Below are 140,709 nucleotides of genomic sequence, written 5' to 3' on the forward strand. Positions count from 1 at the left end.
GGTTAATCCTCAAATCTCTGATGTCATACCAATGTACTGTTCCATAAAGATCTGGAAGAGACGGGGAAAGGTGGCCTCAAACATAGCGATGGGGGTGCACCGAGTTCCTCTGGATGTCTGTTATTAATTTGTTTACTTTCACCTTTAGTCTGAACGCTGTTCAGGAGACAGATGTGTGCAGAGAGAACGGCTCAAAGCTTGGAGTCATGCTCAGACGCAGGTTTTGAGGGTGATACTGAGATTCACTGTTATGAGTCAAATAGTTTATTCACTGAGCTCAAGCAGAGAGGTTTGGTTCATTTTCACAGCATGAAAAGTTTCTTCAAGAAGATATCGAAGACAGAACAGGGACAGGAGTACTTTTGTCTTAAGTACTGCAAAAATAAAAAATAAAAATAGGAAAGTTAGTCGATTTGTATTAAGTTTTTGGAACTGTAGAAGTTTAATGGATTCTTTCAAGTGACAGCAAAAACCATCAGTGGTGAAAAACAAAATAAGTTTTTAGTAGTTGAATTTCCAGGAAAAAAATCATTTAAGTTGACAGCAACAAAACCCTAAAAATTTCCAGTATTCCCAAGTTAAAATTCCCAGGTAGATTTTCAGGGGACCTCTCTGAAATTTACCCAAAAATTTCCACCACTTTACAACCCTAAAAAGCAATTACATTCAATTGTCAAAAATGAAATAAATATTAAAGTGCAACATTTGCAAAGATACGCTATTACTTCAAAACAAATTATCTACAATGGTGTAGTCAAATTTGTAAGTATGCCCGATACTTTTTTATGTACAAACCATGGCCATATATAAAAAATAATAATAAAGATATAATTTTTTTTTTTTTTTAATTACTATTCATGATATTATGTTTATATTATCTTTATTATTGTTAACTTATTTTATGTAAATGTATTTGATGGGCAATTATGCTGTAAGGCAAACAACAGCTGACTACAAGTTTTACCATATGATGACGTTTATTTTAACAGGAAGTGTTAAAACATACCCTCGGTCTCATTTATAGAAATTTGTGCTATGTGTGCTTTATTGTGTATTTTTGATAAGCCATTTTACAAACCCAAAAAGTTATCTCTTAGCCAGGTCACTCTTGAAAAAGAGGTTTTAAATCTCAATGTTTTTTTTGTTTTTTTTTGTTTATTTTTTAATCGGTTAAATAAAGGATATTATTATTATTGTTATTATTATCTGTGACCTGGTAATTGTCTAAAATGTTTGTAAAACTCACCAGATTTCAAATGCATTAAGAGTGACTGATCTACTTTAACTGGTTTCATATCGACCAATCGAAAATTGAATATGCAAATCGCAGCACTTGGCTCTTTAGGGTTAAAAGGCCCTAGGTTTTTTTTTGTTTGTTTGTTTGTTTGTTTGTTTTCTGTCTTTTCCAGCCTTTATTCAGAGAGGACAGGACAGTGGACAGAGCAGGGTGAGAGTGGGGAGTGATGCCGGACAGGTGCCATGGGCTGGATTCATAACTGGGCCAGTCACTCAAGGACTTACCTCACAGGGGAACATGAATTCAACAGCTAGACCGCCAGACTAACAACCCAGTCCTGTTAAAGTGACTTGATTTCGCCTGATGAATTAATCCTGATAGCTAAAATAACTTGACAGATTGAACCCACGTTAACTCTAAAACTCGATGTGAAAGTGACCCTGATTTTGGAAATCTAGTCTTCAAAAATCACTCTGCTGCTCATTCTTATTGGTAGAACACAACTTTATTTCTGAAGGGTCACTAAAGATACAGGTCTAAAATTTTTCATGGACCATCTGCCACAAAATTTCAAAGTCAGTCCTGAAAATAAAACTTTGTTGAAAAGTAATCCCATGGCCGTCTCCAGGTGGGAACCATGTGACCTGTAATATCCCCCCTCACTCTCCTCTAACTGCCTCCAGTTTCAGCAGAAGTGGCAAACGGTCTCTGCTGGCATTTGAAACATCTGTGCAGCCAGACTACTGTTGGTGAAGCCCCCAGAGACCTGCCTGCCTGCCTGCACCAGGCTCTTTTGAACTGCGGATCCAAATACACCGCACTTATTGGAATGGCATGTAGCTGCTATTCTGAAGGGGGATCCTCTGCTACGCCTTTGATGTCCACCACTGTGTCCAAAGCAGGCGAGCCTTTCTCTCTGTGTTCTCTGTTTTCCATTTGGAACGAGACTGGGCTCATCTGGAGAGGGATTTCTGAAGTGAAACAGACAAAGAGCAGATTAGCGTGGTTTAGACAGCGACTGGAGCAAGTAAGACAGTAACTGAAGACTGCAGTGGAGCGGTGTATTGGGGATAACTTGTTGACAGACAGTGTGATGAATCAGGCCTGTTTGGTGTACTTTCTCCGTCCAGACATAAATAAGGCACTTTGACTTGTATCATTATGTCAAATCCAGACTTTTGATCAGCCTGGTTAGTGGATCCAAACATTGCTTCTGTCCTTTTTCATAACTTGGTGCAGCATCACCACAAAATACCTCTCTGCAGATCTGAAAGATGAGTGGATCTCGATGATTATTTTTGTGTTTTTGCTCAAGTATATCAACAAAACAGATCTTTCTCAGCCTTATTACACATGCATCAGAGACTCGTGATACAAAATGCGAGATTCCTCAGGGAAGTATTCCAGGACCACTTTTATTGTTCTTGCAACTCCCACTTTCACAATTATATAGGCATGTCTTGTTTTGCTGATGATACTCAACCGTATGTCTCATTCTCACAAAAAAGACTTTCTGCAAGATCAAACTCTTAAAAACTAAAACAGAGCAAAGGTGGCAAAAATAATGAAAATCTAAGAAGAACAAGCAGCTCGGTGAGACCTGCTAAGTGCTTTGAGGTCTTAACACAGAAATACTGACTGAGATAACAAATTTGAAAAGGATTTTAGGCTGTTTCAAGTCTTTTCCTCATTGCAAAAACATTATTGCTTAGTTTTTCTACAAATGTTGAGCCAGTTTCCATCAGTGACCTTCTTCAGAGGAACCATCAGGCCGCCTCCTGGACGATATTAAACTTATTCTTTCTTGCAAACTTTGGCGGTAAATGGCAGTGATGTTCACAGAGAAGGGGCAAGAGGGGCAGTCGCCCTCCCTCATTGCTCAGTTTTTGAACAACCTGTGCTAAAGTTCCCACTTGTGAGCCAAAACACATGCTTTAGTGCCCTCTTAGCTGGCAAAATATGATAAAGTGCCCCTTCAAAAGCTAAAAAGTGCTAATGTGCACTATTTGGAGCCAAAAACACACGTCAAGGTGCCCTTTAAAAATGTGAGGAACCTTGTGCCCTATTAAGTGGCAAGACTATGCTGTATGTGCCTTCTCTTTTTGCCCCTGAAAGATATGAGTACATAACTTTTTTCCCTTAGATTTCTTAGCTGCAAATATAAGAAGAAAACAACACATTGCATCTGTCCGGGAGCTGCATTTTGACTTTCTGTCCCTTCAATAACAAAGTTCAGCTGTCCAGATGATCTGTGGCTGGCTTTATCTTACAGGGAATCTTCATATTAAACAAAAGACTCCGAAAAAAATCTCATCACAACTTTCTTTAACCCCGCTTTGATGCACACGCTGACCTGCAGCATGTCAGAGGTTAATAAAGACAAACACTGAGCCTCTTTTTAGACTCTAATCTTCAAGACAATCTTCAAGCTGCTTTAAAATAACCTTATTAGGACATGTACAACACCAGATCCCCTCTCCATGATGAAGTTTGAGAGGTGGATTGCTTAAAACTGAGCCTTTTTATTTTTCAATCACTTCATCCTAAATTTTATACCAGAGATGGTGCCAGGATTTCAGTTTTTGGCGGGCCAGACAAAGTTTGTCTGGGCCTTAAGTTACAAAAGTTTGTACATCATTAATTTAATTAATAAAAATGACAAACAATATACAGACGTTTCTATGTGTTGTTTTAAAGTGGACTTGTTTTAGTTTGCTTTTTTTTTTTTTGCATTAAATTTGAATAAAATCTACAGTCCTTCCAAAAATAATGTCCTGATCCCACCATCATGAAGCTGAATGTTTCATAGCTTGTTTTTTTTTCCAGCAGGCTAAAAACACGGCTTATTTTACAAAGTCAGAGCATCTAACGCTTAAAAAACAAACATGAAGTGACAAAATTTGATCGCGCTCTTTTTAAACCGATTTAAAAACATAAAAATTATAAGAAAAGTTTAGGGTGGGCCTGGGACCTTTGGGCCCACCCATAATGCCGCCCCTGCTTTAAACTAGCAGACTTAAGAATAAAAAAAATGAAATAAAATAAAAAAAATAAATAAAAAAAACTTTTCAGGGCAATGTATGAATTTTTCCATCTTCAAAACCAGATTTATGCTCTCTAAATTATTATTATTTTTTTTTTTTTTACTTTTATTCATGTTTCTTATTCACAGCTCAAATGATTTATGTTGTTTAAATTTCTACACTTAATCAAACTGAGCAGGTAACATGACCTTTGTTGTCATTCCCCTTGACATTTGGTTCCACTTGTTCCCAAACTGAATGTTTTGACTTCAAAGGTGAAGATACTGTCTGCTCTCTCATTCTCTCCTGCCCTGGCTTCAGTGAACTGTCACACACGCTGGAGCACCAGAAGCAGCAGCAGCAGCAGCATCCCCTACCCCAGTGCGTAATTTGACACAACTCTCCGTCCTTTGAAGTGGACAATAAAACGCCTCACGTGGGCTAATCACATTACGCACCATTTGTCTTGCTTAAGCGAAGTGTTAGCTTCCGTAGCAGCGTTCAAACCACGGACTGAGACCTGCTGCTGCTGCTGAGCACATGTCCACAGGAGAGACTGACCTCCTGTGACGCACCTCCGGGGGTCTTCCTCTGGGATGCACGCGCCTGTGTGCCCCATGCGACCATCAGGGTTACTCCAGGTTATTAATTACAGCTTCTTTCAGCTTCGCATTGGAGCTGCAGTGAAAGAGTTTGAGGGTGAATTAAACAGAATACACTCTCTGGGTTCAGTGTTTATCAAATTTACACATTTTAAGATACAATCTTTGTTAATCTTCTCAGAGATATACACGTTTATCATGATTTTTTTCTGCCTTAAGATGAAAACAGTGACTAACACTGACTTTAAATTCTAGTTAATTTCACTGCAAACTCACACCGGACCCCACTTTGAGGAGGACTCAAGAGAGAGACGAAAGAGTTAACCAGGGGGAGGGCGCCTGCTCAGGGGCGTATAGTATAAAACCACCTCAAGAGCGCAAAACAAGAACAGCGTGTGTCTCACTGAGCAAGACTTTAATATGCTTTGACTTGTTCCCTCCAGCAGGACTCGTCAGAGACGCACGCAACTCCGCGTCTCCTCCTCGCTGGGCTCACAACCCGCAGCAGAATGGACGAGGGCTCTCTCTGAAGTCTACAGAGTCACTTTTTGAACTACCTGTGCGTGTCTTCAGGGGTAGTCTCGCCGAGTACCGCGTTGGAAAACGTAGGATGAGGACGGGACGAGATCTACGCTGAAGTCGACGCGAGGAAAAGTGAAGTGTGAGGCTGAGAATGTGGCGGGGACACCACGGGGCAACTGGGCTGCAAGTTTCCTGAGCCTGGAGATCTGACGAGGGCGCACCGAGAGTGGAGAGAGTTTCTGGATCAGCCCTGAAGAGACATATCCGATAAGTTGTATCCTCAAAGTGAGTGAAGACTCAGTTTCAGGTGCTGGATTTCGGACAGTCTTACACCTCACAAAGAAACCTCTCTGGGATTTAATGCACAGCACTTTATCCAAACTCGTCCGCCTCCTCTTCGACCCTTTTCGCTTCATTTTGTAATTGTGATCCCCGAAGTGGCTCCGAAGTGGTGTTGCGGCTCCTCGTCCCCGGCGGATCCGGAGATTGGAGTCTCTGCACCGGGAGGAGGCGGAGCCGGAGCTCCGGCCACACCGCAGGCTCCAAAGAGCGGCCGCGTCAAGAGGATGGTGCGTCTGGCGGCGGAACTGCTGCTGCTCCTGGGACTCCTTCTCCTCACCTTACACATCACGGTGCTGCGGAGCTCTCCGCTGCCGCAGGGGAATGTAACTGCGAGCCTGGATCAGGACGCAGCGCTTACAGAGGTGAGTGAAAAAGTCTGTTAGTGGTGAGGGGATCGTTTGCGCACAGATGGGCTTGATAAAACGCTCACAGGGTATCACAAACCAGTCTTTCCCCGGGATCCCTGTGAGTCTGTGGGGATTGTTGACATACGCACGGATGTGGTCTCCCCAGGGTGTCCCCCCTGGGAGTGTCAGGGAGCCGGCAGAGGGGCTGAGGATGAGGCAGGGTCAGAGATCAGCCCCCTGCACCACCCGCACCTCCCTATTGTCGGGGGTTAAATGCTAGCTGCAGGCACTTCTCTGTCATCATGGGCTCATCACTGTCAGCCGAGATCTCTGTTGATGAGGCTGGAGGGTCAGAGGAGAGCCCTGAGGGTGCCTCCCTCCCTGCTTACCCTCACATTTACGCAGAAGGAGAGGTCTGGCATCAAATCTTAGGCCATTAAATTTGTGCAAAAGGTTGAAGAGACGACTGAATTAAAATGTAAAGGAAAGAGGAGTGGATAAAAATGTGAAGAATAAGACTTTAAAGAGTTTTTTTAGGTAGTGGTTTAGTCAGGGGAGACATTTGTCAACTTGACACCACTTAAAAGAGCTTAAGGTCCTGTTTTAAGACCAACACAGAGCACACAGAGCCTCAAATCCTCACCGAAGGGTTAAGAAGAGTCTGGGATCAAAAAGCTTCTTCAGAGAGTGTCAAACATCCATCAGCTGCCTTTAGATTTGTATTTATGACTCTTCTGCCCTCACGATAAATGTCTTACAGTCTTTATTGAAGCTTTAGGAGGAAGATGAGTGGAAAGAATTTGACTTCAGCTGTGCACGGTGAAGGTAATTTCTCTTATCTGCTCTATCTCTGCCATCAGCCGGTATATGCAACAGCAGGCCAGTGTTTGGTGGGATATCAGGACATGCAAAGCTGAGGAACTATTCCAGGAATTTATCGAATATTTGTCACACAGCCAAATGTTGCAGGATTGGATGAGGACAAGGAGGGAGTCTCTCCTGAGGAATTGTTGTAAAAATACTGAACACATGCCAACCATTCCAACCCCAACATCCTCGTCGTCCAGATTTACATTCAGACACTCTCGAGAAGAAAGACCTCATGTGCCCTAAGAAAGCACAGCTCTTTGCTCATGAATGCTCTGATACGTGAGGATATGCCTCAGTGGTCAGTCACTGAAGGCCGTGATGTCATGTTTCAGCCGGGCCTGTCACGCCCCAGGGGGTGTTTTGTCATTTTAAAGTGTTACATTTAAAATGCCATTCATAGAAATACAAATGACAGGATGCAGCTCTGAAACGCACATGTAGGAGGAGGGAGGGGAGGCTCTGGTCTGGTGCACTTCATCAGCACTGAGCCAGGAGAGCAGATTTACCCACTGTGGAGAGGAAAGTCAGTGAGATATAGATGTAGTTTGGCATTTGTTTGGAAATGATGAAATCAACAAAGCTTTGTTTGAGTCAGGATGAAGTAAAAAAAAAGTGTGACTTTGTTGGACAGATGGTGACCATCTGTCAATCAAGTGAGCCATGCCATTATATGGGCAAAACCAAGTGGCAACCTCCAGTCTAGGAATATGAGACAATGCGGAAGTGCTAAAATCTGCTGTTTCTTAAGTGTCCAATTGAGGCTGCCTCTGGAAGTACCTGAAGTCTCATGCAGACACAAGCCCAAAAAGCTGTTTTCAAAGCAGAAATTAACCTGTGGACAGTCTGATTCAAAAAACGTCTCCTGTCTGGATCGCTAATTTCAATATCAGCAAACACCGTACAGGGGGTGTTTTTTTTTTTTTCTCACTCAGTGGTTTTGGGGATAATAAGATCCTAGGCTTGTCCAATCAGAGGCACAGCTCAGGTCATGTGACTCTGATTGGCACTTCCAATATGGCCGTGATTCCCGGTTAGCTTTATTTTCCATTTCAGAAAAAGACGGGTGAGGTTGAGGAGACTACGTCCATGTTTTATACAGTCTATGCGCAAAACTCATGTTTAACTCCAGACACAACCATAAAGAAAAGAGCTCCTTGGTCCTTATCATTTTTGAACCAGGGTGTAAACATGTTTATTTACACAAAACTGAATTTTCTGGCTTGGTGTGTATATGGTTTCAAGTGTTTTCTGCAGTCTCAAGTCTACACTTAAGGCCACAGGCTGCAGACTGCAGTTTTTAACACTTCTGCAAGGGCTTCATATATGCAGAGTGGCGGTTGTTGCTTGCTATCTATCCTCTATTCTGAAGCTTTAATGTTAGTTACCCCTGTCTTTCAGGGCAGATAGAATAAAAAGATAAAATAAGACTTTATTGATCTTGGAGAGGGGGTTGTCACATGATCGCAGATGTGTACACAATGTGAGGCTCAGCTTAGATAGATAAAGTGATGTGATGAGTGTGATGTGCAGTGTGATTTACAGAAAGCAAAGAAGCAACCAGATACTGAGAAAATCCAGCCTTAAATTTTGGTATTCTTAGGGGGACAATGTAGATTTCTGAATGAAAAACTCAGATCTCAAAGTACAAGGTGGAACTTCTTCTCTTTTGTGCACAGCTGAGGAAACATGAAGTAAATGAGATCAGCGCTGGGAATCCAAGCTAATATATTACAAGCTAACAGATTGCAAAACATTTCAAATTCAAAAAACACAAGCCACAAAAAAAAACAAAAACAAATGCAGAAGGAAACTAAATTTATCAGCGACAAAAAAATCTGAACAGAAACCTTTGAGTTAACTCAAACACAAACCATGCAGATGTTTGCTCTGAGCTCAGCAAATCTCAGATCAAGTCAGTCCCTCTGTTTTTATCTCCTTTGAACTTTAATATTTGGTTTGTCCTCCTTTTTGCAGCAGTTACAGCAGCACACGTTTCTGGCATAGCGTTGGTATATTTCCTGAGAGCTTCGACACTAATGTTGTTTCATGACTTCTGCAAACCAAGACAAAGACTTTACTTTTAATGTTCAATAGATCTGTACACTTAATTTAACAACTCCACCAAATCTGCTGGATGGGGTTGAGGTCCAGATTTGAGGGGGTCAGTCCATCATTTTCAGTGTTCCTTTTTATAAAGAAATGAACCTAATATCTTTGTTTTTCTACGGTATATAAAGCATCTTGAAGACTTTGTAGATATTTAATTTGTTTAATGGGTATTTTGGCGATGTTATGGGTTAAAATCGTTGAACTTCTGCTTTCTAGTTTAAGAGTGATTTTTTCAACTCAGTCACCTACATTTATTATGGCGTGAGTCTTCAAATTCTGACTTTTCTCTCAGAGCTCTGATACTGAAAGGCAGATTTCAGCGGGCTCTAATCCTCCTCTGAAGCTGAGTTTACTTGGACTTCTTAAAGCTGTCCTGTATTGTTTCTGGATTTGAACCCACTCCTCCAAATGGGAATCCTTTCTGCTGTTGCAGCACGATTCCCCTCGTCTTAGGCTGGACTGAATTATCCATCATGAATTTCTTCCATGAGCTCAAATCTCGTTTTATTCTCAGTGATGTGTTTGAATTCTCCCCGTGCTTCACCTCTGGTGTGAGGTGACGGAGTGTTTTGAATTCTGATGAAATCCCAGTTCTTAGAAGTCTCTCCTTATTTACACTGAAAGATGAAGCTGACCTCAGGGATAAACCTGTTTGCCTGAAATCACATTTGAAGTTTTGAGAGCAGGATACACCCAGGGAGCTCCTCTGAGCATCTTCATGTGACAATCTGTACGATTCTGAGTGTTTAACTCCTCAAAGTCATGATCAATCTCTTCCTGATGCTGTAAATAAACACACACACCCTCGCTGTGTGTGTGTAAGTGTGTGTGAGACAGGGGTAGGATAGTTTCTCCTCCACCTCCAGTCGTGTGGTGCTGAAAGGCATCTGGCACAATGTGCACCGCCTTCATTTCCTGCCAGCCTCCCCGGGGGAAGGACCCCCGAGTCGCTCCCAATTGAAAATGGAGTCATGCCCCTTTAAGCAGCCCGCACAAAGTGAAAAAAGGGGAAGCGGGAAAGAAGAGCAGATACTGTGAGGAAGGGGAGGAGGGTGTTCATTCATGTCTATTGAGGGAGGTGGGGGGCATCCTGGGAGGCCCCCAGATGAACGCAGGGATGGTGTGTCACTTTTGATCTCCAAATTAAAGCGAGCTCGTCGCTAAGGAGGGGTTCAGATGAGCGATAGAGGCCGCATCAAAGGAAACTCTGCTGAGTCCAACGTTTAGTCCATCTACTCCTGTGCACTGTGAGAAATTTAGAAACCTGCATGATTTTCTCATCATATTTCCTTCATAATCTCCACCGAGAGTCATTTGGAAAGACAGAGGGAGGTGTTTATGTCGATGTAATCAAGATTTGACTCAAACAACTGAATCCATGATGAAATCCCCAGCTGTGCATCTTTAACCTGACTAATTCTCCTAAACGGTTCTCATGGAATACTGATGACTGCTGCAAAAAGTTGTTATTTGGACGTCTAAAATATCCTGCTTTGTCCTTCACACTGCCGGGCTCTCACATGGAATGATAGATTAAGTGAGTTTAAGTGCTTATGGTGAAGAGGAAACAAGATTTTCCTGATTTCCATCCAGTGAACAGACTCTTTTCAGCCTTTTAGCAATTCAGTTTAGTGCTGCACCGTGTCAGCACGTTTTAACAGATTTGCTGCAAGAAAGAAAAGTTTCATTCCTGCTTTCCTCAATTTCCTTTTATTTTATTCCTTTCCCCATCATTTCCTTTTCTTCTTTCCTTAACTCCCTTCCAGCCATTCCTTCCTTATTTTCCTTCCTTCCCTCTTTCCTTCCTTTTTTCTTTTTCCTTCCCTTTCTTTCTTTTTTGTCCTTTCTTCCTTCCCTTCTTTTTCTTACCATTTACTCCTTTCTCCATTATTTCTTTACTAAACTTTATTTCTTCTTCCTTTCATTTCTTCATTCTTTTCTTTTTTTACTTCATTCCTTCCCTTCTTCCTTTCCCCTCTTTCATTTTCCCTTTTTTTCCTTTCTTCTTTCTTTGTATCCTTCTTTTCTTCCTTCATTCATTTTCCTTCTTTCTCCATTGTTTTCTTTCCTTCTTCCCTACTTGTCTTCCTTTCTTTTATTCCTTAACTTCTTTTTATCCCTTTAATTTTTTTCCTTCCTTCCCAGCCATGCTTTTCCAGTCCTTCCCTTTATTCCTTTCCTTTCCTTTCCTTTCCTTTCCTTTCCTTTCCTTTCCTTTCCTTTCCTTTCCTTTCCTTTCCTTTCCTTTCCTTTCCTTTCCCTTTTGCTTTCCTTTTCTTTCCTTTCCTTTCTTTCTTCTCTTCCTTCCATTACTTCCCTGGTTCCTTCCTTTCATTCCTTTGCTTCCTTTTGTTCCTTCCCTTCATTCAGTTCCTTTCCTCCTTTAATTTTCTATTACTTTTCTTTCTTCCTTTTCCTGCTTTCTTTGCCTTTTTTCATCCCTTCGTCCTTAGTCTGAATATGGAAATCCAGATCCTGATCCTGCCATAATCGCTTGGTCAGAAGCAGAGTTTGATGATCTTTACGCAGCACATAACACTGCAGAAAACTGACCACTTGTCATCTTGTGTCAAGAAACACCTGAAGAACAGGTGAGGTTTGATTTCATCGATCTGTAATGAGACATGAGGATGTTTGTTAAGGAAACTGGATTGTCTGTGCTTTAACAAGAAGCCTCAAAGATCCTGCACTGACAGGTGCTGGGGGAACATCTATGGCGGTGAGAAACAGACTGTGTTAAGTAACTGTGAAATCCTTCAGGTTGAAACGACTGTTTGCAGCTTCAGAAAAGTCAAACACTGATGTTTGAACTCAAATCTTTGTGTGTGTGTGTGTGTGTGGTCCGCTGAGATCAAACACACATTAATGTCTGATTGTGTTTCTGAATTCATACTGTGACTGAGCCTGTGATTGTTGGTCCTGTTCCTTCAGCGCAGCTTAATAACAGCCACTGAGTGACTTCTGAGGGCTGGGAACATGAAAGAGGTTATCACATGAACATCTCGGAGCACAAGTGTTGGAGATAAACCCGGAGAGGCTCCTCTGATGTGCACCGACAGTCGATGTGTGACGCACAAACTGTTGGAATGACCTCCTCCTGCACTGAACCGTCAGCCATAATGGTTTGGTTATGGATGAAAACATTTGTGGTTATCATTTAGAGCAGCGATTATCCTCGCATTTTATGTTTCTGAGATTAACAATCTATCATCTTATCAACAATCTCTTCTGTTTGGTGGCTGGAGGCAGAATGGAAAACCAGATAATCATTTTCCCTCCAAATTCTGGGAAATTTTGTAATCACAGTCCATCAACACGTTAAGATATGTGATGGGAAAGGTTTTAGATTCTTTGTTTTATCAACTCCATCTGGTGTCTGAAAGTTAGATGTTGGAATGAGTTTCCTCCAGATGCCTGGTCTAAATGAAGAGGAGCAGGTTTTTATCGTTTAAATTACCTCAGGAACAAACTTTAGGACATTAATGGTGATCATTATCTATAAGATTTGTTAGATTCAACGGTTTGCATGAGCCAGGTTAATGCTCCAACCGAGCATTGAAGCTAATGCCAGTTAACCCCACCATTACAGGCCCAACGGCAGGATTACCACACCTGTTCAGCTCTTTTAAAGATGGCGGACATCATGCTTAACTATTTAACACGAAATATGCAGAGAGAATAGATATGTAGGGATCAAATGAATACTCTGAAAAATATGATGTTAAGATGTTCTGCAAATTTTAGATTTAGGACACATTTTTCATTTTTATCACCGTTTAGGTGGAGCACATAGAGATGGGATTCATGTCTCTTTGAAGGGAGCTGGATCTTGAGAAACCATTTCAGTCAAAGAGATGTTCAAAAGACTGGCTAGTTGTAATGTTAATTTTTTAGAAGTCAAGTACAAGTATAATTTTGATTGTGATTTCATGTTTCCATTGTTAACATTCCATAAGGGAGAAACTTGCGAGGTACATATAATAACAACTCACAAACCAACTGCTTGCAACTCTGAATGGGTTCACATTGTTCAAAAGAGCCATTCAATCAACTGACTTGTTCGCAAACATCACTTCTCTAGATTAAATATTCGCAGTTTGAATCTGTTGAATAGGGGTTTTCCATGAAGTTGATGTTCTGCACCTGCCTGGCTTTCATGGCGTGATGAGTTAATCGAACAGTTTTTGGCAGTTGTGCATGAAGCTAATGCTATGGCCTAATAGACCAATTCACAGTCGGTGTCATCAAGGCAATTTAGCCTTTAGGTCGGGCTGTATCACTCTCCTGTTTATCTTTCTTCTGCTCTTCTGTCCTTTTTCTGTCTGACAGTTGGGCTCCTGTGTCCACCATCACTACAAAATTAATCATATAACAGATTTTTAGCAGAGAAAAACACAGATCTCTGCGTTTTATTTCTTCTCACTACTAAACTTCATCAGCAGGTGTGGTGTTGTCATAGAGACCTAGACGTGCTGTAAATCAATCTGGTCCTGGACAACCTGTCCTGGAAGCTATGAAGTAGCAATTTAAAATAACCTGTAACCAGCAATGTTGGCGCAGATAATCTCATTTCAAAGTGTGAACTACCACTGTATTCAAAAACTCTCCTGTTGACTAAATGCGAGCAGCTGCAACTGTTAGGTTCAAAAAATATGTTTGGTACAATTGTTCTGTTTATGTAATGACCGGGCGAGCATACAGGCCCGGGATTCAATTATGTTACACGTTACAGACGCATCGGGCTGTGAGAAACACCAAAAAGATTGTCTGCCCACCTTCTGGACACTTCACTGCAAAATGAGTTTACAAAGTTTGATTGTTATCACCTTTCAAATAAATGCATTACCTGCATATTGGGAAGAGTTGTCTTAAACAAAGAAAAGAAGTGTAAAAGTAATCAACAGATGCACATCTCAGCAGGATTCACATCTTTATGACAATGGGTGATGGTGCTCATGGTAAACAGCCTTCCAGAAAAACACTACCAGTTTTGGCCACAGGGGTCACTGCAACCAATGGCAAACAGTAAGTCTCCACAGAGCCTTAAAGAGGAGGTGTGCTCAGTTTTGATCGTCTTGTACTATCAATATATGCCAATAGTTTCAGACATTAAAGGTTTAATTCTTGAATTTTAGTTTGTTGCAACTAATTAGAAAGTACTCCGTTAACTCCTCCATGCCATCGTATTTAACAGTCTGTGTGTAAAGAAACCAAATTCCTACATTCAGAATCTCACTATACTCTTATGCCTGCATACCGGTCATGGTTTGAAAATGCTTAAGTGTCTCTGGGGAATTGGATTATAATTCATGGGAATTTAACCCAGAAGTGTTCCTAAATAAAGACTCCTTTGGGAGCTGAAAGATTTTACTCATTTCTGGAAATAAAGAGCCTGAATTCGCTCCACTATCTGCTGCTGAGCGGCAGGAGTCGGCCCGTGCAGCCGCCGTCCCCTCTGTGGTTGAATTTTAGTTACATGTACATTTATAATCCTTCCTCCCATGCTGTGCAGCTCCATTTACAGCCTCCATAATGTCCCTGAGTGCACCTTGGCTGGACACAAACAGCTCCACTGGGGGCTTTTATGCCCACCACAATGTGGCTGAGCTGACACTTTGTCTGTGACTGGCCACCGCAGCCGCTCAGAGCTGCTGCCATATTCTCAGGCCTCGGCCCGGCCACAAAAACACTGGGGAGGAAGAAACGGGACATGAAGAAAGAAAACAAGCAGCGTGATTGATGGCTTTCTTTGATCTTATTTTCTGCCACCCCAGAATGGATGATTGCCGACTACTTCTGGAGGAATAATTGTTCCTTCTGTGCATACCTGACAGGGGACATATGCCCTGAGTGTCCTTCTGGGACGGATTTACAACCCCCTGTCAGAGACCAAATGTTTTTCTGTCTGCGAGGAGGCAGATGTAATTATTTTGCAATGTTTGCTTAGGTTTCTGTGTATAGCCTCAGAGCGGGGAAACCATCAGTCTGACATTTCTCCCAGAACATGCTAAAAACGTCCACATCATATAGGCATAGTAAAGAGCAGCACACTGTCAGTCACACACAGGAAAATAGACAGTCTGGCTCTTAAATGAGCACTGGAGATGGATTATATTTTAGTTTATAGACAGACACACCAAACTCAGTGTGACATTCGTCCCTCTGTCACAGTGTCTCCTTCTCTCTGGGCTCCAAAGTGTCCAGAGTCCTCCTGGGATTTATGACAGGGGTCACGGCCACACCAACCTCTGTCAACATGAGAGAACAATCTAATGTTACCGCTGAGTGGGCAGGAGGGTCGATGCAGAGAGACACAGAGTATTTAGTCTTCACCTCCTTTTAAATCACCTTTTTTAAAAGTTTAGTTCTTACATCTTTAGATACAAATGGATTTGCAGTCAAAACATTTAAAAAAGACTCATTTAAAGGCAAACATGCTGTAAAAATGTGCACATTTTTCATGCAGTTAGACTGAATTCTGCAAAACATCAGCTCAGACATGAAGGAAATATATCTTTAGAGATGAAGCAAGCTTAATAAACTTCCACATACTGTATCTCTACACCATGTCAGTCATGTCCTGAAATGGGAGACAAGACCTTCTGTGGGATAGCAAAATGCCTTCCAAAATCAAAACTAATTTTATTTGCATATTCCATCTATTAAAGTAAAAATATAAACAAAAAAAGAGTTTCATTTTATACAAAGCCATGCAGATAAAGAAAATGTTAGTCTGATTTTTTTTTGTTGAAAACTTCTGAGGTGACTAAACCAGAATAATGACAGTATCAGTGAAGGCAGAGTCGTTCAGGAACACTGCAAAACATGCACTAAGTAACCTAATTTTCTACGTATCAGCCAAATTAAATACTTAAGGTTTTTTTCTTGCCTGTTCTTGGATTGGTTTTGCATTTTTTCTTTCTTTTTTCTTTTTTTTTTTTTTTTTTAAGAATCATGGCTAGAGATGCACAATGTATCGGCATCTATATCGGTATAAGCTCATATTAGTCTTTTTTTTCACATACCAGCATTGGCCGATGTATATAAGTAGGCGGAAAATTACTCATCAGCTACCGGCCATTTTCAGAGCATCTTGAACAATCTTTCAAGACCCGAAACACCAAAACTACCTAAGAAGAATGGACAAAGAAAACACGTTTGAAGATAAAGGGAGAGATTGAAAAATTCAGTTTGCTTGATTTTCAGTATGTTCACAATATGATCATCTTATCATCAGTGTATCCCAAGTCATGGCCTGAAAAGTTTTTGGAATCCCTGAGACGTTTCACTGTATGATATCTTTCTTTTGGGTTCAATTTGAATTAACTTCTGTCATCATCCCCGAACAACTAAAACATCTGTCTTTGCCACAGTTTTTATTAAAAGTTGTGCAACTTCCAAGAACTGGAAGAGTTATCTGTGACTTCCTGGGACAAACTACATCTGTAGCCAGCAACAGCAGAAAATCTGCGAAGCTCAAGCTTCAATTGTTTTAAAGGTGTAAGTTCAAAATATCCACAGAAGTGATGGAATCACACGAAAAGCCAAATCACCTGTATTTACAAAGCCCAGAGTGCCCACAAAGATTCAAAAACCCTGTTTCCACCAAGCAATTCAGTCCAGATCGTCTCAGTACAGCAAACATTTTGTGGAGTAGACTAAAACCAGGACGGGTCACCAAGTTACTGATAGGTACCGTCCCACTTTTTGGTACCCTTCTGTTGGGGTGCCAGACATGCCAATCAAACCCCGGAAGGTAGAGCTACAAATGCTGCAGTCCATTGATTAGTAGAAGGAATCGTCACTTCCTGTGCCACAGTGGTCATAAACAGCAACACACAACCCTGCCATGTTCAAATCTCCAGTCCACTTTCTAACAAAATGCTGGAAGTCTGTACATGCAGCCTACTAAGAAGGGCACCCTGGGAGGATCAGGCTTTACTAATCTAACCAAACTGTACTGACCCTTACCAGACTGCTTGGTGGAAACAGGGCTTAAAACTACAGGCCAAGACTTCAAAAATGTGGGACACAAAGTGAAACATCTTCTGGACATGTTGCATCATTTGAGCGTGTGCTGAATGTTTTTCCTTCAGGTTACTGCAAATTTTAAACAGCACAAAAATGAAGGCCTCTGTTAGCTGAGCAGGCTGTTTTTTCTAATGATACATCTCAAGAGTTTTTGATGTTCAGATTAATAAGATAAAACGGGAGAAAACTGAAATTGTCCAACAGTTTTTAAGTCAGAATCTTGTTTGAAATTGATTTTGCGTTTTCAAATATTTAGGGTCCATTCTTAATCAATTTTATCAGTGTCTTGATTGTGGAATTAAATTAATGCATAGAATTCTTTATGATCTTGACTTTTATTTAAATTATGTGCTGTATGTGAGAAAACATTGTTTCAGTCACAACTTACCAACCAGAAAACATCCCTTTGATCCAAGCCACAGCTGACTTCAGTCTGCTCAGCTGCACCTGTATGCTTAGCTTAAAGCTGGTCAATCAAACTACAAGTTCTTTTATTACCCGAGTTATGTTTGAATTATGTTGGATTCAAACTGCTGATGACTTTGAAACTGCATGAATCAATAACAGATTCTCTCTCCTTCTCTCTGCAGAATAATATCAATGCAAAAAGCAGCTCCTCTGTCCAGCTGGCTCCTGGAGACCGCAGATCTGGTCCTGAACACCGGCTGACCCACAGGCCCTCCACCCTCCCCTGGGCACAGGGCAGCAACGTGCACCGAGACGGCCCGGGAGCATTCCTCCTTGATCTGCACAACTTTCCTGACCTCTCCAAAGCGGACATCAACGGACAGAACCCCAACATCCAGGTGATGATGTGTGTGTGTGTGTGTGTGTGTGTGTGTGTGTGTGTGTGTGTGTGTGTGTGTGTGTGTGTGTGTGTGTGTGTGTGTGTGTGTGTCTGTGTGTCTGTGTGTCTGTGTGTGTGTGTGTGCGCACCTGCCAGTCTACTTTGATGCTTTCACTCCCTCGTAAGACATGGCTACTCAAGCACACCAGACAGGAAGAGCAAACAGGAAGAAGGAGAATACTTTGGTGCACATCACTGCTCCCCTTTTCTCCTGCTTCCTGCTTCCTTCTCCCCCTGCCGTCTTTCACACTTCCTGGCTCGTCGTGCAGCTTAAGATAGACACTGAGGCCTCGGGTCTGTCATAACGACACTCACTAACCAGAAACTTCTAACGCATGTGCAGGAAGACAGACGGCAGCTTATGGAAATGTGCGGCAAACCCTCGCAGATGGCCGAGAAACCGCTGCCATGTTTAAATCATTCTGCTGTCTAATCCAGCGAGGGGGTCTTTCCATTTCTGAGAGCATCAGCGCTAAATCCGCGCAGGAACAAAGTGTATTAACATCTCAAGATGTGGGAAGAGAGCGGGGCAACCAATTGAGCAAGGGCGTAAGGCTGTGTGAGGAGGAGGGGGGTGTCTTTGATCCTGGGATTCATCTGGCTTTCATGGTCTGGAGGAGGCCGAGTAGCCCTTTGAACTCTGTGTTTAGGTGGAGAGAGCCCGAGAGGTGGGAGGGTGACTGTGGGGCAGGGGTGAGGGTCCCCCTCATCTGGGAGGCACATGTGTGAGGACAGAGAGGGGGGAGGGGAGGGGAGGGGAGGGTTGCTGTGTGGAAGAGCCGATAAATACGGTCACTAGAAAACACCTGATCGAACTGTTCTGAGCCAAAAACATCCATCCACCTTTTATTTCAGACTCTGTATCAAATACAGACTTTAAAGGGACAGTTCAGAGTTTTTCATGCAGATTCTTATCAATGATGAGAGCATAACCTGCTGCAGATATAGGTCAGCTCAGCCCAATATAGAGAAGAAAGCCTGAATTGCAGCAGTGAAGTTAAGCTAGCTGCTTCTGTGGACAGTTTGGACCACACATACATGAGCTGCTTTAAAAAAGACAAATATGCTTTATTCCTAATACATATCCTTTCTTTTAATGGGTTTTGGAGCCCCCTTTTCCTTTTGAATTTATTCTTAACCATAAATGTTCATATTCCCACATGCATTGTGCAACATTTCAGATCAGTAGTTTAAGTGAAAAAGTGCTGCGTACGTCTTTCACGCATGCACTCCTGAAAACTTCAAGATGTTATCTAGAAACTCTGTCTCTAAAACTTTTAAAATCGCTTACTCGCACGTTGTCCATAATGTCAAAAAGCATGCTGCATTTCAACAATTCGAGCCAGTGAGGGGGTGGGAGAAAAATAGAAAATCAATATATTGGGATTTTTTGTTTGAAAATGTCAAAATTGGGATTCTTTGTCAAAATATATATATATATATATTTATATATATATATATATATATATATATATATATATATATATATATATATTTATATATATATATATATATACATATATATATATATTTTTTTTACTCTTTTCTTGCAATTTGGGTGTAATTTTTGTGTTTGATATCTTGACATAAGACATTTTTCTGGACTTTTCTGGACCATATTAAGTCTATATTAGTCAGTTTTAGTAAAAACTAGACATAAACACTTGCTCAGATTTCAGATTTTGCTGTGTCGCTAAAACCAAGATACCAGCTCAAATTGTTGTTAGCATTCTTTTACAGTCATTTGTTTAACATCAGTCTCTTCAGTGTTGCATAAAGAAATGCTGCAAACAGGTGCAAGATTTTTGCATTCTCTGCAAAAGCAATTGCATACATTTAAAGTATGAACTTTTGCTTGTTAGGCTCCTTTTGATTGGCTGAAGAACTTTTTACTGCAAACTTAGTCTACAGATGTAGAGAGCTAAGCTTTCTCAAAATGAAATACTAAGTTATCCCTGTGAATTTTATATCCATTGTAGAATCCAAGAGAAAAAGTGTTTGTTGAAAGTTTTAGGAGATTGGCAGTCTGAACGTGACAATCACTGTGACGTGACTCTTTTAAAAAACTTAAAAAGAATCCAGTCCCTCCTTTTAAACTGTTTTTTCTCTGTCTATCAGGTGACCATTGAAGTTGTCGATGGTCTGGAGAGCCACGAGCCAGAAAAAGGCCTCCGTAAGGAAAACAAACCTAGCTGGGCTTCTCCAAACTGGAGGAACTGGTGGCCTCGTTCCTCCTCACCCTCCTCTTCCTCCAACACCCAAACCGAGGATCGCGATCGCTCCTACGGAAGCAACAGTGAGGACAGCAACTTCCTGCGACCGTCTGTGGACTGGGACCGGAGAGGAGGCACCGGGGGAGGAAGCAAAACCCAAACTGAGTATGGTGAGAATGACGAGGAACTCCTCACACACGGAAGAATATTTAGCCCATGCTCTTATTTGAGCACAGCGTCTCCACAGATGGCCCGAGTCTGATGTGGAATCTGTAATTTGCAGATTTGCTGATTTAAGCTGTCACCATAATAAGTGCAGTCATCCCGGGCGAGCCTTCGGGTGCCCCTGATTGAAGCCTTTAACACTCTTTTATGAGACGGATTCCTCTGCGGTGCACAGCTCGCTACGTGACACAGTTTAAACGCCTCGCTACATCAAAAGTTCAGCGGCAGGAACGGGGCCAGGAGCGCCGTTTGGCTGCCACGCCGTTCTCACAAGAGCCTCCAAAAGTAACCCCACAGATAAATCTGCAGGAGAAGAATTTACGCTCGCTGTCACAGAGTGTGCGTCCGAGCTGTGTTGCAGCATGCCCAAACCAACATGGTGCAGCAGGAATGTGTGTGTGTGTGTGTGTGTGTTAGTGTGTGTTAGTGTGTGTGTGTGGTAAATGACATTTTATCCACTGACACTACAGCCGGAGGAAGGACATTTTATAACCTCCCTTTTTCAAGCTGAAGCCGGTGTTAAATGTTTTTGGGTTATCGCTGTGGTCAGCGCTCTCTTCAAACCACACTAATGGTCGAGGAAACCTTTCATCATCATTACTGTCCTGGTTTGAAACCTAATAATCATAATTGTGGACACGCAGAAGGTCATCTATCACAGCCCACTGAAAGAGCACAATCCTCTCTGTGGTCTGAGAGCAGGTCATTACCAACTTCTCTGAATCCTGACGTCTCCCCGAGCAGCCACCAGTTTCTCCTCAGTCCTCCTTTAAAAGCAGAGGGAAGTTGAACTTTGAGGATATCTGGCTTGTATTCCTACAAAATGCTCGTAATGAGGGGCAGATGGCAGCAGGGGGGTGTATAGGAAGGATTGGACTCAAGCCAGAAATACTTCCATCCCAACATGCCCACATTAGTTCTACTCATTGATGGGGTGCTGCGTTCAAGATGTGGATGTGTGAGTCTCGGTGGTCGGATGAGTGCACGGCGGTGAAGATGGTCTAACTGTTTCCATGTATTCCCATTACACTGATCCGCTCAATGATTATTGGAGTTAAAGAGGATTTCTTGCAGAATCACTTCTTATTTACAAACAAATGAATCACAGAGAGGAAGCCAGTGGTGTCCACCAGGCCACTGTGCCAGGGCGGGAAAGTGGCAGCCGCTGAGGCTGAGGAACGGAGTTAAAACTGGAGGATTAAAGCCTGCAGTTCTGCCTGTGGCCACTCGGAGCTGGCTCCAAAAACAGGTCAATCTCTCATCAACCTCATAATAAAATGTGACTTTAGTATCAGCAAAAGAAGAAGATATTTTAATCTCAGACACCAGTTTCTTTACGACAGACGTGCATAAGGTCACTATGTTTTTCTGAGCAGCCCTTTTTTGATGGTGCAAAGGCTTAAATTTAAGTATTATCAAGAGTCCTGCCTGCTGTCTTAAAGGTTTCATCACAGCTGATTCAGTGACTGACTTGAACCTCTTGTGTTTGTGTTGATGGTGCTTTCAAGGATTATTATTTGGCTTTATTGTTTTATCCGTAGTACCTTTAACTAGAGATTACGATAAAGTAGGTGTGCTGGAAGAAAAGAATAGACTATACTTGATATACCTTTTTAGAATAAACTTTATTTATCCCCGAGTGGAAATTCAGGAGAAATAAAGAAATAGAGGCAGGAGTGCAACAGCTGTAGGTTGAAGTTAAAACCCGGAGTCTGGACGGAGCCTTCTGTCTGTGCTCTGCGTTTATTTTGTCCATATTTCTTCACATTTCCATAAAGCTTACAGATACAGACCGATCTAAGCAATGCCACTGGAAACTGTGGGAACAGTGTTGCTGTTACTACCTGACACATAGCTCTAGTGAGATACAAAGAACAATAACAATGGCGGAACTTTTTGAAGAAAAACTTTGCAAGTTAATGAGGAACTTCTGCCTTTGTTTTTGTCTTTTATGCAAGAGGTACATTGGCAAAACCTCATCCACGGTCACCATGTTTGTTTTTGAGTTTGTTGTTGTCACAAACTTTTGACTCTGGGCTTGATCACCTGACAGCTTATTAGATAAGAACTGAGTTCACCCTGATCCTGATTTAGCCATACACTCTCTTAGTATGGAGATGTAGTTTTGACAAATAAAATCTCCGGTTAGCTCACACAATCTGAGTCTTCTCCTCTTAAAAATAAATGTTTTTATAGCTACTTGCCTAAATACGGTCATTTTTACCCTAAGAGAGCTGAATACAGGGATGGAAGAAAACATTCAACAATCCAGTGAGTGATATCCAAGCTGCAACCTCCAGTGTTGAAAAATAAAGCCAAAAAACTGCAGCTCCTTGAGTTTCTGACTTGTGGCTGGCTCAAAAAGCGAGTTAATTCCTATTTGGTCCTGTTAAATTAGCATTTTGGTAAGAGCTTCACAACAATTTGCATATTTAGGGCTGTGGCTGTATTCACAGATAGATGCAACAGTCTTCCTCTGCTCTACTTCCATGTCTTTATCTAGGTCAATCAAAGATTAGTCTTCTAGTTAAATTCAATATTTGGACCACCTTTTCTTTTTGCTTCAGAACTTCTCTGCAGAAAGTACTGGGTGACATTGCTGAGACTTGATCCAGATCCTGTGAGAATTTTTGGAATTGTCAGTCACTTCACCAAAAACCAACTCCCCTGCACACTGAAACTTTTCCCTTTGCTCTGTACAGGACAACTCTGCATCAGCATTGTTAAACACAGACTTTACACACATGTAGGTGTGTGTTTGCGTGTGTGTGCACACAGGCTGCTATGGTATCTGCTTTGAGGCGCAAAGTCAAAGAGAACTTTGAGCTCCCACTCTATGCCCCCCCCAAACTATTTATTAGTGAGGCATGCTAACAGGCCTCAGTAAGTCCAGCATGTGGCCTGCATCAGAGCTCAGGATCTCTCTCTGTCTCCTCTGATCCAGATTACATGGACGGAGAGGGGGACTGGAGTAACTGGACAGCATGCAGCGTCACCTGTGGGAACGGGAACCAGAAGAGAACACGGTCCTGTGGTTACGCCTGCACCGCCACTGAGTCCAGGACGTGTGATATGCCCAACTGTCCAGGTAAAGACTCGAGCAGACTCCAGGGGCTAAATAGATACCAGAGCATCATCTGTACATCTTTTGATCCCTCTTTCACCGCTCATTCATCTCTCTGTAGGTATCGAAGACGCCTTCAAGACAGCAGCAACTGAAGTGAGCCTGCTCGCAGGCACAGATGAGTTCAATGCCACAGAGCTCTTTGGTGTCGGTAAGACTCTCCTCCTCTCGTCTCGTTCACTATCAAAGACAGTTCATCCATCTGGCAGCAGAGCCTCACACACTTAGCATTCCTCATGCTCGGGCTGCGGCCCATTACTGTGCAGAGATGAAAAACGTGGAGGGAGAGTGAAGTTTGCAGCTGCTTCATCTTTCTTTGTTTTTGTCCTCATCCTCAAAGTAAAATCACCCTCAAATCCTAAATTATTTCACCATCTCCCAGCTTGATCCTCTAAAGTTTTGTGGTAGAAAAGATGCAGTACAATGCTGCCTTCTTGTCTTTTGGGTTTCCAGGCAAATGACACAAAAAAAGTCTTATAGCTTTGTCCAAACACACTAAAAACACTGTAAAGATCCCCTAAGGAGGTAGCACTGAGCCCCTAAATAAAAAGTATATATTCATGATATAAAAGTTGCATCAGCATAAGAAAAAATGAGTCAAAGTAAACTATAGTCCTCTGTGAAATGATGATTTCATGGATGCATATCCTGAAGTATTTTTTTAAGGTGACCTAAAAGTGTTTTTCCACCACAGGAATTTTCCCCCAGGAACTAGAGACTTTGCCTTGGAATAACATCCTTTTGAACCAAAAGTAACTAGGATCCAGGTTTTGTTCTTGGATGACAAATTTACCCCTGAAAACAGTCCTGCCTGGGGGGTAGTACCTAAGTTGTCCAGGAAGCGGCCTGCCTTTCACCTTCTAAGGTGTTATTTTTGCTGAATGGCCTTGTTGTGGTCTTACTGCCTTTTACTGGTCTAGCAGTGTGTTGCATTGATCTTTATTCTTTCCATAAACCACCAGCCTGATTTGTATGTACCGAACCGGGTCTTCAGCCCCTGTTGGAAACGCAAACAAACAATGGGCCCCAGGAGCCATGTAGTTCCTGGGAATATTTTGATACAAACTAAAAGTTCCTGGAGCTCCTGGTGAAAAAGTCCCTTTATCTTAGAATTTTTTTTCTGTTGAAGTAGTCACAGGTAGTTTTTTGCATTTCAGAGCTTTTTCGCTCCATTTTTCTGAATGTAGCACTGCATTTTGCCTTTTTTTTTGCAAAGTAGACATTTGCATCATTTGACAACGTCTTCTCTACTTCCAGACACAGACAGCTGTGAGCGATGGATGAACTGCAAGAGTGACTTCCTGAAGAAGTACATGACCAAAGTGGCCAACGACCTTCCCAGCTGCCCTTGCTCCTACCCGACTGAAGTGGCGTACAGCACAGCGGACGTCCATGATGCTCCCACACAGAGAGACTTCCGCTGGAAGGATGCCAGCGGCCCAAAAGAGAAGCTGGAGATCTACAAACCGACAGCTCGATACTGCATCCGCTCCATGCTGACGCTGGAGTCCACCACGCTGGCGGCTCAGCACTGCTGCTATGATGACAGCATGAAGCTCATCACGCGCGGAAAAGGAGCGGGCACACCAAACCTCATCAGCACCGAGTTCTCGGCAGACCTGCACTATAAGGTGGACATCCTGCCGTGGATCATCTGCAAAGGAGACTGGAGCCGCTACAACCAGGCCAGACCGCCCAACAATGGGCAGAAGTGTCCAGAAAACCCGCAGGACGAGGACTACTACAAACAGTTTGAGGAGGCGAGGGAGTTCTAGCCTTCTGGGGACGGGTCGAAAGAAACAGCACGCTGCTTTATTATCCAGTTGAATCCCAGAAATGGTGCTGAAACCATTTTTTGTTTTGTTTTGTTCTCTTTAAAGTCAAATACAAACTTTTAGGCTCTGAAGAACAAGACTTACCTCTCTTTGAGAAAACCCAACAGAGTCTGAACACTTACCTCTCACAAGAAACTATTCTGGACTCAAAAGTTACAGCTTTTATGTTTTTTTTATTTTGTAGAACATGCCTCTGAAAAAAGATAAAATGCTTAGCGTTAACTGTTTTAATTTGGTCACAAAGGGAGTTTCTGTTCTTTAAAAGGGAAATCTTTTATTCCACTAATGTTCGTTTAGTTCGTGTTTGATTGTTTATGTCTGGTGCATCTGAGAGGCCTGTGGTAACAACAGTGAGATCCCTCTGGAAAGTGTCAGAAGGAGGAGGAGGAGGATGGTTATTCTGATTTCATCTCTCCAGGTTGGCTCGTGAGTTTATTTAGCATGCACATTCTTTCTATTTTTACTGATACCTTCCAGTCCTGTCCCCCGTGTCTGTGAGGCAGATCTCCTTTGTAAAATGATCCAGCATTATTTTTGTAAAGTATTTATTGAGTTGTAGCAGTGTCTGAGTTGGTTGTCTATGACTGTGGTTCCTCATCCTTGTATGGCTGAATGCTAACTTGAGATGCTTCACAAGCTCAAACTTTTATTCATTTCTCAAGTTAGGATTTAACCGTGATGGAGCATAAAGAGTGTGTGGATTTATCTGTACGAAAAGATTTTTTGAGATATAAATCTATAAATAAATTTTTGAAAAGTCATGAGTGTGTTCTTGGAACTACAATCTGCTTGTCCTGTGTCAGGTGTCCTTCAGGGGTCTGGATTTCGCTGAGTTTACAGTCCTCAGCACACTTGTCACAGGTTTGGCTCCTGATCCTGTCACTCTTCAGAAAAACAACAACAACAAAAAAGAAAGAAAAGAAAATGTCAATCTATGTACCTAGAACTTGTTTTCAAAACTTAAGGTTGTTTTTTAGGAGCATCCACAAAAATAAAGGTGTAAAAAAAGCAAGTAAAAAAAAATCAGTGTAGCATTGCTATTGAAAATAATGCGTCCAAGTTTTCAATTAATAGAAAATTTTCTTGAAGTGTTTGAAGGAGAGCAATCTGAAGGACATGCCCATTTAACCTCATTTACTTCACCTACTAATCTTTACAGGCAGACAAATTTATGCAAGGAGTGGAAAGAGAAACTAAAATTGAAGAATGTAAATATGGAAAATAAAAATAATATATGGAGAAGTAAAATTTAAGGTTCAATGGTTTTGTACAGCAACAGGGGAGACTTCATGCTGTGACACCATCACTATAAAATAAATCACAGAAATTGTTTTTAGTGGGGGTTAGTAGTAGTTCTCACAAATGAACTTAGTCAGCCAGTGTGGTGTTGTCATGGAGACTTTGACATATTGTGAATCAATCTGGTCCTGTCCGACCTGGTTGACAAGCTTAGAAGTAACATATAGAAATGACCTGCACTGATAATCTCATTTTAATTCCTCACAGCCTCTTTATTTCAGCTGTTTAAATCGCACTCTAGTGTAGGATTACGGACTGTATTAAACATGGACGTAGTCTCCATGATGTCACCTATCTTTTCCTGAAACAGTGGAATGAAGACAGTCAGCGGATGCAACCATATTGGATGTGACACAGGCTTTAGGCTTCCTTTGTAACAGCTATAGGGTGCCTGTCAGTCACATGACCTGAGCTGTGTCTCTGATAGGACAGTCAGAGAATCCTGATGTTTTCTAAACCGCAGAGTTGGAAAAAAGTTCACCCACTGTACAGTTTGTGCTGATAGCGAAATCAGCATTTCAGACCCAAGCTGTTTTTTGGACCTGACTGTAAATTGGCTTTTCTAATGCCATAAAAGTCTGTTTTAGATCGGTGTGTACCTGGTTCTCGGTCTTTCTGCAGCCAGCTTCATGCAGATTCTCGATGAACCGCACCTTAATGCACTTCACCATTGGCTTCACATTCTTCTAAAGCGGATGTTGCCCTTGTGAAGGATCAATTTGGCCTCTAGTGGCCACTATAGGTACTACACTGTAGTGCTAGCATAAATGTTTTATTACACTGTGTGTTTTTATCATCCTGGTTTTAATCTGCTAATCTGAGAAAGTTGGAAAGTTAGAGATGATTTTGACTTTCTGGTTGCTCTGGAGATGTGAATTATCAGAATTTAAACCTAAAAATAAGTTATAAATTTTCTTTATATCCTTAAGATAGTAAAAGGTTTAGAAGTTTTAGCCTCTTCTGAGCTTGCAAACCAGTACAGCTGATGAAAGAGCTGCACACTAAAGGTTTGGAAATTGTTTCTGACATAAAGTTAAACTTTTAAAACTTTTTAAGTAGAGCATACAGCAACTTAAAGATTGGATGTGATTTTCTTTAAACTTGCTGAATCACGTGGTTGAGCAAGAAACAGACTGTCCCTTCAGAGCCAGGAAAGTTTTCTCTGCCAAAGATTTGGCACTTTTACTGTAAACTAAATACCTGAAAGGCTTTCGGAAATCTGGATGTCAGGATTTTGAATTTAATTTAGACTTCTTCCTCGTGTTTTTGGAGGTTATAATAAAGTTCATCAGATCTAAATTTGTGCAGTCAGAGTTCTATTGTTGGTTTGAGTTTCCAGTGGCCTTCAGGGTCTGACTTATCAGGATTTCAATCTGATTCACCAACTGCTAACAGATTTCCCTCCTGCTGTTTGAGGAAATTTATCTGCAGGAAAAAAAAACCCTCATCAATTAAACTCCTCCAGCAGGCTTAAGCCAGCGCACAAGACTTCTATTAAATCCACGCTGCGCAGCTCTCAGGCGAGGAGGGTAAGGTTCCCTGAATGTGACTCAGATTCTTCGTCTTTGGCATGTTTCCTCACATTCCTCTGTAATTTCTCAGAGCACACGTGCGCTAACTCACACTCACACACACACACACACTGTCCACTGTAGCAGAGACCTCTGACCATTCCCTGCCGCTGAGTGCTTCAGTCATTGTCACACAGAGAAAGCCATTCATGGTGCTTTCATTCCTGCAGTCCTGTGTGCCGCACAGCTGGCCGGGTGCAGGGCTTGTCTTTATAACACAGCAGGCCCGAGCACGTCCAGCAGCCCTGAGGCGCTACGTGCAACCGCTCAGCACTTTACTGTTCATACAGAATTCCTCCACACACGTCTATTAACCCGTTTATCCCAAACACAGCCTTTTATCAACAACCCACCCTCTGATATCTGAAAAACTCAACCTCTGAGTCTTCGTCTGCAGACTGCGGTGTGTAAAGTTTCTTTAAAGTCCTTTGTCTCCAGTAAAAGCATGCTCCCGGGCTAAGATTACAGTATGGATCGTTATCTGTGCCGGCCGTCTGCAGAACAGGCTGTGGAGATCAAAGAGAGGTGTGCGTCTGTATTTTGAAACATCAGGGTCGAGCTCAAATTGATGACATACCTCCACGGCTCCCCCCTGCTTCAAACCCTCACAGTATCTTTCTAAAGACAGGCTCCACGTGTCTGGTGAACAGGCAATTACTCGTAAGGTCTCCTCGTTTTTCATCTCTTCTGCTCAGGCAAAGAAACAAAAGTGAACAGAGAGTAAAAAACTGATGCATTGGCTGCACAGCATCACTTTTGTGTTTCTATTTCCAGACCTCACCTCTGGCGTCGTTCAAAGCACCATATTAGTGGTTTATTGTCAAGGTTTGGAAAGGGCTCTTTAAGCATCACCCAGATATGAGTTGTTGGTGTTATGCCTCTATTTTTGTTATGAGGAGGAAGGTGATAGTTTAGACCCAGTTTGACAGCAGAGAGTGCTTCTGGGATTTCTCAGCACATCTCCACACATGAGGGCAAGCTGTGGGAGAAAGAAAACAAAGAGAAAGAATGAAGATGAAGAAATAAAAGTGGTGGAAACTTGGAGAGATTCTTGTTGTAGTAACTGGAGAGAAAGCTCAGCTGTTCTCTGGAGTTTTTTTTCCTCCTTTTAAAGAGAAACTACATCAGTGATTTGTTGAACAGCCTCAAGATCACTTTGAGACTTCGAGGAACGGGCTTCCCAGACTTTAAGACCCCCAAAACAGCTGTGCTGGACACTGGTGACCCCCCTGCTGTGGTAATACAGTAATAAGCCAGTCACAAACAGACAAAAACAGAAATAAAACATACTTAACTTAGCTGATCAGAAAAAAACTAGTCTACCTATGTGCACATAATTCTTTGTCTCCTAAATAAATCTGCCTCCACTGATACTGTCATTATCCTGGTTTAGTCACCTCAGGGGCCAACAATATAAAAAAAATTATGTTTTGGATGGTTTAATAATAAACTTAACTTTAATTTTATTTATGTACCTTTAATAGTGGATGAAATATGTATTTATGTAGGCTATCTAAAAACAGTTTTTTGATATTTTTTCCACCCTTTGCACACGAGACTTGTATTTTTCGCACAAATATTTTGCACATTTATTATTTATTTTTTTCAAATCTTATGTTTTCAATGCAAGCTTAGTTGCATTTGCTGTTTGAAAATTCTGCTGAGCGAAATTGGGGCTTTTATTTTTCAGACTGAGATTGATTTTTCCAAAGTTTCACTTGCGACAAGCGAAAGACATAAAAACTACAAAGAAGTTATTTAGAGAGCAATAGCTGCAGAGATTGAATATGATGCCTCCATTTTTTTTTTTTTCGCATTTTCATGCCATTTATTTGCGCCACCTTGGGTGTGCAAAGGCTTTTAGAACCACTGCTCTATGAGGTGACAAATTGAGAGCTGATGATGGCAAACTTTGAAAAAAAAACATGAATTTTTCTTAACCCTTTACCTACTGAGTCTCACAATGATCAGGGCAATTTTGTTTTTGTTTTTGTTTGGCTGTAAAATAGTCTAAAAATGCCCCTTGTCTGAGTGCTTTGGCCCTTTTTCCTGGGCCAAAGCACAGAACAAAAGAAGAAAACAAAAGGAAAATGGATATTTTAGAAGTTTAGTGGGACCAAACACTAACTGATGGAAAGCAAAGCTCCTCAGCTCTCAGTTAGTGTTGAAACTTTTTTGGATTGGGCAAATACTCAAAGTATTATAGCTGTTTAGCATTTTCATGATATTTTTGTTGTTTTGCTTTGCTGTGCTATGTCACATGCTAGTGATTACTGTAATAGGCCATAACGATTTCCAATGCTGTTTTTTTCTGATTGAACTAACAGTGACAGAGTTACGGTGATAACACTCCAACCAAGGTAATAGTGCTTCTTCTGTACTTCTGATAAAAGTTGAAAAAACAGTTAAACACACCTCATTTAGAGAAGTTTTCCTCCTTGGTCTGGTTTGTTTGGACACAAATAGACCAAGCAGCAACCTCCAGCTGCAAGAAATGGTGTAAAGTTCAGATATGTGAGCAGCAAGTAAAGGATGCATTCGATTTCAGCTTAGCTTAGCTTCAGTATTTGTCTTTGGTGACTTTCCTCATTGTTTCAGTGGGAGATCTCTTTGTTTTGTGGTGCAGATGTGGCAGGACTCCTCTCTTACTTTCTTTCACTCTCTCCGTCGCTCTGCCTCTTTATGGGTGGTGTTGCACAATGCAGGAAGTGTCTGGGCCACAAACCGCAGCACAGTAACGGCAAGGCAAACCTAATTAAAAGACTTTTCCTTCAGCCTTTTAATCTGGAAAGCTGACCCCAGCTGAGAGCTCTCTTATCTAGTCCCTCAAACCCTCATTTTGAACTTCACCCGGGTGTCACACATGGACCTGGATCTTTGGCAGAGCAAGGCGCTGGAGGAGTGGCTGGTGGGGGCGAGGGGCTAACATAACGTGCCTGGGTGTACAGCTGAATAAACAGGTCAAGTAGCTGTGGAGCATCTGAGAAGGCAGGGTGACTTACTTAACCCCTGCTGCCAGCACATGGCTCAGATACTGCAGAGATCTGCAGACACGCCATCTGAGGCCTGACAATAGAGAAGCACACATGCAGTGAAACATGGACTTATTCATGAGTTTACACACAAATATTTGGGAGTTAAGGCCAGCACAGTGGAAAGAAATACTACTTCATTCCTGAGGCAAAGATGTTTTTGATTCAGACACTTTTCACTGAGTTTAAACTGATCAGGTATCTGCAGCCAGGTTACGTTCCTTACGTCCCCTTTCACCGGACCAGTCCAGAAAAATGTCTTATCTCAAGTTCTTTTAAGACAAAAATGAGGTCTGAATGGCCTGTAACAAGTAAAACAAATCTGCCAGTCTGATGGAGAAATGTGCTTGTCAAGATTAGAATAATGTTTTAATACAAGCACATTTCTCTCAACCCCCCTGACAGATTTGCTGACTTGGTACAGGCAGTTTAGACCTCATTTTTGTCTTTGAATAACTTGCAATAAGACATTTTTCCGGACTGGTCGGGTGAATATGGCTCATTTCAAGTCTAAAAAGACATTTTTTACTGAAAATAGGACAACAACACTTGATAAGATTTCATTTTTTTGCAGTGCAGTGGCAAGAAGTGGCACAGAAGCTCTGCAGAATTCATTAGTACATAATGTGTAAATTGAAGAGATCTGCCTTGACAAACAAACAAACCTCCGAGAGACAACATCTCCAGAAGTGAATGTGATGTTTGTAAAAGGTACTCAATCCTTAAATCCACCCTAAAGCCCTATAACTGAACCATAATGGACCTAAATGACTTCACACTGCAAAACTGAAATCTAACCAAGTTCTTTTGTCTTATTTCAATAAAAAATGTCTTGTTATACTTGATATGAGCCACATTCAACTAGCAAGTCGAGAAACATGTCTTATTTCAAGAAAAAAGAATATATATACAATACAAGAAAAACTTGCTTGTCAAGTTTCTTAAATTAGAAGCATCACTTAATACAATAATTTTTTTTCTTACCCCAGTAGGATATTTTTTTAACTTGTTACAAGTATTTCAGACCTTGTTTTTGTCTTTAAAAAACAAGTTGAGTAAAAAAGTAAATGTCAATTTAATCATAGAAAAAGCCAAAAGTCCCTCACTGCAAGACTTGTATTAAGGCAGACTTTGCAGAAATTTAGCAGGTCATTGCAGGGAAAAAGGGACATGCAACTTTGATTTTACATGCACACATACTTTCTGAATCATATTTGAAGAGTTTAGAAATAGCTTTTCTCCTGTTTATTGTAGTAAACAGCAGAAACTGTGGTGTGTGTGACAGTGAGAGATGTCTGGCTCCTCTTCTTCCTCAGGGTTCATTCTGACAGAGGCAGAGCGACACCCTGTCTGCTTTTAGCCCGTGTGTGTGCGTGTGTTTGTGTGTGTGTGTGTGTGTAGATGTGAGACACTGGCATGAAGGGGCTGTGACCACGTAGAGGGGGCTGGTGGCCCTTAGGTGGTGAAGGAGGGGGTGGACTTGAGCACGGAAGCTACACGGCCGTGATTCACTGTGACAGCAGCGCCTGGCATGTGAGGACAGCAGGCCGGGCGGCCGGGCGGGCGAGGCTGCTGCCTTTGATCTTTATTTGCTGCACCGTCTGTTTTGCATTTAAGAGCCTTGCTGAGCGCAAGGCATTGGATACACCTTGAATGGCTCAGGACCCCGTCCACTTTTTAAAGACCCGGGATCCTTTTTCAAAGCTGAGGGGATCCAGGACAGAGAGGGATGATGTTTGAAGGGGAAGGGTCTGTGCTGAATAGGGCTGAGGGTCTCCCAGCAACACAGATAAGCTCTGATGAAAAGAGAGTGTGTGATAATAACACATGATCAGGCTAATGGAGAGAGCTGTGAGTGTGGGTGAGGGGCAAGGTAGCATACTTCTCCTTTCATGAGAGAGACCCTCAGCAGAGGTCAAGGGTGTGTGGAACCAAAACAAACACACACACACCACCTCCTCCACTGACCCACTGCAGCCCTGTCAGATAGATTTTACCCGTTTTGATGTCAAACGACTGAGACATCTTACACCTGACAGGCCTGACTTCATAAATATGAGCCCCGATCTCTCGTCCAGGCACGATGCACTGACAGGGAGGCATCTCCCTCTTCAAACGATGAATATATTTATCTTCTCAAACATCTCTATTGCACATTCCTCAATCACACAACACTGGCTTTGATCCAGGGGCAGCAGCTGGACAAACTCTTACCCCAGAGGCCGATAAAAGCGGTATAAATACCACCTCACCTCAAACTATTTCTGTCTTATTTTACCTGTTAGATTTCCAAAGAGATACAAAATCTCTTTTCTAAAGCATCAAACTCTCATATCAGGATAAGGTAGCACAAAGAATTTGTTAACAAACCATCATACCAAGACTAACAGATTCAAATCCTAACTAATTTACTTGTCAGAGGAAAGAAAACAGAGAAGAGAACCAGAGTTGTGCAAAATCTTCAAATCTGAAGTTTAGAGGAACAATATCTCTCTTAGATACCAGGTATTCACATCCTCCATCACTGTCAACATCCTATTTTGTGCAAGCAGAAATCTTACCATGAGCTTTAGGAACAGTCAGCTGTTGTATGTGTCCTTTTTGCTGAATCACAGCATGCAGTCGCTTGTTGCAGTTCAAAACAGGTCTCTGAGATGTCCCAGCCCAATCTTCTTTGACAAATCTTTCAAGATTCCTCCAGATTTGATAGACCCTGGTCTTCAGTTCAGCCCCTCTTACAGGTTTTCAATGGGATTCAAATCAGGGCTTTGTGCAGGCCAGTCATTAAGGGTCACTTTGTTTTTTGGAGCTAGTTCTTCGCCAGGGGCCATGTATGCTTTGGCCTGTTGACAAGTTGAAAGACAAAGCAGCGTGACCCAAACCCAGTTTTGCTGCTGACTGTTTGAGGTTTTCTTCCAAATCTTCACGTATCCTTCTTTCTTTATGATTCAACCTTCAACCTTGCCCTTCTTTCTCCAAACATAAGCAGCATCTCTCTGGATCTCCAGAGAGCTCTAGTTTGGTGTCGTCATTTGGTGTCATCCAACAAAAGAACACTATGGCTGCCTCCAGTCAACAGAATCCATCTCCAGACAGTCCTTAGCAGCCTTCGGTTTGAAGGTGTCTCCGTCTTCTGTAGAAGTGGATTTCTATGCTGCGATTTATTTCTGTGGCATCAGGGCTCCAGGGACAGTCTTCTTTGACACTTTGACAGTTCCTGACCCGGGTAAGTCATGAACTTGTGTAGTTTGGTACCTTTCTCGGAGGGACACATCTCTCAATCTCCAGTTTGAAATGTTTTGTTTCCTGCCTCTGCCAGACTTGTCCTGTACTGTGTGGCTCTCCTTGAGTTTCTTGATGTTTCTCACTCCATTTAGAAATTTTTGTAAAAACTTAAAATTTAATAAAGGGGCTAATCATTTTGACCTCTTCTGTGAAGGCTGTTTTTCTTGTACAGTTTTGTTCAGACTGGACTTTGTTCATGTGTGCATCACATCTCCTGTTCCTGTTATGAAAGCATGTGGAGACATGGATCATATCTCATCAGATTGTTCAAACAGGACAAACAGATCAGATTGTGCTGTTTATGCAGAGAGGGACAGACAGGTTGTCTCTATATCTGCTCATCTCTTCTCCTCAAGCATCTTACATAGCCAGATCAGTATGGAAGCTGGGTTGTTGGGTCTTATAAGTTACGGATAAACGCTTGAACTCATCAGGACCCAGTATAGACCCTTGAGGTACGCCCTTCTCATACCTGAAATGTTGGAAAAAACATATCAACTTTGAAACCCTGTATGAAATCACACATCTTTCAAATTGTCTTACTTTGAGGCTGTTGATCTGATTCTTCATGAATATATTCCTGAAGACTCCTGGGAGAGAAAAAGGGAGAAAAAGTTTTCCTGGCCTTGTGAGACTTTTTTTGAGACTCTCCAGAGAATCTGAGATATGGTCTTGCAATCCCTTTCTGAGAGTAAAAAGGCAAAAAAAATAAGTTTTAGGAAAGCTCAGTGTGGGAGGAGAAAAGGAAGCACAGCAACGCATTTTTAAAAGTCATCATGAGAAGTTTCAGTGTGCTCACCAGCCTTTCTGCAGAATTCTTTTTCCACTCCAGTTCCCGGCTAGCATGTAATTTCTTCCCAGACTATACATTTATAGCCGTCCACAGTCACATGCTGATATTTACACTGCCTGTGAGAGTTTACACTGACTGCTCTGCTTATAGAAACGTACACAGAAAAAGTACACATTGAAGAAAAGATGGACGCGGAAATGTAGCAACATAGATTTTATTCACTTTTTGAGCACTAAAGAGAGCTGTGCACACTTAACCATTCCCATAGCTTATAACTTTTTATATTAGTTGCATCTTCAAGTAAAGAATAAACTAGCTCTGATATGGTTTGTTGAGACTGGAATTCTTCGTAGTAACTTATTCTCTCAACAGAAGATTTAATTTTAGCTCTCTGCACCATTTCATGGGCTCAATGCATAAGGTTCAGCTTTCCTTTCAGCTAGAAAATACATGTCTCTGTCAGTGTGACTATAGAAATATAGATTGTGTTTTATTCATGAGGACTAACAGTCATGTTTGGTGGTGGGATCGAATGCTGCTACCTGAGCACTATGATGTATCAGCATCAGTGTGGAAGTGCATAGCTCTCTGAGAGGACAGAGAGGGGTGGTTACAGCGAGTACATGCAGTATCTATGTATTCACATTTTAAAACAATCGAAGCAAAGCATTCTGCATCTGGAATAAGGTCAATATGATCTAAATGCGTGTTATGCTACATAAAACAGTTTGCTGCGAGGTTAATAACAACATGTTTACAAGGATATGGAGGTGAATCTTTAAATATCTTCAGCTTGAAATGCTTCATTCATCACGGTTATCTGGAGTAGGATTCCACAAGGTGCATCTGACATCTTTTTAAAGGGACAGTTCACATTTATTGAGGTTATAAGAGGAGCTTATTAAAAGAGAGTTTCACTTACAGTGGATGGCAGACAGGAGGAGCTGACTAGACTACAGATCCAGAAGCTAAGCTGTGCTCCTCTGGGGATGGGGTCTGAAACAAAACAGTTTTCAGTCCCTAAACGGTCCAAAATTATGAAGTCAATCTTACTTTAAATGTCCAGTTTTTTGCCTTTTAACATTTATTTTGCTTAAATTTGATTACAGCTCAGTTAGGAACTTTATTTTTTCCGCAGTAAATCAAATCAGTCTCTGTGAATCTCTGCTGTTTTTGATACATTTGTGAAGTTTCCCTTGTTATTGTGTACGTAAACAACAACCTTTTTAGAGACCTACTTCTGCTTTCTGTACGACATTGGAAAGAAAATGAGATACTGTTGTAAGTTTGCTGCTGACTTCCTGCACAAGAGTTGTGATGAAATCAAACTGGCAGCAGCAACAAGAGCAACTTAATTTTGGAGGTTTTCTATTTGGTAAAGACAAACAAATAAACAAAACTGAGAGTTTAAGAGAAAGAAAGCATCAAAATGCTGATAAATTATGGTTTCCTAGCATGTACAATTGAGCAAGTGAAGTCACACTGGAAGGTGGTAAAGAAAAAGGAGTACATGGTTAACACTTAGGATAAATGTAAGAAGGTGCTCTGATATGTTTGGCAGTGGTGACAGGCAGACAGTGGTTGCTGATGTCGGCTCCTCAGGTGAAAAGGATGCCAAGCCAAACAGCCAAACCACATCTGGCTCAGCTCTGTTAGGGAACCTGATCTGATAGGTTTCAATGAAAGTCGATTTGACAAGATTCATCAATTTACACAGAGCAGATCCAGAGGGACAGGAAGTCATGCAAACCACCTAAAAATGCAGAGTGACTGACTCAGAAGGACCTGATACTGTGGTGTGACTTGAATGACAAGAGCATGCAGTCAAAACTCAATGGGTTGGAGACTGATTTGAGATACAGTATTTACTTATTTAGACTCTTATCATGATTCATGAGCAAAATTAGCAGATACAAAAAAGAAAAGCCAACAAAAACTTTTCTGCATTGTCTTCAAGGCAGGATAAATTTTATAAACTTAGGAAGAATATCCGCCTTTGAGTGGACTTGGTCCCAGTGTTGATGTTATTTTTCAGAGCAGCTCACTTCAGCAATCTGTAACACACCCTTAGTTTGAGGCTGTGAGTGAACTACTTTATAAGAAACTTTTAACACCAGCTTTGCTTTCCGAGCTGATAGTCAGGCCAGCTCTTCCAAATATGACACTGCTGGCTGCAATCTCCTGTAATATGCACACATAGCTACTTCATCCCTTCACCCCTCTTCAAAAACAAACTGTCCCTTAAAATCTGGAGTTTTTAATGAATGAAAAAAGTCCTTACCTGTCCCTTAAACACTTAAAAGTCACATCTGTTCAGAAATAATAATAAAAACAAGTCCAACATCCACCCTGTTTCCCTAAATCATAGCTTATGTACAAAAAGAAGGAAGTAACTTTGAGTGGGATAAGAGTAACAAAGAGAAAATGGTGCATCAAGGCAATGGTGCATCAAGTCTAATCCAGGTGACACTGGAAAGATTGGGGGGTAAACTGGCATTGAGTGCATGCTGGAGGCAGACTGTGGCGAAGGGAAGTCCTGTAAGTGCACTAAGTAGAAGATAACACCCCTGCCTCCTTCCTGGACACCTGTTAAAACAGCTAAAGCTTATTACTTCTGGCATCAAAAAGGTACTGTGGAGGTGAGAGCTGAGTGTGTGTGTGTGTGTGTGTGTGTGTGTGTGTGTGTGTGTGTGTGTGTGTGTGTGTGTGTGTGTGTGTGTGTGTGTGTGTGTGTGTGTGTGTGTGTGCGTGTGTGTGTGCGTGTGTTTTTCTGTGGGCGGCTGGAAGAAAAGGTGTTTGTACTGGAATATTGCTGAAGAAGCCCAGAAAGGAGGAAGAACGCTGCTCACTCCACCACGCTCATCAGTCGACACACACCTCCCTCGATGGCCAGACACTGTCCAGGAACCGTCCCAGGTGGTAATCTGGAAATGTGAGTCTGCAGAAAACAGAGAACACACACACACGCACGCGCACACGCACACGCACACGCACACGCACACACACACACACACACACACACACACACACACACACACACACACACACACACACACACACACACAATGAGGATTTAATCCATGGAAAGAAATTTGAGTCCGAGCAGGACCACAAGACGAAAGGTGAAAGGAAACGGTGTTGATTCTTTTGGATTCTGCAAATTTCTGGATTTCACATCACAGGTCAAGAACACATTAACAGACGAGGGTTTGGACACCAGTGGCTGACACTCAAGGATCTGCAAGTTTTAGCACTTAAACATCGGTTTAATTTCTCAAGGCCAGAGGTCGAGATCAGAAACTCAAAGACAAGACCAGGACTGTTCTGAAGACAGTACTTGTCTTCTGATAGTCAAAATAAACATTAAACTGTCAAAGATTAAAAGTTTCAAAGTAACTGCTTGGTCAAGGTGAATTTATAGACAAACCTTCACAGTTTCTTACGTAAATTTGTTTTTAGGCCCACACTAGCGATACAAATTCAAATGCAGGGGCATAAATACAGACATATAATCAAAAGCTTAAAGCTCCTATAAGGAATTCTCTATCTGTGTTGACTTTGGCGCCCCCTGTGGTGGCCCGTTGCTGATTTTTTACTGTACCAGCATAAATCATGTTTTATTTTAGGAAATATCCCATTGCTATCTTTTTAAAGTCAAATGTATCACTGGCAATAAAAAAGCAAGCAGCAACTTTCAGGCTAAGAATATGAAGCCCATACAGGAACGCTAAGAACTGCAGTTTTGGGGATCTCACTTAGACCTGGCTTCGGAAAAAATAAAAAAACACAAACAAACCAAACTAAAAGAGCTGATTTTTTACTGACTGGTTCCAAAAATTTCCTTTTAGAAATAGTTTAAGGCTGTAACTGTCTGCAAAGAGGCCAAAGACCCACTTCATCCAAAGTTAGGCTCAGTTCAGCATGGCCCCTGTTGGATGATGGGCTTCAAGACCCTAGACTAGGAGACTATGTGAAGTTATTATACAGTCTATGAAAAAATATAAATTTTTGCAGCATGCTGTCAATATTCTGGCCTATCATCTACCCTCTTGCTGTAGTTGCAGGCATTAAAAGTTACAAAATACTAATTGTCATTCTTGTTTTTGATGTTGGTGGCTGCTTGTTAAGGTGTTAAAAATGCACAAATGTATCTTAGTTTGCTAACTTTAATTCTATGAGTCGTTAAGATTTGCAAAAGAAACAAACTACCGATAGAAAAAATGACAGAAAAAGTGTTTGACCTGTTCTCCAAAGTGTTATTTAGATTTTGTAAAAAAAAATAACTTGGTAAAACAGCTTCACTATAGGCTAAAATATGTTATGATTGAAGGTAAGCAGCAAACCAGTGTTGAAGGAGTCATACAGGAATACTGCTGTTGCATCATGGGTATGTACCGCTGAAGTCCAGAAATGCCAGGAGAGTATTTGCAGAGAGACACAGAGTGAGTGGCTGAAGAGAACAGAGTGCTAGTGTTTTGTGTCTGAGCAGAAGCGGAGATGAAGAGGAGAGAGGAGGAGTAGGAGGGATGGGGCAAACACAGCTGTGAAGACGGGAGTGATACTTCAACTGAGGGATCAAAGGTGACCGACTCTCCCTGTGCCAATAATGGCTGTCATCCTCCTTCCTCTTTCTCTTTCTGAGGGTAGCTCCAGCCTCACCCTCAGGGGAAGACTCCCTCCCCTTATTGACCAGGCCTCTGAATTGGCCTGACATCACTCCTCCACTTGCTGGAGCCTTCATCCCAACTGGACCTCTTTTTGAGCCACGGCCTCTGGCACCCCAAGGGCATCTGTCACTACAACGGGACAACAGCCAGACGTGGCAACACACACATGGAAACACTCTCAGGGGCCATTATGCCTCCAGGACCCCTCGTTGGGTTCTTCTCCCCTTCATCTTCTGAAAAATAAGAGCCTGTTTAATCTGAGTGAAGGTCCGGGGCTGAGTGACCGTAATCGCCTAAATGTTTTCCTTTTGATGGCAGTGAGTTAGAAAGAGAAGGCTACGGGATATCCGATTCTCCCCACACAGCTGGAAAAACACCACTGGACTCGATTAGCTGTATGACTTCATATATTTTTAAAGAAGGATGTCTGACATTGTGCCCTCACCCTCACCCTGCGTTCTCATATGTTCAGCCTTTAATTCCTCTCCAGTCTGACCCAACACACGACATGAGTGAGTAAGCAGGAAGAGTAAAAGGCCCACGAAAGTAAACAAGGCTAATTACAGCACCACAGCGTGAAAAGCATTGCGTGCCGTTTACTACTTCATAAGACAGAGTGGTGAGGATGAGGAGAGCTTCAGGCTCTGAAGTCACACAACACCCATCCTGACACTTCTGGGACTTCAGGTCTGGTTAGCATCACACAAATGATGCTGGAGACGTTCGTGTAAACACTGGTTTACTCATCTGAATTTAAAGTTTTTGATTCTTTTTTTATTATGTTGACTTTTACGATTCACGGAAAGAGAAATATTGAAATATTATGGTGATTCATCTTCAGACCTTAAGCTTTAGATTAGGAGAAAATACCAAATTGCTTAGTTTGAAGGCTTACTGTGTTTGTCCTCGTAGCGGACAGTCATCTGAAGGATTAGATTAGCTTCTGCATGGATTAAAGTAACCCTCCAAAGAGTTATCACTGCCACTCCAGTCACAAAGACTTATTGTTTTGTAGGGACTCCTGTTACAGTCTGTTGACATAATCATCCTTATTTAAATTTTTCACATGGTCTGGTTTAAAAAAAAGTGAAAAATTGCAATTTTTACTTTTACATCTGTCAGAAATTATTGTGACCCTGTCTTGCATTATTTTGCAAAGCAATCCAACCATTTATCGTGGAGTGACATGCACACATGGTGAAAACAGACTGATCTCACAAATTATATTGGAGGCCTGTTGGGATTTTGATTTTGGGATTTGCAATGTTGTTGTACTTTGCAATTTTGTTGTACTTTGCAATTTCATTGTACTTGTTGCAATGACAAATAAAGTTCTGTTCTATTCTCTTCTATTCACATACCCCATACTTGGTGAACATGTTCATTTTTGACCTGAATAAAAAAACTCTGAATTCTTTTTATTTTGCATTTTAAGTTCCTTGACTTAAGTACATTTGATAGCCTTTAAGTTTTTATTTTTACCACTGTGTTCTAGGGATGCATCGATACTGATCCAGGTATTAGGTATCGGTGGATCGGTGCCCCTCAAAGCTGGATCAGTATCAGTGGGAAGGGGCCGATCCATGATGCTGATCCACTTTTCTTTTTTACTGGCGCTCTTGGATACTTGATTTGGAATGTTACCTCTGATGCACTTTCTTTGTTTTTTGCTGAATTACCAGTCTATGGGGTAAAAAATTTACAACTGAATATTAATTTCTGCACATTCTGAAGCATGGTTTTTACCAAATTGCTGTTTAACATTTAAAATGTTATAGTTTAAATAAATGTGAACTTCAGTAATTCCATATACTCATTTTTTGGTGTTTACATAAAACATTACTGGTCTTATCCCACAGTAGGGAATGCAGGTTATCATTAAACAATGGTATTGGATTGTTATAGGTATCAGTCAATGCCAAAAGCCCGGTTATATGTATCGGTATTGGAGCCAGAAAAGTTGGATCGGTGCATCCCTACTGTGTTTACTGTTTATTGCACAAACACCACTGTGATGCCCTATAAAAGTAATTCTACTTGGCAATGAACCGGGTTCCACCGTTTCCCCCAGTGACATAAAACAGCCATATCTTATTTTGTGTCTAAAGAATGATATTGAAGTAACATGAGGGGGAAAGCATTTTAGGCAATTTTAAGCCCTTTAATTTGTGAAATCATCTCCATCCATTGAATTAAAAGCTAAATTCTTTATTGCTGTCTGTTTTAGCTTTAGTTTGACTATTTCCAGTTTTCTCTTCTTCACATCCTAGAGACATATGTGCTATTCTTAAAAAAATGAACAGGAAAATGTTCTACTTGGTGCAAAGTGAGTAAAAAAGGTTAAAAGATAAAGCCAAATTAGTCACACAGTCACTTTAATAACTCTTGACTCTTTAATAACTACTGAAAGCTCCTTCTTTAAACCTAGAGTTTATCTTTTTCCTTGTTTTAACTTATGCTAAAGTACACTTGCAGTAACAGCTCTTGCTGTTGAATCCATATTTTCATCTGGAGTAGATACACAAAAAAATAAAAACCAAGACACGTAAACCCACAGCGAGCCTGTTGTCATCTTGATACCCAGTGATTGAAGCAGCCACATGACAGGACCTCGCCTGAGTCAAAACATAATGTGAAAAACACAGTTCCATTGTATCTGAGGGAGAAAAACAACATTCTTTGGTGATATGAATGTGTTTAGGAGCTGGAGAAGCCTCACATTAACACCACAGAGCAGGCCAAAGGATAAACTTAGCCCTCTGACTCGGCCCGTTTGTCTGTTGTGGTTTTCACATTCTTCTCCTTTAAAATAGAAAAATGGAAAAAACAATCACATGCTGTTTTTTTTCCTCCGTGCGAGATGAATGATAAAAACAAAATGCACCATAACAAAAGACATTTGTCATGTCACATACAAAGCAGACGATAAACAGGAGCCTGGATCGCATGCCGTTTGATTCTCCCTGCTCTCTCGTAGACAATGCGAGTGGCACAGCTTTATAGTGGTAATGATGTCCAGGAGGAGGGCTGCGGATCCTACACTTCTCTTTCATCTGTCCAATCATGACCAACAATAAAACAATAGCTCAACTGTTTCAGAAGCGCCGCCACCGGCCTGTCAATGCCGCTTTTTGTGGCTCTGTAAAACATGGCTCCATGTTCTGATGTCCCGTCCAGAGCAAACACAGGTGAGCATTTGAATAAAACCAGATGTTGTCTCTCTTTTCCTCTGCAGAATGGACGCTTTACAGCCATTTTACAGCCTGGTGTCAAAAGAATTACGATACAGATTCAACCTCTACCAAAAACAACATCGGATTGAAAAGTGAGACAAAACGCAGGAGGAGCTGCCAGCACTGTCTGTAAAACTGGCCTGACATCCAACACATTTTTTCGCTGAACTATTGCATGATTCACTGTTCTCTGGAGTCTATAAAATGTCATTTGTCAAAAGAAATATACACATACAAATGTGAGGGTTAAAACGCTGCAAAAGTGGAGAGGAGTGGACTCGCTGCAGAATAAATTCTGCCTGACCTCTGTCCTAAATACTCCTGCTACTGTATCAGCCCTTTCATGTTCTTATCACAGAGAAGCAGGGGAAGACGGACTCTGACTGGCTGCTTAGAAAGGCCCAGTGGGATGCTGAGAGGAATGGGAGGAATGCCTGTCGAATAGCAGCTGAGGCTGTGGATAGCTCGGGTTCACATCTCAGAAACTAAGTGCACTCAAACTCAGAATTTGTCTGAGCTTAAATCAGAGTAAAACAGTCTGACAGCTTATTATGGTGTAACAGGATCTCTGGTTCTTATCAAGCATCTGTCAGGAAATATTTGACGAGGCCAAGAAGTCCTGGGTGGAAGAACTTCAAATGCAGCTAAGTTACCCAGCATCAACTCACATCTGTGCCGCTCCCTGTGCAATGGTGCAAGTGTTCAAGTCAACAAAGACTTAACACTTTTCAGAAGGACTGAAGTTATATTCATCTCTCTGCACTGCAAACCTCTCCTCTTCTGTTTACTTCTACCCAGGCGGAACAACCCAGTTTTGTGTCTTAGTAATGTGGGTCTTTGGGAGGGGTGACAGAGTTGATGTTGGATTCAGTTTGGGAGTTTTTGGTATAGCATCTTCTTTCAAGTCCTCGTCTGTCAAGGTCATTGGGTTGATGGTGAGCTCTGAGTTCAGACCACTGATCTCTTGTCAAAGATTCAGCAGAAAAATGCAGAACGTGATGGTGTTGGACTAGATTTGGTTGCAGACGTGTTCTGTTTCAAGTTTATTGTACCAGCCTGTGAGAAAAAGTCCTTTATCAGCACCAGCTGGCACAAGGAAGCCTCAAAACTTTGGCCATCGCTCCCAGAGGCTTTATGATAGTGAAATGATCACCTACAGGCTTGAAATCACATGAAAGCAGCAAGATTTTATAATCTATTTAAGCCTTGTGTTCTACGCTGCCTTCCACCTTTGCATCTTTGAACCTAAACAGTGATGTGAAACAAGCCCCATGCAGTGACTGTGCACCATCTATCATTTAAACAAAGCCTCATGACTTCAGCCCAGTTACACTATGTTTCCATCTTTCAAGTGCTGTGAGGAGGATCTGTTTTAATTGAAATGCAGCGCCCCCCCCTTGGCCCAGAGTCTCATGCACACTGTCGGAAGATGTGACTTTTAACAAGGCATGGTTTTGTTCTGGGAATGAATGAAGATAGAATTGGAACAAATTTCTTTGTTCAAGACAACTTTTTACAGAATACAATGCCATGAGGTAAGGTATTTATCAGTACAGTTACATAGCTTGTTTTTTGAAACAAGCAAGCTAACACTGTTGTAAGTTTGTACTGTAGTTTAGTTGCCAGTTAAATTTACCACGACTGACAGCCTGATGCTGTGAGACGTGTGTGTAATGTGTAACTGTAGTGAATCCTGGTAACATCCTGCCAGTCACCTACCAAGCAGAGCTAACGTAACCTCACTCTTCATTTTATTGATAGACTCTCAAGTTTGAACAGACCACAGTAGTACAATAACGGCATGTGGATTGGAATGAAGATTATCACAAACAGCTTCACCCGTGTTTTAGCCTTTAGCTCGTGTTCTATTACTCTTGCATTGAGCTTTCTTCTGCTCTTCTGTCCTTTTCTGTCTTACAGTTGTGCTCCTGTGTCCACCATCACTACAAAATCAATTTAAGAAATTGTTTTCAGCATAGGAAAACACAGATCTATCTTCTTACTACTAAACTTCGTCAGCCAGCGTGGTGTTGCCATGGAGACTTAGACTTGGTCGACCCGATCGGTAGGATAAGAAGAAGTATTTTGAAATAACTTACAATGGCGCTGATAATCTCATTTTAAAGTGTAGATTACATACGGGTATATATCTAGAAGCGATGCTTTTGCAATATTACTTAAGCCGTGTGTCCACCAAGCAGTCCAGGTCGGTTCAGTACGGTTTGGGACGGTTTGGTACAGTTAAGCCTGATCCCGTTTGCGTTTCCACAGCAAACTGTGCCCTCTCGTGGTGGGCGGCGTGTAAGCCGGATGCCGAAAGCCGCAGCTGTTAAACAATAGTGCGACGCCATAGCAGCTTACCCCGCTATTAAATCCAACAAAGAAGAAAAACGTGACACAGTAAACAATGAGAACAGATGGAAGACATGCAGCATTTCGTCCTCTCTGTGATTGGTATGTAGCCCTCTGTTACAAAGGGAAATCAAGCTTTGTTTCAAAGAAGTCTGTGTGCAGAGAAATGTAGCCACTGTCGGGGTAAGTGACGATTCTTTTGACCAATCAATGGTCTGCAGTGTGTTGCTCCACCTTTCAAGAGCGGATCGGTTCAGTCTGGCACCCATACGGAAGGGTCCCAAATAAGTAGGCCAGCTCGTCTAGATTTTTAGGGATCTGTCCCGGGATAAGTCAGTGGAAACACCACAATATGCGCGCCGTAACAAGAGAAACCGAACCGGTCTGCTTGGTGGAAACATGGCTTTAGAATTTGTATTACAAAAACAGGATCAAAAACAAGACAACCAAACAAGACAACTAAAAGAAGGCATTTTTTAGAAAAATAATTAGAACCTAAAATTTGATTGAACAGTGCTGTAGTGTTCCCAAAATGGTTTCGCAGATTAATATTATTATCCATTATAATTGCAATTGCACAATTTTGCCAAACAGTGCAGCTCTAAAATCTGTGGCTGAGATCCAGACAGATCTTACTCCTCAGTGCCAAATTTTACCAGGAGACATTGTGTAATCAAAAGGCCTTTTGGTCTACGTTGCAGACCCCTAGAGGCTCCTGGGAGTTTGGTAGCCTTGGCCCCACAACTTGCAGCCCAGTCTGCTAGAGCTGTGTGAGGTTTGATGGTGCAGCTGTGTTCTGGTACAAACGGTTCACTGAGAGGAAGTGGATACCATTCCCCCAGAGATCCAGAAACCACAACAGACAGATGATACTCCTGGTTCCACACCCTGAGCTTATGAGGATGATTTTGCGTGGCTAAATGAACAAAGTGATTGTGGGCAACTGGTTCACCACATCTGATTTTTAAGGTGTTTACTTTAAAGCTTTTTTCAGACCAAGGATGTTTCTGGAGTCAAAACGTTTAGCTGGCTGCTCAGACTGGAATACTTCAGCAGCACTTCAGCTGAAGTCTTTTATTCAATAGTCATAGTCCATAATGTCATGTAACCTAAAATGCAGATGAACTCTGCAAGAAGTTTTACACAACAAAGTCTTATGAACAAAAGGTAATATTTTGTGATTGAAAGTTTCCTTGAATTTCGTCTCTTTATGTAAGAGCAGGCGTGAAATGGGAGCCTCACATTCCATTTCAAAGCCCAACACACAGAGCACATCTCAGAAATATGCAGATAGATACTGATATCCCCAGTGGTGCAGGACTCTACAAACTTTACGGTACTTCAGGACGAGGCAGAGAAGCAGAGAAAGGCATCGAATGAGGGACGAAAAGCAGGACAGCTGAGGGGCAGGGAGGAGGGTAAACACTTTGAAATCTGAACCAGGTTTGAACAACAGGGCCCTCTCTTTATACACAGCGACAGAGATACATTAGCCAAACAAATCAATCTGAGCTGGGACTCCATTTACAGCCAGGAGAGCAGAGAGTCCTACTGCTTACATTCACTGGTTCAAGTCACACAATCTGTGCTTTTAGAAAAGGCTTCTTAGTGATGACTTTAAAGCAGGATCACAGAGTCAAGCTGGAGCTTTTATGATGTAGTTAGATATTTTTCAGAAAAATTATAAAGGCACTGGGTTCTTATTTTATTTGCAGGATGCATTTTGAGTTGTCAGCAATTGATCAAGCAAACATGGACGATGGAAGGAGTTTGACTCAGCTTTGCCTCAAGGTGACTTAGAAGTTTCTAGTCAGTCAGAGTTTCCCTGCTCCAAATCAGGCAGAAAAATATTTAAAATTAAGGAATAGAGAAGACGTGTCCTCGCTCTGCTGCCCCTCTTCTTTCCAACATCTTACTCCAAACTTCTATTGCACTAGTTAAGGGGCTAGCATTGGTAGCATCAGTGTTATCACTACCTGGTTCAATGTGACGATACTGGCTGGGTTCTGGCTAAACAAAATCCTGCACTCACCTTTGCTTTGCTATCTTGGGCAGACATGTAGCCGACACACATGCTCTCTGTGGTGTGACTCCATAGGAACTCCACTGAAAAAAAGGTAAAACAGTTAGAAGGTTATAAAATTAACAAGACATTAAATGAAGAGAAAACTAGGCCTGCATCATATATATAAGAGGATGGCAATGAGTAAGTGTGCAGTAAAAGAGCTGGGTAGGCTAAAATTCTCCTCTTCCTCTGTTTCCATCTGTATGCAAAAAAGTTTGGCAGGTGACTCAGCATGCCAAACAGCGGTAAACTCTCTGAGCGTGCACATTATCGTGAAAATATATGACTCGGAGTTGTGACATAACTGCAGAGGAAGGTAGAGCTGAGCTGGAGTAGAAACTCAATTACAGCCTCAAGAGGATGTGGTTGACGTTGTGTTTATTCTCGTAAATCAACACAGAGCCCTTCGCCGTCCACGGTAATCTGAGGTAGTCCACACTCTGCTCCAGGGCTACGGTCCATAAACGGCATCAAACACGGCCCATACATCAACGGGTAAGTGATACTTCAGAGCATTTTATATTATTCAAGCGGGCATAATGTATAATATAAATAGTGATTCACTAGTCATACGCTGTCATGTTTAATCTGAATTTTACATATCATGAGAAGAAAATTTGCTCCGCTTTGTTTTCTTTGGAGCTGAGGACTCTGTATAAGATGTTTAAATTTACCGACAGGAGAAAAGGCAACGCCGAAGCCAAGTCCTAAACCATTAGGTCTAAACTCATGACAGGTTTTATATATAGTTAAATCATATGTTGGAAGGTTAGCATGAGGAAAAATCATTTTTGGAAACTCCAGGTCCAGATTGGGACTGCGTTCAGATGGTCTCCACTTGTTTGAAGACTAGCTCCTGATTCCACAGTGGGAGGTCTCTTTTTGAATCTGAGTGGACGAGTGTGAAACCAGAGCCTGATTAGGAAAGTTCAAACTCAGACCACCCCCAAAGAAAGAAACACTGCCTGCCCCCCTCCTCTTAATCTATCTGATGATGCTTTCTAAATATTGAAGCAAAGGGGTTACACTCTTCACATCAAGAGTGAAGATCTGTTTGTCATACGAGCACAGAGATGAGAAACAGATGAAAGTATAAAAATGTGGACTAAACAGTGTAAAGGTGTCAATGTGCTGTATGCATGTGATTAAGTACATGCAGTAAGTTTTTTTTGTATGTGGGAGACGACTCAAACAGTCTCGCTACAAATAAAGGGTAGGTTTTTAAATCAAAAATCTGCAGAGTTTTAACCCTTACAATCCCAACACAATTGGGATATTACACTTAATATCACTTGGATCTTAGTATGAAGTAATGAGTTGCAAATTTAAGAGGTAAAAAGTTGCTGTTACACATACCTGTACCTAATACATGAAAAACTTTGATTTAATCATCAATGACTGTTCCTCCCAACCATTTCATATATATGATGCTGTATTTTTTTCATCAGTTTATTTTTAAAATAACACTCCTTTCTTAAAAAAACCCTGACAGACTGCAGCAGCATTATCACTAAGGTAATTAGACCTGAGACATATTTGTCACAGTTGTTACTTTATGTTTTTTTTTAATATTTAATAATAACAAAGTAAAATAATGATTGCATTTTTTGTCCTTTTGCATTTTTCGTCCTTTTGCATTTTTCCTGGTACACCTGCTATTTTTAAGAAAATAAATAATGTTTTTACTATGAAGAGTCTACATGGCGTCAATGTTTTTTTTTCAGCCAATTTTTGTGCCATTACATACATATATGAATGTGATCCCCTCTTTCAAATAACTGGTGAGAACAAAAAAATATTGCGCTGAAACTATGGATCATAAAAGTCTTCGCAGCATTGAGAAAGACTGCTGGCTCGGCATGCGCTCCTCCCTGCTCCTTCTCTCCATTATGTTCACAGCCAAACTTGTTCAGACTGTGCTGCAAAAACTGAAATCTGAGCAGGTGTCTTACGTCCAAGTATCTTATTTATAGTAAAATCGTCTGGTTAGACTTAATATAAGCCACATTTACCTAACAAGTCTGGAAAAATACCTCATTTTAAGATTTTAAAAGAAAAATAGGAGTATAAAAAATCTGACAATGGGTTAGAAAAAAATTGCTTGGCAAGTGCCTTGGTGTCAGAATGACATTGTAATACAAAAAACTATACAGATTAATTTTTATCCCCCCTATTGTGCGGTTGTGTGCTGTTTAAGAATGTGTGATCTCTTACCTAGTATACCCTGAATAGTTTGAGATGGCGGAGCTTCCGCACATCTGCAGCAGCGCAGGACGATGACTCCTCCCAAAACTCGATCTTCACTGGCCAGAAAGGGTGAGCCTGGACACACAAAGAAAACAAGACTCAGCGGAGAGTAAACACTTTTCTCCTGGATCAATTAAGCTTCTTGTGTACTTTAAGTTCTCCACCCTCACACACTGAACAGACACAGGAAATATGGGACAATCCACCAAGCTTTTAGTGAAATCACAGTCATCTCTAGGGAAAACATCCTTTTATTAAACATGTTTGTCTTTCTAACCAAGATAAACAACTGAAAGCAATTTTTCTGACCTGTGATGTTTCAGATATTAACTTTCACTCTATTTTCACAGGCAGATTTCAGCTCATAAGAGGCCTCTTTACACCTCTGTAACATGGCATTTCAATTAACAGCAATAATCCCACCACATAACTCCCAAATCCTGTAAGCTTGATCACTAATAAAAAGCATAAAAACAAAATGTGAGGACTTTTGAGATCTTTGACTCCACTTGAGAGGAATAATTAAGGGAGGTGTTGAACTGGCTGATTAAAGCGGTGTAATAAAGGGGGGAAAGAGGCCGACAGTAAACAGTTACAGCATGTTTTGAAATGTCTCAGAACAGAAAAAAAACTGGTGCTATTGATGAAAATAGAGCTGTGTCTGCATGCTGTAGTGTTGTAATGTTTCTTTCACTCCATAAAACACTTTCTGAGTGTAGCTTGGACAGATCTCACACACAGTTCTTGGATTCGGTCTTCATTTTACAGAGGCTCATATTTTTCCATAACACTCTGTAATATCTTTGTATGTTGTAAACATGACTGAAATTCAATCATAAACTTTATGTTTAGTCTTCTTATTATCATTGAAATGAAGGACAGATTCAATAAAAGGATTTGCAGGTGTATGTATGCAAAAAGAGCCGTGCTTGGTTTCTATTTATAAGACATGAAAAATATGTCACAGAAGTCGAGAGAGAGGCTTCCACATCTCAAACACACTTCTATCATTCCTCCTGTGAAGGCAGGATTTATGGAGCTTTGTTTAACTTAATGTGCATCTTGAAAGGAAACAACAGAAGAATTAACTTCATCCAGCCCGTCCAAACGTCTCGGTGCTGCAGATGTCCATGACAAAGCCAAGCTGGGACGGACTTCTAAAGGAGGCCAAAACAAGGCAGAAACCACCACATGTTTCCACATTTCATTCTTCCTCTGCTCTGTCTTCTTTCAGCTATCCCAGCGGTCATTCACAGATGCAGCAAACATAGTTAACAAGGCTTTCTGAGACTGACCACTTCTGAGAATACAACAAAAAAGAAAAAAAAGGACATCTTCACATGAATTTTCAACAAAGCCACTAAAACGGTTTGTCAGCTGTGATGTGTGGAACATTTGAAGGCTCTGTTTAGACAATGAAATGATCCATAAATCAAAAGCCGTCTCATTTGATTCTCTCATTTTCTATTTTTCCAGTTGTTAGCTCATTCCAAAGCCTTACGCAACATCTGTTTGTCAGTTTAATTCTGTCCATGCATAATTGTGTTTCCTGCAAACACGTTCTTGGCTGACAAACTCTTGTGTGTGTGTGTGTGTGTGTGTGTGTGTGTGTGTGTGTATGAGTGGAAACAGTGGATGACTCACTGATGAACTTGTTTTGCATAGCCTCCAGCAGTGCTTGGTGGGCATCCTCTGACTGCATGGCAGAGGAGCACTCCCGAGCCAGCATAGTGCGAATCAGATGCTCTCCACAGCCTGAGGGGAGACACAAACACACACCTGAAGCTGTTTGTTGCAAAAATGCATGCCTCGAACTAAACAGAAAAGGGAAGGAAGTGATTTTTTGAAAGAAGCATGTTATAAAATCCTTGCATGTCCAAAATTGAAGGCATATCAGTAAAATTCAGACCCTAGGAACATTAATTTATCTATATCCCCCTTATTCGATAAAGCAAAACAGTGGAAGAGATCACAAATAAGTTTACTTTTTTAGCTCGTATAAAAGTTTAGTGTTACCGCAGCAATTCCAAAAACATCAAGCTTTACTTTTTCAGGTGAAATCAACTTGGAGCTGCCAAGTGCAGCTGCCTTGCTCAAGGGCACACTGAGAATAATTGCTGAAGGAGGGTTTGCGTTTTCTCTGCCCAGATTCACAGCTGGAGTTGGAATTTGAAGCAGAAACCACACAGAATTAATCCCACCTCTGTAAACTCTGAGCTCTCGCTGGTTTTGTGGAGATCCTGGCAAAATGTCAACTTTTTTAAACCTGATTTTATGAGAATGTCTTATTTGTTTGCTTGATAGCAGGTATGGATTATTCTCCTGTGAGGCTGATTGATCCAAAACCAAAAGAGCTGTTTGTTTGAATGTGGACAGTAAACAAGAAGAAACTATTTTTATTAGACCGCTGACTAATAGTAAGGAGCTGAGAAAACATTTAACAGTTGCAGGTTGACATAAGTGGCTACGGTGGTGTACCAAACTTAAAACTAACCATGTTTGATCCATGCCACACTTTGGAGCTGCACATAAAAACTGCTGGATTTGAAAGAATGTTTAGTACTCAAAGAAATTCATTTTTGTAGAAAAACATTTTATTTGCTTTAATTTGCAGCAAATATCAGTCTTTCCCTCTTCATGAGACAGATATTTTCATTCTAGCAAAAACCCCAAACCATCCAAAACATGAGCAGCCGAAACAAATACTTTGGCAAAATTTGCAACAGTTTAAAACAGGGATGTCATGATCTGAATCATGTGTATGTTTACATTTTCTGTCAAGGTCACAAACTAAATCAAAGTCTATCTAGCAAGGTCTGGTAAGACTGTACATATGTTACTTGTATAAAGTTAAAGCTCTGTACATTCAGCAGAAGCTCAACAAATCTCACAGCTGATGTCTTTAAATGAACAGATTTATCAGGATGAGAAAATGTGGGCATTGAAAAAAAAACATTAGAACCAGATTTAAGTTATGAAATAGATCAGAAAAGTTGCTTAGAATGCAGTGTGAGGAATATTTTGGGCTAAAAATGTGTTTGTTTTTTTCCCTTCCTTTCCTTTCTTAACATTTTCCTTCTTTCCTTTTTCTTTCCCTTCTTTCCTTTCCTATCACCCCTTTCTTTCCTCCCTTTTTGAACTTTTGGCTTTCTCTTAATTCTTCCTTCCTCTCCTTCCCTGTTTCCTTTCTTTCCTTTTCTCCTTATCTTTCTTTTTTATTTCCTTCTTTTCTCCTTATCTTTCTCTTTTATTTTCTTCCTTTCCCCTTCTTTTCTCTTTCTTTCCTATCCTACTTTTTTGATTATTTCTTCACTTCTCCAATCCCTTCCCCCCCTTTTCTTCCTTCTTTCCTTTCTTTTTCTCTTTGCTTTCCCCCTTTCCTCCCCCTTCACTTGCTTCCTTTTTTTCCTTTTACCTCTTTTTCCTTATTTGCCTCCTTTTTTCTCCCTTTCCTCCCTTCTTTTCATTCCTTCCCTGTCCTTCCTTCTTACTTCCTCCTTTCATTTTTGCTTGCTTTTTTCCCTTCCTCCATTTCTTCCTTTCTTCCTTGATCTGAATATATAAACAATCCTGATAAAATTCAGATCCTGATCCTGCCATAAAAACCACCTGACATATTTTTCCCATATCGCCCTCTAATGGAGAACATTTTCCTTGGTCAGAAGCAGAGTTTGCTGATGTTTATGCAGCATGTAACACTGCAGAAAACTGACCACTTATCATTTGGTATCAAGAGACACCTGAGGGACAGGTGAGGTTTGATTTCATCAGTCCATATGATGCCACGTGATGGCACATGGATGTCTGGCCACACTTAGGGATAAAGTAAAGAAAAAGATAAATAGAGCATTCATATGTTAGTTTTACAGTTAATAAATATGTCAGTAAGAGCTGCTGGATCTTAGTGATTTTCACAAGATCCAATCCATTTGGACACCCCTTGTCTACATTAAAGACAAATACTTTCCTCCTAAAGGAAAGGTGGATAATAAATGCCATGTGCATGCTTGCTATCAATCTTCTCTGTGTAAAGTCTGCTAACAGACCAAACCGAAAAAAACAAAAGAAGTTTGGCATCAGCTCCTGTGAAAACTCATAAAGGCTGAAGAATATAACCTTGTTGTTTCTGTAAACACAAATGAGGGCCCAATAAAACATCAGGTAACTACAACAAGACTCAATGCAGGTCTGTAACTGTGGAGACCAGCTGCCTGGAGCAATGGGAAGTTCTTATTTAACGAGAGCAGAATGTCAGATTGGCCAGGTACTCTGCCTTTTGTAACGTGTTACCGTAAACTGTTCTGTCGTAGGGAACTGAACATGGCAACACAAACACACTTTAACGGAAACTGCAGTGAGAAGCCCAGACTGAAGAAACAACTTAACAGGGGAGAAATGAGAGGCCAACAAACACAGACACAGTATTTAGCAAAGTAAAGGCTGGGCACGCAGACAGAGGATATAAAACAACGACTCACATGAACTCACGTTACAAAACAGGGCTGACATAAGGGGTGAGGATCATGCTCCTCATGTCGGAGTGAAAATGACTGTTTTTCTGTCTTTTGATGGGAATGCCTTTCATGTTAGGAAATTAAAAACAGGTGCTGTACTGGAACACACATTATGCTCTCCATAAGGAAAGCTTTTTTTTCTGTAACATCAAAGACAAAGCCACAGTATAGGAAAACAGGAAGAAAAGAAAATTCATGCTGAGCAAAAATCTACACTTCATCTGCTGGATGACTGATGAGCAGGACATTATCACTTGGTTTAACTGCTCATTTGGAATTTTAAAAAATGATCTTTTCACTTAAAATGAGCTAAGGATACTTTACTCAGGGTTTCAGAGCAGTTCAGAATTGCATCAGGTCGATACACTCCCTCTATCATCTCAGTCACTGCCTGTGATGATTTATTCAGACAAGCTCCAGCAGCTCAAAATGCTGCCTGTCTCGGTCATTCAGCGACATAAGAGTCAAACTCCGGCCTGTCTGGTCAAATCCGTCTGTCTGTACTGAAATCCATTAGGCTACAGATCCACATCAAAAGGTCTTAATGCTCCCCAGAAGCCATGTCGCAGACGTCTGCACATCTTAAAGAAATGGCCTAATATGGCAGCACAAGCTCACATTCAAACCATACAGTTTCTCCATTAATGCTGCTTTCGGAGAAACGAAGCACACACAGGCATTGATGGAAACAATGTCTTATAAATATGTTCAAGAAGAAAGAGTTTCCTTGTGACACAGCTGATTAACCAGGGAGAGAAGCATGTTTTAAACTTCTGACTTTTTGCATTGGGACATATAAGCCAAGCTCCTTTGTGTCTAAATTTGCGAGAAGGGTCATTTTTTATATCTAAAAACAAATTTTAACCTATGTGGGTGAAATTTTATGTACGAAGGTCAAAATCTATGGAAATTAACACGTTAAAATCTCTTATGCATTGATCACTGTTCACTTTACTGAGTGTAATCAAAAGATACAAGCACTTCTGGTGGTTTTCAGGTTTCAGACAATCTATAAGTCAAAACATATTCCTCCAGTTTGCCCTAATATCTGCTGCAGCTTTAACTTTAACCACACACATAATCAAATATTTCGAGCAGCAAATGCAACCATTTTATAATTAGAACAGCATTTTTCAGTGGGATGAGACTGCTCATACAGCTTGTGATGAATAAATATATAATGAGTGATTAATCTCTCCATTTCTGCCCAAGAGGAAACAACAACAACCTCTTCCTTCCTCCTGAAGTCAGACTGGTGAGTGCAGTAGCAGAAAAGGAGAGCGTGACAGGTGACAACTATAACTCATTATCATGGCACTGAGACTCTGCGGGTTTGAGGGTCATGGGGTTAGAGGAGCAAGTGTCTGACACTTAAGACAAATTCAAGGTGAAACTATGCAGAAGTTCTGCACAAACAGCAGATCAAAATCCTACTATTCGCTGACTATGTCTGTATGTATTAAGTAATTAGGCTTACATAAATATCCTAAACTGCTTCTGGCTGATAACTGCACTATAAATGTTATGTTCTGATCCAAATAACTGAATTTAAAGTCTGCCAATTTCACCATCTCTCCACTGCACTCCCACAGCTCTCCCTCCATCATATCTCCAGCAGGTGTCCCATGTCAGATGTCGTTGAAAATCCACAGAGCTTTGGGATGCACCTGGCGTGCAGCTGACTAACAAAGAGCGGGGAATGATGACTCAATCAGCCGAGGAAGTGACTGATGAGAATCACTCAGCGGGAATGGTTGGAGGTCATCGGAAAGTGTTTTCAGGCCTTTTGAAGCCTGACTCACCGCGGGTAAATAAAAGGTTCACATCAAATATCTGTTTCTGATTCATAATGTCTCCCAAACAAAAGGCAAGCTGATGGTAAACATGAACGCTGGGAGGATCATAACACACATGTACACAACTGTGAGGTGGGCTGTGGAGAGAGTGTGCTGTGTATACCTGAGGTACTCACTGCTGTAGAGTAAGGGTTCATATTACAGGCGTTCTCAGCCCAGCAGCCACATCCATAGTGAGCAGCCTGAGAGGAGGGACAAACATAGACCACAAGTAGGGGTATGGGTGGTTACTCAGGCCTCTGACATTTCCAAAAAACAACCAAACTCCAACAAAATGCCAAACTCATAACTGCTGCTTTAATCAGAGGTTTTCACAGATATAAATTTAATGCAGAAAATGTTACTTGTTAAAAACTTCTAGGCGTTGCCTTAAAATGACAGACATGATGTGTTTCGTATTTGGAGCTTTTGTAACAGACTCTCATTCACAAATATCATTATCTGATGCTGATGAAGATGATGTCTTTCTGAAGCTGCTTTAATCAGTTATGCTGTCCTGTTTTGTTTTGCACCCACTTGAGCAGCTGAGTGTCTCTTAACTTGGCTGTAACTCATTTTATCAATTGTTTGGGGTTGACCAATTGCTTACCATAGATTTCCTTTTGTTTTTAAAGTTATTCTTTGAGCTTTTTGTGCTTTTATTTGGAGAGGACAGGGCAGTGGATAGAAAAGGAAACAGAGTGAGAGTGGGGAGTCAGAGAAACATACCACAAGTTGGACTGGAAACTGCACCAGCTGCTCATAGGCTTGTTTAATGGGGTGCATAACTTAGACCACTAGGTTATACTGGCGCCCCTTTGCTTTTATTTTGAGGAGGATACTTTATGTAGAGTAGTGCCATCTGGTCACACTTCCAAACAGTAGGTAGTGTAGAGGCGGGAAAAAAAAAATCGATCAATTGTAGTTTTGTGATATTTTTTTGTTCAAAAATCATTGTTTTTTTTCTTCTCAGCTTTAAGCCCTTCATTTTAGTCTTTGTTCATGAGCTAGATTGGTCAGATTCCCTAAGTAAATCTTAAAAACTGACCCACATGTGATGTGCATTTTCTTGTTTCCTGATGTAATTTGTAGACATCATCATCATCATCATCATCATCATCCATCTTTTTCACCTGGTCTGCTGTTAAAAAAGCAAACTAAAAATCCCCAAAATTGGAGTTATCAGAAAACTAAAATTTAAAGATGCAATGAGGAGGATCTGTTTCAATTGGACTGCCTCGCCACCTTGTGGCCCGAAGTCTTCGCATACTGTTGTAAATTACATTTAGCGAGATGTCTGTTTGTTTTTTAATTAAATGAAGATCAGCTCGAAACAAATTTCTTGGTTCAAAACAACGTTTTACTGGATACAATGCGCTGAGGTAAGGTATTTATCAGTACAGTTACAAAGCACTACGGTTTGAAACATGACATCAAGCAAACATTGTAGTAGCAAACATGTAGCGCTATCGGCAGCCAGATGCTCTGACATATCTGTAGGCCCTGTCAGCTTGTAAGTAGTATAGTAGCCATTTATATTTAGTGCAGCTGGCAGTCCGGTGCTTTAAATCAGCATCCCAAAACTCATAAAAGAATAGAATAGCGAGAAAAGCCTATCGTCCTAACCCAAAGACAGTAATAATGCCCTGTATTGCAAATTACTAACTGCCATAACAGACTATAGATTCATATTTTTTTTTTTTTGCTATTTTAGTTTTTTTTTTTTTGTGTGTGTGTGTGTGTGTGTGTGTTAGCATACTGAGACATTCTGTCGGCCTACTGTTTTAGATTCAAACTGCAACATTCTTTTCATTTATTATAGTAGAAAAGTTAAAATTGTCCCTTATTCAGTTGCAGCTTGGAGGGTGCTGAAGCCAGACCAGATCCACAGGCCTTGTGGGTTATGTATCAATTTCTCGCGATCTTAATCCAATTTAACATCGGTGAGCTATGCCGGAAAAACAATTCTGATCCACAGAAGTCCCAGCTAAAGAGATATGCTGCTAGCATCTCGCCGCTAGAGACTGCAGCCCACCTTCAGAGCTTTAGACAAGTCCATGTCCCATTAAGCGTGTTTTGTATCAGTGGTATAGAAATAGTTGTCGGACATGTTTTGCTTAAAATGCGTGTTCTCTGATACTAGATTTTATCATTTAAGCCTTATTTGATCATAAATCATATAGTGCTACCTGCATCATTTAGATCTACTGTAGATAACCACATGGGGAGAAAGTAAAAGAAGCTAAAAGACCTGCCCAACTCTCCCAGGATGTTTCATAGCAAGGCCTCCGCTGGACACCGCTGCAGCTACATTCCCCTCCAGATCCACGACTACAGCTCCCACTGTGTCGAGGCAACCTGGACTGTTTTCCTGCAATACAGCAAGGAGAAAAATCACATCACAGAAAAATACTTAATATCCTCTGAAATGATGAAACTTCAAATAAAACACAAGAGGACAAAAACAAACATGACATCATTTCTGACTGCGTTCAGTTTTCACGATTATGGCTGTACTGCATGAACTCATAAATTATGAATTACTCTTCCCTGACCTTCACATTTCATCAGAGGAGTGTTGTTGTGATTTCAATCAGCTCACTCTTTCTCTGATTGCAGTTTGCTTTGGAAGAGACTTGTTTGTGAGCCATCATGACTCAGACAGTGTGATAAATAGAGTTGTACAGGCTAAATGCGCAAAATGGCCTCATGATACCCGATCTTAGCTGCACTCCCACCAAAAACCGGGGATCCTTAGATTCCTCACTAAAATAATAGAGTAAGAAATCTTAACAGTGTTTCTAATCTGCCTTGTGCTCCATTAAATCAGCTATGTTACCAACCAGGCTTTCAAGGACAAAATGAAGAAGTGCCTTGTTTCTTATCGGTGTGCTTAAACTGGGAAAACACAAAGCAACTGAGGAGTGCACAACTTGAGGGCATCTTTGGAGTAAGTTTTGTAAGCTTTAGATTCTCTTAATCAACACTGCAGCTATTCATGATTACAAAACAGGTGTCTGCACTGTTTGAAAAAAATGAATGAATGGAAAAACTCAAGGACTTGGCAAAAGAACAAAGACATAAAAAGAGCAGTGAGAATTAAAACCAGACTAAGAGCAAAAACTTTGCTCTTGTTTGATGAAAAAGTCTGTTGCAGCCACACTTGATGCAGAATGAGAATATCTTCTGTTCATCCACTTGTGAAAAGGGAACTTTTAAAACACAAATTTATCTTAATTATAGGTCCTGTGATACAATAATGAGACAAATAAATGATACCTCGATATGATCTACAAATGAAACCATCCGCATGAAGACAATTTTTTTCTATATAGTGTGTTTTTAAGTGTGAAACCTCCTGCTGCAGTGTGAGTTCTCTCTCTTTAAAAATTTCTGCGAAGTTTAGGTTGTTTTTTTTTTCAATAAACTCTGATAACACATGTGGGGGATGATCCACCAGGGGATAAGAGTAAAGCCTGGTTTATATGTTCTTTTCAAATTGACAGCATATCCTATGACTTAGGTTTGCGTTGCCCTTGATCATAGCAGAAGCCTACACAAGTAGCCTGATGAACACCTCCTTCCAAATGTTGCTACGTGTCAACACTTAAACCACATAGACCAAAAGCCCAGGGACAGGCCCACTGAGCAGAAGTCTACTTCCTGTCTTCGCAACATGCCCTGGATCACCACACGTTGGCCATTAATTTCAGTTTCACTGTGACATATGCTCAAATTTGTTGTGAAAACATAGTAAGACAGATAATTTGACTATCTTACGGATGAAACTGCCCTCAAGTGCTTTGGGGGAGTGGTGCAAAGCAATGCAGATGTGTAAACGCAGAAGTATGCAGGGCTCACAACTGCATCAGCCATTACTGTGTAGGACAAAAATGAGACTTCAGGCTGGTATCTGATGTGCCCAAGAGAGCTGCTTGTGAAATTTGATGTCATGAAATAATAAAGCCATCTCAACGTCAAAATGATAACTGATCATTGTGTTTTTCCTGAAGCACTGTAAAAGATTGGTAGTAGGGCTCTGGTTGGTCTCATGTGCACACCTGCTACTTTCTCAAAAGCACATAAAATCTTTGATCATAAAGCATCTTCTCTTGAACACAGGTTGGTGTTGTGTCATTTTAGAGGCTCCGTTGAACAGCAGTGGTTGAGCTACATAAGGATAAAGTTAAAGAGCAAGCGTAGCTAATGAAAACAAAGTGGTGGCAAAGATGCTTATCAGTGTGCCAAACATTGGTTTCTGTTTAGTGACTTTATCCAAACCAGTTCTGTTTCCAGTGTGGCATTAAAAGAGAAATAAAAATGGTCAAATTGGGTGCCAAGAGTTTAGTTTTTGTTGCTATGGGATGAAAACAAATTCTAAAAGGTGAAAACTCAGTTTTTCAGACAACACTGCTGAAGACCTAGAACACAGCGGGCATGTGAACAGTCAGATGAGCTCAAATGAAGCTTAACAACACTGAACAGTCACATATTAATCTCTAAATAGGTCAGAGAGTTTGTGTAAGCAAGGAAGAGATAAATGAGAACTTAAGGCAACTCAAACCCAAACAGTGGTCAGTGAAACTTACCATGTGACACACAACGTTCCATTATTTATCCACACTACACATGCCCAGGTCAACAAATATCCATCTCAGCTGTTATTCTTTTATTATTATGGAAACATCATTAATATCAAGGATTGATTGAACCAAACTAAATACTAACACAGAGTAAAGTCAGGTCCAGTGAAGCTGTTCGAGCTTCATTAACACATCTCGCTTCATTGAACACCATTCACAGCAGGACCAAGATAAACTTTCCCAGCCTCTCCTCTGCTGCCCCTCTGTGACTTCAGAGACCTAAAGTCTGCTTTCGGCTCTGCTCACTGTCAGGCTGATCTCCTCTGGTGCACAGTACTCACATTTTCACATGATTGTCGTCTTTTCTTTGTCTGATTGTGTCCTGTGTCGATCTTCTCCGCCAGCTCCATCTTCCGCTTGTTCCTCTTGTATGCGGACAAACTGAACTCTGTGTAATAAAAAAAATACATGTTCCCAATGGAAAACAGTTCTTCCTCAGGTTGTACTTTCAGCTCTATGTCGTATCTCTGACTGACTGAAACAAAACTCACTGGTGGTCATTTTCTCTGACAGGCACGGAGGTATCCCATGGCTGACCGCCCAATCATGTGCTCCTCGTCCCACCAAAAAGCTGACAAATTTAAACAAAAACAAAATATTCAATAAAAGGAATAAAGTCAGAATACTATAGCATGGGTTAAAAAGAAAAAGTTATTACCAGGGTGGTATTCTTCCAGCTGAGAGTTTTCCTTTCTGTGCTTCATTCAGTAGACGGTTTGCGACTAAGACTGGATTCTTAATGCCTGAAAAAGAAGTCAGACTCAATGATTTTATAACAGAGCAAACTAATCAATTAGGGTGCCAAATTTTATTTTTGTACTCTTAGTGTGACTGAATAAGGGTCCAATATGGGCCAATATGTGGGGTTAATACTTCATTAACTGTGTATTAAGAGAAGTTTTTAATCCATTTGTTCCCAATAGTCAGTTCTGAATTAGGAGAGATAGCTTTTAGGATTTTGGCGCCTCCTGCTTGAAACAATAATGAGACCGATTTTACATTTTAACATTACTGTGAGTTTTTCCGAGCTGTCTGTGTCCTTATGTTTTGGCTAATAATTTGAATGTTATTTCTTTTGTTTTAATGGATTGAATGAATCGCGGCTGGTAATTACAACAAGAGGGCATCATTTACTTTTACTGTCTGCTCTGTCATTCACAAAGCAAATTTCAGCAGCTCTGCTCAGTTTGTTTGTGTTTTGTATTGACTTGAAACCAATGTAAACTGGTACCATCTCCTTTCATCCTGACAGTGCTAAACCACAACTATGTACAGTATATGATGATCAGAAGGGATAAAGGTAAGACAAGTTTATTTGTAGAGCATAAACTTCATAATTCATACACAATTTGAAGTGCTTTACAGCTAAAATGAAATAACATCACAACAAAGAAAAGTAAAATCATTCCAGAAAACATAAGAAATCATTAATTAATGAAATTAAAAGAGAGCAGTGCAGATAAAATATTTTATGTTGTCATTGAAAGCTATATACAAATGTTTTCTACTGGAATTTGAACATTGTTAGAGTTGAGCCCTGTCTCACATCTTCTGGAAGGCTTTGGAAGACTTCCAGATTTTAGGAGCATAAAACTCACTGTATTTAGTCCTGACTCTGAGAAGCAGGACTAACAGGAGACCACTTCCTGAGGTTCTGAGAGTGTAAGTTGGTTCATACGGCTTTAACAGGTCAAAGATGTACTGTGGTGCTAAACCATGAAGAGACTTGTACACAAAAGCAGAGCTGTTTCAAAATCGATACTCTGAGCAACAAGAAGCCAGTGCAGAGATCTGAGCACTGGACAAATATGGTTGTATTTCTTGGCTCTGGTCAGGACTTCAGCAGCATTCTGGATGTACTGCTGTTGTCTTACAGCTGGTTTAGAGAGCCCAGTGAGCAAGTTGTTACATCAGTCTAGCCTGCTAGATACAAACACATGAATTAGTCCCTCTAAGTCAGGTTTAGAGGCTTTCCAGCTGCTGATGTTGTTGATTTAATGGTTAACGGACTTGAGCTTATATACCGATTGTCTAGTCATGGACTACTCAAAGCTGCTTTACACCCAGTGTTTCCCACAGGATTTTAAGAGACTGTGGTGGCAGAGTCGCTGACCCTCGGCGGTTTTAATGTGTGTGTACGATTTTAAGCGCGATGTATCGCCCTTACAGTAAGTGCAGTTTGGGACCATGGACATGAACGTACTCTGATAAATAAGAACTTACAAAGGCATATCAGAAATATTTTAAATTTGATTCAGAAACAAAACCAAAAACTCACTTACTCACAATATTTTGAAAAATTTACTGAACAGCATTTCAACAACAGGTTATTTACACTATTTCCATGATCTGTGATCCATTATCAGGCTACTGAGACTGTAGCCTACCGTTATTCTTCTTCTCTGTTGTCCGTTGTGTTTTCATTATTTTTTTTTCTACAGTGACTGCAGAAAATAGTCTAAATAAATAAAGATGCCTAAATTTGCTGAGGCCCACTTCATCACAAAATGTAGCCTAAATCAATGCAAGATCATTTTCTGACTGATATTTCCTGATATTGCTGTGTGTCTGGCTTTGAGATAATTTCAGCTTCTTCCATGCTCTCTCCGTATGTTGTGTTCACCGTCTTACGCTGATGTCACTATAAAATCCCACAGCGCACATGGCTACTTAATATGCACGTACTGATTTGTATTGACCATATACGGTTATGTTCGGGCGTGCTGAAGGCGGGAAAAGAGGTGTGTTCAAGTCACCGCATTTACGCTGGCCTCGGCGCGGTGTGGTTTATCACAGGGAATAGCGTGCAGCCGTGTGTACACAGAGTTTGATAGATCTGAATAGAGTGTATATATTTTGGTCGTATGCACGTTTTGCCTTTTCGTCGTAAGTGAAACTTAAGAGAACTTTTACACGCTGTAAAAAATGAGGCCCCAGGAGAGGAGACTATGAAATAATAAGCCGCGTCAGCTCGTTGGGATGGTAACAGGTGATTGTACTGTGTGCCTGCACTGACTCTGAATGCGCTATGATATTAAAACAGTGTGGTCGCTCTCGTCATTGAAACTCTGGAACCGAGACGTGCGCGGTGCAGCCGATCCTCTTCCAGTGAAGGGAGGCAGACAGCGCAGTGAGATACTGTGGCCACGGCTGCAGTTAGCATGAGCGCTAATGCCCAAAAATGCACGTACCTCAGAGTCAGACGCCCCGCTCCAGTGTCTCTGGAATCTGGTTTGCGTCAAACGTATCAGCGACGTGTATGAGCGTGACCAGTGCGCGCGCACTCTTGTTCTTGCTTGTTTACGTGCGGTAGGAAATTACAGCTGTGCAATGATCTGACCGAGTGACGGATCGTATTTTTTTCTCCATATGAGACTGTGGTGGGGCCAAATGAGACTGTGGCGGGCCGCCACAGTCTCATTAATTAATGGGAAACACTGACACCACAGGTCACACTTACCCATCCACACCCATTCACGCACACATTCAGTCACTTATGGATCCAATTTTTACACTGTTAGCTATCCCATCAGCATGTCTAACACAGACATGCCCTTTCATGTCCCATTTGTACACCACTGACACAGCAGTGGGAGCAACTTGGGGTTACGTGTCTTACAAGGACACATCGCCATGTGTCGCCCAGTGCTGGGCTTGAACCTGCAACCTTCCGATCACCGACCAAGCGCATTCTCCAACTATGCCCCCGACGCGTCTGGGTGTCTGTCCATAGTTGTGGTAGGTCACATTATAGCTGCAAATTAGCTGGCGAAATGGAAGCATGTACAAGATGAACACAAGGGGTCCCAGGACTGACCCCTGGGGAGCCCCTCAGGTCAAAGGCATTTGGTCTGAGACACAGTTAACAATTTAAAATTTCACAGTGTAAAATTAGAAAAAATGTAAAATTAACAGCCCTAATGTACAGATACATTTAATTCTAGTCCAGCTTTTGTCTGGATGATTGAAAAGTAGACGGTAAACATTTTGCTTTATATGTGCCTGACTGTTAGCACCAGTGTTAGTAAATAATCAGTTAATGGCCATGAGACTCTTTTGAATAGCAAAGGGCATATTTGGCTCCTAACAAATGCAGCATTTACATGCAAACCACATTTGCACACAGAGACACCGTTGCTTTGCAAATCAGACAAAGTCTTTTTGACTCTATGCATATGTTTGCGCAAAAAACATTCTGTCCTTCCATGAATTACAACCTGATTGTATAATGTATCAGGCTGCCTTTTCCAACAGTTTACACACCTCATTGGATTCTTAGACCAAAAAAGAAACAAAGGTTGACAGGTATGCCTTTCATACCAAAGCCAACATCATTCAATACATCAAATACAACTTATTACATGATAATACTGGCAATCTTTTGTCTTCAGAAGAAATATCTGGTGCCAACTCTTGGCTAGTGTGTGCTTAAAACTGTAATTTTCCAAACAAAATAAAGAGTTTAGGGATGTGTAAGCACACATTAGCAGCACGTCTTGGTTGATGTCCAGGAAAAATGTAGGTTGTCCCCTGTTATGAGGATTTATGATGCCAAATACCTAAAGTAATTTCAAACAAAGCCCCAAGAAGGTCGAGGAGAATGCAGTTAAACACATGACGGACATATGCTTATATTAAAAGAAGGTTGCTCACCACTTAAAGCTCCTACAGCACCGTAATGCAGTGTCTTCCCGTCCATGATACTTGCGTCACATTCAATTTCTCCTGACAAGTTAAGGTTGGAGCCCATGCCCGCGTTTGTAAAAGGAGAGTCCTGAGAACAATTACAAACACACAGAGTCTGGAATACAACTGGGTTTGTAATCAGCTCTATTGTCAAAGCCTATATCTGAAAGAAAAGCAGCTTTTGGTGGAGTTTTACTTCAATATTAAAGCAAGAGTCGAAGTGATGTGAAAACCTTTTTGATTAAGCAGCATGTGTGAAGATTCCTCCTGAATGTTACAGATTCATCTCTTTTATCTCTTTTATCTCTTTTATCTCTGTCAATTTCTGTCTGTGTATTTTTGTGAAGCACTTTGGGTTGCATGCTTTACTGTATAAAAGGTGCTAAAGTTGGGTCTGAGTTTATACCAACCTGCTTTCAGGAGGCCTGTCTGTCACATCATGCAAAAGGAGGCAGGAACAGAAATCAAGGGTTTGAAAAGACCAAAGCTGTTTCTTGCACATGTAAAATTCTGCTTCACAGACTTTTTTTCAGTCTAATCTGGTTTAAAGTGTTTCTCTTTTGCATTTTGTACAAAGTAAATGTGCTGCTATTCAGGGTTGACTTTATGCCATCAAACCTGAATCATTATCAACCAACCTCAAGTTCAACCAGTGCAGCAGCCACGGCCTCCACTGCGAGTGCCCCAGCTTTGAGCCGGTCCACAGCCTGAGGAAAACACACACACACACACACACACACACACACACACACACACACACACACACACACACACACACACACACACACACACACACACACACACAGTCACAGTGAATAAATGCACATTATTAATATTAAAGTCTTCAAATCTGTGTATGTGTGTGAGGAGAAAGGCAGCAAGCTAACAGGTTGTAAAAATAATTGCTGGCATGAAACTCAAAGACTAACTGGCCTAAAAACAAAGCAATACATCCTGCTGAAACCATCAAACACTGTCCATGTTGTTAAGAGCAGTGACCATGGCAGCAGTGTGAGTCTGTTTTTCAGCTGTTAGGATGTAAGGAACTTGTAAGAACAAAAGGAACAATGAATGAAACTAAATCCGAGGACATTCCCAAGAAGAACCTGCTTCAGAGAGCCAAAGAACAAAGACTCCTCCGCCAACAGCAAAATGATCTTAATACAGCCAAAAGAAAACTGGAAGGACTTCAGACCGAGTACAACAAAGTGCTCAAGTGCTTCTGCCAAAACACAGATTGGAACCCCGCTGAAAATACGTGAAACGACAGCTGTTCGCAGATGCTCCCCAACCAACCTGAGAGCACTGTGAAAAAGATCTTTTCTCTCTCCTGTAGCTGATGCTAACAGTTAAAATATGTCTAAAAAATTACAAGGTAAATGTTAAATGAATAAATGCTTTTAAAATAGAAATACAATCTGTAAACTCCCGAGACTAATGACAAAGCAAGAAAATCAAACATCTGTACAGAAGAAGACAAGAGGATGATCTGCACATAGCATCAAGCAGAGTAAAGCTGTCTGATCTGAAATTATGAGTGTACAAAAAACGAAACCATGAGTTAAAAAGACCCACTAAACATATTATAGAATACATATGTGTGCATGCAGAATTTTAAGACACTTTGGTACTTGGAGCAAAGATATTTTACATTTTTTCAAAATAAACATCGTGAAAATATAATGCTGCTGTACTGTTCTTGTTTTTTTTTTTTAAGAAAGGAATCATAATGTCACTAATGTTCATGATTTAGAAATTATTGAAGTTGCTTTAATTGTGAAGTAATTGGCAGATTAGACACTGCAGGACATTTGCTAAACTCATCCTTAAAACTGACAGTTAAGACAAAAATAATAATACTATGATATGTTTTTAATCGCATGCACATACAGTCAGAGAAAAAATATAAACTCACCCTCTGGCAGGCTCTTTTACACACATGTTTGTACTCCTTGGCCTTGGATTCAGAATGATAACCTGCCCCTATAAAAAAGAGAGAAACACGTTAATCAAGGGATGAAAAATTACCCCCTAAAAGGAAAAAAAGTATGTATACTAAAAACACTTTCTTGCACAGTTTCTTCCAGCTGTTTAAACACTACTTTATGGTTTGTTTAAAAAAAAAAGGTATTTACTTTAACAATCTTAAATTGGGATAAATTCACTTGTTGCAAGAGCTCAGAGTAAAATACAAGGGTCATTAAATGAAAGATAAACTATTTAAAGGACAAGGATAGATACAACCATGGCATTAAATTATTAAAAAGATCTATGAAGATAAATAAATGCACTATTTAAACCTTTCACTTGAGAATATGTGACACACTGACATGATAAATAACAGATGCAAACAAAACACAGCTGCAATTTGAACTGACTACGTTGTAATATCCAGATAAATAAATCTTGCATCTTGTCGTCTTCACTTGAACATGCAAAAATATAAAAACTATGAATATATGATAGGATGTAAGACATCATGGTTTCCCCACTTACCTGCATGCACCAAAACAAATCCACCAACCAGTTTCTGCTTGTGATTCCTGTAGGGTTCCTGTTTGTTGGACCATGAGTTGAGGGGAGAGGAGGGTTGCTGCTCTTCAGCAGAGTTCTGTAGACTTTCCATCACCCCAACATTACTCGATAAGCCTATCATGGCTTATTGAACAGTGGTAGAGACATCATCTTCATGGAACACCTGCAAGAGAAGAGTGACAGACATCAGTGAAAATGCAAGTTGCACTCCACAACACAGTTAGTATCAGTTAGACCTCTCACTCCTCATTGGGGTAGGGAGGAAGTAGAGCATACAGCCAAACCTGGCAGAGTTGAGCTCTAGCCCAAACAGGCATTTTACTGGCTCTGCTTCTGCTGTCCTCGATTTAACCTCTTGGTACTGACTATACTCTTTTTGCTATGGCTTTGTCCTGCACTACCATGTGATAGATAAGGTGTAGGGATCCACCAATTTGACATTTAAAGTCCAGATACCAATAGCAATACCTGGGCTTTGATATTTGCATGTACTAATCTGATCTGATCTGATCTGATCTGATAGCAGTATTTATTCAACATTCTCTATTCTTTAATATGAGGATAAGAACAAGAATTACGTTTAGCAACTTCATGCTTTTTTAATTTTCTAAACCAAAATGTCATGAAAGATATTTTTAAATTGGCTGCAAATGTATTCACATTAGATGATACAGGTGCTGTCACTACCGGAGCCTGGGTCTGTTGAATGGGCAGACGCTGTATAATTTCTTTTATAATGTACAGGATATGATGAGGAAATGTGTGCTGACATGGAGAAAGCTGCTAAGCATCCTAGAAGTATAAAGTACCTACATTGCCTACCTTTTTAATTATCCATTCAAAATATTGGTGTGCAATAACATTTTTTTCAGTGATTCTTTGTTCCTCTTGTTAAAGCAATTGAAGCACCATTTCCTTTTAAGTACTTGGAATTAACTAAAATGACTTTTGTTGTTTGTTTTGATTTTGTTAAATTTGAAGTTTCAACTAAAACAAAAAATGCTTCAAATGTATCTCACTTAACTGTAAAAATCAGCACTCATAACAAAATATTGGTGGGACACTACCAAGGGTCGAATGGGTTAAAAATGAAAATATTGACCATATTGTATATGCGCCATAATCGATTAAAAGTGAAAATGAATTTGCCATTTATTAACTCAAATATCAACCTTTAGTCTACGGTAACACCTGCCAAGAACACTTCTCAGCTAAGTTTCAACTACGTATATAAAATATTTCTTATATCGTTTATATAAGATAACATTTTATACTCAACACTTCTTAATTTGTATTTAAAGTCATAACTAGTCAGTTTAAGGCAAGGAAATGTGAATCCTTATTCTAATATAATGTGTCTGATTAAATTTATTAAGGATAAATTATTTTGAGTGTTGTTTTCGTGAGCTGTTAGCTAAAAGCTAACAACCACAGACAAAACAAACTGAACTCACTCTTTCCGCTTCCCTTCTACCAGCGACAGAAGCGTCCCTGAACCGCGACGTTTCCTGACATGTGTTTATCACACACACGCAGCAGCTGGGCCCATTAATCTAACAGAAACTAACTTTGTTGTCACACTTTCACTCCTCTGTGCTAATAACGGCTAGCGGCACACCAAAAGTACTTCCTGGTTCAGATACACGTTGCTAAGGAAGTGCGTTCACAGTACACGTGGAGAGAGCGCTACAAAATAAAAGTCGGAGAATGTTGATAAAAATGGAGAAAACAGATTTATGTTTTTTCTTTTTTTATGTTTTCTCTTTAAGAATAGAATACTATTTTTAAATGGATTAAACGTTGTATTCCAGTTTAGTGAAATAAACGGAATTTCTTTCTTTCTTTCTTTCTTTCTTTCTTTCTTTCTTTCTTTCTTTCTTTCTTTCTTTCTTTCTTTCTGCTAAATCTGATTACACACCCTGAAATGAAAAACCTAAAATTCTAGCTAGATGATCTGTGAAAATATAGAGTTCTATCATGAAATCGATCTGAATTTGAATGGTCTTTGCATAGTCTTTGTAGGCTTTGCAGCCCCTTTTTTGTCTCTCCATTTCTTCAGTTTAAGTAAAACTGGTCAGTTGTCTTGATATGAGCCACATTCACCTGACAAGTCCAGGCACTAAAGAAGAGCATTTTTCTAACCCCATTCGTGTATTATTTTTTTCCTCTTACAATCAATCTAGGTGTCATTTTTTTTTCTTTAATACCGAGAAATAACTGGATCAGAAGTGTGTTAATGCTGTGTTCTTGGGTATCTCAATTGTCAAGGGCCTTGGTTCCTCTTCCACTTATGTTTGTTATTAAAGCAGAAGATTTTATGGGAGGACCAACACCAGTACATTCTTTGATCTTAATGCGTGTGGGGTTAAAGTTGTTTTCTTTGGATCTAGTCTGCAGAGATGGAAGACGGTTACTGAGCAATTTATCTGAAGGGATGAAAGGAAGGGGCAGTTTTCCTTCAGGGGTGGACCTCACAGTTTATTTCACTAATGCTAAAATCAAAAGGATGCAGGGATACTTTAACTAGAAAGGATATTTCCAGATTCATGTCACTAAACTGCAAAAATCACCAAATACACACCTCAAAATCCAATGGTTAAAACTAAAACTTTGTGCTTGTTACTTCTATCAAATTTCATTAACTCTTTCTGTCTGTCCTTGTTATTTTTGATGCGCAGAGGAGAAATACTGATCCAAGTTATAAGATGTGTTCTGACCTGCAACCATGACTCAGAGAGAAAATGGTTGTAGATGAGCAGAAACAGAACTTGAGAATAAGATCCGTTCACTGCTGTGATCTCATGTTGTGTCTATCTGTTTTGTAAGATTTTGTTGACATTGGTGTCTTTTACTTTGCCTTAAATGGATAAAACAGATGAGGAGAGACAGGAAATGTGGGGAAAAGAAGAAGAGTGTTGTTTTGTTGTGTTGTGTGAATGTGGTCAAGTTTTATGAAGTGTCATTAGTGTTTCTGAATAATTATGTTTGTAAAAAATGTTTTTCTGTTTATAAGGTATCTTGTCTTGAGAAAATAGTTCTGTTTGTCTGTTTTATGGTATACTATTGTGTTCTGTGGAGTCTTGCTGTGTTGTGTGAATGTTGTCTACATGTGTTTTATATAAAGCCACTATGTTTGCTTATAATTTAACATCTTTTCAAGTGTTCTGTGAAGCTGAATTGTTGTTGTTGCTTTTGTTTTTGTGGGATCTTTTCACCTTTTCCTCGTATTATTTTGTTTTCTAAACCATTCTTATGTTAAATGCTGCTGTGTTTACTGAAATTTGACCCTAAAGGCCACAATAGTTATGACATTATTCCACCTGCAAAATTTGAATTTGAAGTATAAGCTCCTTTGAACATAATTCCAAATTTAACTGAAAAGACTGTTGTTGGAGTATAATCTTTTTGTATTATACTGGAGGTAAATGCACAACAAAGAGAGATTCCAGGACTTTTGCTACATTAAGACAGAGCTCTTTCATTTTTGTGATGATTTTTTTGGCAAAGAAATGTTATCATTTTATTTGAGGTGCGTTTTGATGTTACAGTCACAACATATGACTATATTTTAACCAATATACAAAACTTTGCACGCTAAGAGAATATTTTTGTTTCCTGACAGTCTAAGGACACTGTAGTTAAGTTCCACTGAGAGGATCTTCAACTCTGTTAAAGCTGGACATTTTGCTTGATTAAAATATAAAATGTGCAAAACATTTTGTGCAGGGAAATTAAAAGTGGAAGCAACAAAGTTACACAATAAGAACAGAATTATCCAGCAAAAAAAACAACAACAATTTGATGCATGAAAGATGTTTAAAGTTTGGATCACTTTGAACATCTGAACATCTCTCCACACTCAACCTTTTCTCCGAGAGTTCATTCAGTGATCAGGAAGGAATTCCTGCTGCTCAAAGCGGGCGGAAAGTAGGCACGTTCTGGTGTGAAGAGACATGCTGGAAGGGGGCTTTATTAAATGGAGTAAAATAAACAGAGGGAGCTGCTGCAACACATTCTGCCAAAGCTACAAGCCACAGGAATCCTACAGGAAAAGAATACTCACAGTGTGACGCTTTTTTTAATCCGACCCCAAAAAGCGGCTCTGATGATGCAGACTAAACAAAGTACCACTCTGTAAACCACCACATTCACATCGGGTCATCACAGCGCAGCTCGTGACAAATTGACCTGACAGCTAGATTATAGACTATATAGGCAGCTGTACAATAAAATATGATGGTAATTATGAAGAAAATAGGCACCGAGCCAGACATAAGGTATAATAGTAGGTGTAGGAATGAAAAAATAAAGAAAAAACATGTTTTCGTTATGTGATGCACAACAAACAACAACATGCAACAGAGTAAAAATAGGCATGGTGGATAAAAAAATATGTACAGAAAAGCATACATAGATAGATGAAATTTGCCGATCCTGATAATGCTTCTTTTCTGCACACAGGAGAGAAGCTAAAGCGCTTCAGAAGTAAAATCTTACACCTGCTATACGTGTTTTAGCTGCAATAAGGAAGAAACAAAGGAAAAACACATATATAGTCAACATTTCAACATTAACAAATCTTTTTTGGACAGGAGAATGACACGGCTGCACTTAAACCATAAAAGTAAAAAACCTTCACAGAGCATGAGCTGGATTAAAAACATACATTCTCTCAAGCCATAAAAACTTTTCTAAGAATGAAATTTCTAATGAGAATTATTTTTTTGTTTGTATTTCTGAGAAATAAAAGGAAAAAGGTAAAATTTGCGAATTCTAAAACTAAGGGGACATACAAAACAAAAAAAAAGGAAACAAACAAAATTAAAGGGATACTAAAAAAGAGATCATAGAGAAACCTGTTGCTGCTACAAGACATGTTTTGAGCTTTAAACTGTATATGTGAAAGTAGCTCACATTTTAGCTGTGAAATGCAAAACACAAGTGCTTGCATGTATCAACCCCAACCTGTTTGTATGCAGGTATTGTGCTTGTATCTTCATTCATGATTTATTTTGCAGCTTTGCACTTGTGCAGGGGTCTGCAACCTGCAGCTCAGGAGCCTCATGCAGCTCTTTGACTCCTTTTCAGTGGCTCCTTGTAGTTTTAAGAAAATATTGTTTAAATAAAGAATTTTCTTTCTTGCAGAGGGTTTTCATGATCAACAACAATGACACTGAATAAAATCATGATTTTTTTTTTCATTTTGTTGAACTGAATATGTATCACATCTTGCAATGAAGCCTGTCACCTCCTGCAACATCAATAGCCCACCAACATACCTTATACCTTAGGCTAATCTCAAGTTTTACACTCCTGGTAAGAAAACAAACTCAACAAAAAGTCAAATCTGGTAGAAAAGAAAGAGAGATTTATAATTCTCTGTGGATGGATTACTTAAGTGTCAACACGCTGGATTATATGTGGCAAGAAATTAGCAAACAACAAAAAAGTTATGAGTTGAGTGACATTATCAATACATGTTATCAAATTCATGTCTTCTTTTGATAGTTCTACAACTTCATGAATTCAAATAACTTCTTGTTTAGATAATAATGCAATATATGTAAATACGTATGGATTTTTGTACACTATATTGTCTTTATTGTAAAGGTAAAGTAGATTTTGTGGCTCCAGAATGACTTACATCCAGGTGAGATGACGCAAAATGACTCCTTTGATAGTAAAGGTTGCAGACCCTGCACTTGCGCAATCCCCTCCACTTTGTTTGCACCTCACGCCTGTGTTGTAAGGGTTTAGTCTTTTTCTTCTCTCCCTTTATCAGTTCATTGAGTCTTTTTGCATCTTTCCTCTTGTCTATTATAGAATTTCAGTTTTTTAAAAGCACATTTTTGTTTGTTGATTGAACCTTTCCGAATATGCCTCCATCTGGCTCCTCTTCTCTTGTTTTGCTTTTAGCTCTGACATTAGTCAAACTCTTTGAACACACTACGACCAAATCCCTGTACTTCAGATCTTGACATGGTGATAGTATTTAAACTCTATCTTTAAGCTTTAAAACCACCCATTACCCTTAAAAACAAATTGTGATTTTTATCATTAGACAGTGATGTAGACAGACATGATGATATAACCCCTTCAAATAAATGTACTAAAGCAAAAACATCTCTGAAAAGCCATCAAAGGATTAAAGGCTATTGACATAAGGACTCACATAAACATCAGTTGCTGTAATTATAATTCCTGGCCCCTGGGCTCACTTTAAGTTGGGGGTAATTTTCTGCATTTCTCTGTAGATAATTGTGTTCTTTTAGTAATTACGGTTCTATGATTATAAGTAGGATATGAAAAACATACATTTCAAGCCTGCATTAGATTAGAGGATGTCTAGCTGATGTCTTGTAGGTGCAGTTGCTGGCGTAAATCCACTTGTGTTGTAGCCATGACGATAACAATTGCCTACACAGTCAAACACAAATAGATCCACCTCTGTTTGAGGGCACAGATTACCGTAACTCTGTAGAGCAAGTCAACTTCATGCTGCTTACCAGACATCAGGGTGTCTCTGCTGTTTCTGCTGAATAGAGAGAAAGAGAGACACTCAGTTTATTTGTCTTATTTCTAGTCAAAACCATCTCTTTACACTTTTTTTTAACCCAGATGTGGATTCAAGTCTTGATATAAGACATTCACCTGGAAATGTTGTGTGATTTTAGCTTACAGTGAGTTTTCTAACCTACACCTCAGGCTTCAATACCAAAAGACTCTGATATAGCTAAAGATTTTCAAGAGCAGGATCACTTAAACACAGATAAAACCTTTACACCTCTGAGATAAAAATGGCAGTCTAGATTTAATGAATTCCTCTTCTTAGATTCTTTATGAATGATCTTTGTGCGAAATGTTGCACAAAACTCTACAACACTGACACCTAGTGGTTTGGTTTAAGTACTGCAGAAGAGGAACAGGTGCAACTTCATCTCAATCTTAATTTTTAAGAACAGACATGTGCAACAGTATGTCAACTTTGGAGGAATTTAAGGTTTTTTTAAATTATCATTATTATTTTCACTTCCTATTGATCGTCATTCCTTTAAAATAAAATTTTACCCAGACAGAGCAGCCCCAAAACTTTCACTAAAAATTGTTCTGCAACTTTTTTGAAACTTTTTTTCTCATGAGTCAGAAGAAAGGACTTGATCTGAAGTTAACTTACTTTGTAAATAAACTACGATTGAATGTCCTGTTAAGTTCCTGGTGTCACACTGTTGGATGCCTGTTTTTAAGTTTTAGTCCTTCATCATAGCCTGAAACACTGATCATTCAGGGGCTGCAGTATTTTACTTTTAACCGCTAGATGGCCCTGTTGTCAAGGAATAACTTTAGTTAAGTTACAGCCTAAAAGTTGTGCTCTGAGATTTGAAAGAGTTAATGCATCCTTCGATGTTGAGTGTCAGTCATAGCTTCATATGGTTGCTTTTTACAGTAATCATTATATATTACTATAAATTATAGAATAGATTATGTATAGATTGCTAATGTTAGTGTCGAGAAACCACTAAAGGAAAGCAAATGGTGTATTTATCCATTTGTTGACACCTGCTCATGAGTGAATGTGACTACACTATTTAACCAGCAGGTGGCGACATATGACAATGAGTAGCTCACTCATGGCCCTGCTGCCGGTGAAGGTATGAAGGTATGAAGGTACCTTTTTAATGAATGAAAGTTTGTTTTGAGTCAGTTTCATTTTTTTTTTATTCTAGTTTCTCTCGGTGTCAACTGCTTAAATCTGGATCTAGTTGCCCTTTATCATGAAAAAGTGACCAACTGGTCACTAAATGTGTTTATATTGAGGTTAACAGCAGCCTTTAATTGTGTGTCAAATCATATTTTCCAATTACTTTGGCTCAGTCATCACTTTATATTCTGTTTAAAATCAAATCAGCATTGAAGCTCTTTTAAAGGATCAGTGTGTGACTCATGTCGTCTCTAAGCCTCAGATGGTAATTTTCAGGATATTACACAGCAGAGGGGCGGAGAGCTGAAGAGCCTCCACAGTATTTCCCTCAGACTGCCGAGCTCACAATGACAGAGAGCGACCGGTAGAGCAACATGCCAGATTCTGGATTATTTCTATGGATTATATTTTCCCTATGGGGTAAGAGTTCCTTTATGTTTTCTTTCTTTCTTTCTTTCTTTCTTTCTTTCTTTCTTTCTTTCTTTCTTTCTTTCTTTCTTTCTTTCTTTCTTTCTTTCTTTCTCTCATCACTGATATACTTGCAGGACTAACAGTTGCCGGCAGTGTGAGGACTCTTCCTCATGTGATGAAGTACCAAACAGTGACACCTCAGAGGGTAAAAGATTCATCTCAGGTGGATGAGGCTGCTCCACATCAGGTAACAAACTTTGTTCACTTATTATTACTACTCGGGGTGCGTTAAAGTCTCCTTACCTCTCTTTCTTTGTCTTTGTGTGTGTAGACTTATCCTGATGTAGTCCGGTACTCTCTGATGATTTCAGGGAAGAACTACACGTTGCATCTGGAAAAGAACAAGTGAGAAAACTTTGTCCTTATTATTTCATTCACTTTTTCTCCTTGTGTCTTTATGACAATGATAATGGTTAAATAAAATCTTCCACTATTTCAGAGATCTTGTTGGGAAAAACTTCCAAGTGACACATTATTCTGATGATGGCACCCCAGTCACAACTACTCCAGATCTTGAGGTATAAATCCTTGTTATATTTAACTCTCTGGTTTCTATTCAGCTTGATTTATATTGGATATCTTGTAATGCACATTCTCAGACTTCAGGCAGATAAAACTCTGAATTTATTCAACTGTGCATCAGTCAGCCTGAATCACCGTTTCTCTTCTCTTCATTCATTTCTTTGAGCCATTAAATGAAACAGACATGTGGGTGATTCAAAGCCTGAAAATAGGGCTTCCTGGCACTTGAAACAAAATTATTTGCAAGTTTGAAAGTAAAAGACATCCGGTGCCAACGGCCCACATAGTTTCTGTGGTTTTTGTTGCGTTTGGCTGGCTGTGGGAGAATGTTGGTGTGATTAGTTTCTTGTCAGTCTAGAGTCAAAGTTGCAGCTCTTTGGTGTTAAAGGAAAGAAGGAGGGTTTGTCCAACACAGTGCACAGTTTGACCTACTTATTGTTATAAAGCAGTTAATGTTATTTGATTTGCCAATATTTAAATTCTCTTATTTAGACATGTTGAATGTATAATCCTGTTTGAAATGTGCTTGGGACACCACAGAAGCTTATAAATAAACCACAACTCCTGACACAGTTGCAAAACCTAAGGCTCATTTTAATAGACAATAATATAAAAAAAAACCTATATATTTATGGCACAAAAAAGGGTATTCAGTGTATTTAACTTGTTATTGTGCTCCAGGAAGTTTGTTTTCAACTATTTGAATCTAAAGATAGCATTTTCTTCTTTGTCTAACACTTTGGAACAACACAAGGCCTACATACCTCTAGATTTAACATGCTTACTTTGAGAGTTCCAGTCCAATAAAATAACTTGCAGTACGTACGGATAATTTTACGACATCAAAGACATTACTTCATTAAATGTAGTGTTTTTATCAAGAAAAAGATCACTGATTTAGGTGAAACTTACTGTCTCAGTTTTGTAGAAGTATAATAAAGATGTGATTTTCTGTTTCAAAGAAAGTGTTATGTATTAGTTTAAAACAAGCAACTTGAGGCATTTCTGCATCTTGAAACAAGTTTTATTTTGATGCAACTTTAGGTGAAAGAACCAGTGATATACTTTTAAAACAAGGTTAGATGTTTAAATCTTTGTAGTGAAGACTTTTTTGCACTGTCTTCATCCCAGTTAGAACTCGAGCTGCAGTGTTTTGGACCAAGTGATGAAATTATTGATAGATAATTTCTTGTTTAAGACAACTTTTCCTAATTTTTCTTTGAGTACACTTTGTGCTGAAATGCTGAAAGCTTCTTCGGGGATATCAAACATCATGACATCAAATTTCTCAACAACTCAGTTCTTCTTTCTGCTCTGTGATGACACTCACTGCAGCTCAGGTTCACAATGTGGAACAGGAAGTGACAAGATGTCGTTTCAGCATCCTAGGACACTTTGAACATCATGATCTTTGACAAGTTTCAAAAGTCTGATTGCCAAATAAAAAAGGATGTTATCTAAAGAAACACCCAGGATGTGTGACGAGCGATTGGTGTTTTTTCAGATCCACTGCTATTATCATGGACACGTCATGGATGTGGAGGACTCGTCTGCCAGCGTGGGACTCTGCTCAGGAATAAAGTGAGTAATGACAGTAGTATTTCTTTTACATCACTAATTACAAAAGGATTATTGCTTTCCCGATAAGAACTCTGAGTTTAATTGAGCTCCTGATGGTTTGAGACCGTGTCCAATCTACAGTCCCACAGCGTCTGCTTCAGAGCTGTGTGTCCAAAACCTGTAACATGATGTTCAAAAGCCAAAAAAACCCTCTGGTGCTGTTTTTCCTGCTTTAAATGAGGTTTCTGTTAGAGAAAGCAGCTGTAAGAGCTGGATAAACCAACATGAAAAAATTTGAGTCTTATGATCAGCTGATGTTTGAGAGTCAAAGATGTTGAAAGTCTTGTTCTGGTCCACAGGGGCTTTGTGCGACTCCAGGATCAAACGTACCTCATTGAACCTCTCTCTGGTGCTGAGGCAGGACAGCAGGATGCTGAGGGGCAGAGTGACAAGGGTCTTCATGCTGTTTACAACCACAAACACCTGAGGATAAAGAGGAGCTCCTGTTCTCATGGAAACACCACTACCTTCTATGATCATGGCGCTCGTTCGTCTGGACTATTCAAGCTGAGCGGTCTGGTGAGGAAACAGAGACAGAGACACAGATGGATTATTGTGCTGCATGTTTACACAAAATCAAGCAAAAATCAGGGAAATATCAACAACTAGAACTAACAAATGTGTAACCATCATTAAACAGATCTAAGATATTAAATATTGAACCAAAAAAGGATCAAATTTCCGCAAAGCAAAGAGTTTTGGATGCACTCAACACCAAAATGTGGTTGTTGTCAAAAATAAAGCTTAAAGTTAAGTCAAAATAGACATCAAGAAAGCAAGAGAGGGAGAATAAACAGGTTCAGGCTCATTCAATTTGGGGGAGTATTACTGGAACTTGTAATTAGCATCATTCACAGACATAATTTGTCATATCTCAAGAGACAGAGCGATGTTTTGATTACAACCCTTTCAAATGAGTGTAAAATTCATGTTGTTGCTTTAAGCAGCAAAACCTTGCATGGGCAATGGATTAACTTTAGGAACTACATGGAAGAAATCCATTAAATGATGTTCAAAGATAGATTTTGAATTTTACATTCCCAGTTCTTAAATATGATCTTCAGCCTTACAGTTTTTATGTACTTCATACTATTTATGATATCGTGAACTTGATTCATTTTCATTTTGAAAGACTGGAATATTCTGAATTGGTCATCTTGTTTCTGTGATTCAGTAGCCAACTTCTAATGGACACTCTATGAACTAAATCTCTGTGCCAAAAATGGGGCGAGCCCGCGAGCTAGTTCAGGCAGTCAACTCGAGCAGCACTGCTATTCACATACCACGTGTCTCACACGTCATAACCATCTTGCAATCACACTCTCTCAATTGGGCGGTCTATTTAAACCGGGAGTCTCTCATCCCTCTCTGCCTGTCAATGCCTTGGCTGCCCTGCGATTGTAATGCTGCATGTTTCTTTGCCCCCACCACCACCCCAGCAACCACCTGCAGGCTCCGGGGGGATTATGTTCACAATGTTTTGCTCATCACTCCTCAATGTCACCATGTAAATTTATTGTGAGGGGTGATGAGGCCGGAGCCTGGACGCCAAACATAAAATATATTTGCTGCTAAATAAACAATTCAAACGTGAGTTGTCTGACTGAACTGTAAAAGCTATCAGATAAAGGATTGCATCGTGGGCATCCAAGGACTCTAATGAACACAGTGATGTGTTTTAAGGTCTCTAGTGGTAAAAATATGACCAGGGCACTGCATTAAAAAAACGGTAAAGAATGGTGAGAGATAACATTGCAGTCAATGAGAGTAAAAACGGTTATTTTCTTGACATTTGGCCGCATACTGGCCGAACAGTACAATCTTTTGCTTAGATATTCCCTTTGTCTTAAGAAGGAGAAGCCAGGGGACATTCCAATGTCTTATTTATGTCTGTGGAGTGAAGTTTGTGGATTTCATGGCAGTTTGTTCATGAAATGTCTTCAGTCTCATCAGCTGAGTTCCTCACTCTAAATGTTGATATTACGCACTGTGAGAGCTGGGTTTCATGTGTAAAACCCCAAAAGTTTATGTTGTTTAAACAGTAAAATCTCAAAAACTGTTTGAGATATTTAAAATTTGAATCAAAAATAAGTAGTTGAATGATGTGTGGACATTTTGAAGCAAAAATAAAAGTTTGTAAGTGAAAGTATGCTGAAGTTTTAGCATCTCAAAGTTGAAGATGTTTAAGCCAGACATGCTAAAGTTTTCTGTTCATTTCAATGGACAAAAAATTCTTTCAAAAAGTGAAATAAGTCAAAAAAAAGTTTAAGGGTCGAAGATGTGAAAAGTCATTGCATAGAAAAGTCAGATCTTCTAGAGAAGCTGAAAAGTTTCCAATGTGAACAGTGAAAATCAGGCAAAATACTTTTAGCACACATTGTAGAGAGAAGAATTTCAGTTCAGAAACAAATAGATGACGTCCCAGAGACTAAGTCCATGTATAACACAATCTTTGATCTCAAACCACCATGAGCAGAGACCTTTGAAGCAATTGTTGAGGCAGAAACCTTGAGCAGAACAGACTCGTGTCAGACAGACATCTGCTGAGACTGTGTTGAGTTGGAAAGGATAACTGAAACCTTGAAAGACATATTCAGTCATATTCCTGATGATATCTCTACTCCCTTGTCATTTAGAGAAGCAGAGCTCAAGTCAAAGACCGCAAGAAAAAACCCAGGACGGTGGAGATGGTTGTCGTGGTCGATCACACAGAGGTTCGAGCCTTTATTTTCCCTCTTTTACTGAGTTTTTCGATGTAATGAGGATTTTTTTCCCTCATCTTTAACACCTGAATACTTTTCAGTTTGTTACTGATTTATTTTTACTCACCTTTTAGTACAAGAAGTTTGGCAATAAGAGGACGGTGGAGTCCAGAGTGCTTGAAGTTGCGAATCATGTGGATAAGGTACGTTTGTGTCCCTGTGTTAAAGTGATTTCACTGAATGTTCCTGGAAAGAAAAGAAAGAGAGCTTAAGTTTGAATCTTTGTAACATTTTGTTCAATTTGCCCTCTGATCCAGTTAGTCTTGCATCAGAAACACAGTGATTGAGTATTTTCACAGCAGCACATAGAGTAAGAAATCTGTCCTGATACTATTTGTTCTTTTCTGACTGGAATCTGCCCAGTAAAGGAAGGAAAAGTTCTCTCACTGAGAAAATCTAACTTTAACTGTGAATCTTCACACCCCAGCTGAAGATTTTCACACATCTCACACTCTCCTCTGAGCGTACTCTGATAAAGTAGAGCCAACATGGCTGCTTCTTCAAGCAGCTCTAGACTCAACAGTGATTTCCTGTAGTAGAAGAAGCTTCTGTCCTTTAGTTTTCAGCTCCACATCTTTGACTTGTTGGATTCAGTCTGAGGATTTTTAAATCTGTTTCAGCTGTATCGACCATTGAACATCCGTGTGATGCTGGTTGGGGTGGATATCTGGACTTACAGAGACCAGATCGACGTCAGCTCAACTCCTGAGGTCACCCTCGGACGCTTCCTGGAGTGGCGGCAGCGTAACCTCCTGCCGAGGACACAGCACGATAACGCACAGTTCATCACGTAAGATGCAACTTTATCAAACTAGTTGACATTAAAGGTTAGGGTTCACATTTACAGCCTTGATCACACCTCAAAACAAGCTCAGGGTCTATGAAAGGCTTCAGAGGAGTTTGTTTTTGGTTTACCAGCCTGTACTGGTAACGTAGTCTATGTTAGTTTCTATGCTAGTTTCCAACTCTTGTCCCTAGTTGGGCCTTTATGTTATTAGATCATAAAATGTGCATTTACCAGCAATAAAACGGAAATAAGTTATCGGATAAGAGTAAAATAAAAAACACATCAACCTAAAAAACAACAAATTCCCAGTTCAAATGGGAAATTAAAAACATTGCAGACTAAGAATAATTATTGGCAGTTAAATGTAGCTCATATGATGTCTAATATTTTTTTTGTTTTAATCAAAAATAGGACTTAAAACTAGCTTAGATTCAAGATTTTGGAGTGAAAGCTTGCTCCTTTGCCAAGAAGGTTATAGGAAGGAAAAAACTAGTCTCTTCACTATAAATATAAGCATTTTTTTCTCAGATCAAGCACTTGAAAGAAGGAGTATTACCTTCAAACAACCATTTGAAGGGTGTTTGTCTTAAATCTGCAGAGGTTAGAGGATGGCCTCATGGTGTTTCTATTTTCTTTAACTCTCAATAATTTTTTTATTTGTGTGTGGTTGCTTTTGGTCTTTGCATCTCAGTTTCCATGCTTCTCTTTGTTTTTATTGCTGTTTTCATTATAACTTATAAATAATGCACTAAAAGTGTTGTATCTGCATTCACACCCAAGAAAACTCCAGGATGGTAAAAGCAGACCCTAAAGTAAACTAATTTGAAACTGACGTTTATACTGATCCTATTCTTTATCCAGAGGCGTGGATTTTGATGGCTCAACTGTAGGCTTAGCCAACACCAACGCCATGTGCACCTCCAACTCTGGAGCTGTCAATGAGGTAAAGAAATATTTTATTATTGTCTTTATGAATGAGGATTTAAAAAGGGAAATGAATGTTGTTGGTTTCAGTTGATTGTTTTTGTTATCCCACACACGCAATCAGTGCAGAAAAGGAGAATCGTGCAACTGTGCAACATTTCCCAAAAGTTCTTTAGAAAGTTTCGATTCCACTCGGTCGTGGTGAGAAGAAGAAAACTGTTTAAGTTTTTATGTGACGTCTGTACAACTATCTTTTTCTTCTTCAGGATCACAACACTAACTCAATCGGAGTGGCCTCCACCATCGCACACGAGATGGGTCACAATCTGGGTCTGTCCCATGACACAGAAACCTGCGTCTGTGGCTCCTCCATGTCCAAAAAAGGCTGCATTATGTCAGAAAGTGTTGGGTAGGCTCTGCTTTTCGTGTATAAACTGTAAAAATGCTAAAACTTAGATGTTATAGCAATGTTTGAATGTGATTCCTGCAACCTCTCCTCCCAGCTTTGTGTATCCAGAGCAGTTCAGCAGCTGCAGTCAGGAGCAGCTCACCAGGTTCTTGGAGGAGGTTGACCCAGCCTGTCTGCTGGATTCTCCTTCTACTGATCGGGTCTACGGAGGGCCAGTGTGTGGGAACGCCTTCCTGGAGCCTGGAGAGGAGTGTGACTGCGGCACTGTGAAGGTTTGTGCTTCAGATCCTTGGTATTTGTGTAAAAAAAAAGGCAAAAGGACGGAAAAAATTCAGATTCAACTTATTTACAGTGTTAGAAACATAAGTACAGGCACTGCACTTCAAAAAAGTAGTCAAAGCAAGTGTGTCTGTCTTATTTTAAGTCAAATTTGTTTTATTAGACTTAATAAGAGCCACATTCAATTGATAAGTCTAATAAAAGTGAGATGAATGTGGCTCATATTGGGTCTAATGGACAGATTTGACTAATAATAAGAAATTAACTCTTGCTTAGATTTCAGTTTTTGCAGTGTATAATATTCTCACAGCGGTAAAGCAACCCCTAGCCCTCTTACAGACATTTCTAACTGAACTAACTAAACTGAACTAAACCTTTCACCTGGTACATGGTTTAAAGTTCTGCTTTATTTATCCTTACTTCAAAAGAAACTTCAGCTCGAGAACACAGTGTGTTTTGTCGCAATTGGTCTTGATATGAGGGGGTGGCTTGTAATGATGCAGGATACAAGTATTTAGTGATATATTTAAGATGATGTGACTGTTTCAGGAAACTGAGAAGTGAAAAGACAAAATGTAGGAGTTAAATTACAAAAGGATGTACTGCAGTAAAATAAAGATCCAACAGCTCTGTTGATGAGTTATTTGTACTTCCTTAATGCCCATCTGTGCTCTGAGAACAGATCCTAATATCCTGCATGCATCTGTCTGTCTTTCTCACAGGAATGTAAGAACCCCTGCTGTAACGCCACCACCTGCAGACTAAAAGCAGGAGCAGCGTGTGCAGAGGGAGAGTGCTGCCACAACTGCCAAGTGAGTAATACTCACTATTCTTTGTAGATGCATGAAATCCAACTGATGCTAAATGTGTTACCATAAAGCGAGACACTGTCTGACTGCGCCGTCTGGCCTGTTGTCTGTGAGCGTGTATATTTCAATAGTTGGTTCTTCACCATCTGTGTTTGTCTCCACTCTGCAGCTGAAACCAACAGGCAGCGTCTGCAGACTGAAGACAGGAGATTGTGACCTCACAGAGTACTGCACCGGCTTCTCCGCCTCCTGCCCAGCTGATGCCTTCACGCAGAACGGCCGCACATGCAACCGGGGGAAAGGATACTGCTACAACGGACAGTGTCCGACCCGGCAGGAGCACTGCAAGAGGCTCTGGGGTCCAGGTAGAAACACCAAAGATGAATAATCTGAGGCTGACTTTGTGTTTAAAACATGAAACCTTCTATAGTTCATCTGTTTTAACTGTGTTTAGATGCTGAAGTAGCTGCAGATGCCTGTTTCTACCAACATGGAGGCTGCAGAAAGATGCTGTATGGCCAGAGATGTTCAAACCGGTGTGTAAGAAAATACAAAATTAGCCACAGTGTTCACATTTTCGTTATATTTATGATGCCTTTTATGACCGATGCTTTGTGTTTGGTCACAGAGATCAATCCTGTGGGACGCTGTTTTGTACTGGAGGCTGGGAATTTCCTGTTACATCCATGAAGTCATATATACAGTTAGGAAACGGGGACGTCTGCAATGAGGCCAAAATGAAACCTGAAGATAACTACCCAGCAGATCTGCCTAAGGTGCCCACTGGAACCAAGTGTGGGGACAACATGGTGAGGAGACAACTTACAAGGGTCCTAAATGTGTCTCCACTGCAGAATCAAGGGTCGAAAATAACTTTCTTTAGACCTCTAGACTTTTTATTTTCCTCCAAAAGTCCCTGCTCCAAGATTAGTATTCTTAACAGCAGGCATGAAGGCAGACCTTTTCAGTCGAGCTGGAATCAAAAAGAGGTATACACCACAAGCTGGTAGCTCAGCGCCACTTGCCAGAGTCTTAGTGCCAGTCAGCAAGTGCCCCAAGCCTGTTGTGCTGCCAAGCCGGTCACCCGGTGACAGGTGCCGCTGGCTGAGTGCCACATGCTGGTTGCTCAGCCCTATGTGCCAGTCGCTTAGTGGCAGCTGCCAGTTGCTCAGGGCTATGTGCTGGTTGCTTAGCAGCACATGCCATCAGCTTAGTGGATTAAGCCGGTCACTCAGCGGCTTACGCCATTTTCTACAGTGTATTTTTAATGTGCATTTCTGCCCTAACTTAATTAAAAATGCACTGCAACACCGTATTGAAAATACAGGATTGTTTACACTTTGTCTTGTTTATTCTTTTGTTGGGATACGTGCAATGCTTTTGAAATAACAGTGATGCATTTGCCTATCTATTCCGTTGTGGCCAAAGCACAAAGTCTAGGCTACTTCTTGGTGAAATACTTAACAAGTCGCAGACTTCTAAAGTTGGGATAACTGTCATTGTACTCACTATGTCTTTATATGTCTTCTAGGTCTGCTACAACCAACGGTGTCAAGACATCAACAGCCTTAAGGCATACGGCACAGATGACTGTTCAGCTAAATGCAGCAACAACGGGGTGAGAAAAATGTTCATTTAATCAGACTGCACCTAAAAACCAGTGCATGATGCATCAGTTAAATAGAAACTAAATGGGATTAAGAAAATAAAAAAATGTGTAATTAAGTTGAAAAAAAAAGGACATGAAAACACATAAAGATCTTTCTTTAGCTGGTGCAGGATGAATAAGAAATTCTTGTTATTTGATTTGAGGCCTTTTGAAATGATGAGAAAATAATTTCCCTGTTGTCTGTGACCTCTGCAGGTCTGTAACCATGAGAAGAAGTGTCACTGCGACCCCGGCTGGGCCCCGCCTTACTGTGACGTTCAGCTGACGGAGCTGCCTGAAGGTACGGCACATGTTTGGTTGGCCTGTCGACAGATGTTAGCACTGACACTCATCATCAGTGTGTCTGACCTCTTAATGACCACGCTTCACACAAAGCTGTGTCTCTGCTTTTCACTGAGATTCAATACTTGAAGCAGACTTCTCATGGACTCTGGAACAATAGTGCTCTGTTCTGACGAGCACAGACAGACTCTGATTTGATGGAATTCCCCTGGTTAACTGCACTAACCATGTTACTCAGATTGTTCTGTTTCCTGAGCAGGTGACGTGTGTTTCTAAATGCTCATCCTTATGTAATAAACAGAGCTGGCAGATATACCCACTTTATTTATCTGAGAGGAAGTACAGGTACCCGTGTAAAAACAACAACAACAAAAAAAAAGCTCTAACAAACTTCCTTAATTGGCTTTTATCTAAGATTAGAGTAAAATCAAGCATGCACAAAAAGATGCTTATGGTGATAAAGAAAATTTAGACCTACGACGCCTGCTGAAACCACTGGTAAAAACCTCGGCATTAATCATCCACAGTCTCTTAAAACCTGAAGGTTTTCTGGAACAAAATTCAAAGTTGCTTAAAACTTCCTACAATGTTCCAGTGTGTACATAAGAACTACTACTCAAAGTCCACTCACTTAAAGCTCCACAAAACTTTTTTGATGTTTATGAAAAGCACTGAAATTTTTATGGATCTGTTTTTATGATATACAAAAGCAAAGGGCACCAGAGCAGGGATGAAACTGATTTGATCTGTTTAGGGATTTTAAATACTTGGAACTGGGGCCAGGAAGTGTCAAACCAAAACTTTTAAGAAACAGTTATTTTCACATTTTTTACTTGGGACGTTCATGATAAATGCTACATTTGATTTTCAAAGGCTTCCAGTAGAAAACACGACGTAAGCAAGTAGTGGACAAGAGAAGCACACAATGCTTTGTCCACAGGGGGCACCAAATCTGACACAATTTAAAAGTTCCTCACAGGAGCTTTAATTGCAGTAAGAAGGTGATTGAAGCATGTTGCCTCTAACCTCTGACAGTAGATGTGTGTTGCTGTGTGTTGCAGCAGGAGGTCATGTGGTGTTAGCTGTGTCTTTGGCGGTTGGCTGTCTCCTCCTGATGGTTGTGGTTATCAGCAGTCTGATGTGCTGCTTGAAGAAAAGACGACCTGCAAAGAGGTAAAGAGAGACATGAATCCATGTGGATGAAACCTTTATCACCTTTGTGTCTAACTACAGCGTCTTTCTCCGCAGATCCCTTCAATCCACCTCAGGACAGTTCAACCCGTTGTTTCAGTCGAGCAGTACACGCAGCAGCCCTCGAGTTGGGTCGACGCAGATCAGCAAGCCCATATTTGTGGAGTCTTCAGCCACCCAGGCTTGTAAACCTCTGACGTCTTCTCCTGGTAGAGCCCAAACTGGAGCTCTGAAGCCCAGCAGAGCAGCTCCTGAAGTGAGTGCTTCTATCTTTTGTGCATTTCTTGTTCCACACTGCAAGAAATCAAATCTTACCAAGCATTTTTAAAGTGCCTTATCACCTTACTCCTTTTTCTGTCTCTTACAGCCACCTAAACCAGCTGCAGCTCCTTCTTTTTCAAAGACACATCAGGTACTTTAAACTAGTTTTTTGAGTGATGACATCTGAATTAACACTCAAAGCTCTTTGCTGTTGTGTGCAGTTTTTTAATCTGTAAATATGTGTTTTGCTTTAGGTTGTAAGGCCCTTCATGCAGACAACAAACATTTCCAGCAGACCAGTCTACACTGAGGTAAAATTTGCAAACATTTGCTCAACAGTTTTGCTGAATGACACGTGACTTTGGTTTTTTAAATTAATTTTGTCCTCTTTTTTCAGAATAAGCCTCTACCTCCCTCGAGACCTCTGCCACCTCTTACAGCCAAACCAGTGAGTCACATTATGACTATGTCTCCATTGATGTTCCCCTCTTTATATTCTGCAGCTCTAACTGGAACATCTGCTCTTTTCAGATCTCAAAACCAAAGCCTCCGATGCCCCCCGCGAAGCCAAAGCCCTCTTCATCCCCGTCTCCTCTGCCTCACACTCTCCTGGTATGTATGCAGACAGCAGTCAGACTGTCCTGAAAAGCCTCCAATTTCTGACATTCAGACATTCCTGATGTTATTCAAGGCTTCACGTTTATAGGGATGTCTGCGGTTTTGGACATTGTTCAACATAGCAGTGTAATAAAAAAAAAAGCAGAGGCTCAGTGTTAGTGAGTCAGAAAGTGCAACCAGTGGACTTAAGTGTCATACTGGAGAGGAGGCTTTTGCTCCAACACAAAGAAACTCCACGTTTGCTTTTCTGCTTGCTCCAGCTTTTCTAGTATAAACCAGTGACACCAAATAATGATTCAGATCTTTAAGAAGTTGTTTGTGTTTAAATTGTATATCCAGTGAGCTCTTCTTTGTCTAGAAATCAGGCATTTTGTTAGATATCTGCAAAGATACTCTGTCCTCCAGGTCATCATGATACAAAGATGCTTCATAAAATGCTTTCTTCATAAATTTAGGCTAATGGGCCCTCATTGGACCCAAAAAGAGGTCTTAACTGTCCTCTTGGTAACCAAAATGCTGGCTAAAGGGCCCTCTTTGGATCCAAAACTCACGTAGAAGTGCTCTCATAGCAGCTAAAATTTCTGTTCATGAACTTTCCTGGACTTGTTAGGTAAATGTGACAGAAGTTAAGTCATTTAATTCATTTTGTTACAAAAACTACAGCTTAGTTTGGGTTTTTGCAGTGTGTAAAATTCGTCTGACTAAATAAAATCAGGGTAACACACATCATTTGGTCGTTTTGATGCAAAAATATAGTAAATAAAATTGAGCAAATGGTATTAACCAGTACATCTACAGGGGATGTACTCAAATGAAAATAAAAATAAGCAATAAAAGCTGAAAAAAGCTACCTACACTGGATGTGATAAACAAAAGAATCTGTAAAGTTTGCAGGAATGTACTTTGCTTACAATGTGAAAAATAGAAGTAGAGTGCAATGTAAGCAGTTAGAAGTCCTGTGGGGTTAACTCCTAAAGTTAGAGACAGACAGACAGCATGAGTAGCTTGTTTGTTAACTGTGTTGTTTTCCCAGCTTGCAGGCAGAGCCGCCCTGATGCCCCCCAGCCGGCCCAGATGACAGAGGGAATAATTCATCCTGGTGTAAACATGATCGTCTGACAGCAAATGCTGCTGCTGACCCGTGGAGAAGGACCTGAGTTCCTCTCAGGAGACTCTTCTCTGTTTTCAAAGAGGAGACTCAATCCGCTGAGGGATCAGCAACAATAAGTGACAGACCTCTCCTGTCACTTTTCGTCTCCTTGAAGATTACTGCCGTCTGTGTCTTGCTTATGTAAGCCTTCAGTATGTTGATGAAAACCTGAAGAAGTGATTGACAGGCTGTACGTCTGTGCTTTATAGATGACAAATGGCTCTGCCGCCATGATGATTTTTTTTCTTTCTTTAAGGGAAACTTTTCTCTGCCTTGATCCTCCATATGTGAAGACTATTTGAGGAAATTGCACTATTGATGCTGTATTGTTTTACTAACTGTTACAAACCCTTCACATGGATTAGGTACTCATTTTTTAAAGACAGAATGTGAGGGATTTTATGGTATTGCACCAATGTTGGCACTTTACAGATTTTTTTTTTTTATGTTTGTGACGTCTTCTTGAACTTTTTGCTGTTCAAACATTGGTATGCTTGACTTTGTGCGACGAATTTTTCTCATAGTTGTTTTGTTTTGCATTGATACATGTTTTTGTTTGTTTTTTTTTTTGTCTTTAAGGGATTTTATATTGTATTTTCTATGCAGCAGAAATGATCACAAAGTTCTTCTTAATGCCAATGATTGTGGTCTTTGACTTCAGTTTATTTCATTTTATTTTAAACACAATTTCCTATTTATTGAGATCTTCTTTATTCTATAAAATGGCGCTTAAAACAAAAAGTATTGAATTAATAAAATCAATGTTTTTGCAATTTTCTGCGTCTTCTTATCTGTACACTTCCACCTTAGGAAGAGCGGTTGCTAAGCAACGCCTCAAACAACCAGGTCCGAGGGGAAGCTAACAGGCTAGTTAGCCTAGTGTGTAGCTGCACAAGTAAATTAAGCTGTAAGGAAAATGGACCGAGAACTTACCGAAGAGGATTTGCAAGATTTGTACGCGTGGATAGACAAAATCCCCCTCTCACGACCCAAAAGACACATCACACGAGACTTCAGCGATGGAGGTTTGTGGGAGTTTCCGGTTGGCTTTGCTAACAACTCACTGAGAGAGTTTGGCACGCTTAAACAAGACTCAGGCGTTAAATTAACGCACTTCAAGTTATAAATCAACCCGTTTTCCTCCTCGTTGATTGTTTATGACATAAGTCTCCGTTTGTTTATCTATTTACCTATGAGCTGACAGTGCCTCTTCATTTAACCCTGTGCAGTGATGGCTGCAGAGGTGGTCAAACATTTCCTCCCAAAGCTTGTGGACCTGCACAACTATGTTCCTGCCAGCTCCACACAGCAGAAGGCCAGCAACTGGAACCTTCTCAACAGGCAAGACAAAAAAAAAAAACCTCAATACATGGAGATCAAAGTTGTTGAGTTTTTTTGTATCAATACATTACTCTAATGTGAAGAAAATTGAAAAGTAACTTTTCTTCCTTCATTGGTAGATTTTGTTGCTCTTTACAAGAAACTCAGGCTCATTTTTGTATTTTAATATCTTGAAATTTTTACACTTTACTGGACTTGCCAGGTGAATCTGGCTCCCTTTAAGTCAAATTTAGCTAAAAAGTAAAGCAAACATTTGTTTATCTTCAACTTAAGGGGAGGACTTGTACACAATCAGCACATTATGTTTCCTCTCAGCCGCTCAGAGAAGCAGCCTGACTTTGTCCTCACATCTCCTCTCACAAGAAGAAAAAAAACACTCAAACAAGAACTGCAAACTTAAGTTAGTGCTAGAGACAGAACATTTGTTGAGGACTGTGACGGTTCCCTGCATCTGGTCCTGAGAACCAACCCAACACACCCACTCACCCACTCCCTGGACGGAGACATGGCTCACTGCCAGCAGCAGATTTACGGCTCCTATCTGTAAACACTGTGGCCCTTATAGTGTTTGTCATCACTCGTTAAATCACTTTCAGTCTGCTCCTCCTATTGTGTCTACTTCTGTCAATTGGAAACATGTGTTTATTATCGTTTATTTATTTATTTATCTGCTCTGGACAGGAAGGTGTTTTCCAAGCTCAACTTTGTGGTTCCCGAGGAGACAGTGAGAAAGATTGTACTAAACACTACAGGAGCGATAGAGCCAGTGCTCAGAGCCCTCAGGGAGAAGATAGAGAGGAAACTCGAGCACACAACAGAGAACGCAATGACCCACAATGTATGTTGCTTAAAGTCACTCCTTTATGAACTCTGACAGACAGTAATATCCTATTTTTCTCATATTAAAACCTCCAAGCAGTTTGTCGCTCCTGGTGGAAGTCAGATTGCAAATTATAACATTTGCGTTTTATTCTCTGTAATTCAGGGACTGGAGTACTTTGACCACATGAACCAGGACAAACACTGCACAGGTAAGACTGAGATTCCTTGACGTGTGATTTCATGTCTTCAGCACCCAACACAATCCTTACATTTGTGGTTAAATTTACCCCAGATTTAGTCGTGGAGCACATTTTGTAGTCATTATGTCTCACAATAAACCAAAGAGGACAAAAAGTCAGCCATACATCATGCACATGCTGCATAAACTGAAAACACTGGTCTTAAAGTCTCTGACAACCCCCCTTTCAGAGCTATGTTTCTCCAGACTACTTTTTGAGGTCCACTTCTGATACTGATGTAAGCACTGTAAGTGGTGGATTTGTACACCAGTGAGCCTTTTTTGTGAAAATTCTCTCAATAGACTTATTTGTGCCACATTCACCTGACAAGTCCAGAAAATGTTTCATTTCAAGATATTTGCAAATATCCCACACACATGCAACGTTCTGGTACCAGACCTTCTTTGGACAAATAGTTTGCATCGTGAAGCCTTTGGGTTTCACATCCTTCAAACACTGGCACCTAATTGACGGTGATGAACAGATCCTCCCTGTCACACCTAATGCTATAATGTTGATTAGCTGAAGGCTTGTAGCCTCACCCTTTTAAGATGTTCTGAATCACTCTGCAAAGTGTTTTTCTGATTAAGGCATAGACTGTATAAGAAATGGACGCAGTGTCCATGAGGTTACCAATCTTTTTCTGAAACAATTTTTTTTAGCAAACTGTCGCGAGGGGCCATATTGAAAATGAGGCAGGCTTTGAACGTCCTTACTAACAGCCATAAGGCACCCGCCTGTCAATCAGCCAAGCTTTTCGTCTCTGATTAGGTAAACTTGCATTTTTAATATCATCTAAACTGCATGGTAAGAAAAAATTTACCTCTGTAGAGTGTGTGCCAACAGAGAAATTAGCTGTTCAGATGGGAGACATATTTTGTACCAGGCTGTAAACATGTTTGGTTCTTATGTAAAATCAGTCTTTTTTTGGCTTGCTGTATATGTGGTTTTCCGGTACTTCCAGAGCTAGCCTCAAGTGGACACTCCATGAACTGCGCTTCCTCATTGCTTCATATTTTCATATTTTTAGATCAGAGGTTTCCACTTGGATAAAGGTGTTGCACCTGCTTACTGAGTTTTTCCTGCAAGTTAGAGAGTATGCAGGGTTTTCTTTTGCAAACTTTGGTGCTCTTACTCCTCTCTCACACACATGGATGTATGAAAATTAATCATGAAACTATAAACAAGTCCATTTTCATTTTTTTTATGATATGAAAGACAAAACAGATGACTAAGTTTTATCACGCTTTTTCACAAAATAAGACATAAGCCTGCTTAGATGTCTGTTTTTGCTGTGTGCTGCCCAAGAAAATATCACAGATTCACTGCTGAACCACCTTTTGTATATGCAGACCACTGCAGACTAGAAACACCACACAAAGACTGCAGATTTGGAAGCTTTGACTCAGCTGTCAAGAGAAAACCAGTGATATTCACATCATCTGTTTGTGGTTGGGATGGTGTGGCTGATCAGTACACATATGGTATAAACACTTGATACCGATTCTTTAAAGAGCATGAATTCAGGTCATCGGGCCAGTGTTCAAGAAAAAGGCACCACGGTGGTTTAGTGACCCTTTTACTGGATCAAGTTTCAGTCCATCTGGATTATTCAGCCTCACGCCCAATCACAGATGACAAATTCTTCAGAAGTTTCTGACCTCAAGAAGTCTCTGTGTAATGAGGAAATAAAGTCAAATACAGAAAACAGAAGCGCTGAATTAACAAGAAAAGGATGACTGTATCCTGACTTTATGCCTCATGCAGGATTTTTCCTCGTGTTGGTGTCATCTGTGGAGTGTATTAGCTGACACACACTGTCTGTGATCCTGAGTGGAGCTGCAAAGTCCAGAGTTTAATTTCTTTTTTTTGCACAGGAAGGGAAATGTGTGTAAATTTAGACTTTTTATGCTTTTTATGTATCTTACAGCTGACAAACCCCCAAAATCAGCATCTTTAAGACATATAAGGTTGTTTTTAAGTCAGAGGGAATCGCTTTAAAGGTCGATTCTGCCTCCTGGAGTCATATTTTTCCACAATCTTATCTACTTCCTGCCTGTTTCAACATTGTCAGAGCTTTTTTTCCTCTGATAACATTTCTCTGTGAATGTAAGCTTGACTCAGAGATAACAGTGACCACACAGAGATGTAAACATACCTGCATTGACCACATCAGACACGGCTGATTAGAGAATAACAGGAGCTTTGAGGAGTGCCCCTCTTCCGTTTCCCACACCTCATCTGTCCCTGAACGTACCCTGCAGAGCTGACCTCAGACCTAGGCCTCCTCCCTCTGCTTTTTCCTCGTCTATCTACACCCAGTCCACCCTCACACACACAGACGGAAACACACAGGTCCTCATATCAGCTCCCCTCATCACCAGATGGCCTTTATCACCCGCCTGAGCTCAGCACTGCTGGACTTAAAGACCTCCTCATGTCACCCTACATCTCCTTATCTTACCCCTTCCCTCTCCCTGCTCACATTTCACCTCTACCTTTTTTTTAAAGTTCAAAGTATTTATTTGAGTTTTCTGTCTTTGTTTTTAAGTCTACATCACAAAAGTTTTGTTTTTTTTCCCGCAGGATTTTATCCAAACGAAGCCAAACTCGTGGCTCAGCTGGCAGGAGATGAGATGAAAAAGGATGAACACATCAAACTAAAGAACAAGTAAGACCAAAAATGATGACTTTATGTGGTTGAAATGAGTCAGATGTTTCTTTTGTAATGATAACACCTCTTTGTTTTCTGTAATTGCACAGTAAACCTCAGCCAGCAGCGCAGTTTTACCAAAACATGGACCCCGCTTTACGACTCATCCTGCAGGAAAAAGAGAAATCTCTCCTGGCTTTGCAGGAGACTGTGGAGGTAAACACACACACAGACATTTTACCCCACTAACACACAGACACACAGACACACACACACACACACACACACACACACACACACACACACACACACACACACCACACCACACACACACACACACACACACACACACACACACTCACACATAGACACACAGACGCACACACACAGACACACAGAGACACATACACACACACACAGATGAATCCGGGAAAAACTCAGCTGGACGATATTGATGCCCTGCAGGGAAGAACTTGGTCTCAGACACACACTACCTGTAATAATGTTACAGATGTGTGTGTGTGTGTCTGTGTGTGTGTGTGTGTGTGTGTGTGTGTGTGTGTGTGTGTGTGTGTGTGTGTGTGTGTGTGTGTGTGTGTGTGTGTGTGTGTGTGTGTGTGTGTGTGTGTGTGTAGGTGTGTAGGTGTATGTGTGTGATACATGCATCATGAGCTGTGTCAGCTGTGGTCAGTGACTCAGTACCACCTCACAGGATGTAACTTTTTTTCACTCTGCTGTGGCCACATCTGCACACAGAGGAGAAAAAAAACTCTGCTACACGTCCTTCCTCCTTTTGGAGAAGTTTTTGTTTCATCAGTGAGATAATTTACAGCTCTAGAAATAAACTTCCTCTGCTATCATCACATCCTTTTACGTCTTTGTGGCAGATTTTGCAGATGAAAGTGAACCGGTTGGAGCACCTGGTCCACCTGAAGGACATGAGGATAGAAGATCTGACGAAGCATTTGGACATGTACAAAGGAAAAGGCAAAGCACACTGAAACAAACAGAAGCAACTTGGATATATGACACACATTCATACCCAGTCTCAACTTCAATAAACCCTGACATCATGAAAGAATGGACTCCAAGTGGAGGATCAGTTCACAATTTTTTTAGCTTTGATCCCTTACAGTAGTGTAAACACGACACAAAGATTCAAAATGTGTGTTTGTCAGACCCAGTGATAGAAACAACAAAACAAAATTCAGATAGGGACTTTTTTAAGGAAGAAAAGTAAATCATTCGAATAGACGTGAAATTTTGGTCTCAAAAACCAGAAAACTGTGTCTCTTTGCGAGACACAGAAAATGGTTTGAAATGAAATCATTGCAATCATAGGCAGATATTTAAACAGAAGAAATCAAATAAATCATGAGACTCTCGAAAAAAATGGAACTGATGGTTCTTCAGCTCACTTTCTAAAAGGGACAGTGCATAGATTGTAGCATCATTCACCAGATCAGACTAATGGAAAGGCAACATAACATATGCACTGCAAAACTGAAATCAAAACAAGTGTTTATGTCTTATTATTAGTAAAAACATCTTATTAGACTCAATATGAGCCACATTCACTTGAAGATATATGAAGACAAAAGTGACGCTAGATTTTTTTTGTAAGAGTGAAGAAAAGGTTTCTCTTTTTTTTTTTCCAATTAACTTTTCAGGGATTGTAAGGACTTCCTCAGTGATCTTGAAAAAGTCTCACATCTAGATATGCCTGATCATAATCCACAATTTAGAATGAGATTATCAGCACCAGTATAGGTTATTCATGAATGCTATTTGTCATCTTCTCAGTTAATTGGACAGGACCAGACTGATTTACAGCACATCAGAGTCTCTACAAAAACACAGCGCTGACTGATGAAGTTCAGCAGTGAGAAGAGAGATCTGTGTTTTTCTCTAAAAATGATTTCTTAGATTAGTTTTGTAGTAATGGTGGACACTGGAGCCTAACTGTCAGACAGAAAAAGAACAGAGGAGCAGAAGAAGCTGAGTGATAGAGCACGAGCTAATATAATAGTGTTAATGTTCATTCCAACCCACAGTCAGCAGTTATTCTGCAGTGATCTGTTCAAACTTGAGAGTCTATCAGTAAAATGTAGAGTGAGGTTACGTAAGCTGTACTTGGTAGATGACTGGCAGGACATAACCAGGATTCAGAAATATTATTCATTACAGACATGTCTTTGAGCTCCAGGATGCAAGTAGTGATAATTATAACTGGCTACTAAACTATGGTACAAACTGATATAGTTTGCTTGTTGTCACGTTTCAAACCATAACTCTACCTAACTGTTGATAAATACCTTACCTAATGTCATAATGGATAGTCCTCAATGCCTCTTTAAGGAACCCAGGTGTCATTTTTGTCCTTTAATTTCTTGAAGCTAGACATTTTTCTGTTTTCTTTAGTCTGATATTAAGTATTATAATATGTTTTTACCTTTAACAAGACATAAACACTTGCAGTTTTTGTAGTGTGTCTCTATAGGAGTGGGCTGCTTTCCAAAGAAGCCACCATCTGGCACCGACATGTGTCTACAGCAGCACAGAACTGACAAGTGGCTGCTTCAAAATGTACCCGTTTGAAGACAAAGAAGAGAGAAGTTGTCATGTAGAAATGGAGAATCACACTTATGAGCAAGATATCACAAATATTCCCACTTCAGCACACTGGACCTTTAATTTCAATCAATTTTCTAACTAAACATTTTTCACACCTGTAGATATGCATCAGATGTTTTTATGTGTAAATGTATTCTAAGTATGTTGTTCTTTCTCTTGTTTGATAAAAAAAAAGATGTTTTTGTGTATCTTTTCTCCTCCTGGAGCCTCTGTGCCTTTATACACACTGTGATTTCTGACTTCAACATGCCCAGTAAAACATTAAACATATCATCTAATTTATCTTTTTGAATAAGTGGTGAGCACTTGTCCAAAGTGGAAATTTACTTCTGCAAATAAAAAAACACGCACCATTGCGTTCCAACACTGTAATTTCCTTTTGTTTCAAAAAGTTTAAAACTCTTTCCTGCCAATGTGTGATCACTCCTCAAAGATTAAACGCAACTTTTGAATTTCTACAGTAACTGACTTCAGTGTTAATGGATGATAGAGCTGAGAGATGACCAAACATGGTCAAACAGCTGATGAGAAACCCTGAACCGTTTCCGGCTTAATGTGTTAAAATAGAGAAGTTTTTTATAGAAGCTTTTTTTTTTTATAGAAGCTTTATTTACCAAGCTGATGCAAAATTTGTAAAGAAAGCTTCAGGAAGTGTCAGCAAGTCACTTGCTTTTTTTAATTTTAACACCTTCTGTATCTAATGACCAGTAAGAACCTGCACAAACTTCTTCCACTTATCATCTGCAGAGTGTAACTCCTGGTACTGCTGCAGCTGTTGCAACATCTTGTCACAAACTTGATTCATCATCACGGGTCAAGTGAGGTGAGATATGACCGAGAAAGGGTTGCACCATAAGAAACCAGCATGTCATAAGCACTACTTACCATAACATCCTTATAAGCATGTACTAGAACAAATCATCTTTAAACCAAGAGCTAAACTACTCACTAACAAAAACCAGAAAAGTGTGATGTTTTATTGTTAAAGTAGCGACAAATCACAACAAATGCTGTCTCAAGACACTTTTTAGACCTGCTGATAAGGACAAACTTCCCTTTAACAGGAAGAAACCAGAAGGAGAACCAGACTCATGTTAGACAGACATCTTGAGACCCCATTGGAGATGGAAGGAAAATTTATGAGAATGAATTTAAACTGGTGAAATAATCTCTTCTTGCAGCTAGAAATCTTGAAAAATGTCAAAATTGAAAATAAGTGGGGCCTTGAGAAATATTCTTAAGTGTTATAACAAGCATAAAATGTCCATTTCAGAATGATAATACTTGAAAACAACCTTGAGCAAAAATTCATTCTTTTTTGTAATCCCAATTTTTCCCATTGAAAACCTGGTGGCATGGAAAACATCTACTATATATTTTTATATTTTTATATATATATTCTTATATTTTTTTTCTGTCAAAAATCTTATCTCTTCTTGTCTCCCCCTCCCAACCTATTTTTCTATTCCCAGCTGTCAGTCATCGTTAAACGTGACGTAAAACCTTGTTTTTTTACGTCTAATAACTAATGAAAAAGAAACTTTTCGGGAAAAAAGGACTTGAATACAATACAGCACAATAGTATCTACATATCACCACTGCTTATGGATGTGACAAACATTTCTGAGGTGTATTTATTTTTTAAAGTTTGGCTACAGCCCCTTTCAAATGAACAGGGGAGACCGAGTTTTTGACCTATACTGCAGCCAGTCACCAGGGGGAGCAGTTTTCCTTGTGACCTCACTTCGAGCCAAGTTTTTTTACAGTCTAAAGTCAAAACCTATAACAGCATAACTAAGACCTGGCTCTATAAGCTTCAGCAGAAAGAAATGTCAAGACGGTATCTGCCTCCTGGACTCTGACTGAGAGATGATTCCAAATGGGAGGCTCCACCCTCTCCTAAAGCAGCCAATAAAAACAAATGCATAAACTTAAACCCAAGAGCCAAGAGGGAAATGATGTTAACTAGATGCAAAGGAGACTGAAAGAGATTAAAAACTCAGGGACTTCCTGAGTTTTGGTCTTTATGTGTCAAGTTGCACAGTTAAGACACTCAGTCCTAAGTCGCCCCCTGCCCCCACTGGACCCTTCTTCTGTGACCCATTTGCATGTCCACATCTGGGGGTTGATGTTTTCTTAGCTTATCCTCTTGCTTTCTCACTAATCACCTGACTTTGTTAAATCCTTGTTTCTGATTGGTCCAAACCCATTGAAAAGCATTTATACACTTCATTGCACCGTGAGGAAGACCGGGCCTTCACGAAGAAGTAACTCTTCAGACTTCATCAGGGTTTCTTTGATTGAGCTAACATTTTAAACTTGATGGAGTGTGAAAAACATGACTTTCTCTGTTGACTCTACAGTGCCTTTAGTCTCCATCCAGTGAATAAGACGTGTTGAGAAACAGTAAAGCCAATTCTCTCTGTATGAGTGTGTGTTTAGCACCGACACACAGTGGTTAGGAATGTGAGAGAAAACTGCCAAACAGACCAGCTATTGATGATGGCGCTGCCTGCCTGCCTGACGCTGATGAATCATGTTTAGTATCACGCTGCTGTTTGGAGAGCAGATTCTTACAGTCAGAGACGAGCGACCACACCCTCAAATCTCTGAGGAGACAGATCCAGGGAGGAGTCAAGGCTAGAGGGAGCATGCAGGATCTGATGACTGAAGACAAAAGGAAGGAAGGAGAAGAGCTGGCTCATCCAGGAAGAGGCAAACCCTGAACTTGACCCCAACATCCTGAGAGGCAGGGGGGTTTGGACAGTCTGCACCCCAACTCAGACCACCCGTAAAAACAAGCAGAGAAAGAACTTCCGGTTAAGAAAACAAGATGAGGATGAGGGAAGTTTATTTGCTCTTATAAACAGGCTCTGTGGTCATATTTCACACAAAGTCTGACATCAGAAAGAAACAGATCTGGGTCAGACTGAATCCAAACAGCCTCAGAATGACACCAAAGATCTCTGCAGAAGACACACACACTCTCACACACTCTGAACTTTGCCTCTCTGAGCTGACCAGCTCTGCCAAGGGCAGGAGTTCAGGTTTAGGTCTCCCAGGATGACGGTCTTACAAACCCAGCAGACAAACAAGCTGCTGTTTCTACAATGTTTACAAGACAATATGTGGGTTAGAACAACAGGGACTGTGTGATGGATTGTGTGTGTATTTTCAGTAGCTGCTCACTGAATCATTCTCGTGCTGTTTCCAACGCCCAAACCTCCAAGTATGTGACTGGAGAACACGTGCAAGTTTGTATGAATCATGACTTTTCTGACCAAGATGGCGATGATCTCGTGTTTGGTTCATACACACTTAAGTTAGGAAAAACAACCACATCATAAATATAAAACTTTATGACTCAAACAAAACATCTGTAGGAGTCTTCATTAAATGTGGGAGAGGTTTGTATCAGTGGGGAGGAAGAATCTGCCCTTTTCCACAGCTAAGAACCAGAACTTCAGAGTTCATGTGCAGTTCCAGTGTCCAGATAGTGAAGGATAGTTTTTGTTTTCCTAGTTTTTGCGGCATTGATTCAAGAAGGTGCTGGAAACATCCCTCAGAGATTTGGCAACACATGGAGCATTATCCTGCTGGAAGTATCCAAGATGGGTACACTGTGCTCATAAAGGAATGGACACGGTCAAACAATACTCAGGTAGGCTGTAGACTTTAAACTATGCTCAGTCTATACCAAGGGGCAAAAAGTGATCCAAGAAAATCTCCCCTGCACCATTACACCACCAGCAGCTAAAGTGTTGATCCAGGGCAGGATGGACCCATGCTTTAATTTTGTTCCTGAGCCTACCATCTAAATGTGGAGCAGAAATCCAGACTCATCAGACCAGGCAACATTTTTGGGATCAGCCTGTGTGAATTGTAGCCTTCCTGTTCTTAGCTGACAGGAGGGTCACCCGATGCAGTCTTTTGCTGCTGCAGCCCATCTGCTTCAAGATGGGATGTGTAGGTCAGTCACACTCAAGGTCACTTTCTTCTGTATTCTGATGCTTGGTTCGAACTTCAGGTCGTCTTAACCACCTCCACGTTAGAGGCTGGCATTTTTTTCAGGAATTCTTTGGGACATGGGATTCAACTTGGGAGTCAACTTTACTATTGATCACGGGATTGGGATGGTAAAGGACTAAAAGCTAGCTGGGGGCACATGGGAGCGGGAACCAATCAGGAAGATAAAATATAATATGCGACATAGGCCGCCATTTTGTTGTTTATTTCCAATAAGCCAACACTGCACGCAAGCGAAAAAAAACTACACTTCCCAGATGCCAACAGTAGTCTAAAAAAGAATGGGTATAAAATCAAATCAATTTCAATGTTTTGCCAAAAATTGCAAGAAGGGGAAAAAATGGGAGCAGTACAGGAGTGGGGGTCACTTCGAATGGGAGCGGGATTGGGAGTGGGAGTCCTTTAACCACGACTGTGGTACAACAGGAGTTTTGTTTTTTACCCTGGCCTGGGACTGGGAGTGCGATGGGACAGGAGTAAAAATCCGCTCCTGTGTCACTCTCTAGTCCACATCGTATTACACTGAGTTGCTGCCATGTAATTGATCAGATACTTATCTTAGAGAGGCTATGAGGAGTTTCTAAATTTATGCCAAGTTTAGAAGTGAGAAGTGAGATCTGTGTTTTTCTCTGCTAAAAACAATGGTCATAATGAAAACTGCTCCCCCTGGTGACTGGCTGCAGTATAGGTCAAAAACTCTGTCTCCCCTGTTCATTTGAAAGGGGCTGTAGCCAAACTTTAAAAAAATAAATACACCTCATAGAAATGTTTGTCACATGGAGCTTAACAGACAGAAAAAAGACAGAAGAAATTTAAACAAGAGAGTTAAAGAGCACAAGCTAAAGGCTAACACATGAGCAAAAGGCTAAAACAATGGTCAAGCTGTTTGAAATAATGTTCATTCCAAAATGCAGCAGTTATTCTGCAGTGGTCTGTTCAAACTTGAGAGTCTATCAATAAAATGAAGAGTGAGGTTACATTAGCTCTGTTTGGTGGATGAGCACTAGGCAGGACATAATGAGGATTCATTAATGTTACATGCTAACAGGCGTGTCTCAAGGCACCGGGCCGAGACTGGCGTTACATATAGCTGGCTACTAAACTACGATACAAATGAACAATGTTTTCTCGTTGTCACTCATTCATTTCAAAAACAAAACACGACTTGTCAAGAGTTATGTCTTCAGGACTCTGGGCCAAATGTGTTGCTAATCAATCCAATCCAAATAAAACAGAAGGTCCTCATAGTCCCCTTAAAGAGCAGTTGAACAGATATATCTAAGAAATTGTCCGGTGAGTGTATGTTCGCACATTCCATTTCATCACTTTTTCAATCTTATGCATTGAAATTTGTACTTTCTGCTGTATTTTTTACTCTTTTTATCGTTGTAGTAAAAATGAAGGTTATTGTGATTCTGATTCCTCTAAACCTACTTGATATCCTGCAGCTGGTTATTGGGGCCCATAATTTGGTCTTTATTCCTCAATTTTACACCATAAACTAAACTTATTCATCTTTTATTACCTCTGTGATTAAACTAGTTCAGTTTTGAGTATGATATTAGGTTTCCCCCTGCTGGCATCAAAATGTACTACACCCACTCTCCACATGAATCAACACAGGGAGAAGAGAGGTACCAAAATAGGTTTTATTTTACATAAGAACATTGTCAAAACTTCGAAACATCTTTCTTTGCATATAAACTTTTTTTAAAACAAGAAGACAATGTTTGATTTCACAGATTTTACAAAATATTGACAGAGAAAAAAAAATCATTGTTTTGAGTGATTCATGCCCCTCTGTTGCATCTTTATTTGAACCCACCACCAAAGCAAACACAGAGTGCAGCCATTCAGAGGTTTAGTAAACATAGCGACATCTTCCATAACTAGAATCATCCACTGATAGTTCTGTCTTTCTCAGGCAGCATCTATGTAGAGGCCACGGTCTCCAGAAGTCTCACAGCTATTTAAAGTTTAACCATCAACACATCTGTTAGTTTATTACTTAAGGCTTGAATTCTCGATAGTGGAAGTATTTCAGTGTTTCTCCAACAGAGCCGAACAAAAATCAAAAGCTTTAAACACACAAAGATTCAAAACTAGCACCTACTTGCATCTTTTTTTAAGTGTTAATAGACATTCAACTTTAAATATATCAAAGTTTATGTTGTCATACAAAATCAAAGTAAATTTAAACAGCTTTAAGTTTAATTAGGAGCCGTGTGATGCTTGTGTTTCCTTTTACACCTATTAAACCATCGCATTTAGCAAAAGAACTCTACAGGCCATTAATTCTTTAAGAGCAGAAAAGTGTAAACATCGAAAGAGGAGAGGAGCTTTTGCTTAGATTATTCCCTCTATGATATTCAAAGTCCTGGACGCCTTCTGTAAATAGATGGAGTCATAAAAATGTCACCATGAGGGGACACGGACCCTGATTCTTTCTGAAGATGGTGCTTTTTTTAGACTTTTATTTGAAACTGAATCAAACATCCCCTTCTGCAGCTTTTCTATAAAACCCCTCCAGAATTCACGGTTCATTTTCTTAACACCAAATTCATTGTGGATTTTAAGTGCTCTGTCCAACTATGAGCAGCAGTTTAACTAAAATAAAAGTCACTTTCCTGAGAATTTACATTGAACCTAAATAAGCTGTATGAAAACAGAGTTGGCAGACATTCGCAGGCACTACGACTCATCTGAATCAAGCCACCAAAAACGCACACATGCATGGACCTGATGTTTAAAATCAGATGGAAGAAGAACTCTCTACAAGGAAGACAAAGCAGGACTTCCTCCAGTGGCACAATAACTTCGATCAACTTTGAAATCTTCCCTCTTTTATCAGCATCTCAAGTCTTTCAGTGGTGGCAAAACACCAAACCAGTAAGAGCAAAATATCACCAAGCAAACAGAAAAGTTACAACAAAATCACCAAACTGACACCACTGTTTAATACCTATACAAACTGAACACACGCTGACAGCTGGAAAGACTTGAGGATCTGTATCTGGCTTTAGCAGGCTCTGGTGAAAATGTCTCAAAGTTAGGCCACATATTATCCAAGAGTGATTCTAAAAATGTTTCACAGCTCTGTTTTTAGAAACATGTAATGCTAAAACTGCTGTATATAACCTCTTGTAACTAACATCCACAACCAGCATGTTCAAAGAAGGTGCAGCAAAACAGCCGTCATGTGACTCGCTTTAAGAGAAGAAGAGCCGACCAGTGACTGTCTGAGAGGAGATGGCACAGAGAGGAGCTGCTCACAGCGGCCTTTAAATTAGTGTCACCTTTACAGATTCCAGTTCAACAAAACCAGAAAGTAATTCTCAAAAATCAACACAAATCATTCCTTTTGCATACAACAAACAAAGTGTGCAGCTCCAAAGTTTAACACCGCACTGATTGCAAGCACGTGTAAATTAGGGCGACGAGTTGCTGTCGCCTTCCCAGGCATTAGCATTAATTATGCTTTTAATTTTAACTATGGCATCATTCCTAACGCTCGCTCCTGCTTGTCCTTAAGCTTCCACACTCCTCCTGTGCCGTTTGGATTTAAGACTGAAGTGTGTTCAGCACACTAGCTGCAAAGCCTTCCCACCCGACATCTTCAGTTCAGTGCTCTCTGCAGGTTCTCCTGTCCCGTGCAGAGGCAGAGCCCAGGACTCCCTAGCCCTTTGGTTTGGTTTTCAGTAAGTCTTGTTGCTCGTTGGGAAGATTAGAGGAGCGCCCAGTCTTGGAGGGGTTGTTGGTTCCTTCCACAAACATGTTAGGAATGTCCTGGCCGAAGTAGATCTTACTGTTAGCCGCTATAGCCTGATACTTCATCAGCTCCAGGTACTCCGGGGTTAACTTTAGCTGTAAGAGGCACGAAAGAGACCCAATGTTAGACCCATGACAACACGTGTACAACAGAGACAAATACCAGCTTTACAAAAAAAAGAAGCTCAAAATTCATCTTTATCTGCTAAACTGCAATAACAGGACTCAAAATGTGACAGGCAGACAGTCATCGATATCTACAATGTGAGGTGAATTTCTTTGTCTCTTCTTTCTTGTTTACATTTGAGACAAATTAACTGTATCTGTTCATCCCAAACCAAACTGTACAATAAACAGAAGGAAAATCTTCGAGGGAGATCTATAAATATGCTGACATAGCTGAGAGTCAGTGAACCTTTGCTTTTAATACCCAAAGACCACACATGATTTTAACAATGGATTTCTTTACTTGATGCCACCATCCTCTAGCTAAGTCCTTTCAAAAATGCTTTGGTGGACACTCAAGGAAAGGCTGCAGAAGTTGTTAATCACACAACAGCCAAATGCTTTGTCAAACTTCAACACTCACCATCAGGAAAAGTCACTTCTGAGTCTAATTGAACGTAGCAGAAACTGATTATATCAGTCATAGTGTGACAAGTTCCTCAGTAAAGCAGTGGGTCATCCATTATTATAAAAATACCAACAAAAATAGGGGTGAAGTTTAGAGTAAAACTATGCCAATGTAAAAAATTACAATCTTTGGGGAGCCTCTCATCTGTGTTCACTCTGTTACAATACTTAAAATGCTCTGTAGAGGGCGCATGGTCCTAAGAGGCATAATTTCTGTTTTAAGGAAAACACTGCAGAATGAATGTTAAAGTAATAAAAAAAATACCATGCGGTGGTATTTTTAACTTGAAGCTGCAAATTAACAGAAATACCTCCCTCTGGTATCCTGAAGCCAGTTCAGAGGAGCAACACAAACAGAAATGTTTGATATTTGTTTGTGCAACACTCTCCAGGTGACTATACCACGATTACAAAGGTTTCAGTGGAGACAGATTCATTCAGGATATGCTGCAAAATGTGCACATATTTAGTTTGATTTTCAACCATTCAGCTAAATTTAGTATCTGAGATAATTTTTTGTTCATTTTTGGATTGGCTTATTGGTGTATTCCCACAACAGGGGTCAGAAGTCTCCAGTACCACTTTCTTAGGGATTCATGTTTGCTGCTTGTGAACACACTGATTAGCTGTATACCTCATGAGCATCTCTTTAATCTACAGTCAGACTGTTTTTCTTGCTTTCTTACAGCAGATGCCTGCAGAAACACTTGTGGGCAACTCAACTTGGACAGATACAAGAATGTTTTATAAAACCAAAATCTGGACCCTTGCCGACAGAATCCATTTATCAGCCATGGAGGAAAATCTATTGCAGACAAGCCAAAAAAAAACATTATTCTATAACTTCTGTGGATTATATTTTCTATCTGTTTTTCTGTGAAACGTGTAATAACCATATGTCACCTGATTTGCTTCTGCAGACTTGGCAGCAGTGTAATATTCTGCATCAGCTTTCGCCTTCTCCCTCGCCAAGAAGGCAGCATCTAACACAGAGAGACATTATTGAATTAGATGGTCATGTGACACACCGTGGCTCACAGGAAATAACAAAAAACAACAGTAATTTGCCCACCCTCTATTTCAGAGATCTTCTTCTCTGTCTCTTTCTCCATCACCTTCTGCTGGAACTGGATCTCTGCCACCTGGGCCACTTTCTGAGCCTCTGTGGGGCAGACGGACATGTCATAGGACGGAGGTTAATGTTAAGGCTACGCTTGAGTGACTCAAAGCGGGAACTTCTAAACTTATAAGAAAGCAAATCAGATGTAAATCACAATCACCAATAATGGCCTTCTTCCTCTCAGTCTCTGCTTCCTTCTCCACCACCTTTTGAGTCTGAGCAGTGATCAACAGACGAGTCTTCTCTGCCTCCCTGCATGCATAAACACAAAAACAGACACAAAGGTTGTTGCAACTTGTTCCTTTCTGTGTGGTCTAACTCAAAACTGGGGGCAGAAAAGTTGAAACACACAGAGGAAGGCTGGAAAGTATAAAAGTGACAAACTCACATGAGTTCAAAGTTCCTCCTGATGGACTCTGGGATCTTTGGCTTGGTAACACGGACCGCCTTAATTTGGACACATAAAAAAGAGGAGATTGAAGCAGCTGACCCATTGCTGTAATTCTTCAAGAATGTCTGTTAAATTTCTATTAAGGACAGTTATAACAGCAGTCTTCAGCACAGATGGTCATGTAAAATGGAGAATGCTATGAAAACCTCAATGCAAAAAAAGAATCACAGACTTTAAGAGGATTTTAAAGAGCCTGACTTGGCCTTGAATCTCTGTTTTTGTAGTTTCACAAAAGGCATTGATGAGTAAATCTGGAACTAACCATTAACATACACTTTTTGGACATGAAAAAAAAACTCCTGCACAGTAAAGATGGGGAAACAGATGCATTCACCCAGGGGGAATGTTACCCTTTCCCAAAGTAGATAATGAATTATGATAAAAATCAAGAACTGTGGTGCTCCTCCTTGTTTATCTCCATCACTGTGCACATTTAGTATTCCCTCAGGTCCTACAAGGCTTTATCTGCAGACACTACCCCGCTGTGCAGCACTCCAGCTGAAGTTTTAATCTTAATCTTATTTCATTTTTCATGTTACCATCACTGTACCTTCCCCCTGTGCTGCACTTTTGGGTGCATTTGTTTAAATACCTGTATTGTGAGTCCAGGCGCCATAGCATTAAGGTCTTTCTGTAAAGCAGTCTTCAAGTTCTCATCAATTATGTCTGCAAGACAAAAAGAAACAGAAGCTGAGTGAATAAACAAGAAGATGTGAATCACGTTTCAGGAATTTCAGGAATGGGCACAGACTTCCCACTGTTTATTGTTTGAGATTGAAAATATGTGCTCACCAAATAACTCAATGTAGACCTCCTGCAGAGTGTGTACGCTGCAGAATTGATTCAGTTCATGGTGAATCTTGTTGAAAATTAGAGTTTTGTCATAATCAGCTGTGTAGTTCCTCACGATGTCCACAACTGCAAATCAACCAACAATTCAGAATCATTAATGTGCTGTCAAGCAGCTGGCAAGGTTAAAGCATCCTCGAAATAAGAAAGTGAAGAAATTTTGAACATTTTGTACCTGCTGATGGTACCAGCATGTTCACAACTTCTATTCTATCAAAGTAGATCATCACACCACCACTGAAAAGACAGAAAAGAGTCTGTTAAATACACACACGTGGTAAAGGAAGGCTGTATTTCTTGCAAGCAACACTATTAAGCTCAGTCTGACCTTGTTCCACAAGGCACATTCTTGATCTCATCAGTTTGAAGTGTAGTCTGAAACAGAAGAATCTAAAATGTGATTGAAGTTCATAAACACAGGAAATGATTTGAAATGTGACATGATCCTTTAATACATTTTAATAATCATTCCTACAAAACAACACATACTGTTTCAAAGTAAACGATCACAATGTGTTCTTGATCTTTGAAATAGCATGCTTGACCACATTTTTTCATGTTCAGTTGAATCTTAACTCTGTCCAGAGATGGCACAATCCCTCTGCATTATGAAGCTCATAAGTCAAAGCTCAGACACAAGCAACTGGATCCCAAGAGGAACTGTACTGGGTTTTAGCTTCTATGAGGACAAAAATATTTGTGGTCCTGCTTGTTTACATATTTCATATAATTTAAAATGGTTTTTGAACTTGGGAGCTAAAAATTGTTGTGGTAAAGCTGGAATGAAAAAACAATAATTTCTCAGCTCATGTCAAAATGTTTGGGTGCTGATTTGGCCAAGTGGTTGAGTCACACATCAAATGAGCAGAGGCCTCAAGCAGGCAGCCTGGGCTCATCTCCAACCAGCGGCACCTTTCCTGCAAGTGGGGACTTTTTTACATCCCTATTCTCGCTGGCTTCAAAGACCAAAAATGTATGTGACATAATAAGACCATTTCATTATTTGCATTCACAAAGAAAAGAAAATTATGCTAAATATATACAATCAGAAAACTGCATCATATCAACTGTGTGTAGCCTTGGTTTTAAAAAAAGCTGATGGCATCTGTTTGCATGCTGCTGCTGATTTATTTATAGAAGATCCAAATCTGGTTTTCATGTGCAGCGCCTTCAGCATGCCTCTGCTAAACAGCCAGACAGGACAGTTTACCTGCACTGATCTGTAGGTGGTGATGAAAGGCATCATAATGTGATATCCAGGACCGTTTGGAGAGGTCAGCAACGCTCCACCCCTGGAACAAATGAAAACAACGTGTCATGCATGGCTTTCAACAGGCCGATTAAAGTATGCTTTCCACATTCTTTATGTTCGTCTTTTAGGCACAGACTTGTAAGGCGAGGTGTTGTTGTGCTACCTGTAGTAGACAGCGAGGTGTCCTTCTTCTATCTTGTGAATAGAGGAGTGCAACATGATGGCCATCACTCCTGCTATTGCAGCAAACACGGCGCCTACATGTGGCATCGTCATCCTAGCAAGCACTTACCTACAGAGACAGAGGGAAGCATAGGATAATATTTTTACATTATGTGTAAAAAGTAAAGTGTTTGTCAAACCTTTGATATTGTAGTTGAAGATTGCAGGTTGAAACAGCTTATTTCCTTAAGCTGTTAAGACAGAAAATATTAACTTTGTCTGTGTTTCAATGATTGCCTTTGACTGATAATTTTCCTGATTTACTGGAGTCAAGTGTTAAATAATAAAGCTGTACAAGTCCGATATTTAAAGGCCTTAAAGGATATTGAATTCAATATTTTTTAAAACATATTTTTAATTTGATTAGAGAGCTTTTCATCACCATAGCTAACTTTGGCGAATTATTGTCTGTTCTTGTATCGATTCCCATAAAAAATGATGTCAGTGTTTCTGTCCAGCATGCTTTAATTCGATGACTTTTCACCATTAGACTGGTGAAAAGTGGTTAATTTTAGGTATACTGACTTCCACGCAGGTGCACACAGGTTAATAAATGTGACTTGAACGCAACACGTAGTCATTCATCGCACTTCCCGATAACATTTTACACTCCTGCGACCTCTGAGTGCTTCGTTGGCTCACTTATTAGGATTATAACAGTAAATCATTGGAGCAGAGATCATTGCCAGTAATGTAGTCACACCTGGCAGCGCCTTAGCTGGTCCACTGCACAGGTAGCTAAAATATACAGCTAATGCTAACATGAACGGTTAGCTTGCAGGGTGACATGTCAGGAGACAGCAGGCTACTAGTTCCTCTTTTAATGTATGAAGCAACGTATCGCCAACAATGGTCCCCTTCCTCCAAATTCACAAAGAAACCATACATCTGAATTCATATGTTTGGAAGAGTATCGTAGGCTGACACACCAACCCCATGGTTGACTCAGCTAGCCGGGGCTAGCTCCCAGTCGCTAACGGGTGGGCTTACGTCAGGTAGCTCAATGCTAACATTACTTTCCCAGGCTTCTAATAAGCTAACTCACGGAGAGTAATAATGATTTTTTTAACACAGAAGGATTTCAGTTTTAAAAAGCTTTTTTATGATAAATGAAATTACCTCAAGATTGAACCGTCCTCCCTACTGCTCTTATCATCCCCCTCACCCCGCCTCCTCCAGGTCGCACTCCTTCTTTTACTAGTTACACTGTGCTGCATTCACGGCGGTCGGAAATAAAACGATTCAGTTCTTGTTTGTTTTAAAATACGGAGTCATTGATGACCCCGTATTTTATATCATCAAAAAGGCGATAATTAACGCCATTCAGCAACAAATCTTGAATCTGTTGGTTTTGTTAGACAATTATATTTGTTTGTTTGTTTGTTTGTTTTGTTTTGTTTTGTTTTCATTTTAAGTAAATGAACAATAGTCAAGATCATATAAGATGTGCTTTTCACATCTCCCATTTAGGGGAAATATTTTGTTACAGAAGAATCAACAATATAGTTCCATTGTTAGAATAAAATGAAAATGGATAATAATAGTAAAGGTGAATTTACGAAATACAAAATAAATAAAGAGTGGAGTGAATATTAGAACAAGTAGGGTCTGCATACTAGCCTCCTGCCACCTGGTTGTTATATATCCCAAGTGAAAATGGTGCAAAGTAGACAAATTAAACATGATGCACGTTGAAAACTTTGTTTACAAACGTTACCACCATATTTAATCTGGAGATCCTGTGAAAATGGTCACATGATGACCAAATCTGAAGTTTTCCCATGCCACATGATACCGTGTTACCATTGGCTACTGACCAATCAAATTTTTCTGACAAAAAGTTTCCTCCTCTGACTTCTTCCACTTTTTCTTGTCTTTCTTTAAAAAAAAGCAACACAATATTACATAAGAAGTGCAACTCCAGTTCGCCCCACCCTGTGCTGTAAAAAGCGGGGGAGTAAACCGTGCACGTACGTATCTGCAGGCTCACTCGCTTTTGTGTTAAGTGCATGTGATTGCATTGAGTAATTTGTGTCGTGTCATTTGTTTTTAACAGTTTAGATTTACATCGACATCAAGTTGCAGCCATGGCTGGAGAAGTTGTGCTCACTTACTTCGATGGGAGAGGAAAAATGGAGTCAATCCGCTGGCTCCTGACAGCTGCAGAAGTTGATGTAAGTTTCTATCTTTTTCCTTCTTTATATAATCTTTTCCGGATTGTTTTTGAAATTGCACCTTTAATCATATTTCCACAGTTTGATGAGGTGTTTCTGACAAAACGTGAGCAATATCAACAACTTTTAAAGGGTGAGTTGGTTACAGATTTTTCCTAAATGCTAAAATCTGTAAGTGTGTTTATTTGGCCTGTGTCCAAGTTGCATGAATTGTCAGTTTGGTCTTGTCTTGGGTAGCTATTAACTTCCACCTAGATATGACGCAACCTGGCAAAAGACCAAATAATGGAAAAGTGCGTCATTAATTTGAATTACAGTGCAAATTAATGTTCTACCAGTTAGTGTCCACCTGAATGACCTGTAATTGTGTTTCTAGACGGCTCCCTCATGTTTCAACAAGTTCCCTTGGTGGAAATCGATGGCATGAAGCTGATCCAGACAAAGGCCATCCTGAATTACATTGCAGAAAAGTACAACCTTCATGGGAAAGATATAAAAGACCGTGTCAAGTATGGAGTTTTTCTGTAATAAACACAAAAATGGCAGGGGAAGTGCAGTTTTATTCTGTGAATGTTAAACAGGTTGTTGTGATGCCTCCCCTTAGGATAAACATGTACTCAGAGGGACTGATGGATCTGATGGAAATGATCATGATGTTGCTCTGGACCCCAAATGAAGATCGCAAAGCAAAACTGGAAAACATCAAAACTAAAGCCAAAGATCGCTACCTTCCTGTTTTTGAAAAGGTACCGCTATTAATCCCTTTATATATGGCAAATGTATGTGAAAGATATCATGTTATTATCTTTTCTGTGAACTTCTCAGGCCTTGGCTGGGACTGAATACCTGGTGGGAGGTAGGATGAGCATGGCAGATGTGCAGCTTCTTGAATGCAGTCTGATGCTTGAGGAGGAATTTCCTGGGATCCTTGATGCTTTCAGCAATGTGAAGGTAAATGTTCTACTGTGAAATTACTTAAAGGAAAAATTATAAATGCACTCTTTTGACAACCTATTCCTCCTCTTCCTCCAGTCTTTCCAGACCAGGATGACACAGATTCCCACCTTCGCCAAGTTCCTACAACCAGGCAGCAAGAGAAAACCACAGCCGGATGAAAACTTAAAGAAGACTGCTATGGGGGTGTTATATCAAGTGCCGCTTCCTTAAACTCCTTAAAAATCTGGAACATCAGTCTCACTGGATTTATTAAACTGTCATCCTCAAGAAAACTTACTCTGCATACAAATTAATGTTTTTTTTTTCATTACAAGGAGGTTACATAATGTGAATTCAAACTGTGAAACTTGTTCTCAATAAAATGCCAATTTTGAAGAAAAATATGCAAGTCGTGTTTCACTTTTCACTTTTTGACATGACGTCATGAGACATTAGTTGACTTATTATGAAGTTTAAAATGTATTTGTGACTGTTTTTCTCTGAGGATTTCCAATATTTTCTTGGCCCCAAAAGACTGGGTTGCTCCCTGAATCTACAGTGAGAAACACGTTATAGACACAACAAGAGCTGACATCCTTTCATAAACCATTCGCCACAACTGATATTTTGTTAAATTTGAGTCAATTTTCTGTATTTTGTTGTTGTTTTTTTCACCTGGACATGAAACCCAAGAACTTCACATGTCTGGGCCCAAAAGCTTGTGATAAAGTGGGCTTTTGTCTTGCCAGGAAAATCAGATCTCAACTGCTGTTTTACTCCACTAGATGAAGAGATAACATGCTGATTCTTGAGAGATTGTGTTGTTCATGTCGACACTTCATTCATAAACAACCAGGCCAACCAGCACTCAGGATTATTTAACTTTTTAAGCATAGCTGCCTAAATACCTAACCTGCTATCCTCAACTTTTCAGAATAGAATAAGCCTCAGCTTTCTTATCATCATTTTTAATCATTCAGAGAGTCGGTTCTTTTGGCTTCTCAAACAAGGGCCAGCTCTTTCGGCTTCTTAACAACTCCCAATTTAGTTTTATTTGAAGTCTGTTATTTTAGCCTAACCTGGCAAATATGAATGATTTTTTTGTATGCGGTGTTTTTTATGAGAAGCCACTTAATTTTGTGCATTTGTGCAGTTACAAAAGTAGGCATTCTTACTTTTAATTAATATGTTAATCAAACCTCTCCTGCTCAAAAAAGGTGCCTATGCAGGTGCTGCTTCATTTGCAGGTGTTATTCATATTTACGTGTTTATGCTATGTGACACACTCTTCTCCACCACGGTCTGCAGTCTCACTCACCAATAGGATTTTTACACCTGCACAGTTCTGGTTCTGAAGCCTGTTCTTTTCCGGTTTCTCAGGACCTGCTTTCTAGCAAACCTGCCCCTGTTCTTACCAGTTCAAGCAGAACAAAAGTGGGAGGGTGTTACCTTAACTTCCTGCTTGTTTTATCAACCCAGAACACGACACACCAAACTATAAGTAAATGGACGTAGCTCTGTGACTTAAGCAATCTGTCACCCATGTACAGTTTGTGCTGTTTAAGAAATTAGATACTCAGACAGAATTTCTTTTTTTGTATGTGGTTGTCAACATTTTTTTTAATTTTTGCTGTTAAAATGTCTTTTGGTGTGTATAAGTTTCCAGTACTTCCAGAGGCAGCCTCAGGCAGACACTGAAGAAACTACAGATTTTTAATATTTCTGCATTGTCTAATTTTTAAACAGAAGTTGCTGCTTGGACTAGATGCTAAACTGACTGAGTGTGCCCCTCTCTGCTATCACATAATTGTATGATCATATCCTCACATTAGCAGCATGGCTGTCAAAGGTCAAAGGTCTGCCATGAGCAGAACTGAGAGACTGAGTCTGCACTTAGAGGTCCATCTCTTGAGCACAACAAATCCTGGCCCCAGGCCTTTTATAAGGCCCCCAGCTTTCATTTCATTATGTAGGCTATGACTCATGGCAGTGAAATAAATCATGTTCCAAATTATATGCACATTTACATTTTCTCTCCACGACAACAAACAAAACAGGTCACAAACGAAACCAAAGTCTCTCTAGTAAAGTCTCACTTAAACACCATTTGGACTGTGCTTTGGCTACTTGTATGAAGCTAAAGCTCTGTGCTTTGTGCAGAGACTCATCAACTCTTACAGGTGACGCCTTTAAACAAATGGATTTCTAAAGATGTGAAAATGTGAGAGTTCCAAAAACACATAAGAGGACACAAGACCAATTTAAAGTTGTGCAGTGGAGCAGAAATGCAGAAAAAGCAAAAAGCAATAAAAAAAAAAAAAAAAGAAAAAAGAAAAAAAAAAAACCTGTTGCAAAATAGTCTAGGAGACGAAAACGCAAAATGTCACTTATACCTTGTAAACCTTGATCACAAATGTAAACAGTATGTTTCAGTTGAAAATCCTTTAAAAATGATCACATGAACACACAATCTAAAGTTTTCCCATGATATTTAGCAGCCAAAATTTAAATGAGCCGTGTTCCCATTGGCTACTTCCGACCAATGAAGTTTTTAAGACAGAAAGTTTCCTCCTCACTTTTTTTTTTTTTTTAAATCACTGTAACATTATATAATGAGGGCAACTCAGGACGACCGTCCCACCCGCTGTCCGGTCAAACGGGAGTCAGTAAACCGTGCACGTACGTATCTGCAATCTTACTCACTGTTTTTAAGTGCATTAATTTGCAGAAAGTAATTTGTCGTATGTTATCAGTTTTTTTGTAGCTGTTAAGATTAACATCGACAACCAGTTGCAGCCATGGCTGGAAAAGTTGTGCTCACTTACTTCGATGCAAGAGGAAAAATGGAGTCAATCCGCTGGCTCCTTACAGCTGCAGGAGTTGATGCAAGTTTCAATCTATTCTTTCCTTTTTTATGTAATCTTTAACATCTTGAATATTCATAAAACTTCCTACCAAATCTCCTTTCTACAGTTTGAAGAGGTGTTTCTGACGAAACGTGAACAATATCAAAGACTTTTGGACGGTGAGTTCATTTTAAATCGTTTTTGTAAGCTGAAATCTGTAAGTGTGTTATTTGGCCTGTGTCCAAGATGCATGAATAGTCAGTCTGGTCTTATCTTTGAGTTTTCTGTTAACTTCCACCTAGATATGACGCAACCTGGCACAAGACCAAAAAAATTGGAAGGGTGCCTCATTAATTTTAATGTTTAACCTGGGAGTGTCCACCTGAATGACCTGTATTTGTGTTTCCAGACGGCTCCCTCGTGTTTCAACAAGTTCCCCTGGTGGAAATTGATGGCATGAAGCTGGTCCAGACAAAGGCCATCCTGAATTACATTGCAGAAAAGTACAACCTTCATGGGAAAGATATAAAAGACCGTGTCAAGTATGGAGTTTTTCTGTAATAAACATAAAAATGGCAGAGAAAGTGCAGTTTTATTCTGTGAATGTTAAACAGGTTGTTGTGATGCCTCCCCTTAGGATAAACATGTACTCAGAGGGACTGATGGATCTGATGGACATGATCATGACATCAATCTGGGCCCCAGATCCTGAATCAAAACTGGAAAACATCAAAACTAAAGCCAAAGATCGCTACCTTCCTGTGTATGAAAAGGTACCACTTTTAATCCCCTTTTTAATATGGCACATGTATGCAAAAGATATCATCTGATTATCTTGTCTGTGATCTTCTCAGGCCTTGGCTGGGGCTGAATACCTGGTGGGAGGTAGGATGAGCATGGCAGATGTGCAGCTTCTTGAATGCAGCCTGATGCTGGAGGAGCAATTTCCTGGGATCCTTGGTGCTTTCAGCAACGTCAAGGTAAATGTTCTACTGTGAAATTACTAAAAGGAAAAATTACAAATGCACTCTTTTGACAACCTATTTCTGCCCCTCCCCCAGTCTTTCCAAGCCAGGATGATGAAGGTTCCTGCTATCGCCAAGTTCCTACAACCAGGCAGCAAGAGGAAGCCAGCGAAGCCAGATGAAAACTTAAAGAAAACTGCTATGGAGGTGTTGTACCTCTACAGCCCTTAAACTCACTGAAACTTCTTAGTGATCTGGAACATCACACTCACAGACCTACCTAAGCTACTGTCTTTATAATTACTTGCAAGTAAATGAATAAATGTTTTTATTCCTCTGTGAAGAGATTTACTACTTATTACAAAAGAACAAGTCTAACTGAAACAAAGCATAATGTGTAAAACATGATGTGATTTTAAACTGTGAAACTTCAACTCAGTAAATCGTCCAGTTTTGAAAAAAAACTATGCATACTCTTGTTTCATTTTTTAGTCAAACATTTCACCTTTTTCATAAAAAAAATGTTCATCTTAACTTTTATTTAGGATAAATAACAGACTTAAGGTTGATCATGTGGGATGTTGCTGTGTTTAGTAGATTAGACTTGATAGAAATGTAATTGAATGAAAGTGTACAAAATGAAAATATTTTTTGTTAACCTAGAATAATATTTTAGATCATTAACAACAATACGTCAAACCAATTCACATAATTTTGTTGGCATGAACTCAGCAGGCATTAGTTGACTTATTCTGAAGTTAAAACTATATTTGTTACTGTTTGCGTTTCTCCCCTAATGATTTTGAGTGTTTTCTCGGCCCCACACAAAGACTGGGATGTTCACTGAATGTGTTAGAGACAACAGGAGCTGACATCCTTTCATAAACCATTCACCACAACTGTTTTTTTTTTTTTTGTTCATTTTGAGTCAGCGCATTTTGTTTTCTTTCTTTCTTTCTTTTTTTTTCTTTTTTTTTCACCTGGACGTGAAACCTGAGAACTTTCCATGCCTGGGCCTAAAAGCTTGTGATAAACTCAACTTCTGGCTAACCAGGAAAATCAGATCTACATGGCCATCCCAGCTGCTGTGATTCTCCACTAGATGGAGGCATTACTCTCTGATTCCTGAAAGAATGTGATGTTCACTACACTCAAATGCTCTCTGATTTTAAACCAGACATAGAGTTCAGATCCCCTACAGACCAGGACCTGAGAGTGACACAGGTCTCCAATGAAGAAGAGACCTTGGAGCTTGAATAAAAATTGATAATAACTGAACTGGATCAAAATATGCTCAGTGTATAGACTCTAGGCCAGGGGTCACCATGGCGAGAACCACTTAAGGTGCCTGTGAGGCATGTTCCAAAAAAGCACTAGTCACAATGGAGCTACTTCCTACAAAAAATTTTCTGCAACACATTAATAATTACTGTGAAATAATTAACATTGACTGGTGAGCAGTCTCTTCATGTAGTATTACCACTCCTACAATGATAACTGTTATTAAAATGTGATGCAGTTTTGTTCAGAAAGTTTTTATCAGACAAGTACCCCTTCGTGCAACTTATTTGCCGTGAGGTAGCCCTCAGTCTCAAAAAGGTTGGTGACCCCTGCTCTGGGCTGTCTGATTTCCAGGTGAAAGTATAACCACTATGGGTGAAACAAGAGACACCAAAGTCTGAATAATTAACATTCAAGTTAAATAAAGTAAGAACACATGCAGCAGAAGTGATGATATCTGCATGTACACTGCCTACTTTCAGCTTCTACAGCTATAACCAACGTACACCTCCTGGCATCCCTCCAAAACAAATCCCACCCCCTGCTGTCCTGTAAAAAAGGGTCAGTACACAGTGCAGGTATAAAACTACAGGCTCACTCACTTTTGTTTAAAGTGCATGAATTTGCAATTAGTGGTTTGTTGTATGTAATCTGTTTTTAGCTATTTAGATTTCTATCAACAAGAAGTTGCAGCCATGGCTGAAAGAGTTGTGCTCACTTACTTCGATGGGAGAGGAAAAATGGAGTCAATCCGCTGGCTCCTGACAGCTGCAGAAGTTGATGTAAGTTGTTATCTTTTTCTCTTCTTTATGAAATATTTTACCTTTGAAATTTTGTAAAACTTCCCTCTAAATCTCATTTCCACAGTTTGATGAGGTGTTTCTGACGAAACGTGAACAATATCAAAGACTTTTAGAAGGTGAGTTTATTTAAGATCTCTTTATGGAAAGCTGAAATCTGTTAGTAGTAGCTTCTAACTATTGTTTACATCGTAAATTAATGTTCTACCAGTTAGTGTCCACCTGAATGACCTGCTGCTGTTGTGTTTCCAGACGGCTCTCTCGTGTTTCAACAAGTTCCCCTGGTGGAAATCGATGGCATGAAGCTGGTCCAGACAAAGGCCATCCTGAATTACATTGCAGAAAAGTACAACCTTCATGGGAAAGATATAAAAGACCGTGTCAAGTATGGAGTTTATCTATAATAAACATGAAAATAGCAGAGGCATCATTATATTGTGTGATTTTAGTCTGTGAATGTTGAACAGTTTCTTGTGATGCCCCCTTTCAGGATCAACATGTACTCAGAGGGACTGATGGATCTGATGGGAATGATCAGGATAGTGCTCTGGACCCCAGATAAAGATCGCAAAACAAAACTGGAAAACAACAAAACTAAAGCCAAAGATCGCTACCTTCCTGTGTTTGAAAAGGTAATGCTATCAATTTATATTCATCTAGCACATACCTGTATATGTGACAGATATCATGTAATAATTTGTCTGTGATCTTCTCAGGCCTTGACTGGGACTGTTTACCTGGTGGGAGGTAGGATGAGCATGGCAGATGTGCAGCTTCTTGAATGCAGCCTGATGCTGGAGGAGGAATTTCCTGGGATCCTTAGTGATTTCAGCAACGTCAAGGTAAACATGCTTGTGGGAAATTCTCTAAAGCAAGAAATACAAATGCACTCTTTTGACAACCTATTCCTCCTCTTCCTCCAGTCTTTCCAGGATAGGATGACACAGATTCCCACCTTCGCCAAGTTCCTACAACCAGGCAGCAAGAGAAAACCACAGCCAGATGAAAACTTCAAGAAGATTGGTAAGGAGGTGTTGTACGAAGTGCCGCTTCCTTAAACTCCTTAAAGATCTGGAACATCACACTCACAGGCTGGAATTGGAACAAAGCATTATGTGAAAAAAAACACATTTTGTCTTTAACTGTGAAACTACAACTAAATAAATTGTTCATTTAAGAAACTCTTGTCATTTTGTCTGAAACATTTCACCTGTAAGTGTTCGATAGTTCAAAACAACTGTAGAGCATGTTAGCCAGTTTAAACTCACAACATATAAAACATCAAAGAAAATATCATCTGTGCATCTACATAATGTGATTCCAACTACTTTTGCATAACACAATAAAATCTCCACGGGGAAGTTTGTGACCTATTAACAAACACAGAAATAACAGAAATAAATCAAACCATATGAAAAGTAAATCGATAAAAAGTCACTTTTGGTGACTTAGCATTGCTTTTGGGATGGCGAGCAGTGCCTTGACTATGACAGGGCATGTATGGAGTGAGGAGATCAGAAATGTACACGGAGCAAGTTCAGAGCACTCTTTAACCCTTTATTGTCAAACATATATTTTATACACAAGTTTCAAAGACCTCTATCTCATCAACATTATAAAAAGTTTCCTTAAAGTGGCTGTGAGGACTCTGTTTGGAGTGGGTTGCAGCGACACCTTTGGCCTGGAGTAACACGCACACTGTCGTGATAATGTGACTCTTAACAAGTTGCGTGTTTGTTTTGAAAAATGAAGGGGGATCAGATTTTCCTTTTAACACTACTTTTCTTTGTTCAAGACACCTTGTTACCAGATACAAGGCGATGAGGTAAGGTATTTATCAACAGTTAGAAATGTGACAACAAGCAAACTTCGTCAGTTTGTACCGTGGTTTAGTAGCCGGTTAATATTTAGAGCTACTCAAAGCCTGGTGCTCCCAGACACATCTGTAACATTAGTGAATCCTGGTTATGTCCTGCCAGCACTCATCTACCAATCAGAGCTAACGTAGCCTCATTCTTCATTTTATTGATAGACTCTAAGATGAACAAACCACTGCACAATAACTGCTGCATGTGGGTTGGAATGAACATTATCACTAACAGCTTAACCTGTGTTTTTTACCTTTAGCCAGTGTTTTGGCCTTTAGCCCCTGTACCTTCTGTGTCCACCATCACTACAAAATCAATTCAAGAAAACCACAGATGTCCCTTCTCATTACTAAACTTTGTCACCCGGGATGGTGTTGTCATAGAGACCTTAAAATTAATCTTGTCCTGTCTGAGGAAAGCTGAGATAGAGCATTTAGAAATTACCCATGTTGGTGCTAAAAAAAATGAAATTATTGATGTATTGCTGTATTACAGATCTTTATATGAGCTGTGTCCACACTAGCCACTTCTGGCCTATCAAATTTTTCAGGCAGTAGCTTCCTCCTCCGCCCACTTTCATGTTTTTTTCGAACAACATATAAAAAGAGTGCAACTCAAGATTTTAGTCCTGCCCGGCTGTCCTGTGAAACAGAAACTAGTAAACTGTGCAGGTATGAACCTACAGGCTCAACCACTTTTGTTTTGAGTGCATGAATTGGCATTTTGTAATTTGTGTCATGTCATTTGGTTTTTAGCTGTTGACACTGACTACAAGTTGCGGCCATGGCTGAAAGAGTTGTGCTCACTTACTTCGATGGGAGAGGAAAAATGGAGTCAATCCGCTGGCTCCTGACAGCAGCAGGAGTTGATGCAAGTTTTAATCTTTTTTCTCCTTTATAGAATTTTTTTTTTTTTTTTAACCTCTGGAGTATTTATTGATTTGTTGTTTCCACAGTTTGATGAAGTGTTTCTGACTAAACGTGAGGATTATCAACAACTTTTAGATGGTGAGTTGGTATTAAATTTTTTCTAAAAGCTGAAATCTGTTAGTGTGTCATTTGGCCACATGAATAGTCAGTCTGGTCTTATCTTTTGCTGCTAACTTCCACCTACATATGACGCAACTTGGCACATGAACATAACCCATGACTCATAAATCTTGATAACAATTGAATAGATGTTGTACCTAGGAGTGTCCACCTGAATGACCTGCTACTGTTTTTCTAGACGGCTCTCTCATGTTTCAACAAGTCCCGCTGGTGGAAATCGATGGCATGAAGCTGATCCAGACAAAGGCCATCCTGAATTACATTGCAGAAAAGTACAACCTTCATGGGAAAGATTTAAAAGACCGTGTCAAGTATGGAGTTTATCTTTAATAAACATGAAAATGGCAGAGGAAGTGCAGTTTTATTCTGTGAATGTTAAACAGGTTGTTGTGATGCCTCCCCTTAGGATAAACATGTACTCAGAGGGACTGATGGATCTGATGGAAATGATCTTGATGTTGCTCTGGACCCCAGATGAAGATCGCGAAACAAAAGTGAAAAACATTAAAACCAAAACCAAAGAGCGCTACCTTCCTGTGTTCGAAAAGGTACCACTGTTAATCCCTGTTCAGGTAGCACACGTATGGTAAAGATGCAATGTAGTTATCTTGTTTATGATCATCTCAGGCCTTGGCTGGGACTAAATACCTGGTGGGAGGTAGGATGAGCATGGCAGACGTGCTGCTTCTTGAATGCAGCCTGATACTGGAGGAGGAATTTCCTGGGATCATTTGTGAATCCAGCAACATCAAGGTAAATGTGCTCCAATTAATTTCTTGAAAGAAAAAAAAAAAGAAAAAGAAAACAAATTTAACAACCTATTTCTGCCCTTCCTCTAGTCTTTCCAGACCAGGATGACACAGATTCCCACCTTTGCCAAGTTCTTACAACCAGGCAGCAAGAAGAAGCCGCCGCATGATGAAAACTTCAAGAAGACAGTTAGAGAGGTGCTTTACCCCAAATGAACACCCCCTAAACTCCTTCAAGATCTGGAAATTCAATCAGGCCTTATTAAGATATAATCCTCAAGAATTACAATCTGCATACAAATAAATGTTTCAGCCCCTGTGTGAAGAGATTTACTACTTAATACAAAAGAAGTCCAACATAATGTGACTTTTAACTGTAAAACTTTTCCCAAATAAACTGTCCAATTTTTAAGCAATTATGCAACCCTTGTGTCACTTTGTATTGGTCAAACATTTCACCTCTTCCATTAAAGAAAACTTTCATTTTAATATTAATAAAGGATAAATAAACAGAATACAGATGCAACATTGTAGTTGATCCTTTCTCCCCCAGACCCCAATTTCCAGGCTCCAGTGAAGTAGACACCTTACAGTCAATGCGTTTTAGACATGCTTTCAGACCAGCTTAATTCTAACACAGTTTATAGTTGCACTCCAGGTAGGAGGATGAGAATCCCCAAACTACAACCAGACCACAGGCAGAGTCCTTTCAGCATGGCTAACAGTTTCCAGGTGGCTGATCCAGACAAGTGAAAGTAAGGATTAGTCATCTACAGAATTAGTAAATCATATTTTTTTTAAAGTGTAATTGCAGCGATACCTATGGTTTAAAGCAGGACAACGAGCAAACTTTGTCAGTTTGTACCATGGTTTAGTAGCCAGCTAATATTTACTGCTGCTCACAGCCAAGTGCTCTGAGACACATCTGTAACATTAGTGAATCCTAGTTATCTCCTGCCAGCACTCATCTACCAATCAGAGCTAACGTAACCTCATTCTTCATTTTATTGATTGACTCTAATATGAACAAACCACTGCACAATAACTGCTGCATGTGGGTTGGAATGAACATTATCACTAACAGCTTAACCTGTGTTAATATCAATAGTAAAGATACCAAGATGAATATTGCTATCGGATCAATACTAGCGTGATGATATCGATACTGCAGTTCCTCTTATGTTGTCCAACAATTTACTTTACTTTACTTTTCTGTGCAAATGGGAGGAAACTTTTGTTTATTTTGCACTTGTGTTTTTTTTTCCCTAAGCAATTGTGGTGGACGAATAATAATTTTATTACTTTTATACAGTTAAAAAGTTGTTTTACTGTTGTGGTTAGTTAAAAAAAAAAACATTTTTATTGCCTAAAACCTTTGTGCTGTGTTTTACCATAACCATAATCATAATCAACCAACTCAAGGCAAAATCACAAAGTTATTCAACAATCATTACATTTCATGTAAAAAAGTATCAGTATCAGTATCAGTGATACTAGACCTGTATTTACTTGGTATTGGATCGATACCAAAATTCCCAGTATCGCCCACCCCTAATGCTCTGTCACTCTCCTATTTAGCTTTTCTTCATCACAGTCCCTCTAAGACCTTGAATATAGTAGTTGAGCCTTGCAGACATTGTCTGTTCAAAATGTAGTAATGTTCTTTAAACAGCTCTGGCATTTGAAAATTAAATGATAGAAAATTGTGATTTTGTTGTTTAGGCTTATGTATGTGTATTTTCATTGATTCCGTCATCCACCAAAAACTATTTGAAATGAAAAATCTTGCTGCTTCTAGGGTTAACTATTGATATGTGTTTAAAATGTGATTCTGGAGTTGAAAAGTTCAAGAACCAAAGCTCTCCACCTTTGTTCCCCTCAGTTGACCCTGAGTTGAGTCCTTTTCATCAAGGTTCATGGTATAAATCATAGACTGCGGTCTGTAATAGGCTACGATATGCTTCAGCCTCTGCCTCAGCTGTGTCATTGCCACTTCTTCATTTCTGAAGTTCATCTGAGGGGAGTGATGAGGTTCAGTGCCACTGAAATAAAGATCTGATCAATGCAACATGACTTGACAGACTGGAAGAACTTGCTCACTGATCCAGAAAGAGATTTTAGTCAACGTCTTTAGTCAGAGACAACTTAAACAGATCCTCACATCATGCATATAATTTAAGGATTGGTAACCTTTTCAACTCAAGATAATCTCTTTGGATTAAAAACAATCAAGGCCTTACTTGCAATTTAAGGTGTTGGTCAGTGGAAATTCATCTCCGGATTTTAAACTGTTGTGACTCCTGGTGGAGGTTTTCAACCTGGCTGCAGAAATATTCCTCACCTGGTACTTTTCTTGATGCTCTCAGGTAGCCCACCTCAGGAGTCAAAGTCACCCAAACCAATTAAGCCTGACAGTGTCATGATGTTTGCTTCAGAAAAAATGAGGATAAAGTAAAATATATCTATGTTTATAAAAGAATTGAGCTGCTGCAGGGATTTTTTCAGCCTAACCTTCATATATGAGACTAATTACTACAGTTTATCTTAGGAAAATAATTAAATCTGTGAGGAATTAATAAAACAAACCACGGGTTCAACAAATTGCACACATTTCCATAAAAAATAAAAACTAAAATGCATAAAGAATACAGTTAAAAACTGATAATGAAAATTTATTCCTAGCATGTATCATAGTTTTAAAGGTGCCCTCCCCAGAGGGCATGCAGTTTTCCAACAGGCAACACAAGCTTAAATCTAACATTGGTGAATCATTGGCAGAGAAACAGGTTTTGGTTGTAATAGTTTACCCTCCATCTCTCCTCATTCAATGAAAAATCCTGTCAAAGTTCATCTTTTCACACAGAAAGGGCACAAATAAATTATGAAAGGATGTAACGTGCAATAGGTGACACATTTATACAGTGTTGAAAAACGAGTTCTGTGCTGTGTATTATTGTCACAGACTCAAACTAAAAGGAGTGTCTGTCAGAGCTTAGTGGTGCATTAATCTTTATATCAGATGTGTGGAATGACAGAAGGAGTGGCTCTAAAGCTTTAAGTGGTACAGAGGTAAAATCTTCCAAGACCAGGGTCATGTGATCATATGTTGTGAGTACACAGCTCCTTAAGGCAGCTGCCTCATTTTGCATCTGAAGGACAGAAACCTCTCTTGTATAGTTTCAAGAACATACGTCCCAGCAAGACTAATATCAACACAGTGTGTTTGTCTACATCACTGTCTTCATGCTCATGAAGTGAAATGATGCAGGACCATGAAAGAGGGAATTTATCCACCTTCCAACCTTTTGTTTGTCTACTTTGCAATTTTCTTAGATTAAAAATAAACATGTGATTCACAACAAAACACAAAAAGTGAGGTCAGAAACATGTATGTGGCATTACCTTTGATTTACATAAACTAAAACTATTAGTTTCAACATTTCTATTAACATTTGTTCTTTTAGCCTATGTCCGTCAGTCAGATCCAAACCTTTATCAAACTAGTTTAAAATAACAGGTTTTAGCTGCAGGTTTGATAATGAACAGACTTAGCCAAACTTACCTCAAATCCTTTGAATTCCCAGCAGCCAGAGTGACAGGAAAAAGGGGCATGGGTCATCTAAAAGAGATAATTTAGACAAATCATCCTATGACTTGAGAAGGTTTTTAGTTTTTAACTTCACAAACAGCAGCAGAAACTAAAAATTAACTCCTTGAACAGTAGTTTGCACAAGAAGGGGGCAAAGGCTGTCCTCTCTTGTTGCCCAGTTGTTGAAAAATGCATGCTGAAGTGCCCACTTTGGAGCCAAAACACACACCAAAGTGCCCATTTGGTTGGCAAAACACATTAAACTGCCCCCCCCTGGCCAGTTAAAACATGATAAACTGCCCTCTTGGGTGGCAAAAACATGTGTTCAAATGCCTTCGAAAACACAGGACTTGGCCTATTGCCCTGTTACAGTGGTGAGAATGTGTTGTTTTTTCACCCCTGCCCTTCATAAAGTCTGTGCATGCCACTGTTCTTGAATGCTGCGCCATTTCAGATGTGTTTTAACTTAAAACACTGATTTGCAGAATATCATGAAGCTGATCATTTAAAGTATTTGTGGGAGGTTTTTAACAACTGTGGCACCCTGATGACCCACAATGCATGCAAGACAATTAGTTCAAAGACCCACACTTTCTACTTAATGATTCAGACCCAGTGCAAGGGGGTGGATGTCAGATCAGACCAGATGGATGCACAAATTTTAACCACAAATTTTAACAGTAAGCAGCTCATTTTGTGCAGCGAAAGACCAGCAAAGAGGTGAGGTGTCCATCTTTCCCCACAGGGGGGCGCCACAGCCAGCTGAAACAGAGAGTTCTTCATTTTGTGAGTGTGAAATTGAAACATCTTACTGTTTTCTTAAAATAGAACCACCAACATCTGATCTTGTAAGAATAACTTCGACCATCTATTTTAACCTGTGTGGGCTCCTGTAGACCTCTGACAACAAGAAGTTAGCAGATCCTGTAACTCGTGAGATGGTTGTCCAGCACTTTCCACAGAAACTCATTTGGCTTGAGATGTGAGGAGATGGTAAGATTTTGCCTCGAGGCAACAACTTCAATTTTGGCCTTTTACACTCACCCAACATATCCCAGCTGTCATTAAATACTTTTGATAAAGAGACAAGACCATAAGGAACCAATAGTGTTTGAATTTTTTATATGACGCTTTGGAGGTCATGCAGAATCCCTTTTCTCAGACTTTCTGGCAAGAACCAATTCGGCTAATTGGTTCCTCAAAGTGTTTGACTTTTTCAATAAGGCCTCTCTCAGGCTATAAAAATTGTAATCATACAAATGGACAAGGAAAGCTTTATTTATTTAGTTAATTATTTTGTTTTGAAAAAGGCCATGTTATTATTATTATTACTATTATTATTTTTTGATTAGCAGAATCTGAATTTTAAAAAAAATCTTTTTAGATTATGTTTAATACCTCCACCAAGGAGATAATGTTTTTGGGAAAGTTTGCCTGTTGGTCTGTGAACAACATAACTCAAAAATTAACAAACGGATCTTTATAAAATTTTCAGGAAATGATAAAAATGGTATAAGGAAGAAGTGATAACATTTTGGAGATGATCTTGATCACGGTCTGGATTGAGGAATTTTTTTTAGAGGATTCTTTATCTTGGTGAGACAAGGCAGTTTTCACCATATGTGTCTATAACTCCACGATAAATGGTCGGATTGCTTTGCAAAACAATACAAGACAAGTTCATGATGGCTTCTGACAGATGTAAAAGTAGGATGCAGATCTTGGCAATTTTCTGGATACTGAGATCCAGACTATGAAATATGTACTGGGTCATCATAATTTTCAACACTGTCAGGTAACAAATTATCGCTCAAACCTGCAACTAACACCAAATGTTAGCAGTCTGCTAAAAGGGAGTATAACATTCAAGTAGGACTTAAGTGTTGAGTGAGAATCACAATATGCTTGGAGGAGGTCTGCGCTCTCTGGGTGCTTTTCTATTTTGATTGATTTTAGGACAAAGGCAAAAAAAAACACTCAATACATTTTTTGCCAAATGGAATCATGAAGCTTACCATAGAGGGTTAACTCCATCACTTTCTACCATCACTCTGTGGTCCAGCTCTGATATACTTGTTTTAGGCGCTCTCAGAAGAAGGCAGGGATTAGCATGGCCTCAGGTTTCAGCTGCAGTTTGAAATCCAGTGTCTCTTCTGTTGGGCTAGACAACATGCAATCCAAGAAATTTGATCAACAACTGCAGTTTTAGAGATTCTCTGATGCATAAAGCAGTTCACCGTCATCCTTACCTGACCAACTGTTCCCACACAATGTTTACGTTCCGCTCTCTCATATCCTTAACCCCTTCAGGCGTCATTAAACATAATAAATGTTAATCACTTCATCACCAGTCAGAGGTCATCGTCTGGCTGATGGATGTATTAATATGTTGGTTTTGTAAGAAAAAAAAAACACACAACAGGATTAAAAAAACGATTGGTTTATTAATATTGTTTGTACATAGCAAACACTGTAAGAGCAGCAGAGGACCAAAAGTTGTGGTGTGTGTCAGTGTGTGTTTGTGTGTGTGTGTGTTTGTGGATGTGTTCAGCAGCAGGGAGGCAGAGCACACCCCGTTCTCCTCTCAGTCAGCTTGGCTGCAGTCACACGAACAGCTCCTCACCAGTAGACTTGAACATTGCTCTAACTTGACATTTACTCCTCGGCAAAGGCAAAAGAATAACACATAAAAAAATCCTTCCTAGTGCCCACGCTCGCCAAAACAACAAGAGATAAATTAATTTGAATATTTGGATGGTGTTCATTTCATAAACCAGCACGTCTCTGCCGGTGAGGCTCACCACGCCTTCTCCAGCCTCACAGGGACTGAAAGAAGACCCCCTACCTCAACCTCACTGCCCCTCTGGTAAACAGTTTAAAAGTGCCATAGATTCTGATCCCCCCACCCCCTCCCGTCTATTAAAAAAGTATTCCTCAATGCCTTTCAGAGGTCTCTTCACCAGTGAGAACAACTAATGTGGCAATAGTTACTTTAACTTTACAATATTGTTTATACAAGGATGAAAGCCACTCCTATTCTTACAGTATGTACAGCCCCCACCCTCCCTTCTCCTCCTCGACACGACAACCCTACGATCCATAGGTCCAGTTGTCCTCTGAAATGATACTGTATTAGTTCCTCAGTTTAGCTCCATGTGCCTTCAGCCGTCACTTTCTCTGCCCAGCGTCCACAGTTCGGTTTCTTTTTTTTGCTGACAGCGTGTACAGTAGTGCTTTTGTTTGTAAACTTAGAGGCTGCAGAGGAGGGTCTGTTCACTCTTCGTCCGTACAAACCTGAGAGAAACCAAGGGGAGAAGCTCTTGTGGTGAAATGGTGGATAAAAAATTTACACATGTGCTAAATAAATATTTTAAAACAGGAGTTAAAATACAAGTTTTAACTATTTCGAAGCTGTTTGAAGCATCTTGAGCTGGAGCAGGACTGCAGTACAGTGAAAAAGTCATCACATCCCTCACCTTGACAAATGGGTGGTCAAGCAGCATGCTAGCTGTCCAGCGGCGTTTAGGTTCACTCTCCAGACAGTGACCGAGGAAATCCTTCCCCTCTGTGCTCAGCTTCTCTGGGATGGGGGGTTTATGTCCCATCCCTACTTTGTACATGATCTGGAAGTTGTGCTCGTACTCATGCCAAGGTCTCTGCAGGTTCAAATAAACAAACAAAAAACTTGTCTTGAGGGAAAAATTAAAGGTGATGGATTGCTTTTGGAAAGCTTTGTAACCCCACCATAAAGATAAAATAACTACAGCTCGGTATATTCTACTCAACATTAATGATTTGCAAAGTAATAACCAGCTGCACATATTTCATCAGACTAGAAACACATCCGTATTTTCTCTAAAACCTGCCTTTCTAAATGCAAATGTAAACCCTGTTCTAAAAATAGATAGCTGGACTGAAAAAGATTGCATTCAAATGTTAAGAGTACTGTGGACACTTAATATATTTATAGACTAATCTGCTCATATCCAAGGTTTAAAATGAGATTATCAGTGCTAAAAACCTGTTAATTCTAAATGCTTTATCTCTCTTTTAACTATTTGCTTTGCATCCTGTAAAAGTTGTCTTGAACAAAGAAAAGTAGTGTTCAATAGACGATTTGCTCTCCATTCATTTGCCTCAAAAGGAATGCATGTCTTGACAAGAGTCCTGTCTTCACAATAGCAGGTGAAAGTGCTTGATGCATCCTGTTACGGATTATCTCTCCCCTCCCTCCTTACTTTTCCGGTCACCATCTCGATGAGAACGCAGCCCAAGCTCCAGATGTCTGCTGCTCGTCCGTGACCCTCACCCTTTGCTCTGGTGATGACTTCAGGAGCCATGTATGCTGATGAAGAGAGAAATAAACAACCATGATTTAAAGACTGACATAAAAAGACACAAAAGGATCATACTTTTGAACAATTCAGCATGAATTCAGATTGAGACATACATTTGTACACAAAAAAATGAATCATTAGAGAAATTTTGTGTTTAGTAAGTGCTGAAAATAGTTCCAAAAAGCCACAGTGACCTCTGGTGGTGGCAAAACACAAAAAGGAAAAGGATGTCACAGGTTACCTGCAGTCCCCAAAGTGCTGTTCACTTCCCCTGGCATAGTTTGAGTGTTGTTCCTTAATTTGACTGAACATCCAAAGTCTCCAAGCTTAATGAGGCCAGATGACGTCAAAAAGATGTTTGCTCCTGAAAAAACAGATCATAGAAAAATAAATAAGGGTAAGGAGATGCTGCACTTCCACACTTCAATAAGAAACAAAAATCTGAGGCAGCACGTGACACTGACCCTTGATGTCCCGGTGGACGATGCCGTGCTCGTGCAGCACGTTGATGGCTGTAGTGATCTGTTTGCTGTAGAGTCTGATGACGTGTTCCTGCAGCCCCAGTCTGGAGACTTCCTCTAGGGTGCCCTCGTCACAGTACTCCATGAAGATGTACATCTCCTCCTGTGAAGATGTGAACAAGAATTTAAAATCAAACCATGTGATACCTAAACTTAAGAGCTGGTGACCCCTGGAGATATTCCTGTAAGTCAAAAACAATCCCTCTAAATCATAAAACATCAAACATGTTTAAGAAATACTTCTGACTCTTACCCGATGGAGCTCCACTCCAAAGTATCGCACCAGGTTGGGGTGTTTAATACCTTCAAATATCTTCAGCTCGTCTGCCGTCTCTTTGATTGTTTTGTGATCGTTAGGCTGGAATCGGATCTGGTTTCAAAACAATAAATTAAAGGTGTTACCATCCCCTGTGAGTCTATTTTTAGCTACTGAAGAGTTCTGGTCAGACTGGTTACCTCCTTCATGGCCATCAGCTCTCCAGTGTCAACATTGATGCAGGTGTACACCTTTCCATACTGGCCCTCACCTGTCATTGACACACAAACATGACATCACTGCCTGCATGTGCTGTAAACAACCCACACTGTAGTAGAAGCAGTCAAACGGTAAGTTGACTTACCTATCTTGTTGCCCCTCTGCCATTTGAAGGTCACTTTCCTGAGTCCAACGTGCATGACGTTGTCGTACGACTTTGGCGTGTGACACACTTGGCCAATAATGTTGCGCTGCTTCATCACAGCATAGCGTTTGTCCTCAAACTTACGAATGGAGCGGCGGACAGCCTCCATGGGGCTTTGTCTTGCTGCTGTGTCTGAGATAGAAAACAGGGATGAATATAAAGGACAAGGCAGTCAAGGGATGCTGCAGCTGTCCATGAAGCAGCCATCAGCTCCACTTCTGACCACTTTGCTGCACGTCATCTACCACTCTCCTCTTTCAAACATCACTTTGTCTCTTTTCCACAGGTCCATCAAATAACGAGTAAAAGATAGCCCAAAAAAAAGAGGGAAAAATGTTCTTATTGTATGTTTTTGTGAGGAATTCAAAGAGCATCTGCCTCCTGTAAACAACCCGAAGAGATCAGGGCTGATTTAACTCAACCTTCAAAAGACAAATTATAAATTTGCCATTAGGTTATTTTCAATCCTTTTGAAGCATTTATCCATGTGCTTTAACAGAAGATGCTTTTCAAGCCTCAAAATGCTGGTTTTATTCGATCCCAGGCCGGATCTTTAATCTTTTATTCTTTTAACCTGTTGTCCTCCTTTTTCTAATTTTTTTATGTTTTCTTTTTTTATCTCATGCTGGATTTCAGACATTTTTATTTCTTTATTATCATTATTATCTATATTATTATATTGTATTATTAATACTATAAAATTATAATAATTTATATTTATCATGAAAATAATAGTAATGATAATTATCATCACTAAACTTTTTCACATGGTCTGGTGTAAAAAAAACTAACTAGAAATTGCAAGAAATATGAAATATCTAAGAATTGTACTTTAAATCAAATTGGCACCCCCAAAATTATGAAAAATGAGGGAAAAGTGTATTGTCCCAGCCCTAGCATCCAGAATGTGTGAGCTTTGAGCAGAGACTTGCAGGCATAAAACATCATAATTAAGCATGGACAGAAAAGTAGCAGCAACAAGTGGAATTTTTGGGCTTCACAAAAGGTAGGATCTGATTCTACACTGTTTGTTTTTCTTGCATGTTTTTGTGGCTTGAATCATGTCCTCCTCAATTTTCTCTTAATTTTTATTTATTTTGTGTATCTATTTGTAACCTTGTGTTGAAAAGTGCTATTTGAAGGAATTGTATTATTGTTGTTATTTGTTTTTATGTTCATACCATGTTTTTTTTTCCTTTTGATCTGAACTGGTAAGTCTAAATTTCTTGGCCATTACTTTGCAATATTCCCTACATGTTAAACCTGTGCACTTAAAAAAAAAATATCTTTATGCATTTTTTTAACCAAAAATCATTTGATTTGTTAGTTAGGAAGTAGAGTACTATGAACTTTCATATTGTTGCTGTTGAATCTCAATTGACCTACAGAAAGAAAGCTCAACCCCTGACTGATAAAACTTAAACCTTTGTGCCTCATCACTCCACACTCTCACCCTTGGACTGGCTGATAAAAGTGCGGAGCTCCCAGCTTCGACGCGCGGCGCTGTTTGGGTCTCCTTTAGGATAGGAAGGTTCTGAGGAGAGGTATCAGAAGAGAAATATTAGGGCAAACAGGCAAATTAAAATGCATCCGCTGCAGCCAGGCATACTCAGCTCTGCACCCACCTTCTCGGTCTTCTGTTGGGCTCGAGTGACGGCTCAGAGATTTAAAATTCAACTCTGCTGCGACTGTAGACAGGCGGTCATTCTCATGGAAACTGGATCCCCTGTAAGAACGTGGAGGAAAGTGATGAATCACTCTGCTTCAATTAAAAAAACGACTGATTTAGAGAGATGGTTTAAGGATGGTGATTTTATCTGGTAACAGGCTAATTAATAAGAAACAAAAAGGACCGTCCCTGCTGCCAAGACTGCACTCAATTTAATGCTGTAAATATAATTATGTATGCTGAGATGAATCCATGCACAAAGTGTTTCCTCCTCGTTTGATTTAATGTGGAAACTTAAACTGGACCTTGCACCGCTTCATAAAGCCCCTTAAAGGGGATAAAATCTAAAAATTCTTGGTGCTTTTAGGGAAAATCTTAGAAAAAAGGAAAAACTAATTGACAGTCCTTTTTTCCCTGTGACTTTAATTTATAATACCAAACCTGAGGAGAAGATCTGACCTCAAAGGAGAAGCAAAGATTCAGCTGAGATGGAGTCTGCCTTTTGAAACCTTTGAAAGTTCAGCATGCACCAGCGTCATTACACAGCTCACACACACTTGAGGGTTAGATCTCGAGTGCATGTTCTGACTCTAAAAGCACACACACAAAAAAAAGCCCAAATTCTACAAGCGGTGAATCACCAGCATCAAAGCAGGAGTGATGTTAAGAGCACTAATGAGCCAAACATCAGAACCCACTCTTTCAATGAGGTGCAGTGTTTTTCACACCATTTTCACACCATGCACAACAATCAGTCTCTTCCTCTGACCGGTAATAAGGCTGTGTATTTTATTTTTGGTGGCATTTGAAGGGACTAAATTTTCTTATCTTTTCACTGGGTCCACTCTGAGGTTTGCTTGAACCAAACTACAGACTTTGTGGCCTCCATCGGTGCCATGCATGTCATTAATCAGCTGTTTCTTAAATCATATTTAAGCCGGAGCAAGTCTACTTTGATTCAAACAGTCATATCTGGGTAGCCATGCTGTAAACCAGTGCAGAAAACGTTTCTCTCAGTCTAACAGGTGACTCAGGGGCACAGCTACCTGTCAATGGGGCTGCTGCTGGCTGCTTTGGTGTGGCTGTGCTGCTCCCCCGTGCCCTGAGGGACGGGGCGAGGGCCGTTGGGGAAAAGCTGGTTCCGGAGGTCGCAGGGGAGACTTCGGGAGCTGTGTGGTTGAAAGAAACAAACTGAGGAGCTCAGCCATGGGAGGGGACATGGCTAACGGGATGTGAATAGAGATGTTGAAGGGAGTGGCTCAGTGGCTGGTTGAGGGACAAACGCTCATTCACTCAGATTGTGTCCAAGTTTGGAAATAATCATGAGCACACACACACACACACACAGTCACACTCACTTCACACATAAGCTCAACTAGAGTAAGCATAGAAAGCAGAGGTAAAGAGGCACGATGAGCCATGCAGGAAAGAGTCTAAACTTCAGGATACAAGAGGCTTTTGTAAAATACAACCACCGACCTGAAACCGTCAGCGTTAGGGATGAACAGGTTGGGGTTCGGTGGGTCACTATGGCAGCGAGGGACCTTTACAGGACGAGGACTGTTTCTGGGAGCTGAATGGAAAAACAACAAAGACTTAATTTAATTAAGACAACTGCAAGAGAAGACAGAGAGAAATAAATCAGGCAGTTTACAGATGAATAAGAACATAAACAATGTCTGCAGAAACTGGGAGCAGCCGTGTCAGTGTGGCTGCTTCGAAGCAACATCAGTGATCCTCTTTGAGTCCATTTGGCCTGTCTACAGTAAGAGCTCAGGTACAGTGATATCTGACAGAACCTGTCATACCTAACGAATAACCCAGATTAAATAGTAAAATCACATAATATCAGAAGTTCGGTAGTGTATTGTGATAATTATGGCTGCACAATGTATTTTTTCAGTATTGTCATTGCAATGTGCCCATGCACAATATTCACATGGGAAGATTGTGAGCCATGAAGAAAAAAAAAACAGTTGGAGCAAAAAAATATATTTGAGCCTTTCGGTTAAATTCATGTAGCCCAATCAAATTACTTAAAGATCTAAGTGAGCATTCATTTATGTATTTTACCATGAAATGCAACAAATCACACAGTTAAGAGCACCTTGGTCAGGGAAGGAAACTTAAATGATGGAAACTCTGTGCAGGTCCATGTTATTCAAAAGTCTGACATTATGTGAAAAGAAAAATCACTTGTAGGAAATCATAAAGATCAATACCATTAATTAACAAACATGGTTTAGACACTTTGCTAAAGTAAATAGCAGACAGAGACAGAGGCAGTCTTTTATAATTGTTTCTGGGAGAAATCAGCTAACAGAGTGAAGTAGTTAACTCTAGAAAATATTGCAGTCAACAAACATCGCAATATATTTTTTCCCAATATCCTGCAGTCCAAGTAATAATGCAATCATGCCATCAATAAATTCATGATGGCACAAAGTAAAGAGCTCCTTCCTAAATGCAAGGAGCAGTGAGAACATATTATTGTGAACAGTATTTGGGGTTTAAGTGAGAATTTGTATTAAAAATAAGCACCCACATGAGGTGGGGACATATAAAAACTGTCCTTACGTACAGTGACAAAATATGGTCTCTTGGATATTTAGTTCCCACCTCTGACCTGCAGGAATAAAGCTGTCACATTGTGCACTCAGCCCGTCTGTTTTCTCTGTTTTTGTTTTTGTCTCCATCTTTATTTGATCAGGAAATGTTTGCTGAGCAAACATGCTGTTTTCCAGCAACACCCTGCTTCACAGTAATAGCTGTTCACTTTCACTGTCACGCAATGTAGCGACCTGTTTCTCCTGACGGCCACAGAGGAGCAGCACAGAGTCACTCACAGGATGCGTAGCTTTAGGTAATATGTATGCTTCCTCTGCAGTTACTTAACCGTTCCTAACTGCTAAAGCTTCTTTGTTTTTGTGATACTTGCATCTGAAAGTACATTGCTCCTGATAGTCTTACCGATGTAGAGGCCGGTGACTGGGCTGTGGGGTTTTCCAATCACATGTCCAATACATTCATTCATCAGTGCCTGCAAGTTCTGCAGAAAAAGACAAACATTCATAACAGTGACCACATTTTGTTTATTTATTTGAAGAAAATAACAGAAGAGAAGAAAGCAGGAAGATTTACCAGGAAGTCTTCCTCTGGTAACGCTGATATGAAGGCAGGTTCAATGGCCTGAAGGAAATCAAATCCCTGAGTCGCCCACCTGTGATAGAAACAAGGAAGTTCATCAGTGTGTGCTAAACTTTCTGCCTCTTTTTGGCCTTCTCCTGGTTAACCATTTAATTAGAAAGACAAGTACAGGAAGGAAGGCTCGCCAAGACGGAGAGATTAGAGCAAATCTAAACTTTATGGTTGATTAGAAGTTATTAAATGATGATGTTCTGCTCCACAAAATAGACCTCTAACAGGAGTGATTCATTTTTTTTCATGAAAGGCATCAATTTCAGCATCTTCATCCCTAAAGTCAGGTGTCCAGTAGCTTCTTTCAATCTCCTCTGTGGAATCAAAACAGGTTTGAAATATTCTTATCTAACAACTGACTCATGCACATCGCCAAAAGCACTGTTTTGTTGTCTCAATCTTTAAATAAAAGTCTCCTGTAGGTGTTATGTATTGTTGCGGAGGTACTTAATGATATAACCTAAAGGCTTTACTCTATTATCAGGGTAACATGTTGCCATGGTAGTTTATTATCGTTCAGAGAAAAAAGCTATTGATGTTAAGGGCTTAAATAAAAGTTGTTCAATGCTGTTGCTCTAACACAAAAGTGTAAATGGATCCAGTTTGGAGTTAATAACAGTTCTGAAAAATAAATAAATGAGAGAACAACAGCATTGAAGCCAAGTTTTGAGGCTATTAAGGGTGGAGAGAACAAAAACCGTCTGCTTACCACTTTTATAACCTGAGAAAAATATTCTGAAGGGGGGCTATTAAGCTCATAGCAAACTGTCTCTTACCTGGGCTTGGTGCCTCGGCCACTCTCACATTTGGTCAGCACATAGGTCATCCATTTGCGGGCAAAAGCTATGTAGCGTTCTCCGATCCTCTGCCTGAACTCCCCTGACATGAGACGCACCACCTCTTTGTGGTACTATAGATAATAAAAGACAGCACACAAGAATAAAATAAAGATTACAGCAAAAAAAATGTCTTTTTATGACTCAATTTGTCCTTTTGTAGCTGGATTTTTATGACATAAAGCTTCAATGTAAGACAAGGAAATATGTCAGGTATTCATTATCTAAGCAGTGATTACTGAAGTTGTGGTGACAGATGGGGCTGTGAGTTACCTTCCAAACAAAAACCAAAAATGTGCAATTTTCCAAAAATCAATAATTTTCCAGTCCCAGAGTTTTCTTCTAGACCGTTGCTGATATTTATCAAGGTCCAGTCAGAATAAAAGAGCTGAGAAGCTTTGCCTAACATAATAAAAGAGAATGAAAAAGGACTTGAACTGGATTCAACTTCAGAGACCAAGTCTAAGTCCTTTTCTCTAGGCTGTACCATACAGGTGTGAAGGGAAGAGAAATGTTGAGAAAAATGATTAAAAAAATCTGAATTTTTCAGATGACAAGCTGAAACGGTCATACCCTTTAACTTTTTGAGGAATTTTTGTTGTTTTTCAAATGGAAAAACACTGAGCGTTGAGGCCACATCAGAGCCACTCTCATCAACAAAAACTAAACTCCTAAAAAGCTTTCAACCATTCAGGTATCTTGAAGCCATTAACTTGATATAAAGCTGATCGGATAAATCTTTTCAAACTAGTTAGCTTTCAGACGGCTCCTGTAAAAAAGAGCAGATATTCAGGGTTGACATTCCACCAAGACATTAAGACTTTTTTTGTCAATCTTTGCAAACTACATATGAACACAACTTTTCATATCTATAAGTGAAAATAATATGACTGGGGGGGGGGGGGGTGAAAATTAAAGGGGGCAAGACGAGGTTCTTGGCTACGTTCACACTGCATGCCTTAAAGCTCAAAACCTGATTCTTCGTTTGATTGATCAAACTAAATTTTATATTTGACCTGTCTAAGGCTACAATGTGAACAGCTCAGGCTCCTGAAATGACCCACATGCTCAGCTGAACATTAATGCTGCATCACACAAAAAGGTGTTTACTGAAATGAACATGGCGTCAGCTGGTAGTCTCATTGACAGTCTTTTGTTAAAAACAGCCTGCAAACTTGTAAGCTGGTTAGGAGGAAAAGGAAACTGACTGATCCAAAGTGACCTCTGCTGTTCACACTGCCAAAAAAACAGATATGGGTCACATTTGAGAGGAAAAAATCAGATTCAGGTTACTTTAAACAGCAGTGTGAACACTGCCTTTAAGCCCCGATGCATGAAACCCATAAATTATCAAAACTTTACACACAACTGACCCACCAGCAAAAAAAAAAAAAAAAGAAATTACTGAACATGTTAAGGCTCTCAAATACAAGTATATTCTGTGGGGCAAATAATAATAAATATTATCCTTGGAAACAGTGACAAAACCTGATTAGACTGTGTCAATGGCAGCAGATTGACTTATAGCAACACGGGCACTACAGTCTAATTTTTGACTACCTGGCTAAAGTAAATACATGAGGCCTTTCTTTTGAGTTGTTTCATCCAGGATTGGCCCATTAATGTACTCCCACAACATTGAGGAACATGGGAACCCCTGGAGGGACAATGGAGGTCGCTGGCAGGTCAGTGGTATCACTATTTTGAGGTTTACATGCTGAAAAGTTTGCAAACTTCTGATCTAAACCAGGATTTTCTTTGACATTCACCTCAAAGGCAAAGTTGTAGCCCTGAATCATGGCCTCCCTGTAGTACTGGTGCAGAGTGGCTGACTCTGACTCCTCCACCTCTGCCTCAAACTCTGTGGTGAACATGTACTCCACTCGGTCAATGACAGTGCTGATCTTAATGCATAGCTGTAGAGCCTCATCCTGTGTGGAGCAAAGAGAAAAGTACAAACAAGAGTTACATTTTGAATATGCTGCTACAGTGAATCAGAATACAGACACTGTGAGAGATGATTTGTGGTAATGTGGGTATGACTATCACAGATATGAATGTTAAACTTGGTCTTGGTCTTTAGAAACTCAGATTAAGCGACAGCAGCTGCAGAGAATAACCAAGATAAAAGTAGGACACCAGCTTGCACCTGTTTTTTTTTTTTTTTACAACAACAAGACATACACTTCTTTTACTGGTAAGAAACCAGAGTATGTGGTTATGTAAGCACCTTAAGCTCTTCCAGAGCACTTGCGATGAGAGGCTGACTTGATGTTTGCTCCCGGCTCAGAGTGAGCTCGTCCTCCATCGACTGCTGGAAGGCCTTTCGCTGAGCCACCAGGTGAGCTGAGTGCATGACGATCAAAAGCACGTTCTCCACCTGAGAGCACATTTGGGCCTGTTAAAAGCTTGTAAACTCAACACCCACACATGCAGACCAAAATAAAAAAACAGTACGTGCCTTCATGGCTCTCAAAGTGTCAACAGTTTCCATCTGCGGGACCAGTTTGAGCAGCTCTTCGTCCCACTGAGCCCAGTCTGACTCAATGGTGGCGTCCCCAGCTCCGTGTTTACTCATGAGCAGGTAAGCCTCATCCTCGGCCATCTCATCTGGCTCTTTGGAGCAGTCTTTTCCTGCAGCAGCGTTTAAAAGCTGCAGAATGAGAGGCCGCTGATTCATCAAACCACACGGGACGAACATCTGCAGCTCCTCCAAGCCGGGAATCTGAACCTGAATATTTAAAACAGGTGCATCAATGTGTTAAGGAGAGGCGAGAAAGTTAAAAAAAATCAAGGCAGAAAATAACAGACAACAAACCCACCTTGACATGGTTTCTCTTCTTCAGTGCCTCCAGAAGAGAAGTTACCCCACTGGTGATGCTAAAATCTGCAGCAATTTCTAGATCCTGCAGAGAGGGATGATTAAAAAAAACTATGTCAGAACACACAGCCCCAGTTTGGTGTCAAGAGGAAACAGAGTCACTGATATAAACAGCAAAGTCACTGCTGTGGTTTTCTGTTTCAAGGAACGGAAATTTCTGCACTGCTGTCTCTCACCTTACGAAGCATTTTGGCAAACCCCAGAGCTTTGGACGCTCGCTCTCTGGCCTCGTGAAACAGCTCTTTAAGCGACCGACTTGTCTCGATCACCGACCGCCTGAAGAATCAAAACACTGAAAGTCAAAACAAAGAAATACACCCAGAGAAGGAATAGATGAAAATGAGAAGTTAACACTCTTACCTAATCTCATCCGAGGCCGTGCTGTCATCTGCACTTTCCCAGAATTCATTTCCACTTTTTTGCAGGCCGGCGTCAAGGAACTCTCCAGTGGATTTGAGCAACATCCCAGCAATGTCACTGCAAAGAAGAGCAGATGTTAAGTTCTTTACATCCTTACATCCTTATGTTTGCAGTTTGGATTAAATCAACAGGGAAGTGATTACATGAACCATGTTTTAGAATCTGCTGCCTCTAATTTGTCTTCCTGTTGATAAAATAACTGCCTTCACTGTCTGTCTTATGTGACTGCTTTGGATGAGAATAATGAGGCTGAACTTGGCTTTTTTCATAGCACATGGCTCAGGTTGCTCATTATTACGTTTTCCAGCTTCTCCTGAACATAAACAACTAGCCCTCTCTCTAAAAATCAATACTTTTCTTTTT

General features: G+C 40.1%; 10 protein-coding genes and 1 long non-coding RNA gene across 13 annotated transcripts in view; 7 read left to right on the forward strand and 4 right to left on the reverse strand.

Annotated features, from left to right (window-relative positions):
- The first annotated feature begins 5,812 nt into the window (after positions 1-5,812).
- On the forward strand, positions 5,813-26,034 carry ism1 (isthmin 1). Its single transcript, XM_074676591.1, has 6 exons — positions 5,813-6,088; positions 17,674-17,889; positions 20,049-20,313; positions 23,313-23,456; positions 23,554-23,643; positions 24,750-26,034. The coding sequence occupies exons 1-6, from the start codon at positions 5,951-5,953 to the stop codon at positions 25,265-25,267; spliced, it is 1,371 nt and encodes a 456-aa protein (XP_074532692.1). The 5' UTR covers positions 5,813-5,950; the 3' UTR covers positions 25,268-26,034.
- Positions 26,035-35,512: 9,478 nt separating this feature from the next.
- tasp1 (taspase, threonine aspartase, 1) lies at positions 35,513-69,724 on the reverse strand. The gene is made up of 14 exons (XM_074676462.1): positions 69,539-69,724; positions 68,046-68,247; positions 67,465-67,532; positions 66,188-66,256; positions 65,517-65,637; positions 61,522-61,606; positions 61,355-61,434; positions 61,145-61,251; positions 58,472-58,591; positions 56,345-56,423; positions 51,516-51,626; positions 49,839-49,946; positions 47,592-47,665; positions 35,513-38,245 (listed from the first exon to the last, which is right to left on the reverse strand). Exons 2-14 carry the CDS (start codon positions 68,203-68,205, stop codon positions 38,153-38,155), a joined length of 1,275 nt encoding a protein of 424 aa, XP_074532563.1. The 5' UTR covers positions 68,206-68,247; positions 69,539-69,724; the 3' UTR covers positions 35,513-38,152.
- Positions 69,725-76,128: 6,404 nt separating this feature from the next.
- On the forward strand, positions 76,129-90,171 carry adam8a (ADAM metallopeptidase domain 8a). The gene is made up of 25 exons (XM_074676503.1): positions 76,129-76,203; positions 76,329-76,441; positions 76,526-76,599; positions 76,694-76,772; positions 78,281-78,357; positions 78,696-78,915; positions 81,033-81,110; positions 81,233-81,301; positions 81,779-81,948; positions 82,807-82,888; positions 83,136-83,278; positions 83,373-83,550; positions 84,280-84,369; positions 84,536-84,731; positions 84,821-84,902; positions 84,995-85,175; positions 85,898-85,984; positions 86,231-86,315; positions 87,379-87,490; positions 87,566-87,764; positions 87,876-87,920; positions 88,024-88,080; positions 88,167-88,217; positions 88,301-88,381; positions 89,421-90,171. The coding sequence occupies exons 1-25, from the start codon at positions 76,158-76,160 to the stop codon at positions 89,463-89,465; spliced, it is 2,640 nt and encodes an 879-aa protein (XP_074532604.1). The 5' UTR covers positions 76,129-76,157; the 3' UTR covers positions 89,466-90,171.
- Positions 83,440-90,758, reverse strand: LOC141795566 (uncharacterized). Its single transcript, XR_012598617.1, has 3 exons — positions 90,471-90,758; positions 87,344-87,480; positions 83,440-83,566 (listed from the first exon to the last, which is right to left on the reverse strand). It is a non-coding gene; the product is annotated as an uncharacterized LOC141795566 (long non-coding RNA).
- On the forward strand, positions 90,394-97,524 carry spef1 (sperm flagellar 1). The gene is made up of 7 exons (XM_074676505.1): positions 90,394-90,562; positions 90,767-90,878; positions 91,560-91,716; positions 91,864-91,909; positions 94,526-94,610; positions 94,703-94,808; positions 95,480-97,524. Exons 1-7 carry the CDS (start codon positions 90,454-90,456, stop codon positions 95,591-95,593), a joined length of 729 nt encoding a protein of 242 aa, XP_074532606.1. The 5' UTR covers positions 90,394-90,453; the 3' UTR covers positions 95,594-97,524.
- A 5,390-nt stretch (positions 97,525-102,914) lies between these two features.
- On the reverse strand, positions 102,915-110,742 carry erlin1 (ER lipid raft associated 1). Its single transcript, XM_074675631.1, has 12 exons — positions 110,667-110,742; positions 109,489-109,617; positions 109,284-109,365; positions 108,402-108,448; positions 108,249-108,310; positions 108,017-108,142; positions 107,817-107,890; positions 107,162-107,220; positions 106,934-107,025; positions 106,726-106,815; positions 106,557-106,636; positions 102,915-105,116 (listed from the first exon to the last, which is right to left on the reverse strand). The coding sequence occupies exons 2-12, from the start codon at positions 109,599-109,601 to the stop codon at positions 104,928-104,930; spliced, it is 1,014 nt and encodes a 337-aa protein (XP_074531732.1). The 5' UTR covers positions 109,602-109,617; positions 110,667-110,742; the 3' UTR covers positions 102,915-104,927.
- A 635-nt stretch (positions 110,743-111,377) lies between these two features.
- Positions 111,378-113,038, forward strand: LOC141794958 (glutathione S-transferase A3-like). Its single transcript, XM_074675632.1, has 7 exons — positions 111,378-111,517; positions 111,604-111,721; positions 111,803-111,854; positions 112,098-112,230; positions 112,326-112,467; positions 112,547-112,672; positions 112,754-113,038. The coding sequence occupies exons 2-7, from the start codon at positions 111,635-111,637 to the stop codon at positions 112,886-112,888; spliced, it is 675 nt and encodes a 224-aa protein (XP_074531733.1). The 5' UTR covers positions 111,378-111,517; positions 111,604-111,634; the 3' UTR covers positions 112,889-113,038.
- Positions 113,039-115,254: 2,216 nt separating this feature from the next.
- On the forward strand, positions 115,255-116,913 carry LOC141794994 (glutathione S-transferase-like). The gene is made up of 7 exons (XM_074675701.1): positions 115,255-115,336; positions 115,411-115,542; positions 115,631-115,682; positions 115,913-116,045; positions 116,141-116,276; positions 116,358-116,483; positions 116,565-116,913. The coding sequence occupies exons 2-7, from the start codon at positions 115,456-115,458 to the stop codon at positions 116,697-116,699; spliced, it is 669 nt and encodes a 222-aa protein (XP_074531802.1). The 5' UTR covers positions 115,255-115,336; positions 115,411-115,455; the 3' UTR covers positions 116,700-116,913.
- A 1,531-nt stretch (positions 116,914-118,444) lies between these two features.
- On the forward strand, positions 118,445-119,607 carry LOC141794907 (glutathione S-transferase A4-like). The gene is made up of 6 exons (XM_074675533.1): positions 118,445-118,531; positions 118,617-118,668; positions 118,802-118,934; positions 119,040-119,181; positions 119,266-119,391; positions 119,473-119,607. Exons 1-6 carry the CDS (start codon positions 118,445-118,447, stop codon positions 119,605-119,607), a joined length of 675 nt encoding a protein of 224 aa, XP_074531634.1.
- A 1,593-nt stretch (positions 119,608-121,200) lies between these two features.
- Positions 121,201-123,826, forward strand: LOC141794733 (glutathione S-transferase alpha I-like). The gene is made up of 7 exons (XM_074675194.1): positions 121,201-121,287; positions 121,373-121,424; positions 121,645-121,777; positions 121,873-122,014; positions 122,094-122,219; positions 122,306-122,413; positions 123,794-123,826. The coding sequence occupies exons 1-7, from the start codon at positions 121,201-121,203 to the stop codon at positions 123,824-123,826; spliced, it is 681 nt and encodes a 226-aa protein (XP_074531295.1).
- A 4,417-nt stretch (positions 123,827-128,243) lies between these two features.
- Positions 128,244-140,709, reverse strand: part of map3k4 (mitogen-activated protein kinase kinase kinase 4) — a 27,447-nt gene continuing 14,981 nt past the window's right edge. For 2 of the 3 annotated variants that reach the window (XM_074675655.1, XM_074675657.1), the window contains exons 7-27: positions 140,287-140,403; positions 140,103-140,202; positions 139,868-139,951; positions 139,507-139,776; positions 139,276-139,425; positions 138,815-138,976; positions 136,986-137,119; positions 136,153-136,231; positions 135,982-136,060; positions 134,491-134,584; positions 134,058-134,180; positions 132,968-133,068; positions 132,796-132,876; positions 131,283-131,474; positions 131,119-131,189; positions 130,916-131,032; positions 130,606-130,765; positions 130,383-130,505; positions 130,043-130,149; positions 129,281-129,460; positions 128,244-129,098 (exon numbers count right to left, since the gene is read on the reverse strand). In XM_074675655.1, the coding sequence (XP_074531756.1) occupies positions 129,078-129,098; positions 129,281-129,460; positions 130,043-130,149; positions 130,383-130,505; positions 130,606-130,765; positions 130,916-131,032; positions 131,119-131,189; positions 131,283-131,474; positions 132,796-132,876; positions 132,968-133,068; positions 134,058-134,180; positions 134,491-134,584; positions 135,982-136,060; positions 136,153-136,231; positions 136,986-137,119; positions 138,815-138,976; positions 139,276-139,425; positions 139,507-139,776; positions 139,868-139,951; positions 140,103-140,202; positions 140,287-140,403 (2,545 nt within the window). In that variant the 3' untranslated portion in view covers positions 128,244-129,077. The remainder of the gene's footprint in view (positions 129,099-129,280; positions 129,461-130,042; positions 130,150-130,382; positions 130,506-130,605; positions 130,766-130,915; positions 131,033-131,118; positions 131,190-131,282; positions 131,475-132,795; positions 132,877-132,967; positions 133,069-134,057; positions 134,181-134,490; positions 134,585-135,981; positions 136,061-136,152; positions 136,232-136,985; positions 137,120-138,814; positions 138,977-139,275; positions 139,426-139,506; positions 139,777-139,867; positions 139,952-140,102; positions 140,203-140,286; positions 140,404-140,709) is intronic. The other variant, XM_074675658.1, reaches the window with a different exon arrangement.

The sequence above is a fragment of the Halichoeres trimaculatus genome, unplaced genomic scaffold, assembly GCF_033239565.1.
Source record: "Halichoeres trimaculatus isolate MK-OKI-2021-1 unplaced genomic scaffold, fHalTri1.1 fHalTri1_scaffold_8, whole genome shotgun sequence".
NCBI classification, from domain to species: domain Eukaryota; kingdom Metazoa; phylum Chordata; class Actinopteri; order Labriformes; family Labridae; genus Halichoeres; species Halichoeres trimaculatus.

Excerpts from the sequence above, each read along its gene's own strand:
- LOC141794733 (XM_074675194.1), top strand. The coding sequence starts at position 121,201 with ATGGCTGAAAGAGTTGTGCTCACTTACTTCGATGGGAGAGGAAAAATG. Across the intron at positions 121,288-121,372 it reads TGACAGCAGCAGGAGTTGAT|TTTGATGAAGTGTTTCTGAC; the intron begins GCAAGTTTTAAT and ends TTGTTTCCACAG. Across the intron at positions 121,778-121,872 it reads GATTTAAAAGACCGTGTCAA|GATAAACATGTACTCAGAGG; the intron begins GTATGGAGTTTA and ends GCCTCCCCTTAG.
- adam8a (XM_074676503.1), top strand. The coding sequence starts at position 76,158 with ATGCCAGATTCTGGATTATTTCTATGGATTATATTTTCCCTATGGG. Across the intron at positions 76,600-76,693 it reads TTGCATCTGGAAAAGAACAA|AGATCTTGTTGGGAAAAACT; the intron begins GTGAGAAAACTT and ends CCACTATTTCAG. Across the intron at positions 87,921-88,023 it reads CTTTTTCAAAGACACATCAG|GTTGTAAGGCCCTTCATGCA; the intron begins GTACTTTAAACT and ends GTTTTGCTTTAG.
- LOC141794958 (XM_074675632.1), top strand. The coding sequence starts at position 111,635 with ATGGCTGGAGAAGTTGTGCTCACTTACTTCGATGGGAGAGGAAAAATG. Across the intron at positions 111,722-111,802 it reads TGACAGCTGCAGAAGTTGAT|TTTGATGAGGTGTTTCTGAC; the intron begins GTAAGTTTCTAT and ends ATATTTCCACAG. Across the intron at positions 111,855-112,097 it reads ATATCAACAACTTTTAAAGG|ACGGCTCCCTCATGTTTCAA; the intron begins GTGAGTTGGTTA and ends TTGTGTTTCTAG.
- LOC141794907 (XM_074675533.1), top strand. The coding sequence starts at position 118,445 with ATGGCTGAAAGAGTTGTGCTCACTTACTTCGATGGGAGAGGAAAAATG. Across the intron at positions 118,669-118,801 it reads ATATCAAAGACTTTTAGAAG|ACGGCTCTCTCGTGTTTCAA; the intron begins GTGAGTTTATTT and ends TTGTGTTTCCAG. Across the intron at positions 119,392-119,472 it reads GTGATTTCAGCAACGTCAAG|TCTTTCCAGGATAGGATGAC; the intron begins GTAAACATGCTT and ends CTCTTCCTCCAG.
- LOC141794994 (XM_074675701.1), top strand. The coding sequence starts at position 115,456 with ATGGCTGGAAAAGTTGTGCTCACTTACTTCGATGCAAGAGGAAAAATG. Across the intron at positions 115,543-115,630 it reads TTACAGCTGCAGGAGTTGAT|TTTGAAGAGGTGTTTCTGAC; the intron begins GCAAGTTTCAAT and ends TCCTTTCTACAG. Across the intron at positions 116,277-116,357 it reads ACCTTCCTGTGTATGAAAAG|GCCTTGGCTGGGGCTGAATA; the intron begins GTACCACTTTTA and ends TGATCTTCTCAG.
- erlin1 (XM_074675631.1), bottom strand. The coding sequence starts at position 109,601 with ATGACGATGCCACATGTAGGCGCCGTGTTTGCTGCAATAGCAGGAGTG. Across the intron at positions 106,816-106,933 it reads GAGGAAGAAGGCCATTATTG|AGGCTCAGAAAGTGGCCCAG; the intron begins GTGATTGTGATT and ends TCTGCCCCACAG. Across the intron at positions 105,117-106,556 it reads AGTCTGCAGAAGCAAATCAG|CTAAAGTTAACCCCGGAGTA; the intron begins GTGACATATGGT and ends TGCCTCTTACAG.
- ism1 (XM_074676591.1), top strand. The coding sequence starts at position 5,951 with ATGGTGCGTCTGGCGGCGGAACTGCTGCTGCTCCTGGGACTCCTTCTC. Across the intron at positions 6,089-17,673 it reads AGGACGCAGCGCTTACAGAG|AATAATATCAATGCAAAAAG; the intron begins GTGAGTGAAAAA and ends TTCTCTCTGCAG. Across the intron at positions 20,314-23,312 it reads CAAAACCCAAACTGAGTATG|ATTACATGGACGGAGAGGGG; the intron begins GTGAGAATGACG and ends CCTCTGATCCAG.
- spef1 (XM_074676505.1), top strand. The coding sequence starts at position 90,454 with ATGGACCGAGAACTTACCGAAGAGGATTTGCAAGATTTGTACGCGTGG. Across the intron at positions 91,717-91,863 it reads AGAACGCAATGACCCACAAT|GGACTGGAGTACTTTGACCA; the intron begins GTATGTTGCTTA and ends TCTGTAATTCAG. Across the intron at positions 94,809-95,479 it reads CTTTGCAGGAGACTGTGGAG|ATTTTGCAGATGAAAGTGAA; the intron begins GTAAACACACAC and ends TCTTTGTGGCAG.
- tasp1 (XM_074676462.1), bottom strand. The coding sequence starts at position 68,205 with ATGATAGGCTTATCGAGTAATGTTGGGGTGATGGAAAGTCTACAGAAC. Across the intron at positions 61,435-61,521 it reads GCTGGAAGAATACCACCCTG|CTTTTTGGTGGGACGAGGAG; the intron begins GTAATAACTTTT and ends TAAATTTGTCAG. Across the intron at positions 47,666-49,838 it reads AACTATTCAGGGTATACTAG|TGGAGTTCCTATGGAGTCAC; the intron begins GTAAGAGATCAC and ends CCTTTTTTTCAG.